A 143,206-nucleotide genomic window follows, 5' to 3' on the forward strand; every position below is an offset into this window, starting at 1 on the left:
AATGTCGAGAGCTGCTGGCACCCACTGGCAGCTAGGAGTGAGGCATGGAACCACAGACTGTCCCTCAGAGCCACCAGAAGAAACCAATTCTGCCAACACCTTGATTTCAGACTTCTGGCCTCCAGAACTCTGAGAGAATAAATGTCCATTGTTTTCAGCCACCAAGTTTGGTAATTTGTTACGATAGCCCTAGGCAACTAATACAGACTAAAATCTTTAGTTCATACTTTTCTTTTCTGTGCTGCTCCATGGTTGCCTTACTTTGTGTGTTACTTTGGAGAAGTCTGAAGTCTGAAGGCTGTCTAGTTCTCTTGCCCTTGCAAGTTATTTAACCCTTTTGCCTGGAGGCTTTGAGAATTTTTCTGTATCTTTAAGGTCTAATCTACCACAATGTCTCAGAATTGACCATTCTCCGTTAATTTTCTCAAGTGGCTGCGGGTTCTTTATCTATTTTTATAGACAATGATGGAGATTGGTATTTTATCTTTATTTATTTATTTATGGCCACACCGCATGGCTTGCGGGATCTCAGTTCCTCAACCAGGGACTGAACCCTGGCCATGGCAGTGAAAGCACCAAATCCTAACCACTAGACCACCAGGGAACTCCCCCATATTTTGCTTTTAGGTAATCTTTTGCTATCTTAAAAAATTTCTTCTTCCTTTTTTTTCTTATCTTTGTTTTATTAGTTAGTCAATAGTTTTAACTGATTTTTGAATAATGGTGAAAAATCCAAAAGTTACAGGGCACCTACCCTTATACCCCATTCACTTCTCCCCAGAGGCAACCACTGTTCATTGTGTATCCTTCCAAATATATTCTATGAATATATGAATATTAGTGTATTTATATTTTTTGTCAGTGTATTTATATATATATATATATATTTACACAAATACACTATATTATACATGCAGCCCTGCACCTTGCTATTTTCATTGTACATTTAGGGTATGGTTCCAAATTGGTGCATGTAGAGCTGCCTCATTTTTTTGAAGACCGCATGGTCTTCCATTGCATGAATGTACCTCAATTTATTTAACTAATGCCCTAATGCTGGACTGTAATTTACAGTCTTGCTATTATAAACAATACTGTAATAAATATTTGGTACATATTTATCATTCCACACATGTGGGAGTATATATATAGCCTAAATTCCTAGAAGTGACACACCTATTAGAATGGCTAAAATCCAAAACACTGACAACACCAAATGCGGACAAGTATGTGGAGCAACAGGAACTCCCATTCATTGCTGGTGGGAATGCAAAATATACAGACACTTTGGAAGGAAGTCTGGCAGTTTCTTACAAAACTAAACATACTCTAATGTTATGATCCAACAGTGGTGTTCCTTTGTGTTTACCCAAAGGAGTTGAAAACTTACATCCACACAAAAAACTGCCCACAGATGTTTATAGCAGCTTTATTCATAACTGTCAAAATTAGGAAGCAACCAAGATGTCCTTCACTAGGTGAATAGATTAATAAACTGTGGTACATCCAGGCAATGGAATATTAGTCAATAATAAAAAGAAATGAACTATCAAGGCATGAAAAGTCATGTAGGAAACTTAAATGTATATTATAAGTGAAAGAAGATAATCTGAAATGCTACATGCTGTATGATTCCAACTATATTATATGGAATTCTGGAAAAGGCAAAACTATGGAGACAGTAAAAAGATCAGTGGTTGTAGGGGGTTGGAGGGAGGGAGGGATGAATAGGCAAAGCACAGGGGATTTTCAGAGCACTGAAAATACTCTCTATGATACTATTACGGTGGATACATGTCATTATACACTTGTTAAAATCCATAGCATGTACAGCAGCAAGAGCGAACACTCATGTATGCTATGGACTCTGGGTGATGATGATGCATCAATGTAGGTTCATCCATTGTAACGAATGTCCCATCTGGTGGGGGTGTGGTGGTTAGGGGGCTGTGCTGTGTGTAGGAAAAAGGGGTCCATGGGAACTCTCGGTACTTTCCACTCAATTTTGCTGTGAACATAAAATTGCTCTAGGAAAATAAAAGTCTATTTTTTAAAATCCTGGGGGCGTCTGCAGGATCAAAGGATATATACATTTAAATTTTTAATAGATATAAGAGCTTTCCAGAACTACTGTGGCAATTTACATCAGCCTTGCCTATTTTTATACCTCACTCTCATCAATACAATATAGTTGAACTTTTTTTTTTTTTTTTTTTGCGGTATGCGGGCCTCTCACTGTTGTGGCCTCTCCCGTTGCGGAGCACAGGCTCCGGACGCGCAGGCTCAGCGGCCATGGCTCACAGGCCCAGCCGCTCCACGGCACGCAGGATCTTCCCAGACCGGGGCACGAACCCGTGTCCCCTGCATCAGCAGATGGACTCTCAACCACTGCGCCACCAGGGAAGCCCCTATAGTTGAACTTTTTGATCATCACTAAATTGTTAAAGGAATAGGGTATCTGCTTGTCATTTTAATTTTCATGTCTCATTATAAATTAGATAGAACACCTTTTTTTTCTTTTTTTTAATATGTCTGAGCCATTTGAATTTCCTTTTGGGTGAAGTGCCTGTTCATTTTCTTTGCCCATTTTTTTATTAGGTCTGCACCTAATTTTATAGTTAAAAATCTACAAATTGGAATGGGAATGATGGTGTTAAGATCTTATATTTTGGATTGAAAAATACAGTTATCATATACCCTGCAGTCAACCTTGCATCTTTAAGCATGAGGTGAAACTAGAACTGAATGAGAAAAGTAATAGGGTATGGGTACATTTTCTGTATATCTGGGTACAACCTCAGCCTCTTAACATGAGAAATAATACCATACCTAAATGTTATAAAGAGCATAGAATCAGGTGCACCGTCTAGTTTCATTTATGCTGTCTTTTGTGGAACAGTCCCGAGCTACATTAGATCATGCAACGTTCTTTGTGTAGCCTGAAATCTGGACAGCTGCTGAACATACTTTTTGGTATAATAAAGTTAAGCACTGTACCAGATGTGATCTGCAAACTGACTATTTAAAGTAGCCTGAATAGGGACTTCCCTGGTGGTGCAGTGGTTAGGACTCTGTTCTCCCAGTGCAGGGGGGCCGGGTTCCATCCATTGTCAGGGAACTAGATCCCACATGCATGCCGCAACTAAGAGTTTGCATGCCACAACTAAGGAGCCCACGTGCCACAACTAAGACTCAGTGCAACCATATAAATACATAAATATTTTTTAAAAATAAATAAATAAAGTAGCCTGAATAACTCAGTTGCTTTTTTGGCCAAACATGAGTAAGTGGACAAACAGTGAGCATGTGTTGCAGTATCAGACGAGATACTGACCTTTGTACTACTTTACTAGAGCTACCTTAATAAAACAAAAACAAACTGGGTGTTAAAACAAATTTTTGTCTCATGGCTCTAGAGGGTAGAATTCTGAAATCAAGGTTTTGGAGGGCCACACTCCCTTTGAAACCTGTAGGGAATCCCTCCTTGCCTGTTAGCAGTTTCTGGTGATTTGTTGGCCATCTTTGGTGTTCCTTGGCTTGCAGCTGTATAACTGCCGCCTCTGCCTTTGTCATCACGTGGCATTTTCCCCGTGTGTCTCTGTCTTCACATGGCCACCTTCTTATAAGGACACCCTACTCCATCTCCAAAATGACATCATCTGAACTATATCTGCAATAACTCTATTTCCAAGTAAGATCCCATTCTGAAGTACTGGGGTTTAGGATTTCAACATACCTTTTTTGGAGGGACACAATTTAACCCGTAACAACCTTTCTCTAGAATCTTTTGGGAGAAGGTGAGAGAGACGAGGTAAAAGCCAAAGAGGCTGACACCTTCTACATACATTGCATTCAGCCTGCCTGAGCCATATCGGCATTTGCTGTAAGCACAGGGTGGATGACTTACCAAAAGCTTAATTTCAGAGGAACTTACAAAGCACTTCCGCCCCACGTGGATCCTAGTCCTTTCGTTTGTGATTCACTGAACTGTATGCTCCACCTTCAGCCATCACCCTGCCACCCTGTCCCTGACAGGACGAGCTGCAGGCTGCAGAGAAAAAGAAATGAACTAAGAAGGGTCAAATGATCCCCCATTAGATCACAGATCAGACTGCAGGCCGGGGAGACTTCTGTCTGCTTCCCGTGCTATTGTGCTCCGAGGGGGGCCCCCTCCTGTTGTCTACCTTGTCGCCCTTTGAGAGCGACAAGGACCCACACGTGGAGCTGTTCCTGAAGTAGTCTCAACTGATCTCAAGTTTCAGCCAAAAGACATCCTTTTTGAATTCGACACCTACTGGCCGCCTAACCTATTAAGCATCTGTTCACCAAGGGTGAGATTTTACTACTTGGTTCAGTCACCCCTCTGCCGAGAGCCCTTTCTGTCTCGCTGTGGGTAGCATCTGAACTTCTGCTTGTTGGCTCAGAATTAATGTGCAGCCTTTCCTTGCTTTCCTGAGGAATTTTGTACTACTAATCCACTCACATCTAAGTGGCTTTTTCCCTTCTTTCCCAAAGTCACCTTAGAGCATTTCTTGCCCTTTTCAGTGGCCAAGGAATTTTATACTAACTTCTAAAAGGCAGTGAGAAGTTATCCTTATTTTAAAATGGGAATACACACACACACACACACACACACACACACACACATATATATATATATAAAATTGCCAATATATATTGAATATATTGAATATATATATTTAGAGCAGGCCACACTTTCACTTTTTTTTTTTTTTGGTGTGATGACTATATAAGTCCAGATGAGCCTTCAGCCAATTATTATTCCCTGCTCCATTCCCCCACTGTATTTTTTTTTTTTAAAGAGCCATGGATGTTTTCTTTAGATTCTTTGCTAGTAAATAAAAAAATTCTTGCCTTGAATATCATATGATAGCTGGGTGGGGTTTTTTTGTTTTTCTTTTTAAGCATGACAGTTTTGTCAGGGATAATTTTCAGATTATCAACTGACTGTTAGAAATGCAAGCAGCACAGAGAGTTTTGGTTTTTTCATCAGCTACACTTCAGGTATTTTTCTTTTGACTCCAGGCCCCAGAGATTGCTGGCTGAAAAGGCCTGGCGGACTTCATTCCAGGGAAGGCAGAAAGCAAAGGCCAGTCCTGCCCTCCCCAGCGATCAGCAGCAGCAGTTTTCTGGAAAGTAGGAAACAGAAAAGAAGAGGAAGATTAGATTTGAGTTAAAATTGTCACTTTCTCTCCAACTGGGAGAAGGTCATTCTCTGACATGATGTGGGGTATGAGGCACTGTATCTCTCTTGTTTGCAGAAGTCACCTAACAAAATCTTTCCCAGTAGGACATACCTACTCATAAATCAGCAGCGTCAGCTTCAATCACAGCTTGCATTCTAGAATGCAGACACCAGGGAGAGGCTGACCTAAGGTAACCTGGGGGGACTCCATGCCCCCCTGGCTCTCAGAGGTTGGAATTTAGAGGATGGCATGCTTCCTGCTGTCTTCACAGGGGCATTTAGAGAGCGATTTAATCCCGCATTATCTTTCCATTATGGGTACTTCTCAAAAGTCCTACAGTCTTTATCTACCAGGGCCCCAAGTAGGGGGCGGTAAGTGAGGCACTCTCCTAGGGGCAAAATTTAGGGGAACCCTAAATAGCCCCAGTAATCAAGATAAACGGTATTTTAACGCAAAAAAATTAAACAAACAAATTGGCAAATAAAGCTGCTAACTGCTTGATTTTGGAAATAAAGCTTCCAGGGCTGGGACCAAGGTGAGGAGAGAGAGGTGGGCTCGTACAAGTGCGGGGGCAGATCCTGCATTTGATATTTTGATATATTGTTCATTATGGGGTTTTTTGCATTAATTTTGGCCTTTAAAAATTTTTTAACTAAAATACTTATCTTGATTATTGACTTTTTTTTTCGAATCCATAAATACTGCAACTGAGGCAATTGCCTCTCACTGGCCTCACCCGAGTCCCGGCCTTTAAAATACTGACGAGTCAACAAAAAGCTATCCACCTTCCCGAACCACGACTCTTAGATAAGGACCAGGCCCCGGGGTACAGACACCCGGCCGTGAAGTCTCCGCGTCCCAGTGGGTTTAGACCCTCCCCTCCTCCTTTCCGCGCTCGGGTATTAAAACACTGCGCATTCTGCCCGGCCTTACTCGGAGCGGCCGGCGCGCCCGGGCCACGTCCGCTCCCGCACGTCTGTCCACGTTAAGAGATGACCCCTTCCCTCTCAGAGACCCAAGTTTCACTCACCGCCAAGCCCGTCCCGCACAGCGGTCCCCAGGCCCGCGCACTGCCCGCCCTCCTCTTTCAGGCGCCGGGCCCGTGTGATCGCGCCTGCGCGCTCCGCCGTGCGCGGGCGTGAGAAAGGGCCCGCGCCGCTCCCAGGTTCTTCCGGGGGGGCAGAGGAGGGCGAAACTGCTCCCCGCGCGGCAGTGCGCAGGCGTAGCGGCGCGCGGCGCTTTCTTCCGCCTCAGCCACTGCGGCTCCGGCGGCGCGCCAGTCGCCGGGCTGCCCGGTGGGGGGCGCTGCGGACCGGGGCGCCCGGGGGTGGTCGGGGCCGGGCTAGCCGCCCCGGGGCGGGGCCGCGCGGGCCGGGATGGGGCGGGCGTCGGGGCGGGGGTCCAAGCCGGCGAGCGGCGGCGGCGAGCGCAGGAGAGGCTGCGGACCGAGGCGCAAGGTTCGGACGCGGCGCCATGCGCGGCCCCCCGGCCTGGCCGCTGCGGCTGCTCCTGAGGCGGGGCCCAGCCGCCCGCGCCCCCAGGACCCGGCCGCCGCCGACGCTCCTGGCGCCGGCGCGGCTTGGGGACTCGGGGCCATCGCTCCTCGAGGGTGGCGAAGCCGCGCGAGCCCCGCGGTGCCGGGCGGGCCGCTGCCCGGGCGGGGGTCCCGGCAGCCCCGCGGGCGGCGCGGGCCTGGCGCGGCTCCTGGCGCTGTGGACGCGGCCCTCCGGGCCCTCCAGGTGCGGGGCGCTCGCCGGGCCCGGCGTCCCCCGGCTCCCGCGCGCCGCGCTCCCCGGTGGCCCAGCGGCGGTCGCGCGGGCCGGGGGCGAGGCTTGGCTGCGCGAGCCGGCCTTGCCTGCGGCCGCGGCGACCCCCGGACACGACCCGCTGCAGCGGCCCGTGGCTGCCGGGCGCTCGGAGGCCCAGAAGCTCCTAAGGCTGGCGCAGCCCGAGCGCCGGAGGCTGGCAGGTAGGGCCCCCGTCCCCTCCCCGCGGTCACCGCGACCTTACACACGCGAGGTCCAGGGCCGCCGAGAGGGGCACTGCGGTGGCGGCAGGGGGACCCGGGGCCACTGGAAACGGTGCGGAGGACGGTGTGCCTCTACCTGGGCGTCCCCACCTGGACCGCGGACAGAGCGCGCCTGCTGTAGCGGTGTGGAGCCGGCAGGCCCGCCGGGAATCTGCTCCCAGAGCTAATGTTTGTTTTCTTATCTTGATACATATTATACAAATGGGGTAGCATCTCAGTGTTGCAGTTTTCGGGTCTGTTCCGTTTTTACTTTGCTGGCGTTCTCAGAATGACCTGGGTTTTTTCCCCGTATCTTTGTAAAATTAATCCTAGCCCCAAATAAACCAATGTTGTCATATGTGCGTGCTTCAGGCAAGTTTATTAAGCCGCCAACAATATTTTTACTCTGTGAAGCAAAGCAGTGTAAACTTTTCAGGTTTGTCCCCTGCTTTTGTCTCCTGGGTGGTAGGCAGGAAGTTACTAAGTTCTTATCAGAAGAGTCAACACTGGTCGTGATCAGTGATCTGTAAACTCCAGAAGTGTTGAGAAACTGTGACTCATAACCCAACTAAATCATAATTAAGTAATTTTTAAAAAGAAATCAAAATGAATATTTTTAGGGCTTCCCTGGTGGCGCAGTGGTTGAGAGTCCGCCTGCCGATGTAGGGGACACGGGTTCGTGCCCCGGTCCGGGAAGATCCCACATGCCGCGGAGCGGCTGGGCCCGTGAGCCATGGCCGCTGAGCCTGCGCGTCCGGAGCCTGTGCTCCGCAACGCGAGAGGCCACAACAGTGAGAGGCCCGCGTATCGCAAAAAAAAAAAAAAAGAATATCTTTAGAAACAAAATCCAGATAAACAGATTTTTGTATAGCTTGTCATTTTAGCCATAAATGGAGAAATGTTTAAATGCAAGGGCCTTGTAAGATCTCAAAGGTTTTGAGACTTCTCCAAGTCTTCGTTTCTTTAACAAATATTGAGTCTCATTGTGTGCTAGGCCCTTGCGTTCCACTGATGAGCAGGAAGAAGCATGGTTCCCGCTCGTGCTGGGGCTTGCAGCTTAGTGGGGGAGAAACATTGATGAAAAGGTATGTGACTGGAGATAAAACTGCACATGTGATGAGGGCTTGCAAAGAGGGCTTGTGAGGTTCTTAGGCTTGAAAGAGGAGAGAATCCCACCTTTTTTTGTTACAAGTCCATTGCTTTAGGAAGGATAGTCCTAGAGAGCTATTTGTGATGTAGGGCAGGTTGGTGCCGTGGAGGAGGGCAGTAGAGTGGGAACATTTATACCTCTCACTGACTGTTACAGTTTAGGGGGCTTCTTGGTATTACTGAGGTATAAAGAGAACTATCTCATCGCTCAGTTGGTTGTGCGTGTATTTTTATGGAAATAAAGTTTTTTTCCTTTTTCCTCTTTTAAAAGAAAATTTTGAGGCTAGGAGCTTTCACTGGCCTGTGAGCTGCTTGGGAAAGGGGCTGTGTCTGCCTCATCTTTCTGTGTCTAGTCCTTAGCCTGTGTGTGTGTGGTACAGAGGGTGTGTGTGTGTGTGTGTGTGTGTGTGTGTGTGTGTGTACTTTTAAATCAAGAGGCCAAAAACAGCTGAGTTGAAGAGAAGGAATTCCAATGTTAATTTGTTAATTTTTAGGAAAAGGAATACAAAAATCCTTTTTCAAAAATTCCGCTGTACGTTTGAATAACAGTGTTTTCATCTGTGTTCAGTAGTTTGGTGAGCATGCTGCCTGAACTGTGTGACCAGAAAACTTTGGTCTTAAGTGATTTGTGTCAGAAACTTTAAAAACAGGGTCCGCCATTTGAAATGTTTATAGGTATCTGCTGAGACCAGTCATTTCCATTTCTCTTCTAAAGGAACCACAGTCCTCGATGCTCTCCGCGGCCCCTCCTCCCTGTGTCTCACTTTATGTAGGAATTTGCAGATATCTTCCAACAGCTGTTGCCTACAAGGTTGCTCTGCAGTCTTTTTTCACTGATAATTCTTCGTCTTATCACCTTGGTCACAGGAGTCTTAAAAGATGGAGGAGCTCACTGCAGAGCCCCTGTGGGCTGATGGGATAAGAGGTAACTGGTCAGAGCCGTCCTGCTGGGCCTGGCAGATAGAAGCGGCTGCTGGGGCTCCCAGGGAGTTAGAGGCAGGCTGCGCCGTGCGTGGGGTTGGGAGTTAGGAGGGGGCCGTGAGATGCCGATGGAGGGTCTCTGTGCGGCGGGCCCAGTGCAGGGGAGCTTGTCTTGTTCACGCTTTGCAGGCAGGCCCCTGGTTAGATGTGGCAGGTGCACGTCCAGCCCTCCACCCCCAGGGTGTTCACTTAAACACTGATAAGGGCCTGTGTGGTTTGAGAAGAGGACAGTTCTCAGAACCTGATGCCCGCCAGGAGCTTTTGCTGCATTTGTAGTTACATTTTATGGAGATAGACCGTGACGTGACCAAAATGAACAGAGTGGTGAAACCAGTGGGTGCGGTAAGCAAGGAGAGGGTGAAGCATGTTTCCTGCAGCCCAAGTCGGGACAGAGGGTCTGACAAGGACAACACTGGTGGGACAGTGAGGCTGAGCCTCTGCAATGGAGACTGCTCCAGAAAGCCCTACGGAAGTACCACGTTGCAGAGAAAACATGAACATTCTGTATCTGTGCTGCGAAATGTGCTAGTCAGAGTTGATTCAAGACGGAAATACACGCCAGATTTTGAAAGGACTTAGTATGGAAAAAGAATTGTGAACTTTCTTTACTTTTTAATGTTCATCGCATGTTGATTAATATTTTGGATATATTGGATCCAAATATACAAATAAAATACAGTATTAAAATTAATTTTACCAGTTTCTTTTAAATGTGGCAGCTGGAAGATTTTAAGTTCTGTGGGCGGCGCCCGTCGCATGTCTGCTGGACAGGAGCACCCGATGCTCTGGCCTTGCCCAGACCTTTGTTCTCCAGGTCACTCCACGAGCCTGCGAGGCTTCCTCACCCTCCGCTTCCTGCTGGCTGTCAGCCCCCTTCACCTCCTGCCCTGGCCGGCTTAGTTAGATGCCAGGCTAGCTCAGCCTCCAACCTGCACCGGGCTTCTACTCCTTTGTTCCCTATAGACACAGAAAGCTCCTTTCCTCCTCTGTCCCACCCGTCAGAGAGTGGAGCTGCTGGCAGGGACACAGGTCATTCCTGACGCCTTGCGGTGACAGCTGTAATATAGATAATAGCGGATACTTACTGTTTACTAGATACTGGGCACTGGGCCAGAGGCTTTACGTGTGTGTGTATGTGTGTGTGTGTGTGTAATTTCTCCTCACAACATTTCTGTGAGGGAGGGGTTCTTTTTATTGCTATTTGACAGATGAAGAAACTGAGGCACAGAGAGTTTGAGTGACCCACTCAAGGTCAAACAGCTAGATGGCAGAGGTAGGGCACTGACCCTGTCAGTCCCAACTTCAGAACTGACCTTCCCAACATGCTTCCCAAATCTGAAATTCTCAGGTCCTGTAGAATCTGGTTCTTAAAAATATCTGCAGTCCTTGTCACTGTCCGTATCCCCTCTGCCCCTCCCCGTTTCACCCCAGTTCCCCTCTCGCCTGGATCAGGGGAGCCTCAGGTCCTTTCTTTTCACTCTGCTGCCAGAGTGGATCATATAAAATGCAAATCTGACTGTCTCACTCCCCAGCCCGAGGCTCTTTTAGGCCTGCCTTGCTGCAGAGTCCCAGTTCTACTTTAGAACCCGGAGCCTAGTATGCCTCCACTTTATTTCTCAGTACTTCTCTGCACCAGAGATCCTGTTCCAGCTTTATCCTGCAGCCTTCCTGCTCCCTGGCTGCCCTCACCCCCAGGCGAGGCCCCTGCTGTGTTCTTGGCTTGGAATGTGAGAAGACGAAGAAGACAAGCTTTGTCTCAGAATGTGGTTCTTCAGTGTATGAACTGGGTGACCTTGGGCAAGCTCCCTCACCTCTCTGTGCTTGAGTTTCCTCTCTGGAAACAAAAATGAGGATGATAAAAGCATTGTTGGAGAGAGTGCATATCAAATGCTTCAGAGAGTGGTGGGTGGTTGGTGCCTTACTACTTGAGTGACACGGGGGTAGCTGCACCTGCCCAGCACAGTGAGCAGACGAGTCATTAAAAGATCTGTCCCGCATCCAGTGGTGATAGACATGCTTGAGAGCCTCCTCCGCCCCCCAGACCTGTCCATCCAGGAGCTGTCTACCGGCCACAGCCCTTCTCCCAACAGCCTCTGTTTCAGGTTTTCCATCCCCTTTCTTTTGGAGGAGATTTCTCTTATTCTTTGAACGCTGTGATGCAGTAGAATGAGGGTAACGGAAAGATACTTGAAGATACCTGTCAAGAGACAGATGACAGTTGCTTGGGACTCGTCAAGCAAGGATAGGATGCAAGATGCTTAACCATGGAGAAAAGGTGGAGAAGAGTTGCTAGAAGGATTATGGTATACTTGGCTTGTCAGGTTTGGGGAGGAATCAGAGATGATAGTTGTGGCGCAAATCTACATGATTCATGAATGTCCGAGATGGTGCTATGTAGTAAAACCTTAATTAACAGGAATCCAGCTAACCCAACGCTGAAAAAAAAAATTTAACTTTTGTATATCTTCAACTTGTAGAAGAAAGAGGCAAATGGCAATAAGACAAGCTGTCAGTCGTTCTTTGTTTTTGTTTTTTTAATTAAAAGGAAAGAGAGGGGAGATCCTGGAACGAATTTTGATTCAGCCCAATTCCTTTCTCTTTGTAATCATTATCATTACTGTGTAAGAACTAGTGTGTGTTCATGAGATACAGGTTCTTATTTCGGAGTTGTAACTTTGAGTTTGAAAACTAGAGGCGGGAGGGAGAGATGGACCTTGATGGCACTCTGCATACATTACACTTACTGAAGTATTTGCCAAAGGGAAGAAACAGACCAGAGAAGCTGGCTGCTGATGACAGATGAAACAGGCCTTTCGGGTTAACCCCCGGCTCGCCAGGCCACTGCTTTCTGGAGCAGCCCGTTTGCCACGACCGTGCCCTGCAGAACGCGAGCTACACTTGCCTCCTACACCCTTCGGGCTTCCAGTCCCTCTGAGCACTGTCATCAGGAACACGGCGATTTGAAACAAGACCCCGGGTCTTAAAGCAGAAGGAAATGGCCCTTGGCCAGGTTCACGTTATGCAGTTCGGTTGTGATAAAAGGGGTTTTCAGCCAGTCACATGGGCTTTCTGGCTCTGGAAAAGGAGTCATTGCCACACACGGACTTCCTGAGCCACCAGATCTTACGATTCTCTTTAGGCTGTTGTCGAACTCTGATACCCTTTCATGCCTCCTTTGCCAAAGTTCAGTTTATTTGTTCATTCATCCAACAAATATTTATTGAGCTTTTCCTATATACCTGTCCCTGTAGGCAGTGGGGATACAACAGTGAACAAAACAGACAGAAATCTTTTATCCTACTGGAGAGAGACAGTAGACAAGTGAAGTGTTGGGAAGTGCTGGGAGGAGAACGGAGGGTGAGGCTGCTGTGTTTGGGTCTGTATTAACAGATAGGACTGCAGAGCAGGCCTCCTTGAGGAGAGGCCATTAGAAGACCCCCAGGAGGGGAGAGAGTGTGTGCAGTGTTCCCGACTTAAGTCAGGCTCACATTCCTCCTAGAGCTCTGTTTGCCGACTGAACAACCGGTTCACACTGAGTTCGTTCTCTACTTTTTATTAAGGTTTCGTGAAAGTAAAGCCTTTCACTGACGTGTGAGCATTAGGCAAGACACAGATAGAGAAGCTGTTTGCAGGGTGTTGGCAGCGCTCATTCCCCAGGGCTCAACCCACATTGTGTCCACTTGGGGTTCTCGCCATTGATTCTCCAGTGATGGAGCTAGCTGGGCCCCAAGCGGGACCAAACTCAGAAGGTGCACAGTGGCACGCGCCCTGCCCCAGTCACTTGATGCCACTCTTCAGAAGGAACCTCTGTTACTTGTTTCTTGTTACTCTCCTGGAGATATTCTGTGCATTCAGGAACTTGAAAATCAATAAGCAAAAAAGTGCCACAGATGTTAACATCTGTGTCCTGGGCTTTTTCACTAACAGTGTATCTTGGTGGATGGCTTCATGTCGCTTCCTATAGACTCACCTCGTTCTTTTTAACGACTGCATAATATTTATAAAATAAATGCTCCATAATTAATTTAACTTTTCTCCATTAATGAATGTTTAGGATATTTTGAATCTTTTGCTGGGATAAGCAATGTCATAATGAACACCCTTGAGTGTACATTTTTTGCATACACATATGGGAGTGTATCTGTAAGTTAGAATCTTAGAGATAGAATTGGTGGATGAAAGGGAATGTGCATTTATGTTTTGACTGATAAGATCACATCGCTCTGCCATTGCAACTGTACCAGTTTGCACACCCACTAACAGTGTAAATGCTTCTTTTCCCACAGCTTTACCAACACCATGCTGTCAAACTCTTTGATCTTTGCCAGTCATTAGATGAAAGTGTAGTGTAAATTTGCATTCCTCTTATTAGGAATGTTGTTATCTGATACATGTTGTTCCTAATTGGATTTTCTCGATATTTTCTTTTCTGAAAAGATACTGTGCCCTGTGTCTTTTTTGTTTTTAAGGCGTGTGAACAGTTGTGTTCTTACATGTTTTATTATCATGCTCATACTCTGGTACTTTATCTCCCAGAGCAATAATATTAAGAAGGAACGTATCACATGTGTAATGGCTGCCCATAACTGCTTTCCAAAGGTTCAAGTGTTTTGAAATATTAGACATAATCAAGAGCTTTACCTGCATAGTTTGATCTTCAAGCTAAGATACAGTTAGATGCCAGGAAATAACAGTGTGTAGCACGAATGTAGGAAAAATGTCATCTCGGGAGGGAGGCCAGAACGGATTTTTGTGGTTAGCTGTCAGTTACTCCTGAGGAAGAAGACAGCAGCAGACCAGGGTAAGGCAAAAACCGTCTTGTCTGGGTACTTGGGGACGATCGGTGCCCTTACAGTCATCCTGCCTGATCTGGCCCCAGAAACTACTCGGTTCTTCCCTTTAGTCAGGGGTCCAGGAGCTAAAGGGAGGAGACTCCCGGCATCTGAGAGCATCACATGCTCTGAAAAGTTTATTCGGGAAAGAAGTGTGATGAACTCAGCACCCTGCCCCTTGGCCGAGGCACCGATGAACCGGAGAGTTGCTTGTGTTTTCCAGCTGCAGTTGGGTTTCTGACGGTGTCCAGTGTCATCACCATGTCCGCCCCCTTCTTCCTGGGGAAGATAATCGACGTCATTTACACAAACCCCTCTGCGGACTACAGCTCCAGCCTGACCCGCCTCTGCCTGGCGCTCGGCGGCGTGTTCCTGTGCGGCGCCGCGGCCAACGCCGTCCGCGTCTACCTCATGCAGACGTCAGGTGCCACGACCCACCTCCTGGGCCACATGGGGTGGGGGTTGGGGGGGGGCGGATCCCGTGGGTTCCCTGTGCTCCGGCCCCCATGTTGTCCTCTCTTCCTCCACCGCATGGGGGACAGGGCCAACACTGGGCTGGGGATTGTTGTAGATCATGTGCTCTGTGCTCAACCTGCCTCTCCCGTGAATTGGAGCGCAGTCGCCTGTGTGCCTTCCGGAGGTTTGAGTGAGGCGGCCGCAGAAGCCGGGCCGTGCCCCGCACTGTGCCACCCCTGCAGGCGGAGCCGGGCGATAGTGGTCGGTGTCACTGTGAGGCCTGCTTCTTAGTAGGCGGTGACACCACAGTGACGCTAGAGCCCAGGACACCCGAGTCCGAGTCGGTTGCTGGCCGTTTAGCTGGTGAAATACTCTGTAGATAAGTAACCAGTTCTTGCCATTCGAAGTTAAATCCAGGAAAGGATTGCGAAGGAGAAGCAAAATTAGCTTTTGAGAAGTTAAGGTCGTAACACTTCTCTGTAAGTTATACTTTACGAAAGTCTCTTGGTCACATTCCGTTTACTACTGTATCCTGTCCTCGGCATCCTCGGGCTGTGGGCACCGAGAGGAGATAGATGCTGGTCAGCAGCGCGTGCCGATCATTGCGCCCGGGCTCCCACCGCACCCGAGCCGGCGCAGACAGGCCTCCGGGGCTGCGGCTCAGAAGAGGCGCCGACCTCGGGCCGCGCGGCTGCGTGTTAGCGGCTGAGCCCAAGCCGACGCCACTGCTCTTTGCCTTGCAGGTCAGCGCATCGTGAACAGGTTGAGAGCTTCGCTCTTTTCCTCGGTTCTGAGGCAGGAGGTCGCTTTCTTTGACAAGACGCGCACCGGAGAGCTGATCAACCGCCTGTCCTCGGACGCGGCCCTGCTGGGGCGGTCGGTGACCGAGAACCTCTCGGACGGTCTCAGGGCCGGAGCCCAGGCTTCCATTGGCATTGGCATGATGGTATGTCGGCCCGGCTGCCGGGGCGCCCTGCGGCCGGGGCTCGGCCCGCGCCCTCTTCTCAGGCGTGAGGTGCGCTCCGTTGAGCTGTTCTCATCGCTGTCGCAGAGGCCGCGGGGACCTGGAGCAGCTGCTTCCTTGGTGGCACCTGCGCCTTCACTTCTCCGCCATGAATTCCTGTCTGGAGAACGGACCGTTGGCATTTAGAAAAACTTACCTTGTTGCCTGGGTTTTCCGAGAACGTGTGAAAGTGGTGGGAGGGCCCTCGGGTTCTGAGTGTGGGTCAGAGGAGGGGTGTCAGTTCCGTCCCCAAAGGCAGGAAGCTGCCACTGCCGTCTGGATGGGACGGAGGCCTCGTTTCCTCTCCTCCTCCTATCAGGAGCAGGTCCCCTCCTGCACGCAGGCAGTTCTGCCCTCCCTTAGGGGAGCCCGCTCCACCCGGGCCCGTGTCCCTTCCTTAGCTGGGGGCTTGAGCCCAGCTCCCTTCTTCACACCAGTGGTCTCTTCAGACCTGAGCGGCTGTCCGGTAGGAATGTAGTGCAGGCCACGTGTGCCAGTGTACATTTTCTAGTAGCCACGTTTTAAAAAGCAAAAAGAGGGAATTACCTGGCGGTCCAGTGGTTAAGACTCCGCGCTTTCACTGCTGTGGGCCCGGGTTCAATCCCTGGTTGGGGAACTGGTACTAAAATCTTACAAGCTGCGTGGTGTGGCCAAAAAAAATTAAAAAAAAAAAAAGCGAAAAGAAAGGTGAGGTGAGATTAATCTTAATAATTTTACTTAATATAAACAATATTATCAATTCAACATGTGTTTAATATAAAAATTGTTAGATATTTCAAATTATTTTTTCATATTAAGATTTCAAAATATAGTATGTTTTCTTTTATAAATTTATTTATTTTGGGGTCTTAGTTGCTTAGTGCAGGTAGTTGCAGCGAGCGGGGGCTACTCTTCGTTGCGGTGCACGGGCTTCTCATGGCGGTGGCTTCTCTTGTTGCGGAGCATGGGCTCTAGGCACACGGGCTTCAGTAGTTGTGGCTCGCGGGCTCAGCAGTTGTGGCTCGCAGGCTCTAGAGCGCGGGCTCAGTAGTTGTGGCACACGGGCTTAGCTGCTCCACGGCATGTGGGATCTTCCTGGACCAGGGCTCGGACCCTTGTCCCCTGCATTGGCAGGCGGATTCTTAACCACTGCGCCACCAGGGAAGCCCCCAAAATATAGTGTGTATTTTATACTTACGGAACACTTAAATCTGGATGCTAAATTTTCATTGGGAATACCTGATCTGTATTTAGATTTCATAAAATTTGTGGTTGAAAAAGTATATTAACATACCCAAATTCCCAGACATTCTTAAAACTTTACCAATAACTAAATAGAAATGGAATCAGTTTTTAAATTTAAATTTTAATTAAAACTAAATAAAATGTAAGGTTTAGTTCCCCAGCACACTGGCCACATTTCAGGTGCTCAGTAGCTGTGAGAGGCTGTCATCTTAGCATAGTTCTAGACCCCTAGAATGAGGACGGTGACTGATCTTTTCTCACAGGTGGAAAAGCTTGGGTTTCTGTCCTGTGTCCCACAGGGCATTCAGTCCAGAGCAGAAGGATATGTTGAGCCTGTAAGATCTGACATACAGAGTGGAAGACAGCTTTGAAATCTTATGTATGCCCAGCCAAGAGAGAAGCAAAACTCTGGGAGAAGGGCCCTCCTGAACTAAAGCACCGTTTCCAGATATTAATAGTCCAGGGCTCAGGAAGAGCTGGGAACCTCTTTTTGTAGCAGGTGAAGAGAGTCCCAGGTGGCTCATCAGAGGGAGGGAGCCTTAGTACCTTGAGCTGCATAGCAAAGTACCACATCTGGGGGCTCAAACAACAGAAGTTTATTTCCCGTGGTTCTGGAGTCTGGGAGTCCCAGATCAAGGTGCTGACAACGTAGGTTCATTCTGAGGCCTCTTCTCTTGTCTTGTGGGCAGCCATGCTCTCGCTGTGTGCTCCGCTCACAAGGCCTTTCCTCCGTGCTTGTGGGGAGAGAGCTGACTCGCTGGTGTCTCCTCTCTTAAGGACCCGAATCCTATCAGATCAGGGCCCCCGCCCTTATAACCTCATTTTACCTTAACTCCTTCCTTAGAGGCTCCATCTCCAAGTCCAGCCCCATTGGGGCTTAAGGCATATGAATTTGGGGGGGACACAAACACTCAGCTCATAGCAGGGCCTCATAAGGGGGCATCCCCTGGGACCTGGCCTTTAGCTCTGGAGGAACAGACGTGTGCTTTGTTTCTCATGGGCTCCCTGGACCTGACTGTGGTAAGCCTGCTCCCAAGAACCTAATGATGTCTGTACCATACTGCCAGTTTGGTAATTTACGTTCGGGGGTCTCCCTCCCACCATTAAGATGTGTGTCCTGATACTCCAGCGCTCCTTGTATGACAGCACCCTGCAATATTCTTCAGAAGGTTATTTCTAAGCGTGGAACCGGAGCACGGGGAGGGAGGGTTCTGAGCCCGTCCCCAGGGCCTGGGGGGCACCAAGGGATGCTCCTGCCCCCCGTGCAGAGGGCTTGCTTGGGCTGGGCTGAGACCTGCCTGGGTGCCTCGCTGCCCCTGCGTGTGTCCTGTGGCCACTGCCATCCCAGCGTCTGCTTGTCTGCTCAGGGTGGGCCGTCCCATGGATCAAGGTGCTGAGCTCATTGCTGCCTCAGGGCCTCTGTGTACTTGCTCTTCCAAGACCACATGACCCTGTGGTTTCTCTCTCTCTCTCTCTTACCTGTTTGCTCTCCGACGCTCATCTTTGCTGTCCCCTTGGATGAAGCTCCACGTGGGTCAGTTATCTCCCAGGTGCCTAGAATAGTGTTCGCTGCATGACGGCATTAGGCAACCAATGAGTAAATAAGCGAATGATTGCGTGCTTCGTCCTTTACTTTACATTTCAGTCTGCAGCTTTTCCTCAGCATTTTAGGAGAGCCTTGTACTGATGATACTATTTTATAATTAATAATTTGTCGAAGAAATGCTAGTACCATTTAAAATACAATCACCTAATTGCAGGGTTGGCTACGGGAAAACCCCACTGTGTTACTTCCCCTTCGAGCAGCTCCAGTTGTTAGGAGACTCCTCCTTTTGTTGAGTCTAGATCCATCCGACTGCGATTCCAGTCCTCTGAGCCGCGGAAACAGCTCTAACTTGGTTGTTACACCCCCTGCCAAGTCCTCTTTCAACTCTGTCATATGATGTGGGTATTTTTGGTCTTGCTGCCACCTGAGTCATTTCAGTGAGATATTGCTCAGGTTGTTCAGAGCCCTTGATCTGGACCTGAATGCAGAACTCCTGGTGAGGTCTGGCCAGCGTGGAGCAGAAGGCGGCCTCCTTCCTCTGCTCACATCCTGCCCCCCTTCTCTGTCGGTGAACAGCGTGGCCTGATTTACACAGCACTGGTCCTGCGTTGTGTCAGTAGTGGTGCAGCAGTGGAGGGTAAAAGAGCCCCACCCTTGCTTCAGCAGCTCTCTGTCGCGTCACTCCTGTGTGGCAGGCTGAATATTCATGGGGCTTTGTGAAGATTGAAAATGTTTGAAAAGTTCTACCAAAACTGGATATACGATTTTGAGACAGCACCTTTAAGCCTGCCTGTTAATTTCAACACACGCACACACTTAGAGCGGGCAGTGAGAATGTCTTGCTACTCTGTGTAACACAATACCTTTTGGCTTTTGTTTTTGACAGTTTTTTGTCTCCCCTAATCTGGCCACTTTTGTTTTGAGTGTGGTGCCTCCAATATCCATCCTTGCTGTGCTTTATGGCCGATACCTACGGAAACTGACCAAAGTCACTCAGGACTCCCTGGCACAAGCCACTCAGGTAAAGGCCCCTCCCTGGTGTGGTCTCCGCTTGAATGAACTCAGAGCCAGGGTATCGGTGGGCAGACCCTAAGGGATGTGCTGAAGCTTTTCAAAAAAGTACTTCCTTTTCCTTACATTAGCCCCCCGGATCTTAGCAACACAAAGTACTCTGCCTTCTAGACTAGATTAGTACCCACACCTCAGCGTTGAGCCCACTTGACTGTACATTGTGTGAACTTCTTACTGTCACTATTTCTTATAGGACGAAAAAGCTAATTATATTCTGAAAATAGTTTCTGGATGATACTCTGTCCTTCATTAATGAATAAAGGTAGCTTTGTAATGCTATCCAGTATTGTCTTTTTTAAAAATTAAAAATAACTTATATTTTCATGTTACAAAACCATGCATTTTTATGAAACTAAAATTTTGAGAATATAAAGAGAAAAAATAACATGCATAATTCTAGCTCTCAGAATGAATGTTATTAACATTTTGGAGTCTATCCTTTTCATCTATCTTTTTCACTACGTAAAATATATTTCTTTATCTATCTACCTACCTTCCCATTTATCTCTTTATCTACCTATATATATGATGTGTCTATATGTACATATATATTTGTTTCCAAAAACAGGATTGTTTATCATATGCTCTGCTTTGTAATCTATTTTTGACTTAGTTGCGTATCATCAGCAGCTTTCTATTGATAGTATCTTAAAAATGAGAACCACATTTTAATTTTGCCTCCCTCGAAATATATGTATTATTTCTCCCAGCTAGCTGAGGAACGTATTGGAAATATAAGAACTGTTCGAGCTTTTGGGAAAGAAATGACTGAGATAGAGAAATACACCAGCAAAGTGGACCATGTGATGCAGTTAGCAAGGAAAGAGGCCTTTGCTCGGGCTGGTTTCTTTGGAGCAGTAAGTAGATCATTTTGGAAAGAGTGGAAAGGGTAGACGTCATGATTGGGAGGGGTTTTTATTCTGTGCATCTTGCCATACATAGAAAATACTTCTCCCTCAAGAGTAAGAATTACCATCCTTAAAATATTTTTGTGAAGGAGGAGGAAAACAAGTAAATGTAATTAAAGGAAAGGTGGTGAGACCAAGACAGTGTGGGATTGGGCACTGATTCTCAGAGTGTGGTCCAGACCAGGCATGTCAGCTTCACCTGGGAACTGGTTAGGCACACAGATTCTCAGCTCCACTCTGGATGTCCTGAATTGGAAACTCTTGGGATGGGGCTGGCAATCTGTGTTTTAGCCCCAGGTCATTCTGATGCAGGCAGTTTGAGACCCACTGAGGATTAACCAAAATAATCTCAAGTGTATTTCAAGAAGGAAGTATAAGAAAATTGATCACGTTGATCACAATGAACTCGGGTAGGACACCGAACTAGAAAATCACCATGATGGCAGATTCATAATATGTTCAAACTGGAAAGAATGTTAGAGGTGATTCAGTAACGGCCGTGACTTAACGGATAGGAAGGCCCAAGGAGGCAGCGCTTACAGAGACCACGCACCTAACGCAGGTCAGGGCTGGTCAGCGAGATGCAGGGCTCTCACTTCTCAGTGCAGCCTGCCCAGCCCATCACGGTACAGTGTACTGATTTCCTCCAGTTAGGGAAGGCCTCCTTACTGTCATTTTTCTCCTTTGCAAATTGATTAGACTGAGTAAAATAGGAATCTGACGGGTGACTTAGTGTTTAGGTTTCTGTGTTAATGAGATTATTTCCTTCAATACTGTGATATTTCAAAAGTATTTTTAAATTCAGATTAAAACTTATTTAGTATTTTGGAAAAATCTTGCTTGATGGTGAAATGCATAAAGGGAATTATAGGCCATGAGAAAGCTTTTTGCATTTGGCGACTTTGGTTCCCACCTGACTTCTGTGTTTTCTTCCCTTGACAGACCGGGCTCTCTGGGAACCTGATCGTGCTTTCCGTCCTGTACAAAGGAGGACTGCTGATGGGCAGTGCCCACATGACAGTGGGTGAACTCTCTTCCTTCCTAATGTATGCTTTCTGGGTTGGATTAAGCATTGGAGGTATATAATTTAAATAGGCTTGGGAATTTACAAATCAAAAATAGGGTTATAGTTTCTGAAATGAAAACTTAACTTTCCCATTACTCCACCTCTCATCAATTAATTAACTGCAAAAACCTCTCCTAGAATGTTACTCCAACTTGACTTTGAAAGAAAGAGCAAAGATACAAGTGGGATCCTCCCTGGGGTCTGGAATTTCCAGGGTTTTGCAGGCGCCCCGTAGCTGGTGGAGCTCCGGGTCTCACTGGAGCTCTTTCCAGCTGCCTGTAGGGCAGCCTGTTCCCTTTCACCGTAGGATGGATCCTGGGGAGGAAGGGTGGTGTGAACAGGCATGTACAGGAACCCCCGTCCTCTGGTGGTGATGCTTCCATGATGGGCAAGTCACTGGTGGGGAGTAAAGCTCCTTCTGTACAAAGTCAGCCATGTTCAAAACTAGTGACCAATCACAAATACAAGTGATGCAGTACGTGAAGCACAGTTGCTTGCTTTTGTCAAGAGCCTCTCAGATGAGCTTTCATCGTCTGCTTCTGAGTGAAGGGAAGCAAGACCCATGGAGTCTGCGAGGTTTTCTTTTCCGTAGCTTTCCTGAGGCCCCAGCCAACTGGGAGCAGATGATTTCCTGCTCTGGAAAGGATGGAAAGGTTAGGTAAACACTGAAGTCTGGCTCAAGGAGCTCAGGTATCCCAGGGGGGTCACCTCAACCCGACACTCTTGTTGTTTTCAGGGTTTCAGGGTTTTCTCCTGGTTAAAGGTATAGGCTTTTCCGTAGACATCTGCAGGCAAGTGAGGATGTTTTCTGGACTGAGATTTCCAGAGACCCCTTTAAAAATAGCATAATAGTTCCTCTGGCTGGTCTTGAAGACAAACCTGATCAAGACACTTCCGGGTGCTGAGTGACTTGGGATGCGAGAGGGCCAGTTCAGGAGGACAGAGCAATGACAGTGTTTCTCTTTTCTCTCCGTCTCTTGGGTTGGGCCTGTCGGGCTGTAGGCTCGCACACCCATGTGGGTGGGTTCCTTTCAGCCTTTTGTCCCACCTCAGAGCAGACTTGTCTGCCGCCACCTTCCCTCTCTGTGGCCTTCCTGTGCACGGTCCACGCTTGACCGCTGTCAGCTTTCCTCCTGCCCCCCCCAATCTTGAGTTTTCTGCCACATTTGTCTTGATCTTTCTTAGTCCCTCTGCTGGCACCTCCTTTTTTCCATAGTACTTGACCTGATAGACACTACCTCTGTTTTGGGGTGTTCTGCTGCCCTATCTTTTGTCCCAGGTTCATAGCTGTGTCTTGCACAGAAATTGGTTGGAAACACAGTTCCCGTCCCCTGGGAGTCAGTTACCTCCCCTGGTCACAGATGTGCTGCTGAGGCTTTGTCTGTGCTTGAGATTTCGGGGGGCTCGGCCTCCTGAGCCACAGGCCACCCCACGGCTCTGGTTGATGGTTCCTGCCGTCTGGAGGTGGAGAGAGGAGTGAAGTGTGGGCGGGACTGTAGGGACCTGTTACAGGTTGAGTTGGGTTTTTAATGTTTTTGTGAAGCTCACTGTTCAGAGTGATTCTGTAATGAATCTGCAATCAAGAAATCCTGTTTTATTTATTAAATAAATCAGAATTTTTATATGTTGGTTCCTGCTTAGAATAGATTTTACTGAAAAAAAAAAAACCCACAGTAAATTCTACATTTATTTTCTGTTGTGAGAGGGTTAGAGGTGCTATTTGAAGGAAAACATGCTTGTTTCTTTTATACCAGAGAAGGCTCTTACATCTTCCTATCAAACCCAATATCTTTTTTTCTTACATTTTTATTGAGGTGAAATTCACATAACACAAACTTAATCATTTTTAAATGTACAGCTCAGTGGCATTTAGTACATTCACAGTGTTGTGCAACCACTACCTCTGTTTAGTTCCAAAGTATTTTCCTCACCTCGAAGAAAAGCCCATACTCGTCAAGCAGTCTATACCCCCCTCCCCAGCCCCTAGCAACCAGTTTGCTTCCTATCTGTATGTATTTACTTATTCCGGATATTTCACGTGAATGGAATTATATAGTTTGTGGCCTTGTGTGTTTGGCTTCCTTCCCTTCGCATGTTTTCAAAGTTCACCCACATTGTAGCATGTACTTCATTCCTTTTTGTGGTTGAATAATATTCGATTGTATGGATAGACCACATTTTGTTTATCCAGGGCCATTTTGTCTTTGTTTCTGTTTTCCAGAGTCTAAACTCTTTACTATGTTGTGAACTACTTCCAACTCTTTCCCTTGACTTTTCCTTCCTTCCTTCCTTCCTTCCTTCCTTCCTTCCTTCCTTCCTTCCTTCCTTCCTTCCTTCCTTCCTTCCCTCCCTCCCTCCCTCCCTCCCTCCCTCCCTCCCTCCCTCCCTCCCTTCCTTCCTTCCTTCCTTCCTTCCTCTTCTTGAAAGAGCAGTTTTAGGGGCTTCCCTGGTGGCACAGTGGTTAAGAATGCACCTGCCAATGCAGGGGACACTGGTTCGAGCCCTGGTCCGAGACGATCCCACATATCACAGAGCAGCTAAGCCCGTGTGCCACAACTCCTGAGCCTGTGCCCTAGAGCCTGTGAGCCACAACTACTGAGCCCACGTGCCACAACTCCTGAGCCTGAGCTCTAGAGCCCGTGCTCTGCAACAAGAGAGGCCACCGCAATGAGAAGCCCGCACACCACAACCAAGAGTAGCCCCCGCTCGCCACAACTAGAGAAAGCCTGCGTGCAGCAACACAGACCCAATGCAGCCAAAAAACAGGAGCAGTTTTAGGTTCACAACAAAGTTGAGCAGAAAGTACAGAGAGTCCCATAGACCCCCCCGCCCCCCATGCACAGACTCCCCCATTTATCAGCATCCCCCACCAGATGGTGCATTTGTTATAATCGATGAACATACACCGACACGTTATCACCGAAGTCCAGAGTCTACCTTAGGGGGTCACTCGTAGTGTTGTACGTTCTGTGGGTCTGGACAAACGTATAATGGCAGGGATCCACCACTGTAGTATCATACAGAGTAGTGTCACTACCCTAAAAATCCTCTGTGCTCTGCCTATTCATCCTTCCTTCCCGCCAGCCCCTGGCAACCACTGATTTTTTTACTGTCTCCACAGTTTTGCCTTTTCCAGATGTTGTATTGTTGAAATCATGCAGTGTGGAGCCTTTGCACCTTAGCTTCCTTCACTTAGTAGTAGGCATTGAAGGTCCCTCCATGTCTTCTCATGGCTCAATAGCTCTTTTCTTTTTAATGTTGTCTGGATGGAGCACAGTTTATCCATTAAAAGGACATCTTTGTTGCTTCCAAGTTTTGGCAATTATGAATAAAGCTGCTGTAGACATTTGTGTGCAGGTTTTTGTGTGGATATAAGTTTTCATCTCCTTTGGGTAAACACGGAGGAGCACGATTGCTAGATTGCATACAGTAACAGTATGTTTAGTGTTGTAAGAAATCGCCGGACATTCTTCCAAAGTGGCTGCACCACTGTGCGCTCCCGCCAGCCCAGAATGGGAGTTCCTGTTGCTCCACGTCCTCACCAGCATTTGGTGGTGTTAGGATTTCGGATTTTTGCTGTTCTGATAGATTCGTTGTTGTCATAATTTGCTTTTTTCCCTGGTGACGTGATGCAGAGTATCCTTTTATATATTTATCTGCCATGGGTGTATCTTCTTTGGTGAGATGTCTGTTTGTCCATTTTTTAATTGGCTGTTTGTTTTCTTATTGTTGAGTTTTAAGAATTCTTTGTATACAATAGTCTCCCCTTATCCTCGGTTTCACTTTCTGTAGTTTCAGTTACTTGTGGTCAACTGCAGTCTGAAAATATTAAATGGAAAATTCCAGAAATAAGTCATAAATTTTAAATTGCACACCATTCTGAGTAGCATGATGAAATCTCATGCTGTCCTGCCTCCTGCCTGGAACATGGGCCATCCCTTTGTCCAGCGCATCCCACCCGTTAGTCTTTTGGTAGCCGTCTCAGTGATCAGATGCACTGTGTAGTACTGCAGTGCTTGTATTGACGTGACCCTTGTTTCACTTAATAATGGCCCCAGATTGCAAGAGTGGTGATGCTGGCAATTGAGATATGCCAAAGAGAAGCCATGAAGTGCTTCCTTTAAGTGAAAGGGTGAAAGTTCTTGATTTCTTAAAGAAAGAGAAAAAATCATATGCTGAGGTTACTGAGATCTATGGTAAGAATGAGTCTTCTGGTCATGAAATTGTGAAGAAGGAAAAAGAAATTCATGCTGGTGTTGCTGTCCCACCTCAAACTGCAAAAGTTACACCACACTGCTTAGTTAAGTTGGAAAAGACATTTAATTTGTACCAGATACTTTGAGAGAGACCATGTTCACATGACTTGTTACAGTATATTGTTATAATTCTATTTTATTATTAATGTTACTCTCTTACTTTATAAATTAAACTTTATCTTAAGTATGTGTATGTAGGAAAAAAATACAGTTGACCCTTGAACAACACGGGTTTGAACTGTGAGGGTCCACTTGTACAGATTTTTTTTCAATAAATACGTACTGTAGTACTACACAATCCACGGATGCAGTTACAGAGGGCCTGCTACAAAGTTATACATGGATTTTCACATGTGAGGGGGTTGGCGCCCCTAACCCCTGTGTTGCTCAAGGGTCAGCTGTAGTATATATGGAGCACCACGGTTTCAGGCATCCATGGGGGTTTTGGAACGTATCCCCCGTGGATAAGGGGGAACTACTGTATTTTGGATACCAGTCCTTTGTCAGATGTGTCTTTTGCAAATAATTTCTCCCAGACTGTGGCCCATCTTCTCATTCTCTTGACAGTGTCCTTCACAGAGCAGAAGTTTTTAATTTTAATGAACTCTAACTTCCTTATTTTTTTCTTTCGTGGATTGTGCTTTTGATATGATACTTAAAAAGTCATTGCTGAACACAAGGTCATATATGTTTTTCTCTTATCTTCTCAGAGTTTTATAGTTTGGCGTTTTACGTTTAGACCACTTTGAGTTAATTTTTGTGAAAGGTGTAAGGTCTGTGTCCTGAATCATTTTTTGCACATGGATGTCTGGTTGTTCCAGCACCATTTGTTGAAAAGTCTACCCTTTCTTCATTGAATTGCATTTGCTCATTTGTCAAAGATCAACTGACTATATGTATGTGGCTCTGTTTCTGACCAATGCTTTCTTAATTTAACCTGAAGGTTTTAATCCACCGTATCTTGTATAAATAACTGTATACCTTAGACAGAATATTTGAATTGCATTTTTTCAGCATCCTTACTGAGGGAAAGTGTTACAAGTATATGTTCTGGCAGTTGACATGGAGTGTACTTGGAGTTTAAATCATTAATTAAATCATAGTTCAAAGGTGGCTTTAAGAAGAGGTTGGAGGCTTCCCTGGTGGCGCAGTGGTTGAGATGCAGGGGATATGGGTTCGTACCCCGGTCCGGGAGGATCCCACATGCCGCGGAGTGGCTGGGCCCATGAGCCATGGCCGCTGAGCCTGTGCTCTGCAATGGGAGAGGACACAACAGTGAGAGGCCCGCGTACCAAAAAAAAAAAAAAAAAAAAAAGAAGAGGTTGGAGTATTTAACATTGCCAAATTTCTTTTCAGTTTTTAGCCTGGTAAAAGTTGTATTTGTTGAGTGTCTGAAAGGAGGGTTTGATTATGTGGATATGTCTTTTAAATGAATATTGGGGTACCTTAAGTTCCTTATAAGTATGGGATAAGCATTATATTTTATTTATATTGCTATGTTTTTGAGTAGGTAGACTTTTATGTAACATTGTGATTTGTTTTTTGGTTTTTTTTTTGCGGTACGCGGGCCTCTCACTGTCGTGGCCTCTCCCGTTGCGGAGCACAGGCTCTGGACACGCAGGCTCAGCGGCCACGGCTCATGGGCGCAGCCGCTCCGCGGCATGTGGGATCTTCCCGGACCGGGGCACGAACCCGTGTCCCCTGCATCCGCAGGCGGACTCTCAACCACTGCGCCACCAGGGAAGCCCTAACATTGTGATTTTAATTCAGTGGTTGATTAGTATGACTATATGTATTTATAAATTCCCTGATCTGACCAAACATTAAATCCTTACTAGAAATAATGAAATTGGAGGAGGAGAAACTGAAGGAACACAAGGGTATGAGACTGAGGGAACTCTGATGGATTCCCAGGTAGCTGCTTCAAATCAGATTCTGTATTAACAGCAGGTTGTGGTCACTGTTCCCAGAGGTGCGGGAGTAGCAGAGGGCCGTTTCCTGGTACCAGTGATGGACGTGTGCCTTTGCTTCTCGCCCAGGTCTGAGCTCCTTCTACTCAGAGCTGATGAAGGGCCTGGGTGCCGGGGGCCGCCTCTGGGAGCTCCTCGAGAGAGAACCGGAGCTTCCTTTCAATGGTGGGTCTGAAATGGGTTTGCTTCTCTTGGCTGGGGTTAAACAAATGTGGTTTCGGACCGTGACACCAGCTTCCTGCCCCACTTGGGATGGACGAGCTGGAGCGGGACGCTGTCCCTTGCATGTGGCAGGGATAGGGCCATCAGCGGGGTGGGTGGTGAGGAAGCACAGCTGCTGGGCGCTGTCATGGGGCCCCAGGGCGTCCCTGGAGGCGTGGGGACTGACCACAAAGTGTGCAGCCACTGTTTACCTCCCTGCAGGCGATTTGCTACCACAGACAGCAGGGTAGAAGTGAGTGCAGCTCAGGGGTGCAGATAGGAAGGGCCCGGCCAGTGCCCAGACTCGTCTCCCTTGGTGCTTTTGACGTTTGTGTGGGCAGGGGGAGGGAGGCAGGAAGAGGGATCACACGTATAAAAGCCTCTGAGTTGCCTGGCTTCGGGAGTGGGGTGGAGGGCGCTGGTGCTAATTGGCTGGAGCTGTCTCCTTCATCAGCTGCTTCCCGGGAAGCCGGTGCTCGGGGCAGCTGTGCAGCCTGGGCCAGCCAGCCAAGGGGTCGGGGGACGGGGCTGGGAGCGGCAGCCACTGCCAGCTGCTCGCTGATCCCTAGGTACTGGCGTTGGCCCCAGGTCAGTAGTGAATGCCCAGTATTCTCCACTATGACAGGCTGGGAGAGACTGAGCCCCTTCTCCCAAGTCAGGAGCAAGGTTACACAGGACAGAGCAGACCTCTGACCCCCCTCTAGCTCCGGGGCTGTTGTGCAGCGCCCGCCTGTTCATCATCATCCTCTGAAAACATTGATTTAGAGAAGGTGAGGTACACCCTAGACAAGGGAACCGCGGAGGCAGCGTACAGGGAGAAGGCCACTGGGCTCGCCCGGATGGCTCCCAGGCTGGAAGCTCCATCCACGTCTCGGTTGGCATGGGCAGGCTGGCCCCTCTTCACCTCGGCGTCCCGTCAGTAAGACTGGGATGGGGACTTCTACCTCTCAGGGCTGCGAGGCTCCAGCAAGGTGGCGGGCGTATGGTTGTACTGCCGATGCAGAGCGGGTTCAGGGAAGCGCTGGTCGGAGCCCTCCTGACTTGCCCGGGAAGAGCCCAGACTCCAGGACTCGCCATGTTGGGCCGTGTCTGCAGTCAGACAGGCGGGCACTGGGCTCTGCTGTGAGCCTGAGCTTTGCCCTGAGTGATTGGAGCTCCATCTTCCCTTGCAGAGGGGGCCATTTTAAACGAGAAGAGCTTCCAGGGCGCTTTGGAGTTCAAGAATGTGCATTTCGCCTATCCAGCTCGCCCAGAGGTGCCCATATTCCAGGATTTCAGCCTTTCTATCCCAGCAGGATCCATCACAGCGCTGGTTGGCCCAAGTGGTTCTGGCAAATCAACAGTGATTTCTCTCCTGCTGAGGTTGTACGACGCCAGCGCTGGTGAGTGGCTGAGCACACTGTAGGACGGGAGGCCTCTCCTGGGCCCCCAGAGAGGGTCAGGTTACGCAGGGGCCGTGCAGTGCGCGAGTTCTGAACACAGAGGGTTTGTTCCCAGCAAGGAAGTCCCAAACAGAGGATTCACTTTTCGGGCTATGGCAGCTCACACAGAGGGCCCATCAGGCACGTTGTATATCTTGTGTTCGCCACTCAGGTCCAGAGTGACTTCCTGAACCCCACCTCCTCGTCTCCCGTGTGGTGCTTCCTCCACCGGGAGAGGGGCTCCAAGAAGGTGCCTCGGGGCTGCTGAGCACCACCGGCCACGGCAGCACCATGAGTACGTGCCACTCTGTGCCGGCCCTGAGCTTGTGCAGGAGCCCGGGCTCTCCCTGAAGCCCTCCGGTCCTCCTGCCTGGGGCTGGTGTGCAGACAGGGCACGTGGCCGTCACTGATTCACTTCTGGGCCGCTGCTCCATTGAAGCTTTCTTGCGGTAGTAGAGATTTTCTTACAGACTTTTCTCATTCAGATTTTTTAAAAAAATTTTTAACTGGATTATAGCAGCTTTCAGAGCAAAGAACACATTATTTTACTTCTTTATATCTTTTTAAAATATACAGTTGACCTACAACATATTAGTTTCAGGTGTAGAGCATAATGATTCCATATATGTATATACTGTGAAATGATCACCACAGCGTGTCGAGTTAACATCCATCACCACACACAGTTACAGAGTTGATATCCTTCTTTGTATCAGAGCTCGGAGAAGATAGTCTGTTTTTGGATTAAGAAAACAATGATGGGGACTTCCCTGGTGGTCCAGTGGCTAAGACTCTGCGCTCCCAATGCAGAGGGCCCAGGTTCGATCCCTGGTCAGGGAACTAGATCGCACATGCATGCCGCAACTGAGAGTCCGGATGCCGCAACTAAGACCCAACGCTGCCAAAGTAAAATTAAATAAATATTAAACAAAAAAAAAGGAATGGTATTTCTCAGCAAGAAAACAATTGTCAGTATAAAATAAAACCATGAATTTGAAGAGTATGTCTTATGGTCTTTTTGGTTACAACAGTGTGAGAGCTGGTTATGTGCCAGGTAATTATCTGACTCACAGGTCCTGACCCACAGAACCACCAAGTGCATTAAAATGGGTATTACTACACTGTTTGCCTCTGGAATCACAGCCTTGGTTTACCCTCTACTTGCTGTAAAATTCTGAGTTTAAAAAAATCCTAGTGAGTGGGATGCAAATCAAGTCAAAATACTAAGCCTCTAGTTTCTTCACAACGGTGAGTAAATCAAGGAGAAAAGCAACTACACTTATATTCCTGCCTTTTGTAGCCTATAGAACACTACACTTTTTAAGTCAAGACCTCAGATTTTGGTAGGTTTATGAAAGTTTACAGCTGGCTTGTATAATGCCACACACCTAACTGAGAAGGAATGGGATTTCTTGTGTTGGTCACTGTTGTTGTCATCGGGAAGCATGATTGCGTTCCCTCAAGGTGTAGAGGTAATTCTGTCAGCTGAGGTCACAGAGTTACATCTGACTGTTGAAACACTCTGCCACCGTGTCAGAGTGTTAGTTGCAGACAGCAGACTCTCCAGCTGTGCTTACTCGGGAAGGCGAGCTGGATGGATGAGCTAGGTGGGCTTAGTCATCTAACCACTGCAGGGAGATAGTAGGCGTGGACAATCCAGAAAAGTCCCTTTTAGCTCTGAAACTCCCTAAAATACGTTGGTTTTAGATTCTGTTTGGAGATTTTGAGTATCTGATCTTTAAAAAACTGAGTCTAGAATTTTCACACCAGAGCCTTTCTGTGTTTACATGAGTCATTGGCCCCATGACACTCAGTGACTCTTTCCTTCTTCTCTGCAAGGAACGATCAGTCTTGATGGCCGTGACATCCGTCAGCTAAATCCAGTCTGGCTGAGATCCAAGATTGGGACAGTGAGTCAGGTAGGAGGAGAGGGCTCCATTTTTATTACATTTTCTTTTAAAATTGCTTTTGTCATTTGCTTTTTTCTTGGTCTTGAACCTTTCAAAAGAAAAGGAATGGAAGTTTTCTAGATGTATGAAACCAGTCTCCAGGGCAGGTTGTTTAGGTTTGTAAATAGTGCTGTTTCCTGAAGACCTTAAACATTTTAACCACTCGAAGCATTGACTTTATCAGAAGCTGGGGACTGGCATTACTTTGTAATGCAGATAGTCTAGAAGATTGGGGAGAAAAAGATACAACTGTTTAGCTGCTTCTGGCTCTTCCTCAATTCTCATTTTCATTGCTAGCCAGTCTACTGTTTTGCATAATGGGTTTCAGAGACAAGCAGGCAAAGGCTGTGGCCAGAGCCAGGGTCTCCTTGCAAAGAGGCTGCAGATTTCAAGAACCTTGATGGAATGCGGTGTCTTTGATGAGGCTGTTTTCACAGGACCACTCGGTGCAGGGGAGTTTTGACACAGCTATTGGTATTTTTATCACCAAGCTTCGTGCACAGCAGGCAAACCCAAGCACCCCGACTGCTGAGCCTCTTCCTCTAACGAGCCTTCCCTCAGCACCACTCCATTGGTGGGGGGCAGCGACGGGGGGCTTGGCTCGGTGGTGCAAGGGTAACAGCAGTGCCACAGCCTTATTAGGGAGCGAGAAAGAAGCTGGGAGTTCATTTGCTTTTTAGCACTATTCCACAGAATAGCTCTGTCCAAATGCCACATTCCCTTCTGCTCTGTGTGTATATCAAAAAGTGATAGAAATGGATTCTCCCATTGCCCTTGGAAGGCAGGCAGCTGGAGAATGCAGACGGGCTCGGGGTCCTCCTCGGGGAGGGGGACTTGCATTTACAGAGCGCCTGCTGTGTGCCGGACGCTTGCAGGTGGCTACTGTGGGACCCCGTGTCCTGCAGTGGGGGACCTACAGGTGATAAAGGCAGTCCTGCTCGTGCTAATGCATGAATTTTTTAATCGCCCATGGGGTATATTTATGGAGAATGAACCAGAAAAACAGTATATATTCTCTGGGAACCGTTTAGTGTCTTAGCTGTAAGTATTGTACTAAGCTCCACTGTATTTACTAGACTGTTGCAATTTGCAATAAATACGTTTTATTTCCAATGTGTAGGAACCAATTTTGTTTTCTTGCTCAATTGCGGAGAACATTGCCTATGGTGCAGACGACCCTTCCTCGGTGACGGCTGAGCAGGTAGAGAAAGTGGCTGGTGTAGCCAATGCAGCTGCTTTCATCCGACATTTCCCTCAAGGGTTCAACACAGTGGTCGGAGAAAAGGGTGTTCTCCTCTCAGGTACCTTTTTGTTACCCCTTTGCCGCAAACACTCTCTAAACACTTCCTGTCGCAGTGTTATTTTCTAATTAGGCTCTTGTCCTTAGAGTTTCTGAAATTAACCTTTTTCCTTTTCTCACATCTCTTTTGTATGTGGACAACTCCCCAGTTCCTTTCACTTTCTACCCCAGAGATGTTTCCAGATTCCCACTGGTGTCCCACTGGGTAGTACTCAGCCACAGCAGCTTTCTCTCATCCCAGAAAAGATAACGTTTTGTAACTCGAGATCCTTGAAAATTGTAGAAAATAAGACAGATACCGCGGATGGCAGGATGATTTGTCCAGGGAGGCAGAGACTGCATCAGGGCAGACGTGCAGCTGAAGGGGCTCCTTATTCCTCACTTCGTAGGTTATGTGTAGACCCAGGACGTACAAACTTTTCTGTAAAGGACCAGAGAGTAGATGATTTAGGTTTGTGCGTCACACGTGGTCTCTGTCACAGTCTTATTATTATTTTTTAACGACTCCTTTAAAACATAAAAAGCATTCTCAGCGTGAGGCTGTGCATAGACAGGCCCTGGTCCAGACCTGGCCCAGGTGGAGTCTGCTCTGCCCTGTCCTGGACGAATGGGGGCTCGCAGGGCTGTGGCACCATCTGGCCCATGGTATCGGCTCACCCCGCAGGTCAGATCGCCTTTGGGGGCGGTGTTTCCAGGAGAGAAAGAGAAAACAGTTCTATTGCTTTCAAGTACAGAAGTGGGACCAATGAATAGAGAAGTAAATCTTTGGTGAAACACAGATTTTTTTTTTAATTACAAATATTCAACTGTACTTCCTTTCACGACGAGCTCTGTCACGGGATGTGTGCGAGCAGGGGGTAGAGGCCTCCACGTCAGAGTGAAGCTGCCGGGTAGGGTGGGGGCAGGAGTCCTTCCAGTGCTAAACCGTTTGCTTGAACTTAGACTGCAGACAGTTTAACACAAAAACGTTTTAAGTTTGTTGTGTATGATTGTTTCAATGATAGGCAGTAGATGAAAAAATGTTTTTTGATAGATTGGGGAAGTTCCGGGGTTTTGATAGACTGGGGAAGTTCCGGGAGTAGAACCACTACTGTGTCGCTGGAACAGACGTGTCCTTGGGCAGGACTCCCATGTAAGCTGCTGGTGGTGAAATTACCGAGATGGAGGGGTGGGGTTGGGAGCTACCTGTGCTCTGTCCCATGAGCACAGCACCTGCTTGCTTGGAACAGGTGCTGCATGTCCTTCCCTTCGACCAGGACGCTCAAGCTGCATCTCCAGTGAAATAACCAAAGGTCACAGTCTACCCTGGAGGAAGGCCCCCCGTGTGCGCATTGGCATTGGGGTCTTCAGAGCTGACCGGAGCCCTTGCTGGCCGCTCTGCTGACCCACACCAAGCACTCAGACCCCCACCAACCAGAGAACTGGGAAAGGAAGGGTTTTTCCTCCTTCCCTCCTCGTGAGGGTGGGGTTGCCTGGTTGAGGACAGCTTTTAGCAGCACCACCCATTTCAGCTGAAATGATTAACTTGTCTCAGATGAAATAATAAGTAGGTTCAGCCAGTAACATCAACCAAAAAGGAATGTTTTCATCACCAAAAGTGCAATTGAGTTTCCTAACATGAACTAAGTTGGGAGGAGTGAGTTGAGTCCTGCGCTGAGACTTCACCAGTTATAACTTAGGAGAGCGTCCCTGGGGGGAAGGAGAGGGTGGGGTGCAACAGGGGTGAGGAGGGGAAGTATCACCTGTCCATCCCTCCCCCTTCCCCCACACCACCCCCTGGCGTTTAGTTGAATTTGAGTTTTACAAAGGGGGCTGGCTAGCATGGCATAGCCTATCTGTTGCCCCCATTTTCATACACGCACAAAGTACCGCGTGTGTCGGTTGTTCCCTGGGGCAGGAGAAAGAAAACAGCGTGAGAGTGGAAGTATGGAGTAGTGTTCTGGGCAGACAGTGGAGTTACCAGTCCCAGCTCCTTTCGCTCCTGTCCATCTCACGTACTGCTCTGAAACCTCTAACTTCCTCGAGTTTCCCGTTCGTTTCCTGCTACAAGAGGTGCCCTCTTGCGGGGCACGGCACGTGTGTGGTTAAAAGCGCACAGCACTGTTCAGACCTCGGCTCTGCCACTGACCAGCTGTGAGGCCTCTCACAGGATATTTGTGCCTCAGCTTTTCACCTGTAAAAAGAGAATCATTATAGGATCTACTTCAAAGGCTTGTTTTTGAGATGAAATGAAATAATACATGTAATGCATTTAGGAAATGCCTGGGATGTAAGAATTCCTCAATGTTAGCCATGATAATAATTATTGTTATTATTAATCTTGAGATAGATGAGGAAACATTATAATATTTAAAACGTAGGTTTCTGTTCTCGCATCTATCTCAACTATGACTGGGAGAAACTACCTTCAAATTGCCACATGGCTCATCAGAAAAGCCTGTTACCAAGAATTTTTGTTAAGGCGTTCAATTTTAAAATGTATATATTGTCATTGTCAGGTGGGCAGAAACAGCGAATTGCAATTGCCCGTGCTCTGCTTAAGGTAAGCCGGAAGCCTCTCAGCGGGGGTTGGCATTGTTCTTAATCAGGGACCTTGTAATTTGTAATGTGCAACTTTTCTTCTTCCTTTTTCTTGGGAAGGGGCGGGTGGGTATATGGTTGACAGTTCTGGTGAAAGATGAGTTGGGAATTCCACTGAGTACCTGTGGTCCAAATTTAGCAAGTGTTTCCTGAGTATTAGGAGCCAGAGGGAGAACAGTTTAACACACGGATCTTCCATCAAGCAGCATACAGAATATTTTAAAACAAGAATGTCTCTATGTGTGTAACTGAGTCACTTTGCTGTGCAGCAGAGCACAGCATGGTACATCAACTACACTTCAGTACAAAAAAATAATAAAATTAAGCATACAGTCTAACTGGTAGAGTAGTGATTATATCAAAATACCAAAATAATACAAGTATGCTTACTTGTATAATCTGTAATCACCTGCTAAACTGAATAGTACAGACTTGAAATACTTATACAAGGCTCCTAAGAGGAGAGGGAAAAGCTGAAAGTCATAGACATTGTATTTTTTAAGAAATGATGGCCTTCTCCTTTGTTATATAACTATTCTCCTCAGATTTATAGGTGATTTTTTTTAAAAAAACAGCTTTATTGAAGCATGATTTACATATCATAAAATTGACCAGTTTTAAATGTACTTTTCAGTGACTTTTAGTAAATTTACAGAGTTGTGCACCCATCACACAATCCAATTTTAGAACATTTCTATCACCCTGATACCCTTTTGCAACCTTTCTGCCTTCCCAGCCCCAGCCTGCCACTAATCTACTTTCTGTTTGTCTAGATTTGCCTTTCTGGACATTTCAGATAAGTGGAATCAGACAAGATACAGTCTTCTGCTTCTAGCCTCTTTCAGTAGTATAGTTTTTGGGGCTCCTCCATGTTGTAGCCTATATCAGTACTTTATTCCTTTCCATTCCTTTGTATGGACAGACCACAATTTGTTTATCACCCAAGTGTTAATGAACTTCTGGATTGTTTCCGGTTTAGGGCTGTTGTGAATAGCACTGCTCCGAATGAACAGTGTACAAGCTTTTGTGTGGGCGTGTTTTCATTTCTTCCGGACGGATTCCTAGACAAAGCTAGAATTTATGTGTTTCTCCATTCTGTGTGTACTACTCCTAGGTAAACTACAAGCAGGACCTTGAGAGTCTAGACTCCATGTGACTCACTTTAGAGCCCCACTTCATACTGTTGGTTGATTCACCAGCAGGTTAAAGCTGCACTATGAAGAATATCCGATTCAGTGATCACTATGATCATGGTTTTTGTGTGAGATCATGCGATCTCAGACACTTACGAGTTTGTTTTTCTTCTTTTGTAGCAGCTTTATTGTGATAGAATTCACACACTCTACAGTTCACCCATGGAAAGCGTGCAGTTCAGTGTTAGCGTATTCAGAGTTGTGCCTCCATCACCATAATCAATTTTAGAACATTTTCATCACCCCCAAAATAGCATCCACACACCACCCTGCCTATTTCCCCATTGACCCCAGTCCCAGGTAACGACTCTGCCCCTGCAGAGCTGCCTGTTGTGGACATTTCCTCTAAGTGGAATCGCACACGAGGTGGACTTCTGTGTCTGGTTCCTCTCGCTCAGCAGAGTGTTTTCAAGGGTCATCCATGTTGTATCACGTATCAGCACTTTATTTCGTTTTATTTCTGAGAGTTTGTGTTTTTCTAATAAAATTATGTTTTCTTTTCCTTTTAATGTTTTTCCTTCTTCAGAATCCCAGAATTCTTCTCCTAGATGAAGCAACCAGGTGAGGCTATCTTAATGTGTAATTGGATTAAACCAAATTCTTCCTCTATCACAAACTTTTATTCTGTACTTCAAGTGATAACGGCTGAGAATGCCTTACACTTTAAAGTCACGGGGTCTGAATTAATCATGACAGTTGGGAGGCAGTGAGCAGGCCGAGTCATGAGTTGAGGGTTCTAGTTTCAATTCAGACATTTGTGATGAATCGCTGATCACCAATCAGCAACTGTGCAAAATGCTTTTAACTTACATGGCAGTAGTTCTATGGAGATCAAGGGTCCAAAGCTTCTTTTTTTATAGTAACTTTATAATATAAAATATAGATAGTTGACCCAAGAAGTTGCAATTTTGATCATAGTGAAAATTGGCTGCTAATGAGGGGCCAGTGTACGTGTACCAGGAAATACACGCGTGAACAGTGTGCGTGGCCCTGACGTCTTTGCTTTCCTGTGGGCTCTCCTATTCAGTGCACTGGATGCTGAAAACGAGTACCTCGTTCAGCAAGCTCTGGATCGACTGATGGAAGGAAGGACGGTGTTCATCATCGCCCATCGTCTGTCCACCATTAAGAATGCCAATATGGTAGCTGTCCTTGACCGGGGGAAGATCACCGAGTGTGGGAAACACGAAGAACTGCTTTCGAAACCAGACGGGATATACAGGAAATTAATGAATAAACAGAGTTTTATTTCAGCATAAAGAAGCAATTATTGGTAAACTTAATATGAGACACTTTAAATCAAAGCAGCACTGCAGGAAAAACATTTTTTAAAAACCCAGGCTGTATGAAATCTGTAAATCATACTTCAAGTTATTTGAAATCTGCCTATTTTTTCCAAAGATTGTAAAATATTGTTTTGAGATCGACCTGTTCTCAAGACCTTTTTATTCAGAGTTTTAATAATTGTAACTTTCTAAATGTCTAGTTCACTGAAGTTATTTTCAGGTTTTGTACTTTTATCTTGGAATATTTTGATTAATATAGCCTGGCACCTCACTTTCTTTTATCTGCTGTTATAAATTGAAGCTATTGTCAAATGACAACTTTTAAAAGGGAATTATAAATAAAGAGCCTAATTATTTTAGGCCACTTTACCAATCACTGTGTAATCTCTTGGTAGTACTCTACCTACTTTGGGTATCATTGTACCAGGTAGCATAACAGAAGGTGAAAATCTAACCCTTTATTTTATCCTGATAATCTCATAAAGCAAACCTGACATATATATATATATGTATCTATATATATGTGTGTATATATATATATATGTATATATATGTGTGTATATATATGTGTGTGTGTATATATATATATACACACACACACACACACACACAAATAGTTAACATCACATGGCAAGGAGGGATCATGTATGTTCCCCATCTCCTCTCTTCAGAGGTGTGAAAGTTCAGGGACATGTGTTCCTCTGGGCTGAGACTGTGTTTGGATGTGTGCATTTTCAACATTTTTGGCACATAAGAACCTGATGAGTTGTGAAAAGGGAAGAGGCCCCATCCTTTGAATATGAGAACTTCTGATTTCATTATTTACGTATTTGTTTCTGTGAATTTGGGAAGCCAGGTATTATCAAGAAGGATGTAAAAATGAATTTTACACTTATGTTGTCTGAGGCATGTATCTTGAAAATTATCTTTTAAGAGTTTATAATTCCTAGCCAAATTTTACAGCTTTTTATCAGTTACTTAGTTTTGAAATTTCATTCAATGAGGCTAAATTCCAAAATTATTAATATAACTGTAATGTTCAACCTTAAAACATTTGAAGGAAACTTATATGTTCTTGCTATTCTGCAGAAGATCAAGAAAGCTTAAGAGCTTTTCACTCTTCTGAAAAGAGGACATAACTAACCATCTTTCTTTTATTTGTGGTTATAGTTTTATTCACCTAAATTTCTGAAAATTCCTCAAGCAATGCTGACGCCATTGGATTTGTCGTATTTCATATCGGCACAATTAATTTGCTGTTGCCTCAAGAAAAAGTGCTTTTCTACATTGATAATGCCAGAACCTAAGAAGTGACAATGTTGATGTGATTAAAATGGATGTTTCCTCGTGTCCTAAGTATTGATTAGTTTCCTGATTATACTGGAAGAAACCACTATTTCACGATAAGCATGGAGTATTACATTTATTCTACGTAAGGGAATTTATTAATGAATAAAATGAGTTCAGTGAATGAATGAACTCAGTGTTCTTTGAATTAGTAAACAGTACATCTGTGACAGTAATTTTAACAAGCTTTACTTGTTTTCTTCATGGTTTACTACTATGGTATAGTTCTCAGAAAGATACAATCGCAAGGTTGGATCTGAGGGAAATCTCTTTGTGCCATAGAAATATTTACAAAATTGAATTTGATCATTACATTTTATTTTCTTATACAATGTTAATTGTGTCTTGGGTAACATTTTATGTCATGGATTAAAATTCAAGCACATTACATTTATTGTGCACTTTATTTCTATTATTATTACAGATGCAGCTTGTCACTTGCCACTCACTGATAGGGTTTTGATATGAGTCTGCAAGCAATTGATTTACAATGCAGTCAAACCTCTCTGCTAAGGATAATCTGTATCTGCAGCCGCTCCCCAGCACTAGCATCACCACCTCAGCTCCACCTCAGATCACCAGGCATTAGATTCTCATAAGGAGTGCGCAACCTAGATCCCTCGCATGCGCAGTAGGGTTCGCACTCCTGTGAGAATCTAATGCTGCCGCTGATCTGACAGGAGGCGGAGCTCAGGTGGTAATGCGAGCGATGGGGAGCGGCTGTAAATACAGATGAAGCTTCGCTCGCTCACCCACCCTTCACCTCCTGCTGTGCGGCCTGGTTCCTAACAGGCCACGGACTGCTAGCGGTCTGTGGCCTGGGGTTGGAGACCGCTGATCTAGAAGATAAGCAAAAAGAAGTTTAAATCACATGAAAGTCTCCACGTGAAGATAAAATGTCACATCAGTGCGCTTAGTGTTCTGTTGTCTGCTCTCCCAGGCTCCTCTCTGTGTAAGTAAGGTCTCTGACCTTGGACCTGACTGGTTCCCAGGAAATAATCACAAATTAAACCATTACAGGCCGTACCCTGTATATGTACTTTTATAAAGTAGGGCTCCACTTAGGGAAATCCATTTTATTCCATAAAAGTGCCAAAGCTGTTAAAAAATAAGTGAAAAGAAATGTAAATGTTGTAAAACATTAAGTATATTAATGAAAGAGGTATCTGGAAACTGCATTGTAAATGTTCGTTTGAGGGTGTTTGTTTTTCTGCGTTTTTACATCTGAGGCATCATGGAGCTTAGCTGGTAATCGCCATTCAACTCATTCAGTAAACATTTATGGAGCATCTTCTATTTTGTTAGGTCCTGTGCTAGGTGCTGGCTGCACCTCCCTCATGAGGCTGGCACAGGGGTCCACAAGCTGTGACCTGCTACCTGTTTTGTATGGCCTGCAAAGCTAAGGATGGTTTTTACAGTTTTAAATGGTTAAAAAAAATTCATAATACATGAAAGGTATATGAAATCCAAATTTCAGTGTCCATAAGTAGAATTTTATTGGAACACAGCCATACTCAGGGCAACAGACAGCAAGCTGGAGATTCTTCCTCTCTGGCCCTTGACAGTAAAAGTTTGCAGCCTCCAGCACTGGGGAAAACAACACACATTCTTCACTGCTTGAAGGATGTTTATGCTGAAATTTAGAGTTATCTCAAGAAGTTCCATTGCCACTAGATGGGGGCCTTGGAAATGACTAGGCCTGGATAATTTCCATGATGAGTTCTTCATTGCACCCCTGCCTTTCCATTTGAAGAGGATCATAATTTCTGTGTTGCTGAGAATGGAATTCTGATAGTTCTACCACATCTGCAGGAAATAATCCTGGCTGCTTCCCTGTTGTTGACCGCAGGGATGAGTCCCACATCAATCAGTGTGGTCATAACAGAATGGGCTGAGTTTTAGGAAGGTTGGACAGAGGGAGGCACACCTAGGCTGAGAATCTTACACACACACATGCTGCACTTGTGGGGTATTTTTCTTTTTAATGAAACAAAAATGGGCTTATATTGGACATACTAATTTTTAACCAAACTTTTTTTTTTTTTTTACCGGTATGCGGGCCTCTCACTGTTGTGGCCTCTCCTGTTAAAGAGCACAGGCTCCGGACATGCAGGCTCAGCGGCCATGGCTCACGGGCCCAGCCGCTCCGTGGCATGTGGGATCCTCCCGGACCGGGGCACAAACCCGTGTCCCCTGCATCGGCAGGCGGACTCTCAACCACCGCGCCACCAGGGAAGCCCACCAAACTGCTTTTTTTATTTGATAATATCTTCCTACATCTGCAAGTATTCATTACACACATCCACATGTATTCTTTTTAACCATATAGCATTCTATAATGTGAATATACTAGAAATCTATTGTTGGACATTTATCTTACTTGCTATATTCTTTGCTGTCATAAACAACATTACCTATATATCTTTGTTTTGATTTCTTTGATTTTTTCAGACAAATTTCTAAAAGTGAAATGGCCAAGTTTAAAGAGCATATACAAATTATAAGGCTTTTTGATAGACTGTCCTAATAAAAGACTACTAATTCATAATCCCACCGGGAGGCTATACAGTAGGACCTCTTTCTCCACAGCCTTTTCAACATGAGCTATTTTCTTGTTTTTTTTTTTTTTTTTTGCGGTATGCGGACCTCTCACTGTTGTGGCCTCTCCCGTTGCAGAGCACAGGCTCCGGACACGCAGGTTCAGCGGCCATGGCTCACGGGCCCAGCCGCTCCACAGCATGTGGGATCTTCCCGGACCGGGGCACAAATCCGTGTCCCCTGCATCGGCAGGCAGACTCTCAACCACTGTGCCACCAGGGAAGCCCGCTATTTTCATTTTTTAAAACATTCCTGCTGGTTCAACAGGCAAACAGTGCTGATGGGTGGTTTAACTTGCATTTCTTTAATTAGTAGTGAAGTTTAAGACTCTTTCATGTGTTTTTTGTCATTTTTAGTCTTTGATTTAGTGCTACTTCATGCCCTTCATACATTTCCATTTTTTTCTATTGGGGTAGCTTACTTTCTCTTACTGATTTTCTTTAAAGTTTACTATTTTATTATAAATATTTTTCCTTCAGATTTTTTGTGTTTTTTGACATCCACAAATGTAATGGTGTCTCTGTTCTCTAATTCTCACAAGTGGGCACTATTAGCAGTTTATCAGAGGCTCAAAAAGGTGACACAGATAGTAGACAGCAGAGGCGGGATCTGAAACAAGTCCCATTTAATTCCAGAGTCTATACACTCTTGTCAGTTACTACACAGTAGTTAGCAAAATGTCCCAAGACAGCTGTCTCAATAACACTTGGAATAAAGACACAGACCTACTAGAGAACGGACTTGAGGATATGGGGAGGGGGAAGGGTGAGCTGTGACAAAGCGAGAGAGTGGCATGGACATATTACACTACCAAACGTAAAACAGATAGCTAGTGGGAAGCAGCCGCACAGCACAGGGAGATCAGCTCGGTGCTTTGTGACCACCTAGAGGGGTGGGATAGGGAGGGTGGGAGACACAAGAGGGGGGAGATATGGGAACATATGTATATATATAACTGATTCACTTTGTTATAAAGCAGAAACTAACACACCATTGTAAAGCAATTATACCCCAATAAAGATGTAAAAAAAAATAAATAACACTTGGGAATGCAAATTGTTAGAAATGCAGACTCTCAAGCCTCAGCCCAACGAGTCAGACACCGAGATGGGGCTCAGCCGTGTAGCTTAGCCAGCCCTCCAGGTGCTGCTGGTGCCCACTTAGGCTGGAGAGCCACTGCACTACACTACCCTTCATTCTGGATTTCTAGAGTAAGTGGCTGCACTAGATTAAATGAGGTAGAAGGATAAACAGGGAAATGGCAGCACTGGGGAGGGATAGAGAAGCCCTCGGCTGCCCCAAGGTGTATATGATGTCTTCTGTTCCACGTGCCTTCTCCACTCTATCCTCCGGGAGGCCGGCCTCCACAGACTGTCCTCGTGTCCTCCTCCCTCACACCCTGGCCTCCCTGCACTGAGGTCACAGTACGAACACTCCCAGTCCCCTTCCTTCCAGGTTGCCATGAGTTGCTGCATCTCCTGACCCAAGGCCACGGCTCTGGCAGGTGGCCCTATTTCTCAGGTTCTGGTGACCACTTCCTTTCTTGGCCCATCTGCTGTTAGGAGCCTCAGGGCTTTACACAATCCCTAATAGTCCTCTTTTGAAATTTTATATATTTATTTTATTTTGGGCTGCGTTGGGTCTTTGTTGCTGTGCACGGGCTTTCTCTAGTTGCGGCGAGCAGGGGCTACTCTTCATTGCAGTGCATGGGCTACTCACTGTGGTGGCTTCTCTTGTTGTGAAGCATGGGCTCTAGGCACTCAGGCTTCAGTAGTTGTGGCATGAGGGCTCGGTAGTTGTGGTGCACGGGCTCAGCTACTCTGCGGCATGTGGGATCTTCCCGGACCGAGGCTCAAACCTGCGTCCCCTGAATTGGCAGGCGGACTCTTAACAACTGCGCCACCGGGGAAGCCCCCCTAATAGTCCTTTATTAAACTCTCTACCCAGCTTGAGGGTGCTATCTATTTCCTCCGGGATCTTGTCTGATAGAGTTTACAAGGCCCTTCCTGGACCCTCATTTCTCCAGTCTCCTCTACTTTTACTCACTTGTTGTTGGTTGGTTTGTCTGAAGTCCCTGGAATGCACCAAGCTCTTTGCTGCTTCAGGACCTCTGCCTGAGGATCCACTGCTTCAAACACTCTTCCTCCTCTTCTTTGCCTGGCTGACGGCACGTCTCAGCATAGACGGCCTTTTCTCTCAGAGGCCTTGTAGATCTTCTTCCAAAATCAGGTACCCCAGTCATTCTCTGTCAGACACCCTGCTCTTTTCTTTCATAGTACACATCTCAACTTGTAGTTGCGTAAATAAGTTTGTGTCCATTTGTTCAGTATCCGTCCTTCTCACTGGCCTGTGACTCCATGAGGGCAGGGCCCATGGCTGCTTTGTTTACAGTCATAAACCTCAGCACTTAGCGCACAGTCTGGCACGCGGTGGGTACTCAATAAATCCAGAATGAATGAGTGACTGTCTATTCGCCATCCTTCCTTAGTCATACATCTGGGCTCCAGGGAAGTTCCTTTGAGCACAAAGGTGCTGGCGAGTCGTTCCAGCCCCTGCAAATAGCAACTTTTATAACTGGCTGGTGGAGAAACCACTAACCAGACCCACAAAGCCCAAGAACAGATTTATCCCACAAATACCCACTCAGCCACGACTACTCTCACCCCCTGGTAAGAATGAAACAAGAGGGGAATGCACGGGGCTATAAAAGCTATAAGACTCAAAGATGAGGTGCAAAGTTGGGTTATAAATCTAAGGGGAAGAAAGAGCAAAGCAGCTTGCCTATATAACCTTTGAGTGACTGTCCTGATGCTATAACGTGCACAAAAGAATGGCTTCCCAGGGGAAGTGCCAACACCTGACATCCACATTGTGGTCTCCCACATCATATGCCAGTGTTTACTTAACCATTCCCTTATTTCAGCAAATATTTAATGAAAGTCTATGTACCTGTTATGGTGTGCACAAAGGGAACAGCTGTTAAGGCATTCAAAAGGAGCTAAGTGAGAGAGGGTTATGTAAACAACTGTCATGCAGTGTAAAAATATTATAGCCTCTATGTAGGAGCACAGGGGGCAAAGGATAAAGGGATGCCTAGTCCTGTGGAAGGCTGCACCGAGAAGGCAGCACTGAAGTAAGATGATGTAAGAGGCAGACGCTTGTGGGCAAAGGGGGAGGGAAGGCATTCCAGGCAAAAGACACATGTGCAAGGGCAATGGAGGGGGGTGTGGGTTAGGGACAGAAAAGCCAGCCAGAGTTAAATCACAAAGGACCCTGCAAGGGAGCTTAGCAAATTACCTTTGGGCAACGATCAGCCAGAGCATTTAGAAGCCCAAGAGCAGCTTCTGGTTTTCCTTAGTTTGTTAAGCGGTGTCAATTAAAAATATATATTCACAACCTAAAAGTTGAGAGTTGTGTTTTATTTGGCAGGAATTTTTAGGACTTCAAGCCCAGGAGGCAGCATCTCAACTAAACCTGAGAGAACTGCTCCAAGGAGGTGGGGGGGGGGAGCCAGGATATATAGAGGTTTTGCAACAAAGGGCAGGTAGTCTGAATGTCAAAATATTACTGTTAAAGAAAACCAGGTATGTCAATTTATGGAATTTAGTATTTTTCTATGTATGGGAAGATGCAAGAGTCTGGGCTCACCGAAATCATTCCTTTGATATGCGCCTCAGCTATCTGGGGCCAGCATCCTGTGTTTTAATATCCTGAGTTTCCTCAAGGCTCACCAGCTCACCATCAGCTGTGGCTGCAATCGCTGATGACTGACATTCTCTGTTTACTGATACGGCAGGCAATATTCCATTTATCAGCTGGCAGCATGGGAGGACAGTGTTGTAAGACTACACAGAGGCACGGAGACTCAAAAAAGAGGTGAAAGTCTACAAGAGAGGGAAAAGGTGAACACGTGAACCAAGGCAGAGGCAGTGCAGATGTGGTTTCTACTACAGATGCTCAGTACAATGTCCCAGGTGTCACAGTGGAGGAGAGTGTGAAGAATGACCCTAGGACAGAGCTCTTCCTTTTTTTTTTCCCGGTACGCGGGCCTCTCACTGTTGTGGCCTCTCCCGTTGCGGAGCACAGGCTCCGGACGCGCAGGCTCAGCGGCCATGGCTCACGGGCCTAGCCGGTCCACGGCATGTGGGATCTTCCCGGACCGGGGCACGAACCCGTGTCCCCTGCATCGGTAGGCGGACTCTCAACCACTGCGCCACCCGGGAAGCCCAGAGCGCTTCCTTTTGCCTTGGCCAACTGCCCAGTTTTACCAAATGTGGCAGAGGTGGTAGTGAGATAGGGGTCCTAATGAAAGCGTGAAACCAGCTTTTAACGACTGAATTGTGAGGGGTCTGCTGGACTTCCAGGTGAAAGCGTCCACTAGGCGGCTGTCAGAAGCCTGTGGTTTTTGAGCAGGATCTGGTTAGCGATACGGACTTGTGGCGGCACCAACGTGAATGGGAAATGATAAACCTAAAGAATAACATCTAAAACACTGAGTGCGAAACCAGTGTCAGATTTAACACTTTTCCTCCCTTCTCAGCTTGGACAAGGGAAGAACTCATTTCCCAAGAGGCTCAGGAAGGACCAGCGTGCAGAAGCTTTGCGTTCCAGTTGCTGGAGGGCCACCCCCACCCGCCGGACTGGAGAAGGGCACCTGCTTTTGCTGCTTCACTTCCCTGGAAACTCCGGATTCTCGCCGCTCCAGGACGGGTCCACGTTCACACAGACCCTCTCCCCCTCTAGGAGCCGCCGTCTTGACCACGCCCCGTGGCTCGACGTCACGTGGGGGACGTCACCACCCCACCCCCTCCTTCCCGGTTTCTCCTGACTTCCCGACCACGCCCCGCGCGTCGGCGCGGCGCTTTGGCGTCATCACAGCGCGCCCCGTGGCCTGGCGCTGCGCTTTGACGTCTTCACCACGCTCTCTCCCTCCCCTCAGGTGTTCAAGCTTCGCGCGCTGGCCGAGCCTCAGCTCCACGGTTGAACGTGTGCTCTCTGTAACGTCTCCCTTGCGTCATGTTCCCGGCCGTCTCCTCTCCGCGGACCCCGGGGCCCGGGGCTCGAAGGGGCCCGCTGGGCGGAGTCGGACCGGGCTCCACGCCCCGGACGACCAGCAGGAAGGGTTTGGCCCTGGGGTCTTCGGTCAGCTCTCCGGTGCTCTTCTCGCCGGCCGGCCGTCGTAGCTCGCTGAGCTCGCGGTGAGTGATCGTCCCGGGTTGGGTTTGGCGACTCAGGCTCACGGGCCTCCAGAAGCCACCGGAACCGGGGACGGCGCGGGACGCCAGTGTATTGGGAGAAGAGACCTCTGTCACCCTTGCATCCTTGTGTGTTATTTCAGTCTCGCTTTAATTCATCAATTGAGTCTTCGCATCATGCACTTTGCATGGAATTACCTTTGTGTAGAGGTGAAGAACACATTGGATTAGAATCAGTGGTTACCCGCCTCACTCTTAGTACCCCTGTGATCTGGTGTAGGCCACTCATGATCTCTTCGTCTGCGAAATGGCGATAATGATACCTGACCAGAGCCTGCGAGGAGTCAGTATGAAATGCCACGATGCAGATGTAAAGTGGAGAGTGAGGACCTCAAACCCTGGAAAATCATTATATGTGCTTAACATACTAACTGCCCTTAATATCCGCTGGTGGATAATTAAAGGGATTTTAGCTACAGAAGTTAGCTTTGTAGCCAAATTAATAGGGAAAAGGCTTTCCATAAGCAATGAGATAAGACTAGTAGTTTTGTTACCAAATAAAAGCGTGGCACACCAGTTCACGTCACTCGTGAAACCGTGGTCTGCATCTCCCCTTTCATAATTAAACTAGAATTTTAGAAGAAGCTAACATGTGTCTTGAGTGGTTTCTTTTGAATTCATCTATCAAAAATGAATTTTCCCCTGCAAAAAGACGGTGATCCTGGATCTTGAACGTATAGTTAAAATTTATCTATAGAAGTTTGCAATACTTTAAAGGAGAAATGATTTTTAAAGAATACCTTGTATCCTTTTGCGTTTTGTAAAGTGCTCTTCAAATGGTAATCTTGTGATTGTTTTCTACTCCTTTTGAGAAAAGTCAGTGAATAAAAGTCATACTTGGTTTTCTTTTTTTTTTTATTTCTTCTTACCTTTCGGTAATCATTGAAAGGAAAAACCTTTGTTATAATACTTTGTAAGAAACAATTCTCTCAGTCACTCTGCATCTCCTCAGTTAATCCTGTGATAAGAGGTAGAATAACTTTTATACTAATAAATTTACACTGGTTTTCTGAATGTTAAGAAGAACGGGAGAAGGAAATATAATTTCTACTGCTGTATCTGTTATCGAAGACCAGGTAGCAGCAGATACTCACGACCCTATTTAATTTCTTGATTTTGATTGTATAAATCTGGTAGATTCTTATAATTCTGTATCTGATGAGAGCTTAAAGATAATCTAACCCAATGTTTGTAAAACTTTTTTGACCACAGAGTATGATAAACTCTGTATTCTATTTCGTTTTTTAAAAATGTTGATTGAGACCCATAATTTGAAAAACACTGATCTAGTCCAGCCTTCTTATTTCACAGCTAAGGAGGCAGAGTTATAAAGAGTTTAAGTGAATAGATCATGCATCTAATTACTAGAGCATGAAAGTCTGAAACCAAGTTTTCTTAAATCCTGTCAGTCTTGTTTTTTAATGAAAAATAAATTTAATAACACAGTATATATGAGCCAGAGTTTTTTCACTGTTACACTTCATCTTTCTTCTTGTTTATCAGAGATTTTCTCTTTATTGCGAAAATATGTACATAAAAATTATAATGAATAATGGAAATTTTTAAGTTATGAGTGAAATAATATGGTCCCGTTTCTTTAGAGGAACACCTACACGAATATTCCCACACCACTCCATAACTGAGTCTGTGAACTATGATGTGAAAACATTTGGATCTTCTCTCCCTGTTAAAGTCATGGAAGCCTTAACGTTGGCTGACGGTGGGTATCATTTTCCATTTGTCTCTGTTAGCAATGCAAAATGAAGCCTAGGTCTGGCATGGAGATTGAAATTTGTGCTTTCTCTGGTATACCTTCACTTCAGTGGAGACAAATAGGTGGCTTATTTGGTTTTTCATTGTAATTGAGAAATATGATAAATTTGGGAAGCAGAAAGAGTTCATTTTAGCACAATCAAAATAAGTGTTTATGGTTGTACATACTGTATATGCAAAAGTTAGTCCAATTTCAAAAGTTGATTGAGTATATGAGCATATGAGTATATGCTTTTTAAACAAAATCCAAAAAACTACTGCCTCACATTACTGGGTTTAATAATTCAGTAGAATCAAGTCTCACCTCCATTTCTGGATCCTATGTAGTACCCTAGAGGCTGTATGCACAAATTTATGTTATCAATTTGGTGCACCATTAGAAGATTCTCCTGGCAGACAATTAGAGTGGAAGTGTGGACGGTGCAGCCAACACAAGCTTTAGAAAGACACCGTTAAGGATGAGTTGGGGTGACTAGAAGAGCAAAGTTCAGAGCATCCTGTGATTTCCTGGAACAGTGTTTTTGAGACTGCAGGTAGTGACTGAAATCAGTTTAGTGGTTCATGACCAGCATTTTTTAAAAAAATGAAGTAAAATAGATTGCAAAATATCAGAGTGCTTCTCATTTTGTTTTATTAAAATTGTGTATGAATGCATCATGATGTAAAATGGATTTCATACTGTGAATGACAGTCACAAAAGTTTAAAGTACTCCGTTCAACAAGAAGGAATATTCCTTATCAACTTGAACCGGCACACATCTTGCCAGTAAGTCCATGGGAGCTTCAGGTCCAATTATTTTCAGGCAGCTAAACTTCCATGAAGCTCTGTCATGCATTGTTCCTATTTTAAATATATATTTTCTTTTCCCGTCTAAAAATTTCAGCTTAAATTGCATTTAAACCTTTTGACACACTCCTGGTTCCTGCCACCAGATCATGTTAATAACAAATAGTACACAGCCTCAGAGGAGAGAGTCTCTAGAAATCAGGATGTGTAAATTGAAGAGTGTGTAAACTTGAGAGGAACTCGTCCTCACGTGGAAACTTCCAAGTGCTAGTCAGTTGGTGTGCTGTGTTAGCATCGTCGAGGGTTCACCAGTGGAGGATTTGGAGCTGCTGTAGTGCTTTCAGGAAAAGAAAATACGGAGCAGATACTCCAGTTCAGCAAAAAGCCCACCCATAACCTAGGTATGATGTGATATTTTAGCTTGTACATTATTGATGCCTTTTATTTTGCCCCTCTACCCTGACTTTAGTTTTATTTACTTATTTATTTTTTTTGCGGTGTGCGGGCCTCTCACTGTTGTGGCCTCTCCCGTTGCGGAGCGCAGGCTCCGGACACACAGGCTCAGCGGCCATGGCTCACGGGCCCAGCCGCTCTGCAGCATGTGGGATCTTCCCGGACCGGGGCACGAACCCGTGTCCCCTGCATCGGCAGGCGGACTCTCAACCACTGCGCCACCAGGGAAGCCCTACCGTGACTTTAAACGAAGAGCAAAGCTCACGTTAATTAAATTTCTAGGGCCGTTAATACATTTACTCAGGTTTACCACCAACATGTACAACAGCAATAGAGCAGTCTCCCTTATCCACAGGCGTATGTTCCAAGACCCCCAGGGGATGCACCAGACCCTGTGTGTACTGTATTTTTTCCTGGACGTACATACCTGTGATAAAGTGTAATTTATAAATTAGGCACAGTAAGAGAATGTCCAAGTTGCCAGCGTCACTTCTCTGTGCTTTCAGCCATGTTTAAGTAAAATAGGGTTACTTCAGCACAGGGACCGCGGTACCGCGACAGTGACTCTGATAACCTGCACTACGACTATAAGTGGCTAATGGGCGGGTGGCAAAGGAATGATTCACCTCGCCATCAGGACATCGGGACAGTGTAAGATTTCATCACAAACTTAAGAAGTGTTATTTCTGGAATTTTCCATTTAATATTTTGGACCGCAGTTGACCACGGGTAACTGATACCATGGAAACCGAGGATGAGGAGTGACTACTGTATACTAATTTAGTTTTGTCACTTAATACGGAATGTAACCCTTTAGGTCACCATATAATTAAGTAATTTATCATACTTTCAGAGAGCTCTTATTTGAAAATCTTGTTCTTTTGAAGGAACGTGATTATTCCTTGAAATATTTTATATATTTAATGAGAAGGTTTATTATTTGTGTTGCTTTACCAAAATTATGAATGTTACTAAATATAATATTATAAAAAGTAAGATATCTGTCTATAACAAAACTTAAGAAATATTAAACCTAGGCCCCAAATATACTTTTTGCCTTTAGATATATTTCTAAAAGTAGTTGTCAAAGTTAAATGGATCTCTTGTTTCGGATATTAATAACTCTTGAATTATTCAAGAGTATTTTTTGTTGTGAGTTAACCTCATGTGTGTGTGCTTACTACTTTTTTAGGTGAAGATGGTGGCAATGAAGAAGATTTTGGTGTGAGGAAGTTTTAAGTTTTTCTTATTCATACTCTAAGATTAATTACGTACCTCATTTTTTTTCTTCAGTTGACGATCAGCTGACTGTTCACATAGATGAAGGTGGATGGGCTTGTCTGGTCTGCAAAGAGAAACTCATTATTTGGAAGATTGCTCTGTCACCTATTACCAAGGTAATGGTTCTTTAGAGAGCTGGAAAGAGAGAGAGGAGAGGATTCCTAATTGGCTCTGAATTTTTACCCTAAATTTTTAGAGTTGTTGGGGGACCATAATTTGAATCTACTCAAGCATTATAGATTTGCATTTTCATAGCAATATGAAATACTGAGCATATCATTTCAAAAAAGTTTCTCCCCTTATGATTTTAAGCAAGATCCATCTTATTCACATTTAATAAAATTAGAGACATGGAAGTTTTTAATGAATGTCATGCTAGTCACTCTGTCTAATGAAGTCTAAGACTGAAAGCCATCCACATAGCTGATGAACTGAGTTTCTTTTTTTTTTTTTTAAGGTTTTCAAAATAACATTTATTTCTTAAAAGTTAACATGTGCATAATAGGACACCAAAGAACACAAGAAGCGAAATACAAAGTCATCCATCATCACAAGCAGTTTACCATTTGATGTGTCCTTCTAGGTCTCGTTTGTGTATTTAAACACAACTAAGCATCCATTTTTATGTAATTAAGATCATACAGTTATGTATCATGCTTTTTCACACATCATGAATATTTACCATTTCAAAGTCCCAAAGCTATGAGTATTTTGATAACCAAAAATACACTACACCAACTCAATCTGGAAGGGAAAAAAATGTAATCCTTTCTTGGCGACAAAAACTTCAGAAAAGACAAAAATGGCAACAGGCCTCTAGATAAAGATATTGGCAGAGTTATGATTAAAATACTACATTCCCTTAACGTTCAATTAAAAATGAGACATAAAGCAACAGAGTACCCAAAGTATAATGCTTTTAAGAGGATTCATTATCTGATCTAAACTATTAAAGTATTAGCAAGGAGGTATATTTCTGCTGAATTACTTAACAATGTATTCCTATAGTACAGCTAAGAGATGCACACACATCAATGGTTATCATCAAAATATAAAAAGGAACACATCCACATACTTCCCTCTCTTTTATACTTCCTTCTGCCCCTCTGCTGCCAACCTAATGAACAAGTCCTGGTGTACATTTCTCAGATGGTTTAACAATTCCATGTCCAAGATGCTACTTTTTTTACCAATTATAACAAAGATATTTACAAATTGGTTAATTCACTAGCTCTACTTTTTATCATACATTGTCACCTCAGGACTCCTAAAAAGCCTAGATGTTGCAAAATAATGAATGAACCTTGTCCATAGTAAGCACTGGTACTTTACAGAAATGCACATTTAGACCTATGGTTATAAACTAAAACTGTCTTCTAGATATGGAGATACTAGCTAAGAGCCCTTCCCTTCACCCTTCCTTTTACCCCTCCTCCAGCATATCAGCAACTAAGTACAGGACTATATCTAGCTCCAAGAGGTGGATTAACATAGATGCTCCCAGAAGACACAGCCCTTCCTAAAAACCAACAAAAGGGCATTTATTAAGGAGTTATTTTACTACCTCTACTTTTTTCTTTTTTTTTTTTGCGGTACGCGGGCCTCTCACTTTTGTGGCCTCTCCCGTTGCGGAGCACACGCTCCGGACACGCAGGCTCAGCGGCCATGGCTCACAGGCTCAGCTGCTCCGCGGCATGTGGGATCCTCCCAGACCGGGGCACGAACCCGTGTCCCCTGCATCGGCAGGCGGATTCTCAACCACTGCGCTGCCAGGGAAGCCCTGCCTCTACTTTTAATATACTTTGGGCATTAGGACTTGCTTAGTCTTTAATACACAGCAATATTAACTAAAACACACAAATAGAACAATGGTTAGACAATCTGAACTTGTCTAAAGACTCATGGGCACAGATCCCTTCTCTGTACTTCCTTCCCTGTCCGCTCCCCACCTCCCCACCACCCAGTGAATAGTCAGCTTACTCTCCAAGACTCAAGTTTAACAATTTCCACTCCCCCAATACAACCATTCCTATGAATTAACAGAAAAAAAATACTTAAAAGGTGTTACTTTTAACTCTCTATTTTCAACATATGTTGTGTACTTTTACACATCTAGAAAGATTAGATGTTTCAAATCCAGATTTAAGTTTGTCCACTATGTATACACGTAGTAACACTGAAGAAACTGCACACAAAGGCTATAGTCACAAAGTGTCTCCTAAACAGGAACACTGGCCTAGAAGCTTCCCCTTCTCATCTCTATCAACCCAGTGGACAAGAATAATAAGCATCTGTAATGCTTAGAGGGGATTTTAACAATTTTACTTCCTCCAGTTGTTTTCAGAAGTCTTTCCTATGAATTTTAACACAAAGTGTACACAATGTATTTGTCGGCTATTTTTGTCATACACTGGCAACCTCTTTAACATCTAGGAAGACTAGATGTTGTAAATTTGGACCCTCTGTCCTTTATGTATGCTATGTACACAGCCAAGTAAAACAAAACACAGAGACACACCAGACAATGGTTAGTCTTGGTATAAAGCCCTTTACACTTTCTTCTTTCTCCCTGAACCAGCACAAATAAAATAATGTGTACTGCTCAGAGAGGTGGTTTGATCATTTTGATCACTCCATTTCTAAAAGACAGTATTTCATATGAATTTTAACGAAAGGATATATCTACAAAATATGTTACTTCACTACCTCTACTTTTAACATACTTTGTGCACTTCTAAACATCTAGAAAGACTAGATGTTTCAAATAAGGACTAAAGCTTGTCCACTGTATACGCAGTAGTGTTGAATAAACTACACACGTGTAACAATGGTTAGATCTGAAAGTGTCTTCTACATAGGAACGTTCTAATGTAGAACACTTCGTTTCTCCCAGTACCTCCTTTCCGCCGTCCATCCAACATCGGGCAGGTACAGGCACAGGTGTCACTTAGATGTGATTTACAGTTTCACTTCCAAAGGCCCTTTTCAGAAGACGGCCTTTCAATGAATTTTAACACAAAGTGTACAACATGTGTTAGTTTACTAACTCTACTTTTGTCATACATTGGCAACCTCTTTAATATCTAGAGACTAGATATTATAAAATTGGGACCCATTGGTCCAGTATATACAAAATATATACAGTAAAGTTAAACAAAATGCATGTAACATATAGAGCAATGGATAAGTTGAAATGTTCTAGTACCTGCTACCAAAACATCTTTAGCAATCTTCCCTCCCACCTCCCTAAACCCAATGAACAAGCACAGAGTATACTGTTCAGAGAGGAGGTTTAACAATTCCATTTCCAAAGACAGTATTTCCCATCAGTTTTTAAAGCTATTTACAAGAAGCATTATTCTACTAAAATTACTTTTAAATACATCAAGCACTTCTAAACAACTAGAAAGAATAGATATTTCATATAAGAACTTACTTGTCCACTATGTACACAGCACTGTTAAATAAAATTGCACACATGTAACAATGGTTATAATCTGAGGTATCTTCTAAATATGACCATTTTGGCCTGAACCATTTCCTCCCTCACTTCCTTCTCTCCACCGCCAATCCAGTGGACAAGTACATGCATATGTAATGCTTAGAGGTGGTTGAACAAATTCATATCCAAAAGTCATTTACAGAAGACAAGCTTTCCTATGAATTTCAATAAAGTATACAAAATGTGCTCATTTTACTACTTTGTCATACACTGGCAACCCCTTTAACATCTAGAGACTAGATGTTGCAAAACTAGGACTCAATTTGTCCATTATATACACGATATACACAGCAAAACAAAATGAACATACAAAAAATGGTTTTGTCTGAAAATGTCCAGGTATGAACACACTAGCATATTACCTTTTGCAATTCTTTCCCTCCCTCCTCCAAACCACTGAACAAGTATAGAAAATAGTAAACTGCTCAGAGAGGTGGTTTAACATTTAACATTCCCAAAGACAGTACTTCCTGTGAATTTTAGCAAAAAGTTATGTACAAAGTGATATTTTACTACCTCTACATCTAACATACGTTGGGCACTTCTAAACATCTAGATGGACTAGATGTTTCAAATAAGGACTTAATTTGTCCACTATATACAGAGCAGTGCTGAATGAACTGCACACATGTAACAGTTATAATCTGAAACTGTCTTCAAAATACCAGCATTCTAGCCATTCTAAGACCAACCCCCTTCTCTCTCTCCCCCCTCCACCAACCCAGAGGGCTATAATGCTCAGATTTTCAGAAGACAATCTTTCCTATAAATTTTAACACAAAATGTATTATTTACTAACTCTATTTTTGTCATACACTGGCAACCTCTTTAACATCTAGAAAGACTAGATGTTGTAAATTAGGACTCATTTGTCCATTATATACACTATATACACAGCAAAGTGAAACAAAATGCAGGAACATAAAAAAGACAATAGTTAATCTTGCCTCACTATAAACACACTGGCAGAGATATCTTTGCACTTCCTTCTCCTCCCCGCGACCTTGAACCAGTGCACAAACAAACACAGTGCATACTGCGTACTGTTCAAAAAGGTGGTTTGGCCACCCCAAAACATTTCATACGAATTTTAACAAAAAGATATTTACAAAATGTCTTTTTACTACCTCTACTTTGAACATATATCAGGCACTTTAGAAGATCTAGAAAGACTAGATATTTCAAAAAAGTACTTACTGTCAACTACACATACAGTAGTAAGGAGTAAAATGCACACACAAACCAATGGTTCTAATATGCAAATGTCTTCTAACTGTGACCAGTCTGGCACAGAACCTTCTTTTCTTCCTCCTCAACGTCTTCCATTCCATGTCCTCCAACCCAGTGAACAAACGTGGTCCTCTGTGGCTCCTAATGTCGCCTCTAGAGGCGGTCAAACAACTCCATTTCGAAAAGTCATTTCTAGAAGACATTTCTTTTCTACGGTTTTTTTAAAGAAACAAATAGGCATTTACAAGACATGTGACTTTAACTCTATCATACGTCGGCAACCTCTTCACATCTAGAAGGCCTATATGTAGCGAAAAGTTTCCTTTCAAAAGGTTGGGGGGAAAGTTGAGAGCAGCGTTTTCATATTATATACACAGCCTTCTATAAACGGCCAGTAAATCTTCCCAAAGGGTGGCGGGCACTTCCTACTGGCGGCACGTGGTACGTTATTCTACCATTTCTATCTTACGACATCGAGGTCTTGGTAGAACGACGACCAACCGCCCGATGACCCGATAACGTTCCACCGGTCATCGACTGGGGCTCCGCTCACCTTCCGGGCCCGTTAAGGCCTTTGTCCGTTGTTGTCCGGACGAGGTGAGGTCTCGTCCAACTGGGGCAGAGAGGTCACCTCAGGTCCTGGATCCGCGCAGGCTCCAAGGCCTAAGGGTGGTTGAGCTGGCGTCCACGTAGCGCCCCCTTCCCAGGCCCTCGAGGCTCTAACGGCCCTCCGCAGCATTCCAGTGGCCGCCATTCTTCTTGCCCTGCCACGCCCGACGCCCAAAGGCGCCACGTCCTCGGTGGGCTCCCGGAGGCTTCGCCTAACCCCTGCAGTGTGGGGTCAAGAGACCCAGCGGTGGGCGGGATCTGGGCTCCGAGGGGCCGCCGCCGTTAGGTCGCGGAGGTGGGGGTGTGGGAGCAGTTCGTTGCTGCTTCCAGGCTTGGGCCCTGCCAGTGGACGGTTGCGGGAGGGCTCTGGGGCTCGGTAAGACACAGCCTGAGCTTGTCCCGGGGGCCCCCCAGTTCACCTGCCCACCAGAGGCCGGAGGGCCTGGAGGGCCCTGGGCTAGAAGGCCGCGATCTGCTTCTCACCGCGCTCTCTGCCGGAACTCTGAACTGAGTTTCTTAGAAGATAGGAATGTATTTCACTGAATCTACTGAATGATGCATAATAAAATACGAAAAAATGATACCAGTTTTTATAACGCTAATTTAACTTTCAATTATCAACTTCTCACACGGGGGTTTTCATTTGTACATCCACTACCGTACCCTCAGCAGCCTCTTTTTCTTTCCGCTCCAGATCAGGCATACTCTCCTGTACCACTTGTGTTCACTGGGCCATTGTTCCACTGGGACTTGGGCTCCCACTTACCTAAACTCTTCACGTCTACTGGCCTCTGTACTGCTGCTACCTAGAAAACCGTGTTTGTAGTTTTAGGAGCATAGCTGAGGGAGAGGGCCTGGGGTGGGCATCCTGAGTTAGCAGAGGAACAATGATACTTGACTGAGTCTAAGAAATGTTTTCTAGGTGACTTGGAATACTAACTCTGTGGTCATGCAGATTTTAAATGTCAACTAAACAAATCAAGATTAGACTGGGAAAATTCCATAGGAAGCCTACACACTTCTTTCAACCAAGAGACTTTTTGGTCTGGGAAGAGATTGGAGTATTATATTAAGGGTCTGGTCTAGCTGCTACGTTTTCCTGATTCTATATCTCTTAAAATATTTTGTTTTAAAATTACTGAAAATGATGATGAAAGCCTGATCAAAAAGATATGAGAAGAAAGAGTATTTGTAGAATGGTATTTCCAGCAATGAATTAGAATCTAAAATATGCAGAGAAGGGAAATAGTGAAGCCAGATACATATTCAAAAAATTGGATTTGACATGAAAGATTTTTTGTTTGGATTTGTTCTATAGTTATCTGTTTGCAAAGAACTTCAGCTACCACCTACTGATTTCCACTGGAGTGCCAACTTGGTGGCTCTCTCTTACTCTGCTACCATAGGTGAAGCACATTCTACTCAGGTAGGTGACTTAAATGCTTATTGAAGTACATTTTTTAAAATAAGGGAGTTCTAAAGTTGGAGGAATCATCCAGCCCAGTTCTGAAGCGTAGCTGTAAAGCTACAGGAAGCTACAGGAAGACAGAGAGGTGACGGCAAAGAGATGGACACACAGGGCAGTGGAACAGAATAGAGAGTAGAGATGTAGACTCACTCAAGGATGGCCCTTTGATCTTTGACAAAGGCACAAAAGAAATTCAGTGGATCAAGGATGGTCTTTTCAGTAACTGGTGTTGGAATCATTGGCTGTCTTTATGGAAAAAAGAAGCATTCCTCCTAAACCTCATTCTTTATGTAAGGATGAACCCAAAATGGATCATAGATCTAAATGTAAAATGTAAAACTAAAAACTTTTGGAAGAAAACAGGAAAAAAAATCATCATGACCTGGGATTAGGTGAAGAGTTCTTAGAAATTACCAAAAGCATGATTCATAAAAAAAAAAATAGATAAATTGGACTTAATCAAAATTTAAAACTTGGCTCTGCCAAAGGCACTGAAAAGAAAATGAAGAGAGAACTACAGACTGGTAGGAAATAGTGTATTATATAAATATTCGATTTATATATCCAACAAAGGACTTGTATGTAGAACATAAAATGAACCCTCAAAGCTTAGTAAGAAAACGGACAACCCAGTTTAAAATAGGACTTGAATGCTTTACCAAAGAGGATATAAGGATGTCAAATAAGCACATGAAGAGGTGTTCACATCATTAGCCATTAGGAAAATGCAAGTAAAACAAGTGAGATACCACTAGACCCCTATTACAGTGGCTGAAATTAAAAGCACTGACACTACCAAGTGCTGGCGAGGATGTGGAGCAACCGGAACCTCATACATTGCTGGTGGGCCTGCTGGTGGTACAGCCACTTGATTTTCACTTCTTATAAAGTTAAAGTACCCTTGCCCTATGACCCAACAATTTCATTCCTGGCTATTTACTTTAGAGAAAGTAATGCTTATGTTCACACAAAAAAACAGTACGCTAATGTCATAGCAGCTTTATTTGTGATAGCCAACGGCAGAAACAATCCAAATGTCCTTTCAACTGATTTACCCATAGGATGGAATACTACTCAGCAGTAGAAAGGTATGAGCTACTGATACATGCAACAACAACCTGGATGAATCTCAAAGACGTCATTCTAAGTGAGATAAAGGTTATATTCAGTGTCAAATATAACCAGAGTCAAAAGGTTATATTCTATATGATTTCATTTGTTTGGCATTCTCAGAAAGACAGATCTATAATGATGGAAACGGTGATTGCCAGGGGTTAGGGTAGGGAAGGGTGTGACAGTAAAGGGAAAGCGTTAGGGAGTTTTGGGTGCAGATGGAACTGTACTGTATCTTTATCATGGTGGTAGTTATATGAGTCTACACGTGTTTTAAAATTCACAGAACTGTAAAAAGCAAAAGATTTTATGCGGTCTGAAGAGAAACCAGAGTATAAAAATTCATAGAACTGTAAAACAAAAGGGGGAAAATGTCAGTTTTACTGTATGATAATTTTTTTAATATGAAAAAAAGGAATTTTTATTTTTGATTTCTGTTAATCAATAGTACATTGCCCTGGTTTCTTTATATCAGTGTCAACAAACTCCCAATTTGGGCTCCTTCTTTTATTGTGGTTACTGAGTGTTATGGTCTTGTTTTGAGGCTGTTGCTGTCATGGTTGCCACCAGAGAAGGATCCATCCGCTATTGGCCAAGCCTTGCAAGTGAAGACACCTACACAGAGACGTCCGTAGATCTGGGAGGTGATAAGACTTGCAGTTTCCTAACAACAGTGCAGGTATATGATATTCTTTTATATTTATTGGAAAGCTGTGATTTGGCTTGGAAGTGGGATTTAAATGACTAAAAATTTGGGGTTTTGAGCACATCATACAGGCAGGGGGTGGGGGGGATCAAAAAGAGGCAAGAAAAGAATGTCAGGATCTAGGATTTGAATACTTAGGCAGAGGGAAGCCCTTCTCATAGGACTCTGCAATATCAGTAGTGCATAGTAGCTGATGTTATTCATTTCTGTCAGAAAGATCTTCATAAAATGACGTAGAAACTCTTAGACAGTAGGAGGAATGGTTTGCTAATATATACTCTGCAGATTTACTGAAGAAATAAAATCTGATACTTGATTTGTTGAACCTGCATGATGGTGAAACTATCACTTAAAAATCAGAATTAAAAAATACATGCAGTTAAAAAAATTGCAACAAAGTTATTCTGTGTAGAATTAATATTAAGTGAATGGATTCATAAGTAAGTGATTTTAATAAAATAGCACTATTCTTTTTTATTCTTTTAGATCTGTTTTAAGGTACAGATGATTTCCTTCTGTATCAAAGTGATTTGTGTTAATTTTCTTTTCTTAGTCTTAAGTGCTTAACTAATTTTGCTATGTTTGTTCACAGGGAGGAAGTTTTATTTTGTCCTCATCGGGAGGCCAGCTGATTCGCCTGATACCCGAAAGTGTAGGAAAAATTCATCAGCATATCCTGCCTCAAGGGCAAGGTGTGCTTTCGGGAATTGGTCGGAAGGTTTCTTCTCTTTTGGGAATTTTATCTTCTAGCAGTGATCTCATAGTAAGTTGATAAAATAATTTTATTTTACAAGCTTCTCTTAGTGAAATCAATAAGTTGTCAGTTCCCTGTGAAGTTGGTATTGCCTCTGTATGAACTGTGGTGTACATGAGCTGAAAGCTTTGATCTTTCAGTGAAGCATTTTTATTATGATGGTCAAATGAGTTCATACCCTGTAACGTTAATATTCTTAAGTCACACAGATTATCTTATAAGTAAATTCTTTGAACTAAAACTATGATGTAAAATTATAAACGTGTTTAAGGATTAATTTTGCTTTCTAGACATAACCAAAAGTGTGTTCTCCACCCCCATGACTCCAGCTATCTGTGTGGATGACTCAAATCTATGCTGGGCTTCTGCCTCAGTCTCTGGAATAGTGAAGGGAGGCTGATGGGAACTAACATGTGGGGGGCATCTGCTCTCTGCTAGGTGCTCCATGTTTGTTACCTCCTGTAATTATTAGATGACCTGTAACGTAGAGAGCTTCATTTCCAATTTGTAGATGAGGAACTGGCCTCAGTGAGGCTAAATTGCCCAAGGTTACAGAACCACTCAGCGGCAGGTTCATACCCACGTCTGTTTGAATTGAGAGCACACCTTTTTTTTTTAAACTATGCTGTTCCCTCTAATTTCAGGTTGCTGTTATTATCTGCTTCCTTAACTGGTCTTTGAACCTAAAACGTAACATGTCTGGAAGCAAATTGCTGATATTCTCTTCTCTCCTGTTGATTTACAAAACTCATTTCTCTTTTGACCTATTTCTAATGGCACTGTCACTTTTTTCAGAGACCCAGGTATAAAACCCTGGTGTGTGTGTGTGTGTGTGTGTGTGTGTGTGTGTGTGTGTCTGTGTGTCTCTCTCTCCTTACCAGGTTCTATAGGTTTGACTTCTTTCATGTCTCACTGCCATCCCCATCTTCCTGCTTCCATTGTAAGGCCCTAATATGCACTCTTGGTTAATTTCCCCTAATTCTTGGTGCCAGTCCGCTTTACTCACTGTTGGCCCCTCCGGTCCCATTAGTGACTAGAGTCATGGTGACAGGAGAAGTGGAGACAATTAGGGTTTTCACTCAACAGTCCTGTATACCCAACTTAAAAAACACATCTGTTCAGAAGCAAGAAAGACGAGGTTAACATACCCACGTGGAACTACACACAGCCCTACCAGATTCCTTCTCCTGTAACACAGCTCTTGTGCTCACAAGCCATTGAGACTATCTCCCTTGCTTATTAGGTTTACAAGCTCACATTTAAGACTGTGCTGTGTGTGAACCTTATTTTTGCTTCTTTCCTGGTTGTAATCCGCATCCCAATTAAGCAGGACTGTGTCTTGTTCTCTGAAGATCCTCTGACTTTCCCACCTCCCGACTCTGCTCTTCCTGGGCCTTCTGCCTTTATATTTGTGCCTGTGGAAACCCTCCTTACTCAAGGTCTGTTTCAGGATCACTCCTTCCTTCGAGTCCTAAATGAAGAATTCTGCTAGGATTACTATCAAATAGTTATAAAATGTACTAATTTTGAATTTCAGAAAAATAGTTCATTAACATTAGAACGTAATAATCTATAAACTTTTTTCTCCTCTCCATATAGCTTTCAAGTGTCCTTTGGGATAGAGAGCGATCAAGCTTTTATAGCTTGACAAGTTCAAACATCGGTAAATGGGAATTAGATGATTCTTCAGAAAAACAAGCACATAGTTGGGATGTAAATAGAGTCCTGAAGGAAAACATTATTGATGCTATCTGGGTAAGGAACAGTAACATTCATCTCTGTAATTTTCATTTATGTGAGACTGCTAGTTCCTTTAGTTGTTGTATTTATTAGAACATATTTCAGTGTAATACACAAAGTTTTAGCCATCAGATAAGCTGAAATGGAGAAGTCAATCTTTAGAAGTATTGGAAAGCACTGATTTACTTAACTTTTTAAATGCATATATTCATTCAATAAATGTTTGACTTACTGTGGATGAGGCACTTTAGTAGGTGCTGGGGATATAAAGGTGAAAAGAAACGATTCCTAAACTCAAGGAGCTTACGTTATTGATATTTTCATGTAGGGATCTGAAAGTAACTATGAAGCTATTAAAGAAGGGGTCAACATTCGGTATTTGGATTTGAAGCAAAACTGGTAAGCAATTAATTTGTCATGAAGAACATAGGAGTTGTTTGGAAAAACAAACTGATGTTATAAAATGATGAGCAGTCTTGCTATCTGTTTTTCGAATGCCTCTAATGCTAATCTTATACTATTATGTCTTAACTAAATCGTTTTGTGTTGTCTAGCGATGCTAATTCATTTGAGAAATATAGGCAGTTGTCAGCCTTCCACTGTGTGTTCCATTAGCTGTCTGCCCTCAGTAGGGATCCGTCTGTTCTGCTGTCACAGCCGGAGCCTCTAAGAGCTGCCTACCCCGCTGCTGGGGGTGCTCCATGCTGTCATTTTTCCCGACTCAGTGGAGATGCCAGGCGCTCTTCTCCAGCCCTTTTTCTGTTGCTGAAGGAGCTTTAGCCCGTGTTTGTCGCTGTATTGAATAAAGGAAGGATGGGGTGAGGTTTTGTCATGGTGGTACAAGTTAGAATTCAGTCATGGTTTATACTCAGAGTGAATTTCCTCTTAGAAATGGTGCTCTAAATGGTGCTTAAGATCCCAGGTTAGTCTGATAAAGCTACTTAATCCCATGTTATTGTTTAGCTTTAATACCAGAGGCCATATGGAACTTAAGAACCATTTGTAATATGGCTTCTGTGGCAGAGCTCATAATGAGTGCAAATACATGACTTGTAATTTTTCAAAACGCAACTTACCAGAAGTTAAGGAGTATTTTTATGTGTTCTAGAGTAATTTAGTTTAGTAGAACAAATTCTACTTGTTTCTTGGCTTGAAGTTGTGCTGTTTAATTTTTCTCTCTTGGGCTATTGGGACTATCAGGACCCTTTATAGTTTCTGAAAACCACATATGTAAACTATCAAAGAAGTAAAAATAATAGTATATATTTAATTTCCCAAAACAGTTGCATTAGATACAGTGTATCTTGTTTTCATTTAGCTTTACCAGACCTTCATAAATTTAGAACTGCTGCCAGGACACAGCCCACTGTGGGTGTAGGATGTGGGGATGCAGACGTTTCCTCATGTGTAGTTTTCAGAACGGAGACACAGGTTGAGAACAGAGAAACCTGCTTAGGACTGGCTGTGCCGAGGCAGACCAGACCCTGGGCGCCTCCCCTGGTGCTGTCATGCTAACGCAGCTCGATTCCCGTGGGGCCTGTGAGATGCAGCTCTCACCCTCCTTCTGGGCCCCTCCCCACCATAGCTCCAAATGATGCGGTCATCGCTCTTTTGAATACTCTTGTTCTGGTGATCCGTTCACCGCGTCTGGGTGGGCCTCTTCTGTTTAAGGAGCGTGTGTGTCTCCCTGATGCTTATTGTTCCTCCTCGGTCGATTGCTCCTTTTGGCCAGAGCTGCAACCTCGGCTCCTGTTTGCAGTGAACAGCCTCATGAGTTCTTTTACCAGACGATTACTGACGCAAAGCTCAGGTAGCTTCATTCTGGATTTTTTGAAATCATAAACGTATTGCCCTGTATATACTCGCATAAAAATTTGTCGATTAAAAAAAAAATTCTGTTTATTTATTTATTTATTTTGGCTGCACCGGGTCTTGGTTGCAGCACATGGGACCTTCTTTGAGGCATGTGGATCTTCTGTTGCGGCACACATGCTTCTCTCTAGTTGTAGCACACGGGTTTTCTCTTCTCTAGTTGTGGCGCACAGGCTCCAGAGTGTGTGGGCTCTGTAGTTTGTGGCATGCAGGCTCTCTAGCTGAGGTACGTGAGCTCAGTAGTTGCGGCGCGTGGGCTTAGCTGCCCCGCGGCATGTGCGATCTTAGTTCCCCAACCAGGGATCGAACCTGCGTCCCCTGCATTGGAAGGCGAATTCTTTACCACTGGACCACCAGCAAAGTCCCTGTCAAACTTTTACTGATTTGCAGAATTGGTTATCTTCCTATCATCTTTACTACCTAAAATACCTTCATGTTTTTTTAATCAGGAAGATTTTTTTTTTATAAAGATGTCAAATGAAACTGGTCCAAGCACCACTCCCTGAGGAATCCTCTGTTAGCTGTGTCTCTGGGCCTCAGGGGGCACCCGTTACCCCACAGCGGTCCAGTCTTTAGAGTGACTTCAGTGTTGAGCCTCATCTGGATGTGGCCGTCTCTCCCTCCCTACCTGGTGCGGAGGGCAAGAGACTGCATTCTCTGCGGCCTCAGTCGCTTCCTTCTTACGTGTCATCAGTAGCTCTTTAGGTCACTGCCAGTATGTTTGGATGTGGGCCAGTGTCCTTGAATTCTTCTCGGGAATTCAGGTAGAAGTGATAAGGGCCGGGGAGCTGGAGGAAGAGAACAGTGGAGAAGGGAAATGAGAGCCGCGTTAGGACTGCTTGGTTTGAAGTGCATGTTGTCCAGCCACTAGCTCCGTTTATTATTTTTAGTTGTCAGTAGAGGGTGCTTGCCACCCTTTTAATATTTCTGAGACTTGAACCGAGAGTTGCTAAAAATGCTACTAAATATTTTAGAAGGGTTGAGATTAGAGACCATTTAATTGGTTGGGGGCAACAACTTTGATAGACTTAAGAGGACCATATACACTTTAAGATGGAAAAAGGTTTGTTTTTCACATATACAGCAGCTTGAATATACAGCAGCAGTTCTATGATTGGTTATTAAAATTAAAAACAAAATGTTTTTCCTCTGTACAAAAGTAAGCTTTAAAGAACAGATTAGATCAGGGGTTGGCAACCTTTCCTGTGAAGGTTCCAAAACTTTTATATTTTCAGGCTTTGGGGACCATGTGGTCTTCACTGCAGCTCTTTTACTCTATCAGTGGTAGCATTAAAGCATCCATAGACAACACATAACAAGTGGCGTGGCTGCATGGCAGGAAAGCTTCATTTACAAAGCCTCAACCTGGGCTCAGTTTAGTCTGAGAGCTGCACTTTGCCAATCCCTGTAATTGATGATTTGTTGGTCTTTTTAAGTCAGATTTGTTGAGTTATATTTTACATATAGAAAATACCTTGCACCCTTTTTAATGTATAATTTGGTGAGTTTTGACAAACGCGTAGTCATTTAACTAGAACCGCAATCAAGATACAGAACAGTTCTATCACTGCAAAATTTCCTTGGTACTCTTTTGTCAACCCCTCTCTCCACCTGCGGCTCCTGGCAACCATTGATGTATTTTCTGTCCTTATAGTATAAATGGAATCATAGGGTATAAAGCCTTTTGAGTCTGGCTTCTTTCACTTAGCATAATGCATTTGATATTCATTCAGTGGTTTCTTCCTTTTTACTGCTGAGTAGTAGTTCATTGTATAGATTTACCAGGATTTGTTTATCTATTCAGCAGTTGAAGGATGTTGGGTTGTTTCCAGTTTTCGGCAATCATGAGTAAAGCCACTATAAGGTCCCAGTCTCTAGCACTGGGCTTGCTAGGTCATACGGGAAATGCGTGTTTAACTCTTCAAGACATTGCCAGACTGTTTTCCCAAGAGACAATAGATCTTTCTTTCTCACTAATTAGCGATGGTCTCCTGATTTTGTCAGCGGCATGGCACCTGGCAGACAAGCCCTGTCTCGTCTATTACTCGCTGGTAACAGTAGAAGATAACGGCTACCAAATGTCAGATGCAGTGACTGTGGAAGTCACTCAGTATAACCCACCTTTTCAGGTAAGGTTTCCATCTGTAAGTTAAAGTACAAAGTGACAGTAACATGCTGAGTTCTTTTCCTAACCATTGCAGGGTCAGATTCTTTGAGAAATTCATCTGCAGAGCTTGGAAGTACATTTTATTTTATTTTATTTAAATCTCTTTATTGCTTTATTGTTATTATTTTTGGCAGCTTGCGGGATTTTAGTTCCCCGACCAGAGATTGAACTTGGGCCCTTGGCAGAGAAAGTGCAGAGTCCTAACCACTGAACTGCCAAGGAGTTCCTGGAAATACACTTTAAATAGCTAGTTTTTAGGCATTGCATTCTGTTTGCCATCTCATACTCAGTCCTTTATTCAGCCTTAGCTAAAGAGAAGTGAGAGTGGGAGCCCCTCACAGCGAGGAGCGTGCCTCTCCTGCCGTAGCTCTGTGAAGGGGTCTTCATTTCAGTATCGCTGAGAAGGAAAACATTGATGATGAACTGCAGAGTGAAAAATAAGGAAGAAACCTGACATGAACTGGGCTTTGGTTTTGAGCCCTATATACTACAGAAAAATCCCATTTTTCCTCAAAGTAGGATTATATTTGTAGGTAACCACATTCTATACTTGTCAAATTTCATGTGAACGATTAAAAGGCAAGCTCTCTAATTTTAAGCTTCTTAATAGCAATTGAACATTGTTGAATAAGTATGATGTTTTTGAGGAAAGGCCTTAACTGCTGTAAATTCATTTCATTTAATCTTGTATAGTATCTAATTCTGTTGAACTCTCACTCTTAATATGATTTGTGTAGCTGAGTGCCGTAAGGAAATCTTTTAGTTTGGTCTTTTATTTCAAACAGAAATAAACCTTATGTGTTCTGATTATACAAGAAAAATATGCTCAGTGTTTAAATTTTTCAGACAGTGGGAAAGGGTATAAAGAAGACAATTTGAGAATAAAAAAATTCCATGTTTATGTTATGTTTGTAAAATTCTTTTAATAAACGGAATATCCTTTTTAGCTTTCGCTAATTTTATGATTTAATTAGGTCTTATTTCTATTTTTAATTTCATATATGATCAAATTAACTCAGTTTTCTTGTGCTTGATATCTGGACAGTGAAGAAAAAGACAATATTTATCAGGGGTCGTTTATAAATAAATTTGTCAATTCTAAAATAAATAATGAACTAATCCTTTTATTTTCTTCCTCACATTTGTTACAGGCGGTTAGTTAAAATCTTATCGCCATGGAAACATTTTCAAACTTTGCTAATTATTTGCAACTCAGCAAATGGTCTCTCTAATTGATGTTTATAAACTTATTGTCATGTTTTGTAAATCATCTGATGGATAGTGTTTAGGTTTTCACAAGGATAATCAACAAATTATTTTATCATTTTTATGAGCGTACAAAAGTGTGAATTACAAAATCATACAAACAAGTATTTTTGTTTCAATTCTGTTTAAATGTAATCTTAAATTTAATTTTCAGTCTGAAGACTTGATTATGTGTCAGTTGATGGTCCCAAACTTTTCAAACCAGACTGCCTATCTGTATACTGAAAGTGCTGTCTACGTGTGCTCCACAGGAACTGGGAAGTTTTCTCTTCCTCGGGAGAAAATCGTCTTCAATACGCAAGGTAGGGTAGTGGTTTTAGAAAACAGGATTAGGGAACTCGTTAGTCATTCTGAGCAGTTTTTGTTCTCTTTCCATAAACTTTGCTTCAACCATGATGCCTGTGACATTCAATACCACGCCTACAGTAGCTGAAAAACTGGAAGGGTGGTAGAGTTCCCAAACTGATACATTTATGGGCAAAAAATAGTAACGTTTTTCCCAGAAGAGGCCAAGAAGAAAAGAACTGATGCTAACAGAAGTAATTGCTTGTTCCTGGTCAGTAAGAGTGACTTATTCTGAGCTGATGTTCTTTAAATGTTTGTCCAGACCCCTGGGTAAGAAGAATCCCAGGTGCTGGACTCATGCAAGGGGGCTGGAACTGGGGGGGAGGTGTGGGTGATGGGGGGAGCCAGCCAGGAGTGAAAAACACCAAGCAGACAGTCTCATCAGGGTCTTTATCTTAAGGGGCAAAGGGCAAAATCCATGTGAGGCAGCAGGATGGACCCTCAATTCTCTAGTCCCAGCACCAGAGCCTTGACTGGGTGAGTGGGATGCTGTTAAGAATCCAAGAGAGCTTAAACCTTTTCCTTCCGCACTGGCTTACTCAGTAAGTCAAGGTAGGGTTGGCAAGCTGTACTCTGAGTCTTGCAGCAGGGATGATTTTCTCATTTGGTGCTCTGTACCCACTACTCTTGCAAGGCACAGTGAAGGACACAGCCTACCACTCCAGATAGCGGGGAGCCTTGACTTTTGACGCGGGATTACAGAGTAGGAGTAACACGGCGAAGGATATCACCAGGATTTTCTGCTGGGAGGTGGATTTAGGAAAGTACTTTTTGGTTATGTCTATCTGATCGCGTATTTTTCTTTCTCTTAGGAGATAGTATTTTAGGAGCTGGTTCCTGTGGGGGCGTTCCTATCCTTTTTTCTAGAAACAGTGGATTGGTGTCTATTACTTCAAGGGAAAATGTGTCCGTATTGGCAGAAGACCTTGAAGATTCCCTGGCATCTTCAGTTGCTGGACCAGGCAATGAGGTAACGTGGTTCCATAAGATTTTTTTTTTTTTAAAGTATAGTTGATTTAAAGTGTAGCTGATTTGCGAAGGATTTAACGATTTTTATCAGGGTGCTTCCCACAAATGTTTAAAAGTCAGACCCTTTTAAAAGAGTTGTGATGAAGACATTAGTTCTTTTATCTCTCTCATCTCTTTTGTCCTCTTATTCAGAAGTGACTACTTGTAAGTCCTTCAGCTGTTTTTTTTGGTGTTTGCCTCCACATTTCTAAGTAATATGCGTGTATTGCTGTCTCTCATTCACTAATTCTCATCGTCTGTAGATCTCCTGTTGGAGGATGAGGACTTGGGTAACCTACATTCCTCTCTGCGTTTATCACCCCAGTGTACATTTTTTCCATTATAAGGGCTATGTGAATGTTGTTTATAGTCCAGAGTGAAGCAGTGTGCTGATTACATTTCCTTTAGTGTACAACTTTGTGCGATTCTTGGAGTGGACTAATTTCATATTTGCTTACTTTTCTTTGATATATGGCTTAATCTTCCCACACCCTCCAGCAGCTGCGTAGGCGCCTTTCCGTAAAGCTTTGCCCAGGGTCACGTCTCTAGAGAAGCCCCTTGCCTGCTGTCTGCCTGGAACTTCCCTATTTCTTGTCCTCAGGGCCTGTCCCCGCACTGCACGGGTTTGCCTGGCCTCTTCCCTGCTCTGTCACTTGCTGCTCCTCCCTTCTGGTTTCCATCTTTGTGTGTTGCAGTTGCAACCGCAGATGTGTGGTGGTTGTGTTTCTTTTTCTTCTGGGATGATTTTTGAGGGGAGAGTGGGGGAAAAAACATCATTTTTTTTCCCTGTCATCTTGAATTCTGAAATACCCTGATCCGTAAAAAAGATTTTTATCATTCTTTTACAGGAGGCTAAAAATTAACACTGTTTGGGGTAATTTCCATTTGAATAGTATGTAAAATATATAGACTGTGTAATTCAAAATGAAAATGATTTGATACAGGTTCAACAGAAAGTAACTTTTTTTTTTACGTTTTTTCTTTTGTAATCATGTGGTTTTCATAATACTGCTGTGTGTTAAGATTGAAATCAACCATTATGCTTAGAAATACACTTTGTGATGAGTTGTATAAGGGTAAGCCTCTAAGAAGGTTGTGTTGTGATGAAATCTGCAAATGATTTTACTCACAATATAATTTCTGACTTATATATACATTTTCTATAGGACTTTAGTGGATCATTTGGTGTGTTTTATCTTGTTTCAATAAATGTCTTAAGTATCAATATATAAACAGTTGGTATAGAGAGTACGGCAAACAGCTGTGTGTCTGTACTGTTGCTCTCATAGGTGGGTCCAGTGTTTAGTCCAATAACTAAGAATATTCTTATACCTTCACCTCTAAATTATAGTTTGGTATTTTACAGAGTGTGGTTTTTGACACCTCTACCAAGAATGAAACTATTGCCCAGGAAGATAAAACCAAATTGCTAAAAGCTGCTTTTCTGCAATATTGCAGGTATGACAAGTCTTTAAAATTACTGCCCTTTTGATGTCTGAGGACACATGTTACTGACATATGCTGCTTATTTGTTGACTAGTGGGAACGAGTTGGAGGAGTGAAGCCATCCAGGAGAAGATGTTTTTCTGAGCTTTAGCACTTTAACAAACTCTTGTTCTGAACTTGGTAGCCGCGGGAGGGTTCCAGCTAGGCTGGGAGAAACCTGGTGTAACACAGCCTCTCCACTCGATGGAAACAATGTCCCACTAGAAATGGTGGTCATGAAGGCAGCTTGCAGGCATGCTTTATGTATAATGTGAAGGCAGTGAAGTTGCATACAAAGGGTTATCATCGCTGTTGTAAAGGAATTAGTCTTGGCCTGTTGGTTGAGTTCTGCTGTGTAGAAATCACCATAGAACTCAGTGGCTTATTTAATACAGCTTCTGGCCCTGCGTCTGGCTGTTTGGGGCTGTGCTGGGGTGGCAGTTTTCCTGGTCCTGCCTGGGCTCGCGCATGGTCTGTGGTCAGCAGCCAGCTGTCTGGTTACACTTGCTCCCATCTGGGGACCCTGGCTGGTCAGCTCTGTCTGCCTCATGTGGCATCTTCCTCTAGCAGGCTACCCTGGCCTGCTCACAAACCTCAGGGCTCTGGAAGTGGAAGAGAGGAAGCCTCGCTGCACAAGTGCTCTTCGAGTTTCTGCTTGGTCACATTTGCTAATATCCCGTTGGCCCCAGCGAGTCCCGGGGTGAGGCCCCGTGGAAGGCTGCTCGCAGGAGGGTGTGCGCGGGGTGGAGGAAACAACTGCACTCGCTCTGTCGCACTTGCTGACCCTATACAGTCATTTCAGTTTGTCGTGCACACACATTCTGCACGTTCTGTATCTGGTACCTTCCATTCATATTGGAATGAATACTCGGGAAAATTGTGATCCAGCCCTTGCTCTGTCCCGATTAACTGTGTGAGACTTTGGACAGATTGCTTAATGTCTCTGGAATTGGGGTTTAGCAGATCTTTGTTTTGAAGAAATAGTCAGACTTTACCGCCTCCATTTTTGCCGCTCTCAGCTCACGGTCCCGTAATTCCACTCCTAGTGGCGTCTGGTGCGTGGAGGCTCCCTCTCACAGAAGGGACACACTTGAGACTTTGCAGTGCATTCACAGTTTGAAAATTCTGTGCCATCGTACTGATGGTCTACTGAGCTTAATTTCCTGTCCAGAAGAGGGCACCAGTGTTTTGTTTCTGTTTTTAAATAGTATTCTTTTAGTCTTGTTCTGTTGCATGGTGTTCAGTCTGACTGCCAAGATTTGGATTAATACTCTGATTCTATCTTGTATAAATTTATCCTTTAATTAACAGTTCTGTCAGACTTGTGGCATCTCAACATTTAAATGGTAATGGAGTCACTGTGCTAGTTTCCTGTGCCTGCTGTAGTGAATTGCCACAAACTGGGTGGCTTAAAACAATAGAAATTTATTCTGTCACAGTTCTAGAGGCCAGACGTCCAAAAGAACGGTGGCAGCAGGGCCGTGTACCCTCTGAAGGCTCTGGGGAAGGGTCTTCGCTAGCCTCTCCCTTAGCTCCTGGTGATTGCGGGCAGTTGTTGGCTTTCCTTGGCCACATACGCATCCCTCCAGCTGTCTGTATTGGCATATGGCCTTCTTCGCTGTGCATCTGTCTTCACGTGTCCTGATGATGACACCAGTCATTGGGTTTAGGGCCCACCCTAATCCAGTATGACCTCAGCATGAACTTAGCTGATCGTATCTTCGAAAACCTTATGTCCAAATAAGATCACGTACTGAGGTTCTGGGTGGACTTGGATTTGGGGGAACACTATTCAACCCAGTATAGTCATTTCTAAATGTTTTACTGGGGAAGGTGATTAAGTATGAAAAGGGGTCCCTGACCTCAAGTGCTCAGAGCGTAGTAACCTTAGGACCGGTGTTATTGGGCTTCTGACACAACTGTGTTATCCTGTTTAGCATCAAGTACCATGAGGTTAACAAGAAGTCATTTCTGGGGTGGTGTCAGCCAATGGTCTAAAAAAATTAGCCTCTTCACAAATGGGATCATGGAACCTTTAAAGCAGCATTTCTCAGCCTTCTCACTACTGACATTTGAGGCCAGATGGTCTTTGTTGCGGGGCCGTCCTGTGCACTGTAGGGTGTTTAGCAGCATCTCTGGCCTCTTCCCATTTGATGCCAGTAGCATCCTTCCCCCCAGACCGTGACAACCAGAATTATTTTCAGGGGGTCAAAGCTGGTGGATAGAACTCTAAACTATTATCCATTCAGTTTTTTGCTAAGGTAATATTACTATTTTTATAGCATGGTTTCTTTGAAATTAATTTTTATATTATTTTGATTTTACTTAATATAAATATAAAATCTTTTGTTCGTGAGAGTTTTAAGAAACTTAGTCTTTTGATTAAAATAGTTCATTATTGAGTGATCATGCTATGGTCCACTTTGTATTCCCATGACCTCTAGCATAACTAGGTTTCCGGCTTCAACCTTGCCTTTAACACTTCGCGGCAGTTTTTCTGTGTTTCTCTGGTCAGCTCTGTCTCCTCTTCTGCAGAGACCATTTCAACCCTTTCCTCGCCTCGCTACCTTCCCATTTCTCTGCCCCTTTCCCCCCCAAGCAGCTGACTCAGGCTCCTGTTGCACAGAGATAGTAGAAGCCATCAGAGGACAACTCCCTGTACTTAGCGCCCACAAACTTACCTGCATCCCGGCTCCTCTTCCCTTTCCCTCCCTGGGGAGGAGGAAGAGGTGTTCTTCTTCCTAAGGCCAGTCTCTCTGTTCTGAGTGCCATTGTGTCCTGTTTCCCTTGAGACTGTACTCTCTCAGTTACTCCCCTTCTGCATCTTTGACCTTGTGCTGGCCTCTTCTCATCAGCTGTTAATCATATTTAATCTGCCATTTTTAAAAAAGACCAGTCTTTGATTTGTTGTCCCCCTTTGAGCTAGCACCTCTTCTGTTTGTTCCTGTTTACAGCTAAACTGCCTGAGACGTCGTCTCCAGTTGTTATCGTCTTCCATATTTTTCTCTTTCTACTCCCTGTGCCATCTTTCCTCCTTCCTTGGCTTCATTTGCTGAAGAAGCACAGCCCTACCTTGCTCTGGGCCATTACATACAAATGAAGAATGTTCAGAAGCAGTTGTGTGTTCCACAGGAACCTAGCTGTAACACATGTGAAACTGTGCTTGTCTTCTCCAGAGCTTATTCTTTCTTTCCTAGCCCCTGTTCCAGTGGCAGGTCCTAGCAGCCACAGTCAGTTGTTCAGTCATCCTTACGCATCAGACCCAGCCGATGGCCAGAATTTCCCTCCTGTGTCTCTTTCTCAAAGCTGTCTGCCTGTCTCCTTCGCTGCTGCAACTGCTGCTGATGGAAACTCCCGTCCTCTCTTGCCTGGATAGATTTCTGCAGTAACTTCCTCACTGGATTTTTCTCCCTCCTGTCTGATCCCTCATCTCCATAGCATAGTTAGAATGATCTTTTTAAAATAGAACAGATCGCGACATTTCCTTCTAAGCTCAAACTCTGTCACGTGCTTTACGAGACCTTCTGTGCTCTGTCCTTTGTTTCTAAGAGGTCTGCCTTGGACCCTTCTTCCCTCTCTCCTCACTGGGTGATCTTCTCTCCCCCAGGGCTTCCGTTCTCTGCTGGGATGCAGGCGTACTTCTTAGAGGTGTGCCTTGTGCTCTCTCTGCCGCTGTGTGCCCCTCCCACACTCACCCCCACCCCCCTGCACCTCTTCCTCCAGGAAGTGTTCCCTGCCCGTCGGGGGTTTTGGTTTTCCCTCTGTGTGCTATGTGGCCTCTGTTCTTTCCCTGTCTAGTGTGTGTGTGTAACTGCTTCTTTAATTATCTGACTCCTCATGCCACTGTATACTTTGTGAAGTCTTAGGACTGTGTTCTGATGTTTTGTTTATTGTTCTGTCTCCAGAACCTGCATATTATCAGTGTTCAACACATATTTGTTGAATTAATGAATGCATAATTGTCTCCCTTTTAAATAAATGATATTAGAAGTAATAAACTTTGGGCTAACATATGGGACTTTTAATTTCACAATTAACTTTTTCATGATGAGTTTAATACTTTTACTTTTTTTTAAAATTTTTATTGGGGTATAATTGCTTTACAATGGTGTGTTAGTTTCTGCTTTGTAACAAAGTGAATCAGCTATACATATACATATATCCCTATATCTCCTAATACTTTTACTTTTGTTTTCTGATTTTATTTCAGAAAAGATTTAGGTCATGCTCAAATGATAGTTGATGAGCTGTTTTCCTCTCACTCTGATTCGGATTCCAATTGTGAACTAGACAGAGCTGTTACCCAAATCAGCGTGGACCTGGTGGACGACTACCCTGCTTCTGATCCACGGTGGGCTGAGTCTGTCCCCGAGGGTAAGAGCGTCCTAATTTTAATGTTATGGAGAAGAACATTCTGGTTCTTTTGTTCAAGCGTTTCTCAGTGCATATTTTTTATTTTCTGAAACAATTTAATATTAATTCAGTATTTTATAAAAGTTGTAACTTTCCTTATAGTAGATTTTTTTTTTTTTTTGCGGTACGCGGGCCTCTCACTGTTATGGCCTCACCTGTTGCGGAGCACAGGCTCCGGACGCGCAGGCTCAGCGGCCATGGCTCACGGGCCCAGCTGCTCCGCGGCATGTGGAATCTTCCCGGACAGGGGCACGAACCCATGTCCCCTGCATCAGCAGGTGGACTCTCAACCACTGCGCCACCAGGGAAGCCCATAGTAGATTTTTAAAAGGGCTCAGAACAGGGAGCTCCTGGATGGTCTTAGTGGTTAGGATTCGGAGCTTTCACTGCCATGGCCCGGGTTTAGTCCCTGGTCGGGGAACAGAGATCCCGCAAGCTGTGCGTCATGGACAAAATAAGAAAAAAAGAAAAAACACCTCATCTATTTTACATACATACAGGCATACATACATAAAGGGCTCAAGACAGGTCTACATAGTAGAATAGAAACGGAGGAAACATTGGAGCAAATCCTACATGTTCTGTCTGAACAGATTAATCAGCCCTACTTAGCGTTCTCAGCATTTTATTTCTAAAAGGAAATTGGTGGCATAGGTAGGCATTTGACACTTGCCCCAAATTAAATGATAATTTTAGCATAACTACTGAATTTGGCTAATGGAAATTATGTGCTTCTCTAAGAGCAGCAGTGGTCAGATCTCAGCCTGTAGAAGTGGGCATGTGTCCTCCTGTTCGGCCTGGGTGACTGTCCGTCTTACCCTCCACGCAGCATCGGGGCACTCAGGGGTCCCCAAGGACCATGTAACTGTCACAAACATCCTTTCAATCCCTAATTTCCTGCCTAGCAAGTAATTCTCATTAGAGTCTTAGGAAGAAAACATCAGTGCTCACCTTCTTTCTTTGACTGTTTTGAGCTGTCAAGCTTAGAATGATACAAGTGATTAAACTAATAATAACATATTTGTGTTTTGAATAAATGCGGTATGAATTGTATCAAACCCCCAAAAGTTTCGTCTAAATTTTTAACCTCTTGGGTAATGTAATTAATAATTGCATTGAAAGGTTAGTACTTTCCTTTTGTATAGATTTTTCTTAACTTCTAATAGCAGTACTTTCTGTCAAGCCAGTGTATTATGTTTTTGTCTTGTTATTGTGTTTCACCAGAAGCACCTGGGTTCAGCAATACATCTTTGATTATTCTCCACCAACTCGAAGACAAGATGAAAGCCCATTCTTTCCTTATGGACTTCATTCACCAAGTAGGCATCCCAGTCGCTGTGAACAGGGATGGCCGGACACCTGGCTTTACTGTGCCCTTTGTGGCTCTCTCCAGGACAGTGGGAGACCCTTTCTCACTAATTCTGAGGTGTTTCATTGGGTGGGACATGACTAGTGTTGCCCATTTTCTTTGCTGACTTAAGTAAATAATTCCAGGGCTGTGTGGAGGCCTGTAACTACAAGAAGCAAAGCTGCATTGAAAATAGGATAAAAAGAAGAAAAATAGTGTATTTCAGCAGAAATGTTATTTCAGCTTTTCTTGTTACATCCTATGATACCCTGCTTTTCATTCGGATTTCCTGTGTGCTTTTATATAAAACTTAGGTTTTCCCGAGTTGATTTTGTATTATTAGAAAGACAGTGAAGAATCTGAAGGCGGTGACAGGTTTTTCTATGTGGATGTTTAATTTCGAGGTGCCATTAGCATCAAATACTCATATAAAGTATTCTTTTTTTTAAGGGGTAAGGGAATTCCCATTTATATTGAGCCTAATAATAGAAAATGTTTTTGCTGCTAGACAGAGTTGTTACACAAAATCACCCATCCTTACCTTGTTGATCAGTTGTGGCTCCCAGGCATAATCCAAAAGAATTAATTTAAATCCATTTTTGCACACTTTTTCCCAGAATCAGTATGCCTCCCTGTTAAAAGAGACTGAAGTCAGTGCCACCTAATAGAACCTTCTGTGGTGATGGGACTGCCCTGTGGCTGTGCCGCCCAGCGTGGCAGCCTCAGTCCTGTGTGGCTGCTGAACACTTGAAATTGCTGCTGCAGCTGAGGAACTGAAGTTTTCTAAATTTAAATTTAATTAACTTAAAGTCACCACTTTGCTGGATAGTGGCTACCTTATTGGACAGTGTGGTTCTAGAGGATTCCAGAAATACCTTGGTTGTTTCTAATACCTCACTCTGCTTCAGTTTTGTTTTTTTTTTTTGTGATACGCGGGCCTCTCACTGTTGTGGCCTCTCCGGTTGCGGAGCACAGGCTCCGGAAGTGCAGGCTCAGCAGCCATAGCTCACGGGCCCAGCCGCTCCGCGGCATGTGGGATCTTCCCGGACCGGGGCACGAACCCGCGTCCCCTGCATCGGCAGGCGGACTCTCAACCACTGCGCCACCAGGGAAGCCCTCTGCTTCAGTTTTAATGCACAGTCTGGCTCCAGTCTGCTCTTACTGTCTGGGCAAGAGAACCTTATTTGTTCACTGAGTCTTTTCTTAGTGTTTTAGGTGGGCTGCAGATCAATGGGGAAAAAACATGTTTTCTTCTGATGTAATTGTCAGGTGTTATCAGTTAACTCTTAATACATAACAAATACCCCCGGATGTGGTGGGTTAAAACAACTGTGGGTTAGCAGGGGCGGTTCTTTGCTGATTTCCCCTGGGCCCTCTCCTTGAACTGCATTTGGGGTGGGCTGAGCTGGCAGGTCCCCAGGCATCTCTCGTCAGACTGGCAGTCGGTGCCACCGTCCGCTGGGGCCTCTTGGTTCTCCCCCCACTTAGTCTTATCCTCCTCTAGACTGGACTGGCCTCCTGTGGTCTCCAGGCGGCGCTTCAAGGGGATGAACTTAGAAGCTGTAGGCTTCAGACGTCACATATTATCACTTCCACCAAAGTGACGTTGGTCAAAGCAAGTCACAAGGCCAGGCCAGATAAAAGGGATTGGGAACTTGATTGTGCCTCTTGATGGGAGGAGTGGCAAGGTCACGTTGCAGAAGGGTGTACAGAAGGCTGGAGTGGGAGGAGTCTGTGGCCCTCACATGCCACACTGCGGGGATGCTAAATTATCGGGGGAGGGGGGCGAAGGGGGGGAGCCATGGGGCTGGAGCCATTGTGGCATCTCTTGGTACAGCCTCCCTGGGCCTCAGACCCTCGTGGAGTCACAGCTGTTGGCAGCAGCATCCGTTGCAAGGGAATGTCTAGCCAGATCTAAAAATCCCAGTCTGCCTGTGCCTTTATATTTCCTTTAATATTTAGAGCTGATTTCATTGAAAGATTTACATTAATAATCAGGAAAAATGTACAACTGGATACTTGTATCTAAGAAAATAATTCTGAATATGAAACTCCTCCTCAAGCCAGAAATGGGCATCAAGCAAATCAGAGGCAGCTGATGCAAAGGGTCAGCGACACCCTCCCCCCGCCACCCTCCCCATGGCTTTAGGGTTCTGGAAGGTGGAGGCTGCTGAGTTTCTAGTTCTGAAAGTCTGGAGTCTAGGGGAGTTGATCAGTGTAGCTAGAAAAGAACAATTTTATGATTTTGATAACCATAAACAATCATTTGAGGAATAAGGTAGGTAGAGACAACAGTAGTTGACCCTAATCTTAGAACAGGAATGTCTGTACTTTCTTACAGGTGTAAATGGCCCTGGCTGAAGAGAGAGAGAGTGTTAGGAACAGCCCCAAAGACCAATAGACGGAGGTGTTCCCGGGGGAGGATGGGGCCAACATCTCTGTACCCAGTGAGCTGCTGGTGGAAATGTGACTGCGTTTTCCTGTATGTTACTGTGAATGCTTTCTAAGAATATGTGTTCGTCTTGTCTCAAGGTCGGCTTGTTTGGACGTCTCGGCACTTTTCCAGTGAGAGGGCTGCCGATGGCCACACGGCTGCTGCTCTGTGAACACGCTGAGAAGCTGGCCGCCGCCATCGTCCTCAAGAACCACCACTCGAGGCTTTCTGACCTTGTCAACACAGCGATACTGATGGCCTTAAACAAGAGGGACTGCGAAATCCCGTGCAACCTGACTCCCGCAGACGTCTTCTTCAGAGAGGTGAGACGAGACCCGTCCTCCCCTTAGTGCGGCTCTGGAGCGCTGTGCCATTTACAGAACGGGCCCCCGGTGAGGAAAGGATTGAGAACAAAAGATGTCATTGCAGTTTTAAATTGGACTCCATGTTTTCTGGGTAAATTATCCCTCAGAAGTATCACTCATGTATCGCTTTCCCTGTAAGTTAGGGCTTGTAAAGATGACTACGAAGTCTTCCCTATCATGTCTGGATGTTTTCCTTGTGTTTCTCCACACCACGTCTTGACTCTGCCCCAGAGGGCATCTCCATGGTGGGCTCCCCTGTCCCCCGGCTTCTGTTGTTTTGATGAAGGTGCAGCACCATCACGTCAGAGCTTGGAGCTGTCGTCCCCAGCTTCCTTCCTTGCTGCTTCCACCTGTTTGCTGTGCCTGCTGTCAGACTAGGCTCCTCTCAGGCCGCCCTCTCCGCCCCTCCAGCGACTGCTCTGTCCCAGTTCGCCTTCAGGCCTGGACCTAATTGTGGCTCCCCATCTTGCTAGCCCGGGCTGCACCATCCCGCCTTGGTCCCCTGACTCCTGCTCACATCTTTGTAAACAGTCCCTTCACTAAACTCTCCTCAGCTGCCTGCTGGGATCCTGCTCTACACCTCACTTTTAAAGTCAGATTTATTTTCAGAGGAAAAGAAAAACCTGCTGTAAACTTGGGAGGGAGAAAAGATGAAGGTGCTGGCCAGCTGGTGGCAGCTGGGCACTGGTCAGAGCACACAGCTCTGGTACCTGAGTGACACCTCACAACCTCATGAAAGGCAGGGCTGACTTTCCCGTCTCCCTTTACAGGTGTTGATGCCAAGACCCAGGGGCCGGTTGACTCAGCTGAGACCACAGATCCTGGCTCTGAGCCACCATTCAGCAGGCTGTTTTGGGTGTGCTAGTCAGTTGCTTCAGGAGTTTGTAGTCCTTCACTAGGGCTGTTCCTTCTCCCTTTGTGGCGTTATCTGAGTTTAGAAACAGTGCTAGCTCTTCCCCCAGCTCTGTGGAATTTGGAATTGTTTTTTGCATTTGGGAAGTTTTTCTGTTTGGTGCCTCTAATTTTATCTCCTTCCTCGTGCAGCCCGGCTGTCATCTAGCATCTAACAGCCTGTGCCAAGGGTCTCTTCTACTCTGAATATTTGATGTACTGCAACCAAAAATAAGACACTGAACTATGTTCAGTTCTGTTGACTCCATAAATGTGTTTAGTTTGAAGAAGGCCTCATTTTTATACATTTGGGGGTTTTTTCTAGGGAATGTAAGGCAAAGCACTTTTCTGTTTTATTTTGTTTTTTAATCAAGTATACCTGAAATCTGAATAAAAAAAAGAAAGACAGTTCACCTCAAATTTCATGATCTAACCAAACTGTTGTCATTTTTGTGTCCTTTTTTGTCTTTATTCATACATAATTTTACAAGATAAAGTTTTTGTTTTTCTTATTTAATTATTAATGACAAATTGAGTTGAGCAAGAACCTGGTTGCTTTTTCTGCTTTTGGATCAAAGTGCAAAGCATACTAGTTAATTATGTATAAGTACATTTTTCCAATTAACTGGAAAAAAAATAGGGTCTGGAAATTATCAGTTGGATGAATACATAATTCATGAGTAGCACCATAGGAATGTGATAGGAAAAAAAAAACCTAAAAATGTGATTGGTTCCTCAAAAGAATGCTCCATATGGAAGATAGTAATGTTTAAGACTGCTTACATCACCATTTATCTTAATTTCTCTTTACATTTACTGGTCTTAAGTGTCCTTTGGGTGAAGTTCTAAAGGGCCTCCCACATGGCATAACCATAATAAAAAGAGAGAGCTGAAGAGGTATGCATGTGTTTAGTGAAAAAATATGTATCAATTTTTTTTTTTCTTTTTACCTGTCCATCCACTTGGGAGTGGTAAATTACATTACAAACAAGTATGCATTTTAAGAGAAGAGCTGGATAACCCAAGTCAGGCTCTGATTGGTGGGCTGTGTAGGGGAGATGTGATCTCACAGCCCTGGATAGAAGGTAAAATAATACAGACTCTGCTTGAGGGTTGACCCTCCACCTGTAGCGAGTCTGGAAGGAGCCCCCGCACCTCCTGGGGCTCTATAAAGCGAGTTAACTGCTTCAGAACAGGCCCTCAACAGTGTTGGTACAGCTTATGAGCAATGTTTGAAACCACTGAACATGTAACTCACGTGGTAAGGCTGTCTAGCAAGTGTCTTGGGATTTTATTTGCTTTTATGTTATTTCGTGCCTTTTATATCACATATGCTTTCATTATCTTTTTCACATTAACAGTGTAAAAAGTTCTTACAAATTCAACGTGCCAGAGGTTTCTTACTAGGGCTGTTAGGACGCCTTTGACTGACATCAGAAATACTAAAGGAAGAAGAGTGATTTTGTTTGGGCTCCATTGTGCATGTGTTTATGAATCGTTCCTTCAACTAGTTTGTAAGTTCCTTGAGGGCAGCAAATCTAATTTCCATTTCTTCTTATCTCTGAGCGCCCAATGCTATGCAAACTCTAAATGCCAAGTAAATATCCACTTGATAAATAAAGGGGGAAAAGCTTAACTGGGGGCTGAAACTGGAAACAAGTGTTTCAGTGCTTAACATTTTTGCACAGTTACCTTCATGTGTTAATTAATGACAAAAAATAGAACAGTTACAAGTTATGTATTTAGTTAGTTTCTATGTAGCTACTGCTGTTCTACAAACATTTCTGTTATGTCTAAAGAAAAGAAATTCTTCAAAGAAAGAAATTAGCAAGTTCATTGGTTGGATAACTATTTTAATCCATTAGTTCATTTGTTTAATTCATTACTTTGGGGTCTCGCATTGTTATGTGACATCATTTGTAGCCTAGTACTATTTAAAGGTGGCATTGAGCCCTCATAGCTATAATAAACAAATATTTCAGTTACTTGATATTTAAATAAAAAACCTACCGGCTACCAATCCAGAATTTGCTTATTTATCAGACTCAGTTATTTGGGCTCTCCACCTTTTAAAAGTTAGGAGATTCTAACTTTTCTTGGCTTTTAAATTTGTTTTCATCACTGACTGTCCCTTTGACTACTGAGCAGAGGGTGTGACTTAGTGAGGAAAGCCTGCTGAGTCGATTCCAGGCAGCTGTAAGCGTGGCCCATCAGCATGGTCTCTGTTCCTAGTAGGTACCGTCTCTGTCCTTCCTCAGGTGTCCCAGGTAGATAGCGTCTGGGAGTGCTTACTGGAACACGAGGAGCAAGTCTTGAAGGACACGGCCTTGGAGCCAGTTGAATGGGCGGAGGTGGCGATCAGTGTGAACAGTATTCTCAAGGTACGCACACATGCTGAAGATACCAGCAGCTCAAAGCCCAGGCTGTGGATGGGGGAGGAAGTGGTCTCCATGTTCCTACTTTGCATCACCAGTGATCCATAATGGTTTAGCCATTCGTTCATTCCAAAAAGTTAGGAAAACCTCAGTCATTTTATCAGTCAGTTAATACACATTTGAGTGTTTGCCTTGTGCATGTTAAAAGTTTCTATTTGGTAGAATAAACCTTTTATTTGGAGAGGTCATGTATATCATTGCAAAGGTATTAATGTTACTGTAACTGTATGCTTTTTAATTACACAAAAGCACACTACTTATATTATTGATTAAAATGTTTCATTTAATTTTAGCTCATGGACTTTATAGTAATGGTCTTCCTAGTTCGGTTACCATAGTTCTCTAAAACTGAAGTTAAACTCTAGAGTAAAACAAATTTCAAATGCAGAAAGAATCAAAAAGTAGTCCAACAGGTCTGTGCCGAGTAATTTTTTGTAATAATAGACTTGATGTTTCAGATTATCTTAGAGATCCTGGGATCCCCTGCTTCCTGCATGTGATAACACATTTCATATTCCAGGACATGCTGCAAGCTGCTAGTCATTATCGACAAAATAGAAACTCCTTGTATAGAAGAGAAGAGCCAGTAGAAAAAGAACCTGAGTATATTCCGTGGACAGGTGAGACTGCAAGCACTGAGCCCAAATACACGGATTCATTAGCAGCTGATCAAAACACATTTCTAAGGGTCTGTTATTTTCAGAAGCCATGTTGTCCTCCTAGTGCAAGTTTGTGAGTGAAATGAAAAATAAGACAAGCGCCATCCCCAAGATGAGTAGCTCTTACGAAAATCACTTTGTTGCCTTGGAATGATTTGTAGATCTCTTTGTAACTCATTTTTTTAAACTGGTACTCAGACATCTACTAGGTTTTAGTACGTGTAGTTATTTATAGCAGCAGGCCCTGGATGTACTGACTGTAATTTTTGTTGTTTTAATACAAGGAAATAAGTGGAGTAGCATTAAAGGAATTTAGAAGGAAGAAGAATCATGTTTACCTGGCTCTGCTGAGGCCGTCCTCATAGAGAAGATGGGTTTGAGCAGGACATAGAGAAGTACCAGCTGACCTCCTATATGATTTCATTTTCCATCCATCAAGGCTGACGGGGTATAATTTTTAGGCAGTTGGTCTTTCCCATAGCCATTATAGAATCCTTACTTGTCATATTATTTTGTGTGATTTTACAGCAACGAGTGGTCCTGCCGGCATCCGAACAGCAATAGTGCGCCAGCATGGGATTGTCCTGAAAATGGTTTATCCTCAGGCGGATAGCAACCTCCGAAACATTCTGACAGAGCAGCTGGTAGCACTGATTGATTGCTTCCTGGATGGTTATGTTTCTCAGCTCAAGTCTGTGGACAGATCCAGTGATCAAGAAAGATATAACAATCTGGAAATGGAATACCTGCAGAAAAGATCAGACCTCTTATCTCCGCTTCGTAAGTGCCTGATATTTAGTGAGGGCTGTGGGTCTTGAGTCTGCAGAACAGATGTAGGAGCCAAATCATTCACGCAATGTGTTATGCAGTGTAATGTCGTTAACCCAGCTGTAGCTCAGAGCTTAAAGCAGAGCTTTCCTGTGTACAGCTTTCTGTGTTCATTTATTCAGCCTCGTTGTCATTACTTACCAGGTAACAAGTGTCCTAGATGGTGTTAAAGATGATTTAAAAATAAATAAATTAACAGCATGTGGAGACTGTGTACCATCTCAGACCTTCACAGGAACAGCTAGACTGCAGGGTAGAGCAGACAAGGGTCGTTCCACGGTGTGGAGAGGTGGTACGGCTCTTCAGAGGAGAACATGAGACGGTCACAGCCAGGATTCAGAGAAGAAGCTTGTCTTGCTACATGAAGGAAGGGGATAGCATCTTAGGTGGGCAGTGATGAAGCAAGGGACTGAATTTACATCTTTAATGAGTTTATATGGATTATGAAACTAAATGCCAGTAACTGGAAAGGTTTCTATTAATTAACTTTAGTATATAATATGAATAAAGGTAAAATTTCAAGGAATATTTTTTTTATTACATATTAAGTTTTCGCTAACAGGATTTTTTTCCATCTGTTCTCATTTCCATAGTCACACTAGGCCAGTACCCATGGGCTGCTTCATTAGCAGAAAAATACTGTGACTTTGATATCTTAGTACAAATGTGTGAGCAGACTGACAACCAGGCCAGACTGCAGCGCTACATGACACAGTTTGCTGACCAGGTAACGAACCCTGGGGGTGTAGGCAGTGGACCCTGTAAGAAGACTTTACCATCTCAAATCTTACTTGGGGTTTTTGGAAGATGATACAGTCTTTTTGCAGATTACCAGATACTAATTTGTACATTATGTTTCGTTGTAAATAGGTAGACAATTCTTTATATATAAATATTACTGACGGATTCTTTGACCTCTGAAAAATATGTTAAGACTTTTATTTCTATTCTTATATTTTCAGTTATAATTAAAAGTACTTAGGGATACGGATATTGCTAGAGTTCTAAAGTTTGAGTAGAAGATCTTGGGAGCATGGGATGCTACTTTTAGAGAGCTCAGATTTCCGTACACCTAAGATTCTTGTTTTCCTTCTTTGACATGCTTCCTGTTGTTGTTTTTTTATGCTTACTATTTTTTTTTAAAGTTCGCATTGTGACACTATTCAGGTACATTTAAGTTGTTCCTTAAAGCCAGTCTATTCAGTCAGTTGATCTTTATGTAAAAACTGATTTTTTTTCTTACTATAAAGGTAACATTGTATAAAGTTCAGGAAACCACTATAAACAAAAAAGATTAAAAAATCGTTCATAATTCTACCACCCAGAGAGAACCCTTTTTAACATTTGGTTTTATTCTTCTAGTCTTTTTACTCTACCAAACATGTTTCATTAACTGCTTATTTCACTTAATACATAACAGACATTTGTCCATATCATTAAATATTACACAACCACATTTTTAATGTTGTTATGGTATTTCATGGACTGGATGTAACTTATTTGATCAGTACCTGATTGCTGGACATGGCTTATCTCATATTTCACAGTAGTGCTGAAGTAAGTACTTTGTGCCCATCATAATTTTTATTCCTTTTAAGGATTCTTATTCTCCGTTGATATTTTCCATCCTTTTGTGCTTTGTTCCTTTTATTTTCTTTAATATGTTTACTAGTTATTTTAAGTCCTTTTGTGCTGATTCCAAAATGATCATTCTTAGGTCTGCTTCTGCTGCCTGCATATTCATATTTTTCTGCTTCTTATGTCTTACAATTCAAAAAATATACATTTATTTATTTTTATTTTGGCTGTGCCAGGTCTTAGTTGAGGCACATGGGATCTTCGTTGCGGTATGCAGGATCTTTTTTTTTTTTTTAGTTGCGGCATGCAGACTCTTAGTTGTGGCATGCATGTGGGGTCTGGTTCCCCGACCAGGGATTGAACCTGGGCCCCCTGCATTGGGAGCATGGAGTCTTACCCACTGGACCGCCAGGGAAGTCCCTTGCAATTTTTTAAATTGTATTTTGGACATTGTGTATAAAAGAACCGTAAAGACGGAAATCAATGCTGTTCTTTCCCCTGGGAGACAGGTAAGATGAGAGGCAGATCACTCAATACATCAAGAATAGAGGTGGGTCAGGGCTTGACTACAACTTCCGTTAAATTCATTCATTTCTGGTTTCAGATGTCTTATGGGGCTGGTGTGTTCCTTGCAGAATTCCCCCTTTAGTGGAAATATCTCTTAAGTACTGTGAGACTGCAGGAGACTTTTGTCTTCCTTTCTAGCCCAGCCTCTCACACCACCCCAGCATCCAGCAGACGTCCTGTGGGGAAACTGGATGTGCCTCTCTAGATTCTGATTTATTGTGCCAGCCCACATGGACACGTGGCACCCAGTTCTGCCCCTGAGAATCTTTCATTCTGGAAGGATAGCGTCTCAGTACTGTCCAGTGGAACTTTCTGTGGTAATGGAGATCTTGCCCATATGTGCTGTCCCAAATGGAGTTTCTGACCACAGATGGCCTTCAAGTACTTGAAATGTGACTGGTGTCTCTGAGGGACTGAATTTTACATTTTAGATTAAGTTTAAGCAGCTACATGTGACCGGTGACTGCCATGTTACTGGACAGTGCACATCTGTGTGACCCTGAGCAAAATCCCTTTTCTGGATCTGAATGGCCTCATTTGTTAAATGAGGTGATTTGAGGACCCTACAATGCAGGAAATGAGTGTTTAAAACTGGATTTCTATTCTGGAGTCTAAGACCTTTGGGAGAAATTTAATACTTTATTATCAGAAATGTGTGTTGTTTTTTTTTTTTGGCACTACGCGGGCCTCTCACTGTTGTGGCCTCTCCCGTTGCGGAGCACAGGCTCCGGACGCACAGGCTCAGTGGCCATGGCTCACGGGCCCAGCCGCTCTGCGGCATTTGGGATCTTCCCGGCCTGGGGCACGAACACGCGTCCCCTGCATTGGCAGGCGGACTCTTCAACCACTGCGCCACCAGGGAAGCCCCAGAAACGTAGTTATAAAACTGTATTACTATATATTCTTGAATTCTTGGCTTTGTTCTTTATAGAATTTTTCAGACTTTCTCTTCCGTTGGTATCTGGAGAAAGGAAAGCGAGGCAAATTATTATCTCAGCCTATTTCTCAACACGGACAGTTGGCCAATTTTTTGCAAGCTCATGAACATCTCAGCTGGTTACATGAAATTAACAGCCAAGAATTAGAAAAGGTAAGAAGGATTCAGTTATATGGAGCAGATTTAGGCAATTTTTTGTTTAGTTTTAACTAGTTTAGTTTTTTGTAGTTAAATACTACTTATGGATTTTTTAAAAATGTATATCTCCTATTCTCTCACATAATTTGATAAAAGTATTTTTCATTTATGATGGTACTGCCATTACTTGTTATATCTCAGTAAAAAAAAAAATGAAGACTATTGTGGTTTGACTGTTATTACAGTAAAATAAAGCACAAAAACTTTAACACATAATTAGCAGTTATTGGCCTTTTTTTGTAATGAGTATTTTCTTGTAATAAAAATGTTCAAATTATCAGTAAAAAGAGTACATGAATTAAAGTTTGTCCTTGACAGGGTATTGACGTGAGAGCAAATGTTGGGATTTTTGGGGTTTTTTTTGGCTAGGCTTCTGTTACAGCCCTTTTTTTTCTTGAATTGGGGTATAGTTGTTTTACAACGTTGTGTTAGTTTCTACTTCACAGCAAAGTGGAGTTCCCTGTGCTATACAGCAGGTTCTTACTAGTTATCTATTTTATACATGTTAGTGTATATACGTCAATCCTAATCTCCCAGTTCATCCCACCCCCCACTCCCTACCCCCCACTTTCCCCCCTTGGTGTCCATACGTTTCTTCTCTACATCTGTGTCTCTGTCTCTGCCTTGCACACGGGTTCATCTGTACCATTTTTCTAGATTCCACATATATGCATTAATATATGATATTTGTTTTTCTCTTTCTGATTTCACTCTGTACGACCATATCTAGGTCCATCCACGTCTCTACAAAAGACCTAATTTCATTCCTTTTTATGGCTGAGTAATATTCCATTGTATATATGTACCATATCGTTTTTTTCCATTCATCTGTTGATGGACATTTAGGTTGCTTCCATGACCTGGCTATTGTAAATAGTGCTGCAATGAACAATGGGGTGCATGTGTCTTTTTGAATTATGGTTTTCTCTGGGTATATGCCCAGTAGTGGGATTGCAGTAGTGGGATTGCTGGGTCATATAGTAGTTCTATTTTTAGTTTTTTAAGGAACCTCCATACTGTTCTCCATAGTGGCTGTATCAATTTACATTCCCACCAACAGTGCAAGAGGGTTGCCTTTTCTCCACACCCTCTCCAGCATTTATTGTTTAGATTTTCTGATGATGCCCATTCTAACCGGTGTAAGGTGATACCTCATTGTAGTTTTGATTTGCATTTCTCTAGTTAACGATGTTGAGCAGCTTTTCATGTGCTCTTGGCCATCTGTATGTCTCCTTCGGAGAAATGTCTATTTAGGTCTTCTGCCCATTTTTTTATTAGGTTGTTTGTTTTTTTGATATTGAGCTGCATGAGCTGTTTATATATTTTGGAGTTAATCCTTTGTCCGTTGATTCATTTGCAAATATTTTCTCCCATTCTGACACTTGTCTTTTCGTCTTGTTTATAGTTTCCTTTGTTGTGCAAAAGCTTTTAAGTTTCACTAGGTCCCATTTGTTTATTTTTATTTCCATGACTGTAGGAGGTGGGTCAAAAAAGATCTTGCTGTGATATATGTCAAAAAGTGTTCTTCCTATGTTTTCCTCTAAGATTTTTATAGTGTCTGGTCTTACATTTAGGTCTTCAATCCATTTTTTTTTTTTTTTTTTTTTTGCGGTACACGGGCCTCTCACTGTTGTGGACTCTCCCGTTGCGGAGCACAGGCTCCGGACGTGCAGGGTAAGCGGCCATGGCTCACAGGCCTAGCCGCTCTGCGGCATGTGGGATCCTCCCGGACTGGGGCACGAACCCGTGTCTCCGGCATCGGCAGGCGGACTCTCAACCACTGCGCCACTTCAATCCATTTTGAGTTTATTTTTGTGTATGGTGTTAGGGAGTGTTCTAATTTCATTCCTTTGCATGTAGCTATCCAGTTTTCCCAGCACCACTTACTGAAGAGACTGTCTTTTCTCCATTGTATATCCTTGCCTCCTTTGTCATAGATTAGTTGACCACAGGAGCATGGGTTTATCTCTGGGCTTTCTATCCTGTTCCATTAATCTATATTACTGTTTTTGTGCCTGTACCATATTGTCTTGATTACTGTAGCTTTGTAGTATAGTCTGAAGTGAGGGAGTCTGATTCCTCCAACTCTGTTTTTTTTCCCCTCAAGGATGCTTTAGCTATTCGGGCTCTTCCATGTCTCCGTACAAATTTTAAGATTTTTAGTTCTAGTTCTGTCAAAAATGCCATTAGTAATTTGATAGGGATTGCACTGAATCTGTAGATTGCTTTGGGTAGTATAGTCATTTTCACAATGTTGATTCTTCCAATCCAAGAACATATATATCTCTCCGTCTGTTTGTGTCATCTTTGATTTCTTTCATCAGTGTCTTATAGTTTTCTGAGTATAGATCTTTTACCCACTAGGTAGGTTTATTCCTAGATGTTTTATTCTTTTTGCTGCAGTGGGATTGTTTCCTTAATTTCTCTTTCTGATCTTTCACACTTAGTGTTTAGGAATGCAGGAGATTTCTGTACGTTAATTTTGTATCCTGCAACTTCACCAAATTCATTGATGAGCTCTAGTAGTTTTCTGGTGGCATCTTCAGGATTTTCTATTTATAGTATCATGACATCTGCAAACAGTGACAATTTTACTTCTTCTCTTCCAATTTGTATTCCTTTTATTTCTTTTTTTCTCTGACTGCCATGGCTAGGACTTTCAAAACTATGTTGAATAGTAGTGGCGAGAGTGGACATCCTTGTCTTGTTCCTGAATCTTAGAGGAAATGCTTTCAGTTTTTCACATTGAGAATGATGTTTGCTATGGGTTTGTCATATATGGCCTTTATTATGTTGAGGTAGATTCCCTCTATGCCCACTTTCTGGAGAGTTTTTATCATAAATGGGTGTTGAATTTTGTCAAAGGCTTTTTCTGCATCTACTGAGATGATCTTTATTCTTCAATTTGTTAATATGGTGTATCACACTGATTGATTTGCATATATTGAAGAATCCTTGAATCCCTGGGATAAATGCCACTTGGTCATGGTGTATGATCCTTTTAATGTGTTGTTGGGTTCTGTTTGCTAGTATTTTGTTGAGGATTTTTGCATCTATGTTCATCAGTGATATTGGTCTGTAATTTTCTTGTTTTGTAGTATCTTTGTCTGGTTTTGGTATCAGGGTGATGGTGGCCTTACAGAATGAGTTTGGGAGTGTTCTTTCCTCTGCAATTTTTGGGAAGAGTTTGAAAAGGATGAGCGTTAGTTCATCTCTAAATGTTTGATAGAATTCACCTGTGAAGCCATCTGGTCCTGGACTTTTGTTTGTTGGAAGATTTTTAATCATACTTTCAATTTCATTACTTGTGATTGGTCTGTTCCTATTTTCTATTTCTTCCTAGAAGAAATAGAATGGAAGCTTATACCTTTCTAAACATTTGTCCATTTCTTCCAGGTTGTCGTTTTTATTGGCATAGCATTGCTTGTAGTAGTCTCTTAGGATGCTTTATATTTCTGCAGTGTCCATTGTAACTTCTCCTTTTTCATTTCTAATTTTATTGATTTGAGTCCTCTCCCTCTTTTTCTTGATGAGTCTAGCAAATGGTTTATCAATTTTGTTTATCTTCTCAAAGAACCAGCTTTTAGTTTTATTAATCTTTGGTATTGTTTTCTTTGTTTCTATTTCATTTGTTTCTGCTCTGATCTTTATGATTTCTTTCTTTCTACTAACTTTTCTTTTTCTTCTTCTTTCTCTAGTTCCTTTAGGTGTAAGGTTAGATTGTTCATTTGAGATTTTTCTTGTTTCTTGAGGTAGGCTTGTATAGCTATAAACTTCCCTCTTAGAACTGTTTTCACTGCGTCCCATAGGTTTTGGGTCGTCGTGTTTTCATTGTCATTTGTCTCTAGGTATTTCTCGATTTCCTCTTCGATTTCTGCAGTAATCTCTTGGTTATTTAGTAATGTATTGTTTAGCCTCCATGTGTTTGTGTGTTTTACGTTTTTTTCCCTGTAATCGATTTCTAATCTCATAGCATTGTGGTTGGGAAAGATGTTTGATATGATTTCAATTTCCTTAAATTTACCAAGGCTTGATTTGTGACCCAAGGTGTGCTCTGTCTTGGAGAATGTTCCATGTGCACTTGAAAAGAAAGTGTAATCTGCTGTGTTTGGATGGAATGTCCTGTAAATATCAATTAAATCTATCTGATCTATTGTGTCTTTTAAAGCTTCTGTTTCCTTATTTATTTTCATTTTGGGTGATCTGTCCATTGGTGTAAGTGAGGTGTTAACGTCCCCCAATATTATTGTGTTACTGTTGATTTCCTCTTTTATAGCTATTAGCAGTTGCCTTATGTATTGAGGTGCTCCTATGTTGGGTGCATATATATTTATAATTGTTACACCTTCTTCTTGGATTGATCCCTTGATCATTATGTAGTGTCCTTCCTTGTCTCTTGTAACATTCTTTATTTTAAAGTCTATTTTATCTGATATGAGTATAGCTACTCCAGCTTTCTTTTGATTTCCATTTGCATGGAATATCTTTTTCCATCCCCTCACTTTCAGTCTGTATGTGTCCCTAGATCTGAAGTGGGTCTTTTGTAGACAGCATATATATGGGTCTTGTTTTTGTATCCATTCAGCGAGCCTGTGTCTTTTGGTTGGAACATTTAGTCCATTCACGTTTAAGGTAATTATCGATATGTATGTTCCTATTACCATTTTCTGAATTGTTTTGGGTTTGTTTGTGTAGGTCCTTTTCTTCTCTTGTGTTTTCTGCTTAGAGAAGTTCCTTTAGCATTTGTTGTAGTGCTGGTCTGGTGGTGCTGAATTCTCTTACCTTTTGCTTGTCCATAAAGCTTGTGATTTCTCCATCGAATCTGAATGAGGTCCTTGCTGGGTAGAGTATTCTTGGTTGTAGGTTCTTCCCTTTCACCACTTTAAATATATCATACCACTCCCTTCTGGCTTGTAGAGTTTCTGCTGAGTAGTTAGCTGTTAGCCTTATGGGAGTTCCCTTATATGTTATTTGTCATTTTTCCATTGTTGCTTTTAATAATTTTTCTTTGTCTTTAGTTTTTGTCAGTTTGATTACTGTGTCTCGGTGTGTTTCTCCTTGGATTTATCCTGCCTGGGATTCTCTGCACTTCTTGGACTTGGGTGGCTATTTCTTTTCCCCTGTTAGGGAAGTTTTTGACTATAATCTCTGCAAATATTTTCTCTGGTCCTTTCTCTCTCTCTTCTTCTGGGACCCCTATAATGCGAATGTTGATGTATTTAATGTTGTCCCAGAGGTCTGTTAGGCTGTCTTCATTTCTTTTCATTCTTTTTTCTTTATTCTGTTCCATGGCAGTGATTCCCACCGTTCTGTCTTCCAGGTCACTTCTCCGTTCTTCTGCCTCAGTTACTCTGTATTGATTCCTTCTAGTGTATTTTTCATTTCAGTTATTGTAGTATTTATCTCTGTTTTTTGTTCTTTAACTCTTCTAGGTCTTTGTTAAACATTTCTCGCATCTTCTTGATCCTTGCCTCCATTCTTTTTCCAAGGTCCTGGATCATCTTCACTATCATTATTCTGAATTCTTTTTCTGGAAGGTTGCCTATCTCCACTTCATGTAGTTGTTTTTCTGGGGTTTTATCTTGTTGCTTCGTCTGGGACATAGTCCTCTGTCTTTTCATTCTGTCTGTCTTTCTGTGACTGTGGTTTTCATTCTGCGAGCTGCAGAATTGTAGTTCTTCTTGCTTCTGAGAGCAAATGTTTTATACATGTCTCTTTTCCCAATAATTAGTGTGGGTGGCTGATACTTTATGTGTAATTACTCTCAGAGTATGGTACTCATCTGTTTTTAGGCTTGCTAGCAGTGACTTGATCTTTCATTGATACAGCTTGGGGGGAAACCAAGTTTGGGTTTTACTTAATCTTTATTGCAACTTGAATTAGTATCCAAGATTTTATCATAGTTTTCATATTTTGTTTATTGTAGGCTCATGCAACACTTCTGGGTTTGGCAAATATGGAAACTCGTTACTTTGCAAAGAAAAAAACCCTTCTTGGCTTGAGTAAATTGGCTGCATTAGCTTCAGACTTTCCAGAAGATACACTGCAAGGAAAAATTGAAGGTAAAATACAGTATTTGAACAAGAAGACATACAAATCAGTCATACTGTCAGTGTATTCTTAGAATGTGCTCTTGTTATCATTTAATGGGGTCCATTAGAAACAGGAGCCATCTCCTTTGAGAGGAGTGCTTTCTATTCAGTGTCCTTAGGCAATTACTCAGTTACATAATTAGGATTCTCTTTTTATGGAAAAGTAATTTGTGCCTTAAATAAGAATTCCTAAAGAGTAAATTCAAATGATTTGAACAGAGTACTCTGATTACACCCCTAGTGACTCATATGCTAAGAAGAAACTGCAAAGAAACTTGACGTTTACTCAGTGGGTTTGCTGTAGGTGGTGGTAATTCTGTAGTGGTGGTCTGCTGTAGGTGGTGGTTTGGGAAATTCTTCCTCATTCTTTTATTTTTAAACGCTAATAGTGCCTTTTGTTCTAGAGAAGTGTGTATATGTTCTGCAAGGCTGGCTGGTAGTCTGAAAGGGGAGCTGTATTTTAACCTGGCCACCAGAGTTAGATCATGTTAATCAAAATATCTTAACACAAGGCTTTATTATTGCTGGTTCCCCCCCAACTTCTGGTCATCACTTTGCATTTTGATCACTTCTTCTTAGCTTTTGCTTTCTTGGCACAATGAGAATATTTTCAGGTCTCAGTAATTTCCTACAGACTATTATCACAGTGTAGCTAATTGAAGGGAGTAGATTTTTAAGAGATAACTTTCTATTGGTTATACAAGTTTAATTATGGAAATTAGTAAAGTATAGAAAAAACAACAACAACAAAATAAATTGTCTATAATCCCACTGCCCTAGAGATAATTACTGTTACTTTTTTAATCCTCCCAGTCTGTTTTCTTAGGTATGGAAATTGCACAAAACAGTTTTGTTTAATTTTTACAAGCTTGGGATCATGTGGAATGATGCCAGTATTTGAATGAGCATATCTGTGATTTAGTCACTCCATTTTGCTGTAACTGCTGTTAGCAAACAGTTCTCCGTCCTTTTTTCCTGCAGCCCAGCTCATTCTCGTGGGTGAAGCCAGGTTATGATAGTTTATGTAAATCAAAAGCTCCTGTCACCCTATCGTATGGCGATAAATAACCATTGCTGGTTAATAGGTCTGGTGCACAGTCCTCTGGCTTGTGTTTTTCCTGGCATGTACTCGTGGTGGCTTTTAAGTAGATCATTTCCCTTAGTGAATGAAATTATACTAGAAACTCTGGTAAAGTGAAAAGTAGTACTTTACAGAGTAACCTTAAAATGGCCTGAGAGACCTCAGATTTGGGGGACTTGTGCTTCTGAAATCCATCTGCTCTACAGTTGCTTCAATCAGTAGGTTTGTTTTCTTAGCTCTTCTCTCCCCTCCTAATATTTCCGGTTGCTGTGATAATCCACATGACTTGGATCAAACCCTGAATATTTGTAACATAACTAGGAATCAAGAATAAGCAGAATTGATAACATTCTAGGATCACTAAATTAGTGATGGGATTACCTTTAGAGCTGTTCCATTTCTTTTTAAATTCAGATTTGTTTATGACAGCGCAAAAGTGAATGTTTCCCCCTCCCCCTGTGTTGCCTCCTAGAAATGGCTGAGCAGGAGCGCTTCCTGCTGCACCAGGAGACACTGCCTGAACAGCTGCTGGCCGAGAAGCAGCTGAGTCTCAGTGCGATGCCGGTACTGACTGCACCACAGCTCATTGGCGTACGTGCTTTTCAAATCCCTGCACCACTTCGTAGTCTCAAAACCACCTCAGTGTTTCCTGGACCACGTAGTACAGTTCCTCAGAGTAGTCATCTCCCCATTTCTTATTTTCCTGGTCACTTTCCCCTGGAGTCAGGTGTCAGAAGCTGCTTAGGAGCAGGGTGCCAGTTAGCAGAAAGCAGTGGGTCAGCCTCTGCCCCCCATAGCTCTCTGCCTGTTCCTCAAGACGCTTATCCAGGCGACCAGAAGAAATTACTTCCATTGTGCTTTTCTAGTACAGGACAGATATGTACCATGAGACATAGTTCAGGCTCTTCAAAAACAATGGTTTTAGGAACTGGATTTGCATAGCCTCTAAGTGCCATCGTCACCATTTCCCTCTGCAACATAGCACATTCCTGAGGACATAGCTAGATTAGGGGCTGCAACCCAGATAAGGTAATTTTGTTGCTGTGCACACTTAATAGCCTTAATTCTGCTTCTCTCTTTTCCTTTCAAGAAAGCATTTCCAATGCAAAAGCGGTGTCATAGAATCACCTTGAATTGCCCTAATTATGTTACTAAGAAAGCAGACAATTCAAAAACTTCAGTATTTTAGTCATTATTAGTAACACATTTCCTATCATTGAGCTCACAGCAGCCTCTCCTGATAGAGCACATTTAATTTAAAAATCTAAGGGGCTGTTGCCTCTAAGACTCACCAGTATTCTATGTATTGGTAAGAAGGAAAAAGTTGTCCAAATTTACCTTGATATTGAATCAATTTTAATACTACCTTCCAATTTCAGGGATGTTAACATTGTGGGGAAAAAAGGTTCAGAAACAGTGAAATAAAATATTGTTTTCAAGTGTTGTAAGACAATGACAACAAGTAGATAGCTTTTCTTCTGAAATGGTTTGAGTATTGTCTTTGCTGTTAAAGGATTATGTGCAGTATTTTAAAATGAAATTTGTTATGTTATAAATAATTTTTGGAAAAAGAAGTTAGGAAAAATTCAAATTGATATTGTTAATAAGGCAAGCATTTTTCTGATTATAAAATTACGGGACATTTATGATCATATATAGTCAGCTGTGATCTACCCAACCAGGGGTAACCATTGGTAACATATTGGTGTGTTTTGTTATCTCTTAAGTAAACTGTAGACCAACTGCATGCTTTCTCATAGGTCTCAATTTTTTAAACTATTGAAAGGGCAACATTTCAAAAGCATTATAGCCAGCTTTAAAAATGCAAGGGCAGCTGTTTATTACAGAGTATGCTTGAAAGAGTACTGAAATGTATACTATCTTGAACTTATGAATATAAATTTACTGGCATTTTAGAAGTATATATACCAAGTTATACAAGTTAGTTACTGTGAATGAACATAGGTGTGTTTTAAAAGACAGTTTGCTGTGAGGTAGATGGAGTTTAATTTCCAAACGTGTTGCTGTTCTTTGCTATAAAGATACCTATAGACGTGATGACTTCTCTGTAAATCTCTCCAGTCTTGGTCATATGAAGAGTTAAAATAATTCTCTACCTTATTTTAACTTGCCATAGCTGTATATCTGTGAAGAAAACAGAAGAGCTAATGAGTATGATTTCAAGAAAGCTTTGGACTTGCTTGAATATATTGACGAGGTAAGTAAAATCACTTGATGATCTCAGGCAAGGATCACAATTTGTGTATGGTTTTCTGTAGAACTGAGTACATCTTGAAAATGTCTTAATTTTAAAAGACTCTCAAAAAAATAAAAGACTTTCTGGTTCAGCTACCCGTAACTCTTGGAATACGTATAGCTCTTTAGAAAAGCTGTCAAGAGATCTCACCTCTTGATAATTCTCACACATTTCCAGGTGTCTTTTTCCCTGCACAAATAAAAAATGTTGCTTTTCAAGGTCCTGACATATTTTTTCTCTTTCATTTATTGAGTCGTTGTTAGTTTCTCAAACTGATATGCTGCTTGTCAATTTATTCTTCATAGTATTCACCCTAAGAGAAGCTGTTTCTCAGCCTTCTTTGAAAAAAAGGTTATAATGATAATTCTGTAGGGTGAGTAGTCGGCCCTTCAACTGAAAGTAGTTTGGTAGATTATAAAGACAATAATATGTTGGCTTTTATGTTACTCTGTTTAAAATCTTGACTCTCTCAAGCTTCTTGATAAAATCAGATTATCTCAGAATAATCGGAAACAAATTCACACAAAGTTCTTAATAGTTTTACTCTTCTGAGTAGTATTAACGTCTCAAAGAAAGGGAAATTTTTTAAAATTATAAATTAAAGCATAATAATATTTATGTGGAATTAGGAATTGACATAACTCAAATTTAAGCATGTATTTTTTTAAATCAGGACTTAATGAGGATTTTTTTGTTTTGCTGTGAAGGAGGAAGATATAAATATAAATAATCTAAAACTGGAAATCCTTTGCAAAGCTCTTCAGAGAGATAAGTAAGTTCCCATAGTGTGAATATAAGACATGGTTTTGGAAAAGGACTCTTTAGGAAGATTATGATACCATACACATCAAATCATTTTGTAACCTAATTGTATTGTAACGTATATTATAAAAATGTTAATGGTTTCATTAGCAATCCTGATTTTTTTATTCAATAATTAAGGAATAGCTTAAGGACTTGGGACCACTGGAATAATTCTCTACTTTTGATTTTAAATTTTACACTGTCAGTTGGCACAGAAATGTGTATGTTCCCTATTTTCACAGAAGTTGGGCCAGTTCTGCCAAGAAAGACTTGAGGCTACAAATTTTTTTTTTTTTGAATAAGAAGTTAGTACAGTTTGAGAATCAGTACCCTCTTCTAAGTTATTGTGACATCTTTTTCACTGTAATCTCCCTACATAGGAGAATTTCTGTCCACTGGAACAGTGGTATTAAGATTCAGTGGCAAAGAGAGACAGAATAATCAGCTGTAGAGATGGATTTTTCCCACGGAATGAATTTTAAAGAGAGCATGACTTGAGTGCTAAAAGCCTTCTCTACTCGGTTTTCCTTTTTCCTGTGGCTTTGAGAAATTGCAATGGAACTATTTTTACTAAAGCATTTCTTCCTCTAATCACTCCCAGATAGTTAAAATTGTTGTCAAATTTGGTCTTGGAGGTTATCCTCCGAAGCATCTAGCTCTGCCTGTTGGATTCTCCTTCGCAATCATAAAAGATGTATTATGTCATTTGACTGGAATACCTTGTCTTGGCTTCCTGATTAAACACTCTACGGTATCATGAGGGATATAGCCATTGATTACTACAAAGGAGTGGTTCTGTGGATTTGTATTTCAGTAGTAGATAATCTCAACTAGATAAAGGAAGCTTTTTAGGTTACACCAGACACTGGTTGCCATTTTACTTTTATGAGAAACAGAATATAACATTCTTTAACTATCACCTGTGCTCTGAAGGGTCATACTTTAGGGTCGTTACTAGGTTGTTACATATAGAATTTTCTTGGGAAAGATACCTCACTACTTCGTTTTGACATCAAATACATGCTGGTTATATTGGGCGAATAGCTACCTGAGTATAGCATCTCCTATCTAATAGAGAGACTCTGGGTATATCCAACATTTAATAAAGCTCCTTTATTTAAATAGTTTTCAACAGCATCACAAAACTCAAGATTCTTCACCCCCTACAAACATCAAAACAAATCCACAATAGCAAACAAGTCATTTGTTTCAGATTGTGGCCACAGTTCCATTCTCTCCTCACAGTGACTTTGTTTTCTAGCTGGTCCAGTTCAGATGGTAAAGATGATCCAATTGAAGTATCTAAAGACAGTATATTTGTGAAAATCTTACAGAAACTTTTAAAAGATGGTAAGTGGTTTGTTCATGTTGGAAATTAGTGTCACTCCTCAGTTTTAGAATCTTAGAATAATGGGGATTTGCCTAGGTGTCAAATGCCAGAGGGTTAAAATTAAACGGTATCATACTTAGAATTAGAGAAACTTGTTTAAAATAAAGGGAGGGCTCTTTCCTCCCCTACATGTTGGGGAGCTGTGTCATGGTGGAGTTGCCGTCTGCTTGGCCACTTAACTGTTGTGAAGATTGAAAACCTAAAATGTGACTTTTTTGGTATATCCCGTACTGAACTGGCCATACCACGCCTGAGAGCAAACTACAAAATGTTTTATCAATCCATTTTGGACATTAATACTATAAAATTAGTTTTAAGAACAAAATAAGGGGCTTCCCTGGCGGTCCAGTGGTTAAGACTTCACCTTCCAATGCAGGGGGTGCGGGTTCGATCCCTGGTTGGGGAGCTAAGATCCCACATGTTTCAGGGCCAAGAAACCAAAACATAAAACAGAAGCAATATTGTAACAAACTCAATAAAGACTTTAAAAATGGTCCTCGTCAAAAAAAAAAGAACAAAATAAAAGGAGACAGGAAGGGAGTATGTTTTGTCTATGTTTTGTACCTAAGACAAGTGAGCAAAATTCCATTTACTGATCGAGGTGCAAGTAAGTAAAGAAGCGTTTATGGTTAAATGTTTATTATGAAGGGAGAAGATGAATTAGAGGGTACTTAACTTTTACTTTAATATAACTGGAGGTTAATATATGGAGAAAGACTAGAGGTGAGAGATTTTCCACATTTTATACATGAAGACAAGTGTGGCTCATTTGTTGTAGAATTATTAAATCAAAATATATGATGATGGGCTTCCCTGGTGGCGCAGTGGTTGCGAGTCCGCCTGCTGATGCAGGGGACATGGGTTTGTGCCCCGGTCCAGGAAGATCCCACATGCCGCGGAGCGGCTGGGCCCGTGAGCCATGGCCGCTGAGCCTGCGTGTCCGGAGCCTATGCTCCGCAATGGGAGAGGCCACAACAGTGAGAGGCCCGCGTACCACAAAAAAAAAAAAAAATATATATATATATATATATATATATGATGATAATCCAGGCAGTGTGCAAAATAGGCTAACCTAGTGTTTACCAATCTTTTCAGATGTAAGGACACTCTCTTTAATACCAGCTGGAAAAAAGTACACAATGACAAAAAACCACAGTAAATTCAGCAGCCCTTCTAAATGGATGTGGATTTTATTCATGATGCTGACATTTACACACATTTGGAAATTTCTGTACATATATCTGCAAGACACATTATTTAATCTACATAAGACATGCGCGGCCCAGTGCCTGGTACATAGTAGTCACCCAACAAACATTTGTTCTTTGAATGCCTAGAATTATTTTACAGATTCATAGCCCCAGTTCTTCTGTAATAGATTCCACTCTGCGGTCCTCTGCTTGAGAATCACTGGCTTAACCGAAATGACGGGGACCTCAGAGAAGCACTGCGGAGCTCACCACACCAACCAGTGTGCCGAGGGGAAAGGGCGCTGAACTCGGTGTTTACACGCCGGAAGTTCACTCCGGATAGAGCTGTCCACCTCAGCATTGACCTGGGTGTTTACTTATGAAAAATGAATACTTGGCTACCCCACATTGACAGTAGATTTACTGAATGCTTTTATTTTCAAAGATGAATAAATAACACAAAGGCAATTAAGCCTTTTCATTGTCAAAAAAATAAAAAATTAAATAATGAAGGGGTATAGCAAAAGAAAATATCTTTTGCTTAAAAATACTTGAAATTCAGACAGAGTTAAAATATATCTATTAGGCTTTCTCTTTGCTAGATTTGGAATTGAAGAAATAACTGGATATGGTTGATTTTTCTGTGCTGTTGAAGAGATTCATTTGGACCCAAATCTGATGCTTTCCATGAAGTTAGCTCTTGTAAAGGTGCCACTGAATCGAATTGTGGCTAATTAAGTATTCGGTGCTATTTAAAGTTCACTTTTCAGTTGTTGCTATTTTTAGATTATAAATCATAGATGGAAAACAGAAACCTATAATTTTACAAAAAGAATTATTAAATTTTGACCAAAGGACAAAAACAAGTGGAAACTATTATATATAAATTATAATATGTAATGATATAACATATAATACATATATATTAATAACATACATTTATAATATTATATATATATTATAAAACCAAGCCAAAGACATTTATTTTTGGAACCTTTTAATAATATAGCTTCCATGTACAAGAATAAATGTTTTTTTTGGTTTATTGGTTTTTTTAAAATTTATTTTATTTATTTTTGTCTGTGTTGGGTCTTTGCTGTGCGCAAGCTTTCTCTAGTTGCATCAAGTGGGGGCTGCTCTTAGTTGCGGTGTGTGGGCTTCTCACTACAGTGGCTTCTCTTGTTGCAGAGCATGGGCTCTAGGCACACAGGCTTCAGTAGTTGTGGCACGTGCACTCAGTAGTTGTGGCTTGCGGGCTCTAGAGCGCAGGCTCAGTAGTTGTGGCGCAGGGGCTTAGTTGCTCCACGGCATGTAGGATCTTCCTGGACCAGGGCTCGAACCCATGTCCCCTGCATTGGCAGGTGGATTCTTAACCACTGTTCCACCAGGGAAGCCCAAGAGTAAATGTTTTTTAAAGGGCAGATTCTGAAGGTAGATATAGATAGCTTCACATTGTATTTCATAGACTTGGGCAGCCCAACAATTACTTCAGCCTGTGGAATGAATTCAGCCTGCAGATATATTTAAATTACCCACCTGGAGCTTTTCAGTGTTTACATGTTATTAAAGTACATTATACGTACAGAAAAAAATGCACGTCATTGCATGGAGTATAACATTTTTCCTAATTAGTCGCTGGCATTTAATAGTTGAGAAGAGTTCTTACGAAAGTCTTGTTTTCTGACTTGTCTTAAAAATCAAAAGATTTGCCTATACCAGACTGAAATATTTACCTGGCAGCTGTCAGCTGGAGCTGATGAGCACTGCCCACTTTGAATGGGGCGCTGGTCCTAAGTTTACCAAAGCGCCTAGGCCATCTTCCTCATGGTACCTGCCAGGGCTTTGCAGGCATTTGAGTTTTTTTGACTCCTGCTCTAAAGAAAAATAAACCATCAAATATTATGTCTAACAGAAGGCATGCATTATAAAAATAGAAGTTAAATAAGATGGTTTTTTTAAGAGAATTAATCTTTAGGAAATTAATGTGATATTTTCACAAGTGTAATGCTGTTTTAGAGAGAAAAAGTCTCTCTTGAAAGTGTGTTAATTGTAATAAATGATATATAAATATTGCAGATTTAGTCTCATAACACTTATGAGATTTTTTATTGTATAATAATTAAGTATCAAAAATGGTGCTAGGCACTTAGATGGTATTAAAAATAAACAGTATTTGATTTTGAGAAACTTATGATAATGTAACAAACTATAAAATATTGCCTTATTAATTTAAAATGTTTCCTCCAGTTCTCTTTATTTATAAAATGAGAAAAATCCTACATACTGTTTTGTGACTACACAGATGCACATTGGCTTTCCAACTCAATAGAGGACTGACTGATGAAGACATGGTTCTTCCCCCTCTCCAGTTGTAGAGAGAAACTGTAATACGTTTGGCGACACTGTAGATAGCTTTCACGGCAGTGTTTCTACTAAATTATTTTCCTGAATAGGAGAATATTGTTTGAAATACTTGTTTTCTTCTTTTTTTTTAAATTTTTAAACAATTAAATAAACTTGAAATACAAAATAAAGTTGATCAACTTCAAGGAAAATACATATTACCAAAGTTGACTCCAGAAAATAATTTTTTAAAAATTAAGCAGACCAATCACCCTAGGAAAAAAACATTAAAAACCGGTTCTCAAATAAGCACCTCTGCAGTGAAGCATTTCTAGAGTGTGGGAAGACTACCCATCCAAGCAAAGCAGTGGATCTTTGATCTGGGAGACAGATAAATGTCTGAAAGTCTTTTAAGAAGATATGGTATAACTTGTCTTCCTTGATAATTCAGATTCCTGTCTTTCAAATTTTACATGTGGATTATAAGCAATCTTTCACTGATACCTTCTACCTCTCACTATACAGCTGCTTGGAAAGCTGTTTCCTCGGGCTTGAAATACTTATTTTCAAGTGATTATTAGCTTAAAACTTCCACACCAAAGGAATGGCTTAAGCTGTGGAGAGACATGAAAGTGTTTCAGATTGTATTAAAGACTTTAAATAGAGTGGCTGTTTTGACCACTAGGGCGAAGAACAGTCACGCAGCCCCTGCTAAGTAAGGAATGTCATATTCTCAGGCCTGCGAGTATGCTTGGCAGATGGGAAGGAATTTAGAACAGAGTATTTCCCAATAGCAGAGTGACGTTATATTTTAAATAGAAGCACAGGTGTTTCTGTCATCAGTCATCTCAGTTCGTTTGAGAGTTATGTGAAAAAAAAAAAACGTTCTGTGTTTGTGTTTATAGGCATTCAGCTCAGTGAGTACCTGCCAGAGGTGAAGGACCTGCTGCAATCAGACCAGTTGGGAAGCTTGAAGTCCAATCCTTACTTTGAGTTTGTTTTGAAAGCTAATTATGAATACTATGTCCAGGGACAAATGTGATTTTGCTAAAATGGTCATTGTTCCTGAAAATTTGTATGAGTGTGTCCTTATAAAAATTTTAGACCTTAAATATCTAGAAGTTTGTACAGTTTTATAACATGTATTCCTGAATTTTTCATACTGTATTTGGAAGCTACTACAAAATAGTTGCATGACTGTGGTTTTAGTTTTTGGTTACATGATAATTTTTTCTTCCTCTTTTCCTTCTGAAGTTTATCTGTGGGTTTCATACTTGCTCCCCTTCCTTTTTATCTCACGCCATCCAGGGCCCTGGTTCTGGCTACGTGTATGCACGGGTCACTTCTAGGCTTCAGCCTCTGTAACTCTAAAAATGGCAAGACTGCACTAAGTTGTCTCTGAAATTGCTGTGGCTCTGGATGTTACGTACTGGACAGTGTCTGGAATAGTTGGTGTCCATTTTGGTTAGGTCTGGGGAAAATATCTAGTGGGATAAATGTCAAAATTTGCTAACTTATTATGAAACTAAAGGACAAAGTGGGCCTAATTCATTGTGAGCTTGATAACTGATCACTGGGAAAAATGTCAGACTTTTATACATAAATAATAGAGTATTAATAAAAGTATTTTGGTGAATAAAACATATTTATGTGGCTTTCTAATCTATCTATAAGTTACCATATAATAGGTTATAACCTGTCAGTATGGGGATTCAGTCAGGTTTATGCATTTTCAGGATGATTTACACTGAATTCCATCTTTACCACAGTCTGTCTAGCTAATCTAAGGTGTGTGTAATGCTAGAAACCTTTATAGGTTTTCTTAATGTGGCAACTGATTTAACTGAAGAGTAGTTGTTCTCAAAGGTTTGTCCTGACCAATGTTGTCACTCAGTTTTTATCGGGCTTTAAATAAAGATGGAGTTGCTGGCATATTCAGGCTTTGGCCCAGTTGAATCCTCACTAAACAACTTGCTCCAACAGCTGAAAAGGTCAGGAGTTAAATATGGTGAAGGGAGTCCGGTTCCCGGCTTCACAAAGTGCAGCTCTCGCGCGCTGTACCCTGCAGGCTTTAGACCCCGCCTCTGAGCATGTGTGGAAGGACAGGTTCATGGAGGAGCTGCTGCTCGGCCGTCACCAAAGGAGGGAAACGGGCAGCCTCGCCTCTGTCTGCAGCGCGGGGCGCAGTTAGGGATATCCTGAAGGGCACTAGGGGAAGTTAGGGAGAGGAACTTGTCAGACAGCACAAGAATTCTTGTGTTAGAAGACTTTGGTTTTACCAAAAGGTGAGGGCCCTACGGTTCTCACCTGTGAGATCCTGTCAGGTGATGCTGTGACTGGGACACAGGACCCTGCCACCTTCATGCGCTGCCACAAACCCAGTTATCCCCGTGTGACAAAAGCCAGTCTGACGATGACCCCAGCCCATGGACCCGAGGATGTGAAGCTGCCGCTCTCACAGCAGGATGGATAGTTGTCTCATTGTGAGGGAGAAAAAGGCTCTCTCTTCTACCCCTGTTAGAGATGGTAGCCATAGCTCCAAAATGGTTGGGTTTCTTAAAAATTATTTTAACAGGAGTACTGAAATTAAGGCCTAAAATATTGAGTAATTTTTTCTTCTAAATTTTAAAAATTTGTTGCACAACGTAGTCTTCATTAAAGAATTACTGATTTTTATATAAACTGAGTAGTTGACGATGACAAAGTGTAAAGGTGCTGTAAAGGGTGAACATGTTTACTAGGAAAGAGAAAGTGTACTGACTTGGAAAAGGTTTTCTTCACTCCTGTCTTTGAACGCTGCTTGAAAAGTCACAGCTTGTGGCCCCAATTAAATCAAACAGGAAGGTTGGGGGTTTGATCGTGAGCAACAGGCTTTGTGTGTGGCTGTGTTTTAGGAACTTGTGAACGTGTCGAGGATTAAGACAGAATTTGAGAATCACAGCAAGAGACGGTGCTGGAATTCTTGGTGAGGTGGAAGGCGACTGATGCCCTCAGTTTTAGGGATTTCGTTTCTGAAGAAAACTTTTTAGAAATCGGGTTGTGCTGCTTTTTATACTTTGGGGTCTGAATCGTGTTTTTCTCACAGCTTCACCCTCCAGGTGTAGGGGGCTGTCGGGAATAGGTGTGAAGCATGCTCCTCGAGGTGGCTGGGCCTGAAGGAGAGCCACGCCGAGGTGACTGCAGCCTCGCTCCCCACGCACGTGTGCGTTTTGAGGCTAATAACTACGGAAGTGTTAGTGTAGCCCGCCTGCCTGTTCCTGGAGACTTTATTCAAGGAACGCTTCTAAAGAAAACAGCTTTCTATATTCCTACGTAAAATTCACTCCTTAAAGACCAAGGTGTAAGTACTGTAGAAAATGTGAAACCTATTAAGAAAAAAGAAGTGCGTGGAGGAAAATAAACCCCTGTAATCCCACCAGCCAGAAATAACTTCAGTTACCACTTTGAAATATATCCTAGATGGTGCGTGTATCAGTATTTGGACTGTGCATGTGTTACCTTTTGTAACCTGCTTATTTTGCTGTGAGGTATTGTGAGCATTTCTGTGTATCTTTAATCTGGTATTTCTCAACCTTCCTTTTTTTTTAGCATCTTTATTGGAGTATAATCGCTTTACAATGGTGTGTTAGTTTCTGCTCTATAACAAAGTGAATCAGCTGTATGTATACATATATCCCCATATTTCCTCCCTCTTGCGTCTCCCTCCCACTCTCCCTATCCCACCCCTCTAGATGGTCACAAAGCCCCGAGCTGATCTCCCTGTGCTACGCGGCTGCTTCCCACTAGCTATCTACCTTACGTTTGGTAGTGTATATATGTCCATGCCACTCTCTCGCTTTGTCACAGCTCACCCTTCCCCCTCCCCGTATCCTCAAGTCCATTCTCTAGTAGGTCTGTGTCTTTATTCCCATCCTGCCCCTAGGTTCTTTATAACCTTTTTTTTTTTAGATTCCATATATATGTGTTAGCATATGGTATTTGTTTTTCTCTTTGACTTACTTCACTCTGTATGACAGACTCTAGGTCCATCCACCTCACTACAAATAACTCACTTTCATTTCTTTTTATGGCTGAGTAATATTCCATTATATGTGTGTGCCACATCTTCTTTATCCATTCATCTGTCAACCTTCCTTTTCATTATCACTCCTCCTAAGGAGACTTCTTAAGACAATTTTCTTTAATCACTCTGCTCCCTTCACCCCCTCTGAAAGTTTAATACCACAAATCTATTGTATATCTTTTTATGTACCACAGCCTTTGGAGCCACGCATCATTATAATATCTAAGATTTTTTTTTTAACCCCCTAAGAACCAACTTTTCCCCCTTCAAGAATGTATGTCTTCAGGGGCTTCCCTGGTGGCATAGTGGTTGAGAGTCCGCCTGCCGATGCAGGGGACGTGGGTTCGTGCCCCGGTCCGGGAGGGTCCCACGTGCCGCGGAGCGGCTGGGCCGCTGGGCCTGCGCGTCCGGAGCCTGTGCTCTGCAACGGGAGAGGCCACAACAGTGAGAGGCCCGCGTACCGCAAAAAAAAAAAAAAAAAAAAAAAAGAATGTATGTCTTCAGTATTCTTCAAGGTACAATTTTTTTTAATGACTGCCTGACACTTTACCATATATGGCTGTATCATAATTTAACAGGTCTCTCTCTTCTTAACAGTCTTAAAAACACTTGGGTTAATGGTTTGGGGTTGGGTTGGGTTGGGTTGGGGTTTTGTCTTTTTTCTTACCATAATACTGGAATAAATCTGTACAAAAATCTGTGTTCATTCCAGATACATTTCAAATGACGCCGACTCTTCCTGTTCAGTTAGTGATGACATTGATAAGCGGTCAGTGAACTGTTCTAATGATTTTTAGTGTCCTTTGCTCACCTCCCCCCTCTGACCTCCTCCAAACACTTAGAAGAAAGGTACTGTACCATTTATCGTTTCTTGTGCTCCAGGCACTTACCTAGTTTCAACCTTCAAATCAGTCTTAAAGGAGTAGGTGGAGTGTCTCTGGAAGCCACCGGCCCCAGGCCACATAGCCCGTCAGAGGGGAGGGTACACCCAGATGTGCTTTACCAAAGTGCAGGCTTTCTTAACTAGTGGGCTGGGGTGGGGATGAGGGGAGCGGAGGGGGAGGAGAGGGGGAGGAGGCCAAAGGAAGCCTCGGATGGCATCATTAGTCCCTTAGAGATGCCAAAGCAGAGCGAGTCCCAGTCTGGGAAAACCAGTAGAAGGTCGAAGTCCTCCCTTCCTGCCTGCCACGGTCAGCGGGACATTTGTGGGTGTGTGGCTGGGGAGGGCAGTGAGTCGGTTTTTTCTTTTACCCCCCACTCACTGGAACGCTTCTGACTCTGTGCCTTGCCAGGCAGCCCCCCTCCCTGTTCTTTTTGAGATGACAGAGGACGGCTGCACATGGAGCCATGGCTTCATTTAAGATGTCTTTGGCCCTTCACTGGAAGAGATCCCTCGAGGATCTGTTATGTTCCCGAACATACCAAGTGTTGGAGGAGGTTAAAGGGAGATAGGAAGCAGCCCCGAGCACTCCTAGGGAAGGGTGGGTCTCCCAAGCCGCTGTGTGTCTCAGGACGTGCTGTCTGGCTCATGGAGCCTTGGTTTGCTTCTTTTTAAAGCTAGCGCAGATAGTACTGCCTCATGTACCTCCAGACAGTTACAGGATTAATGGAGCAACACAAAAACATGTGAAGCACTTTACAGATTCGTGTCTAAATAGGTAGGAAACACAGTAGAAGGCTTAGACTGCTGGAGATTGGGGACCACAGATATGTGAGGAGCTGAGGGGATGCGGCTGGATTGGGTGTGAGCACAGTGGCTGGGCCCTAGTAGAAGGGCCTGTCAGAGGATCGAGCTAAGGCTGCCCCCGAAAACTTAGAAGCAGGAGCTCTATGTCGAGCATACCCTGCATGGCTGACCTTTCCTCAGGGTGTCTCTCAAAAGGCTGTGCAGGCAGTGACCCACTTACTCAGGCGTGGGGTGCTGGGGTGATCCCCGGAGTGTACATGTTTGGAGACGGCCTTCCACCTGCTCCTCAAGGCCATTTATGAGCCAATGAGAACTCAGCAGGACCAGGATGGGCCTGCGGCCGCCCTGTGACAGCCTCGGGTACTATTTCAACCCGCGCAGGTGCCCCAGCTGGCGCTCCCAAGCCCACCTCCCCAAGGTTTGCTGTACCAGCAGATCTCCGCTAGCTTGTGACTGCTTGATTCATAGCTTTTCATGTGTGTCTGAATCTAACAGGCCCTGAGATTAGAAACGCTTGCTGTAGGAGAGAGTTGCCCTGAGCAACAGCCTGGCAAATACAGCCTCCTGCCCTTTAAGATGCCAACCAAATTCGTAGGCGTTCAGTAAGTGGCAGCATACTTCTTCCCACCTTCAAGACCAAAATTTATTTACTCCCCTTACACTGTACATAGAGTGCATTTGCCAGGTTTTGCTTTGTTTTTTCTAGTGTCGCCACTTCACACTGCCACAGCAGGACACAAGGTATCGAAAATGAAATGTAGCTCTGTCCATTATTCATTCATTCTCAAATTTCAGAAACTGAATATGAAGCCACAGTGGCATTATACTCACTACCGAGGCCCCGTACTAAGCAAACTCCTTATTTTGTCATTGACTTTGGCCATTTTGGGGAAGGGCTGCCATGATGTGGGCTGCGGAGAAGGGTTTCATATACTTTTATATCCCTCCTCAAGAGGACCCACACCTGGAGTCCCACCACCGAATGTGAATGGTGGCTATTTTGGGAACACTTCAGCACATCAGAAAAATGAGTGGTTCCGTTCTGGCTCACACCGCATCACTGATGTACCCCTTAAAGCATGTCACTGAGTTCATCACAGAAAATTGTTTCTCCTTGTGCCTTCCACAGCAAGGTTAGAACTGTTCTCATCCGGGAGCAGAGGTGGGGGGGGGAGTGAGAAGCGCCAACTGGGTAACCTCCTCTGACCCCCACTCCACCTCACCATAAGTAGATAGATCCAAATCCTTCTAGAAAATTAGAAAGGCATATCCCCGTATATCAGCGGTATAAATAGAACGGCTTCCGCAGGCCCTGGTGGACCGGTGACTCTACAAGGTGGACTGGGAAGCGGCCGGCCTCGGCTGGGCGTCACCCTCTAAATATAACGATGAGTTTGTTCAGCCTTTGCAGCAGGAAAACGTTTTGCCCATCCTAGAGCGCGACGTCCGTGTCCTCTTTACCGAGAGGAGAGACGGGCGCGGCTTCATCTAGTAAGAACACCTCTCCGTTCCCACCTCCAGGTCGTGGGCTGTGACCTTTGCCTTTCGGCCCCAGAAGCAGGGCCCTCAGTGAGCTCCGCCAAGGATGCGGGAGGGTAGGGCGCTCCGCGCTGCCCGCCGCACCCCGGAGCGCGCCAGTCACGCCCCTGAAATTCACTGCTTTCACAAGCCCCCGAGCGCTCCGCGCGTCCCCGAGGCGGGCAGGTCCACGGGCCCTGGCTTTGCGCCCAGCGCTGCCACAGCCGGCCCGCGCCTCCTCCCCGGCGCTCCGCCCTTGCCTCCCGCCGCTAGCTGTCTGCCCCAGGACAGCTGCGCGCCCGCCCGCCGCTGGTGACCCTCTCCGGTGGGGGTGGGGGCCGACGGGTCAGCCCTCTGGATTCGGGGAGCTCGGGGTGGGGTAGAGACCAGGTTCGCTGGGGAGCTGGCGGGAGGGGTCGCCTGCCTCCCCTGCCCGGGACGCGGGTGTGACTGCTCCCCCGGTCCTCTCGGGCCCACCACTTGAACACGGCTCCCTCCTCCCTGGAGCCGCACTTGAGGTTCTGGGGTCTGAGCAAAGAACCCGAAGAAGGGGCGAAATGTGGGGCGCACCTCCCCGAGGCCCAGTGCGCGCCCAGCGGCCGGGGTCGGGGCAGGGCGGCGGCGGCGGACAGGTGCAGCCCGGGGCGCAGGCGTGCTGGCGCACGCCGCGCACGCGGTGACCCTCGCCGCACCCCAGGCCCTCCGCCGGGCAGCTGCGCGGGGTCGGGAGGGGCCGACCAGCGGGGAGACGCTCCATATACGGCCCGGCCCGCGTTACCTGGGCTCGGGCCAGGCCGCTCCTTCTTTGGTCAGCGCGGGGGACCCGGGCGGGGACCCAGGCCGCGAACCGGCCGGGGGAGGGGGCTCTAGTGCCCGACACCCAAATATGGCTCGAGAAGGGAAGCGACATTCCTGCGGGGCGGCGCGGGGGGAGCGCCCGAGGGCTATATAAAACCTGAGCTGGGAGACGAGCGGCCACCGCAGCGCCCCAGCCGGAGAGCAGCAGGTGTAGCCACCCGCCGAGGTAGGCGGGTTCGGGGTGGGGACAGGGGGACGGGGCACCACCGAAGGGAGTCCGGAGAACTCCGGGTAGGGCCCAGCCGACTCATTATATCAGTCCCAGCCCTGCGTCCTCAGTGCTGCGCCTCCGACCCCAGAGCCACGTGCGCTTTAAAGAAGAGACAGGAAACCTTCGTCCTTTGGAAACTTCTCCAAATTTATGCCCAGCCCCTTCGGGCTGCTCTCCCTGACACTTAGTTTGTGCCCAAGTAGATGAAAGGTTTTGCTCTAGTCGTCCTCAGGGCAGTTCCGTCCCAACCGAGCCAAAGGACAGCAAGGGCCACTACTCCCCGGGTTCGCCGTCAGGCCCAAGGGCGCCTCGGTTGTGAGTCTGGTGTGTCGTGGGGGTCCGGAATAGACCATTCGTCCCCGGGTGGAGCGCCCAAGCCCTTCCCACGGCGTCTCCTTTCACCCTCACAGTCGCCCAGCGGTTCGCGGACATTGGGTTCCGCGGGGTTCGCGGACATTGGGTTCCGCCCAGGGTTCGCGGACATTGACCCCCTAGGTGAGACCCCGGAGGTGTGGAGAGGGCGGCGCCTGCAGCCAAGGAAGAGAACCCTCGGGGACAGTGTGCCCTGGGTTCCCGGATGGAGAAAAGCTCCGTGTGGTCTCCCCCCAGCGCAGGGCCCGGCAGCGAAGCTCGGCCCGGGTGGCATTAATTTCTTCCCCTTCGGGACCGCGCCGGGCTGGGGGCTGGGGGTGTCCATAGGCCCCGGGGGAGGGAGGGCGCTCGGGATGGCGGGGCCTTCCGCCTGACACGCCGAGCGTCTCCACGGCCTTCCCGACCTTGCAGAAATCAGACACCATGTGTGACGAAGACGAGACCACCGCCCTCGTGTGCGACAATGGCTCCGGCCTGGTGAAAGCCGGCTTCGCCGGCGACGACGCCCCTAGGGCCGTGTTCCCATCCATCGTGGGCCGCCCTCGCCACCAGGTCAGGCTGCCAGTCCGCGGAGGGAGCCGGGCCGGGTCCCCGCTCAGCCCAGCCCCGCGCCACCCGGAGCCGCGGTAACGAGCTCGTGGTGTCTCCGCTCCGCAGGGCGTCATGGTGGGCATGGGGCAGAAAGACTCCTACGTGGGCGACGAGGCGCAGAGCAAGAGGGGTATCCTGACCCTCAAGTACCCCATCGAGCACGGCATCATCACCAACTGGGACGACATGGAGAAGATCTGGCACCACACCTTCTACAATGAGCTCCGCGTGGCCCCCGAGGAGCACCCCACCCTGCTCACCGAGGCCCCCCTCAACCCCAAGGCCAACCGCGAGAAGATGACCCAGATTATGTTTGAGACCTTCAACGTGCCGGCCATGTACGTGGCCATCCAGGCCGTGTTGTCCCTTTACGCCTCCGGCCGTACCACCGGTGAGTGCCCGGCAGCCGCCCCACCCCCTTCCCGAGCGCCGGGCACTGAGCCGCCGCTCACCGCCCGCCCCACCCCCGCGCAGGCATCGTGCTGGACTCGGGCGACGGCGTCACCCACAACGTGCCCATCTATGAGGGCTACGCGCTGCCTCACGCCATCATGCGCCTGGACCTGGCCGGCCGCGACCTCACCGACTACCTGATGAAGATCCTCACCGAGCGCGGCTACTCTTTCGTGACCACAGGTGCGCTGCTCCCCGGGCAGGCGGGCAGGCGGGCGGCCCGCGGGTCCCCGGGCGCGCGCTGAGGGCTCCTCTCCCGCCCCGCCCCCCGCAGCCGAGCGCGAGATCGTGCGCGACATCAAGGAGAAGCTGTGCTACGTGGCCCTGGACTTCGAGAACGAGATGGCCACGGCCGCCTCCTCCTCCTCCCTGGAGAAGAGCTACGAGCTGCCCGACGGCCAGGTCATCACCATCGGCAACGAGCGTTTCCGCTGCCCGGAGACGCTCTTCCAGCCCTCGTTCATCGGTGAGCCCCGAGCGCCCGCCCCCCGGCCCCCGCCCGCCCCCGGGGCCCCTCGCCCGCCCGCTCACGCTCCTCCCCGTGGCCCCCAGGCATGGAGTCGGCGGGCATCCACGAGACCACCTACAACAGCATCATGAAGTGCGACATCGACATCAGGAAGGACCTGTACGCCAACAACGTCATGTCGGGCGGCACCACCATGTACCCGGGCATCGCCGACCGCATGCAGAAGGAGATCACCGCGCTGGCCCCCAGCACCATGAAGATCAAGGTGGGCGGCGCCCCCCCCCGCCCCGCTTCCCCGGCCCGCGAGGGGCTCCGGGCCGCGGCCGCGTCCCTGACGGACTGTCACTGTCACTGTCTTGCAGATCATCGCCCCGCCCGAGCGCAAGTACTCCGTGTGGATCGGCGGCTCCATCCTGGCCTCGCTGTCCACCTTCCAGCAGATGTGGATCACCAAGCAGGAGTACGACGAGGCCGGCCCCTCCATCGTCCACCGCAAATGCTTCTAGACGCCTCTCCGACAGCCGCGACTTCTCCCCAGGACGACGAATCCGCTTGCGGCGCAGGCGGCTGACCTCGAGCCACCGCGCGGCAACTGCCCTCCAACCACCTGCGCTGCTGCCGCCGCAAACCGACACTGTTTATAACGTGTACATACATTAACTTATTTACCTCATTTTGTTATTTGTAAAACGAAGGCCTGTGGAAGGAAATGGAAAACTTGAAGCATTAAACTCAGCCGTTCTGTTATGCTGCGTAAAGTTGTCTGTTGTGTTTATTTGCGGGGGCGAGGAGCGGCCGGGGTCGGGGAGGAAGAGGGACCCCATCTTCCTCCATCACTTTGCACAATACTCCGAATGAGTGCACGCCTTTCAAGACCGTAAGTTAAGTCTTCCCCTGCTCACGGCTCTCCCCTCTGGCTCAGATCCATTCCCCAGACTGGCAGGCGCGCCGGGGCCCGACTTGACCTTCGGGCGTGTCCGGCTCTGCACTGCGCTCGGGTCGGCGGCGGCGCTGGGGCCGCGCGCTGGTGGCCAGGGGACGCCGCAGGCAGGGCGCTGACCGTGGTGCTGGGCCCAGGGGCCGCCCCGCAGCGCGCACTTACGCTCCGCCCGCTGCGGGCGTGGCCTTACAGAATCCGGGTTCCCTCCGGAATCTGCGATCTAACTGAAAGGGCTGTGTTCATTTGTAAGGGAAGATCCCCACTTCTCTTCCCGATTGGGAAGTCCTTTGCTTCGTACCAGGTGATGGTGGCATAAAGAAGCGCCCTTTCCAGGGTGGGGCGGGGGAGGAGCGGCGCTCAGAGGTGGGAGGAGGGCGAGGAAGGACCAAGTGAACGCTCCGAAAGAAGGACGCATCCTAGGCGGGGAAGGGCACTGGGGGCCGGCCAACAAGGAAATGCCTGCAGGGAAGGGAGCCCAGATGGTGCTGAAGAAGAGGTCAGCAAGAGAGAAGAAGCAACCCCACTCCACTCCCGCAGTGTCTGAAAGGCACAAAACATAGTAACAGTTTGCATTTCTATGAGCGAACATTGCATCTACAGATTTTAAAGTAGCCCAGTGTTTCCCAGTCAAGACTTTCGGGAAAAGTGGTCCCTAAATGAAATAGATTCTGACTCAAAGAAGGTAATACACTCATTCAGAAATAAGTTTATAAGTAGAATTAACAACATAGCTGTGTTATATGCCACTTTGCCGTACGTTTATTCCCTCCTGTTATGGCCTATTGAGAAGCTTCCGAAATCATTGAAGCCTGCAAGGCAGGAATACTGCCAAATCTAGATATGAAGAGAATCACCATTCAGTAGAACTTAAGATTTTAATAAAACAAGTATATGATACCAAATCCGCTGAAAACCATGCATTTATCCACCTAGGATGGATAAAGGTTAGAAACGAGCTAGGGCTTCCCTAGTGGCGCAGTGGTTGAGAGTTTGCCTGCTGATGTAGGGGACGCGGGTTCGTGCCCCGGTCCCCGAAGATCCCACATGCCGCGGAGCGGCTGGGCCCGTGAGCCATGGCCGCTGAGCCTGCGCGTCCGGAGCCTGTGCTCCGCAACGCGAGAGGCCACAGCGGTGAGAAGCCTGCGTACCGGGAAAAGGGCTAAATTCTAGCCTTCCAGAGATACCCAGGTTTTATGGATAATAGTACATTGACACAGGCATATGTGAGCAAACAACACACACACAGCCTGAATAATTCGTATAGCCAACAGCTGGGAAAACACGTCAGAATTACATGAGTCAGCTAACCAGCACGTTAAATCTTTTTTAACCAGGACCCCAGGTCTCTTAATTAGGATTTAAGTAAGATATTTAAGGAAGTAATGACCCATTTCTCCTGTGGTTGTAATCATCAAATGCCCGAGAGAAGTTTTCCATACAATCTGTAGCATTTCCTTCTGCCCCACCTTTGACGTTGTTCTACTGAAAACATGTGCAAAAATTAGGAATTGTGTGTTTTTACTGGAAGTGTGCCAGATGACCTTTTCGTTTCTGGTTCTTCTCTAAAAGGAAACAAGCATCACACATTTCATTGGTGTTCTGTATCTTTCCTGCTCTCCTAGTAGGCTGTGATTATAGGTATTTGGTAAATTGTGTTACCTATATTAGGCCTGAAAGAAGATATTTGGTTGCTATAGTAAGGAATTATATATATATAACATATATATTATATATTATGTATATATAATAATGTATAATTATATGCATATATAATTAATGTATAATTATATGTATATATAATTATATACATTTTTATATAATTATAATTTTACGTGTATATATAAAATATATATAAACACACACACACACACACACACACACACACACTGTATATAGAGTGTATATAGTGTGTATAGAGATATACACATGTTTGTGCTGGGTGAGGAGAACACCCAGCAGCTCTAAGTGTGTTTGCAGTATGAAGAAGCGAGAAGCTCCTGTGTGACAGCAGTGTACTTGGCACTAGAGGGAATAATGTTACGGCTAATTTCCCACTGAAAAGCCATCTCAGAGAATCAATTTTTGGAGCTGTGAGAGAATTGAAAGCAACAAAAACAATTTTCCCAGCAATCACTTATGGTGTATTTCCTTAGACCTGGTAGGTCTTATCAGGGATCTCACTGCAGTTATTTCATTCTCTCAAAAGCTCATTAAATAGCCGTAATTTTTTTTCGCACCGAATCTATATTGCTAGTGCCCAGTTGAAGGAAGAAGGGACAAAGAAGAAAATGGGAAGAGAGGATGTGTCAGGATTAAAAAGAAGGATAAGGCTGAGTGGGAAAAATAAAAGGGTCTGGGATTGGGGTACAGCCTAGGTTTTATCATTTAAACCTTTGGCAGTTAGAATTAGACCATGGAATACCGGAGTACCTCCCAGCTGTTTAGTCCCCTGAACTGTCACCCTAGATTTGGCAGAACCCTAAGGGGTTAATGAAATATTTTATTGCCCATCTACTATGTGCCAGGGGTACGGAGAAGGCTAAGATGTGGTCCCATCCTGGGAGTTCACTGTCATGACCCCCGCCATCACCAGGCACTTATGCCTTGACTCCGATCGCCGCAAAGCCTGTTGGAGGAGCTGCCTGAGATATCGGATGCTGTGGGTATCTGGCTGCTTTGCATTCGCCACCACCAGGCCAGCTTCCCTCCCGCACAGCATTGTTTTCTGATGAGGCTGGATGGTTCCAGAAATAGATTCTTACAGGGAAACATCCATCATTGTGCTGGAGAAGGCCTGCCCACCCCTGGCCTTGGGGACACAGACTACTGCTGCCTCTCACCTGGCAGTGCCTCTACCCTGAGGACAGGAGTCAGAATGGGCTCCGGCCACAGACCAGCCCTGCCCCTGAGGGCACTCATGTGGCCAGGCCACCTGCCTGCCTTCCTCCCTTTCCTTCTTGCCTCATTTCTGTCGCTGACATTTCCTCTCTGCCCCACACTGTCCTTGGAAGTCACCCTCTTTTGCACTGTCGCTATGTCACGGTCCTTTTGGGGAGTTCCCACAAGCTGATGCGCTGTGTCTGACCTCAGCTCAGAGAGAAGCCGAGAAGACCTGGTGTGATGGCGTGCTGGTGAGGTGGGCAGCATGGCGGGTCCCACATCCGGGTCCATCTGCGTCCTTGTCACCCACAGCCAGAGACACTCCCCCCAGCAGGCCATGGGCTGCACCTTCCAGAAGGGGCACGGATGGCAAAGGCAGCTGGAGGTTAGCTGACGTGAATGAGGAATGGGGGTCCCTCATTAAGGGTGGCCCTTTCGCTGGGTGCAGGAGCCCTGAGCCTTCTGATTGACCCTGCCCCTGCTTGTCAGTTTCTTAATGGCTTATCCTGATGGAATGGAGCGGGACCCTAAGGGGTCTTCATAGAACAGAAACACCCCCCTCTATGTCCTCTGCCTGCCTCTTGTCTGTAGAAAAACTTTAGCCAACGAATAAATTTATTCAGAGAAGTGAGAAAATGCAGAAGCAAAGAAAAGCAGTCAAACAAAAATAATAATAATTTAGTCATTAAACAAAGTCAAGGATTTTAGTTCCTCCTCAAGGGTTATATATAATATTCTAAGCCATATCCTGTGAGCTGCCTTGTAGATATTGAAACTCCCACCAGGTGGAAGAAGTTAACTACATGATGACCAGACTGTAGCCATGACATAAGCTGCCGCAATTCCCAGAACTGGCCTCAGAGAAAGGGGGACAAACCGACCCTGGAACTGAAGGCTCACTGTACCGAAAACAATCAGGCTGACGCTGCTCAGACCACCAATGACCAGTTTCAAGACGACGGTCAGAGCTGGCTGTGCTGTTGCTGCATGTAGCCCCCTCCCTCTGCCCATTCACCCCTGAAACTCCCCTTTAAAAGCTCTTGCCCTCTGATTGGCAGGGGAGAATTGGCCTTTGGACATGAGCCCACCTTCTCCCCAGGTTGCCAGCCTCCAGAATAAAGCAAACTTTCCTTCTACCAACACTTACCTCTCAAATATTAGCTTTCGAGTGATGAGCAGCCAGACCTGAGTTCAGTAGCACTGATGCTGAACAGTTTCTGGGGGTGGTGATTGGGTGAAAGACTCAAATGTGCAAAGGTGATGTTGGCGGTTCTCAGAGCTGTCCGTAGAATCAGGATTGCCTTTCCTGTGACAGTCATTGGGGTTTCCTAAACCTTATCACCACGTGGAGAGCTCTGGTCACTGGAGATGGACTCGGGAGTAGAAGTCTCTCTACATCATGGACCAAGGGTGGCCGTAGCACCCCTGGATCCTTGTTCACCCCATCTTTCCTAGTTTCCTTCATGGGACCTGTATTAAGTTTCTGTAACAGATTACCACAGACTGGGTGGCTTAAAACCACAGGAATTATTTTTTCCCACAGTTCTGGGGTCTAGAACTCCAAAATCAAGGCAGGGTTGTCATCACTTGAGGCTTCTCTCCTTGGCTTGCAGATGCCATCTTGTCCCTGTGTCTGCACGTCCTCTTCCCTCTCTTCATGTCTGTGCCCAAATTCCTCCTTATAGGACACCAGTCATGTTGGATTAAGGCCCACCCTAAAGACTTTGTTCTAATTACTCCTGCAAAGGCCCTGTCTCCAAATACAGTCACATTCTGAGGTCCTGGGGGTTAGGACTTCAACATATGAATTTGGGTTGGTGGTGACACAATTCAGCCCACAATAAGGACAACAATTTAACCCACTGTAGTAACTAAAAGGCCACTAGTAACAATTCATTTTAATGGTCCATTTTAATAGCCCATTCATTTTAATAGTCCATGGACTATTAAAATGTTAATGTTTGTTTGACTGCTTTTCTCTTATGTTATGTCTCTTATGTGTCTTATGTTATATGAAGAACTTTCACATACATTAGCTCATTTTACCTTATAAGGTAGCTAGGATAGGGATTATTACTCTACTCTCATAAATGATAACAGTGAGGCCTCAAGACTGAGTGACTTGCCTAAGTTTATAAACTTAGTTTATAAATTAGTAGAAGTGGCAGAGGAAAGACTTTAACTTGTAACTCTTGACTCTATTCTTTTATTTTCAATTTTGATGTACCCTTACATTTTATATACATTTCTTGTAAACAGCATAAGGCTGAATAGTTTTCCCAGCCTGACAATTTTGTCTTTTAATTGAGACACTGTCCGTTTATATTCAATGTGATTACTGGCATATTTGGGTTTAAATCTATCATTTTATTTTGTACTATTAGTCCAGCCTGTTCAAAGTCTAAAATTAATCAATATTTTTACTTTCCTTGGACAACACGAGACCCTTGAGGACTTCTAATTCATCCATTTATTTTCATCCTGACTCATCACATATTTTCATTCTATCTTTATAAACCCTTACATATTATTATTTATCATACATCAGTCATGGTTTTAACCTCCTCAAAATACTGTAATTGTCTTATAGAGCTCAGATTTTCTTGTATATTAATAATTTTCTCTGCTCATTTCTTCTTCCCTATGGGTACCTTCCAAGGGAGATTATTCCCTTACACCTGAAGCACAGTCTTTAGAATTTCCTTTTGTGATGGTGTGTTGGTTGCAAAATCTTTCAGTTTTTGTTTGCTTATGTGCTTATTTCTCCCTCATTCTTGAAAGACACTTTTTTCTCATAAAGAATTCCTGGATAACAGTTATTTCTTTTGGCATATTGAAGATGGCATTTCTCTGCCCTCTAAGTGCTATTGTCGCTGTTGAAAAGTGAGCAGTCTAGTCCTTCTTTGAGGAAATCTGCATTTCCATTTCCCCACATTTCAGCTTAAAATTTTTTTTTTTCTTTTTGTCTTTGATATTCTTAGAGAAAATCTTAGAGAAAATATTGTTTCTCTATGTCATACCTAATTGTAGGTTTCTTTTTACTTATCTCGTTTGGGATTTACAAGCTTTTGAATATGTGGATTGCTGTCTTTCAACAGGTTTGGGACATTACCAGCCCTTGTTTCTTCCAACGTTGCCTTCAATCCTATTTTTTCTCTCATCTCATTCTGAGGAATTGACAAATTGGGCTTCACCAAGTTTAAAATAGTTGCTCATCAAAGAACACCACTAATAAAATGAATAATCAGGGCTTCCCTGGTGGCGCAGTGGTTGAGAGTCCGCCTGCAGATGCAGGGGACACGGGTTCGTGCCCCGGTATGGGAAGATCCCACATGCTGCGGAGCGGCTGGGCCCGTGAGCCATGGCCGCTGAGCCTGCGCGTCCGGAGCCTGTGCTCCGCAATGGGAGAGGCCACAACAGTGAGAGGCCCACGTACAGCAAAAAAAAAAAAAAAAAAAAAAAAAAAAAAAAAAAGAATAATCAGGCCACATACTGAGAAAAAATATTTGCAAAACGTGTACCTGACAAAGGGTTGGTAGCCAGCCTATATAAAAATAACCTATAGGGTTTCCCTGGTGGCGCAGTGGTTGAGAGTCCTCCTGCCGATGCAGGGGACACGGGTTCATGCCCCGGTCTGGGAAGATCCCACATGCCACGGAGCGGCTGGGCCCGTGAGCCATGGCTGCTGAGCCTGCACGTCCGGAGCCTGTGCTTTGCAATGGGAGAGGCCACAACAATGAGAGACCCATGTACAGCAAAAAAAAAAAAAAAAAAAAAAAAACCTATAAAATTCAATAACAGACAAAAATGCAATAAAATAGACAAAATACTTTGAACAGACACTTCACAAAAGAATATATAAATGGCCAATAAAATAAGCATACAATCATACTCAATGTAATCAATGGCTGTTGTCAAAAACAAAAAAACAGAATAACAAGTATTGGCAAGAGTATGGAGAAACCGGAACGCTTGTGCGTTGCTGGTGAGAATGTAAAATGGTATAGCCACTATGGAAAAATGTTATAGCAATTCCTAAAAAATAGAATTACCATATGATGTGGCAATTCTACTTCTGAGTATATACCCCAAAGAAATAAAAGCAGGGACTCAAAGAGGTATTTGCACACCCATGTTCATAGCAGCATTATCCCAATAGGCAAAAGGTGGAAGCAGCCCAAGTGTCCATTAATGGAGGAATAGATAAAATGTGGTGTATATGTACAATGGAATATTATTCACTCTTAAAAAGGAAGGAGATTCTGACCCACGCTACAACATGGATGAGTCTGAAGACGTTATATTAAGTGAAATAAGCCAGTCACAAAAGGACAAATACTGTATGATTCCACATATATGAGGTACTCAGAGGAGTCAGATTCATAGTGAAAAAGTAGAAGGGTGATTGTCAGGGGCTGGGGGGAGGTGGGAATGGGGAGTTAGCTTTTAATGGGAACTGAATTTCAGTTTGGGGGGATGAAAAGTTTCTGTGGATGGATGGTGGTGATGGTTGCACAACAATGTAAATATACATAATGCAATAGAACTGTAGACTTACAGATGTTTAAAATGCTAAATTTAATGTTATTTTTTTTACCACAATCGAAAAAAAAGGCAAGCACATGAAAAAGTGCTCAAAGTTTTTAGTCATCCGATAGATGCAAAATAAAAGAACAATCTTATACTATTATATACCCACTATTATGGCTAAAATTAAAAAGATTGACACCAAATATTGGCAAGTATGTGGAGCAACTGGAACTTTCATACTCTGAGTGGGAATGTAAAATGGTGCAACCACTTCGGAAAACATTTGGAAGTTTCCTATAAAACTAAACATACACCTGCTCTAACACCTGATAATTTTAATCCTAGGAATTTACCCGCTAAGATTAAAGACATAGTCACAAAAGGACTTATACAAGAATTGTGATAGCAGCTTTATTGATAATAGTAAAAACTGGAAACAAGTCAGGTGTCCATCAACAGAAAAATGGATAAACAAACTGTGTGCAGCTGTATAATGGAATACAATTCAGCAATAAAGAGGAACAGACTGCAAATGCACATACAACATAATGGATCTCAAAAATACCCTGAGTGAAAGAAAATTTACACATATATACAGTAAGATTCCATTTATATGATATTCTAGAACAGGCAAAACTAGTCTATGGTATAGAAAAAAATAAGAACAATGGTTGTCTCTGGGAGTGCGATGGATATTGAGAAGTGGCATGAGGGGACTTTTTGGAATTATGGAAATGTCTGTATCTTGATAAAGGATTGGGTTACAAAGGTCAGATTCAGTGACTGTACAATTAAGATTTGTGCATTTCATTTTGTGTACATTTTAATCAAAAGAAAAACTTGCAGGCAAAAAAATAAGATGTCAGAACTTCTGATACCCTCTACATTAAAAAAGTTTTTTTAAATGAAAAAAAATTTTTTTTGTATTTTTCATTTTAGGGGGTTTATCTGAATTGCATTGTGGGTAATTTCTTCCAATTGATCTTCCAATTTACTAATTCTCCCTTTAAATTACTTAATCTATTGTTAAACCCTTTTGCTCAGTTTTAAATTTCTGGTATTGAATTTTTAAATTTTAGAAAATTTTAGAAATTATTTTAAAATTAACTAGATCATATTTTTATAGTTTTCTGCTTCCTATGGATATGCGTTAGCTTGTCTCTTACTTCTTTAAAAGAGCAAGCATAGGTTTTTAATAATATGAATCTAATAATCTTAGTGGCTGAAGTCTTGGAGTTTCTTTCTATTACCTATTGTCCCGGTTCATACTCACACTACCTTTTTCCATGTGTACTTGACAGTGTCGCGTTCACTGTCTTTGAAGAATTATTTCTGGGACACTTGGAAACCCAGAATAAAGGTGACTCTCTCAGGAAAGGACTTGTATTTGCTTCTGCCAGGGATCTCCTGGGATACCACTAATCTGAGATGATGGTAAACTAAATCCACCGCCTGAGGTCTCCTGGTCCCCCCAGATGAGGTGGGCTGCAAATGCATGTGAGAACTCAGCCTGAGTTTACAATTTCCCAGGAATCTGCACCCCACGCCACTACCACACACTTGGTACCAGGGCCACTCGCCTGTCTGATCCTCGAGTGTCGGTGTGGGGCAGGGCTTACCCCTGGCTCACTCCTTCACGCTTCCCCGTGGTGTAAACCTGTGTCCCAGCTTCACGAGGGAGGCATCAAGCTTTGCAAAGCTGTTAAACCCCAAGCGCAAGGTAAGTGAGATGAACAAACACTCTCAGGGCAAGAGCTGTTTCTAGAATCACTGTCCTGCTGGTGATTCTTTACCATCTTGTCAACTCTTCGGTGCTTGTAAGATGTTCAAAATACTTGACGTGGCTTTTTAGTTGTTTTCCACAGGAATGTTGTTCCAAGAACTCAGCCTGTCATATTCCCTAAAAATAGAACTCAACATCTTTCACGGTGCAGGCCTGGCTTTAGCCACCCTTGAAACACAGCTCAAATCTCACACATGGGCTTAAGGAATTTTGCCCCAAATTCTGTTGCCTTATTTTAAATCTGTTATATTTTCCCTGGGCCTAAAAATACACTGGGTCTGAAAATTCCCCAGGATAACAGGGCACCAGCTGGGAGACAGAGCTGCCTGGAGCCCTTCAGCCCAATGTTAATGTGCCCTGTGTCAGCAGGGACCCATTGGACCAGGGAAAAAATGAAGGGCAAAAGGACAAAGCAACTCGGTCAAAGTGATAAATTACCACGATGCTTTCTGTATGGGGGTATGATAGGTGATTTTTTCTGCCTTTTTTATACTTCATTATTCTTTTCAACTTTATTATTTTCAAGATATAAGTGTTATGTTAATATTAAAAATACTTAAGCGAAAAATGAAAAAATAAATAAACAGAGAAGAAAAGGCCCCTCTAGGCCCTCAGCCCTGAATGGTACTTCCAGCAGCAGAGCTGAGTTTGGGCAGATCCATTTGCAGCCACGCGGGTGGCGGGAGGTGGGGCCATGGAGGCGGGGGTCGGAGAACGGCTGTGTCAAGCGTGACCCCAAGGTGGCCCCCGCTGAAAGGACCGAACTGCTCCTGTCATTTCTCCGGTCTGAGCTCCACAGGCATCCTGAGTGAGCTGGGCAGATGGCACTGGGGAGAGCATCTCTGGGTTCCAGCCCTGGCTCCGCGGAGGACGTTGGTTTCCATCGGTAACAGGAGGGGGAAGCTCTGCTCTAGGTGCTCCCCGTTCCTCTGACAGTCTGTGATCACACCCCCCCCCACACTTCTCTTGCTCAGGACCCCTTGGAGAGGAAGGGGGGGCTGTTGTGAAGCCCCTCAGGATGCAGGACAAGGGGATGAGCAAAGGGGAGACTCCAGTGCTATAAAGAGTTTCTCCACATCCAGGTTCCCTTTGAAGTTCTGAGAAGGCTCTGTTTACCCTTTACCCTTCCTAAGCCAGAGTGCCCACAGTTCTGCCTCCCCTCCCCCTCCCGCCCAGTCCATTCACGCATTTACCGAGTGTCTCTAAATTGCAGGCACAAGAGGCACTACATGGAATAACTACACTGCACTTGAACTTCTCCAGTAAATGCTTAAAAAGGATGCCTACTATGTTTACCCTCTGCCTTTGGAAGGTTCTCTGGAATCTAGGTTTTCCTCTGAGTTTCGTCTCTGGCCTCTAGCGCTGGTGCAGGGCAGGCCGGTGGAGAACCAGGCTCCAGGAGGCCCGTGTGCTGGGATCACCAGGGACGCCCAGAGCCTCCCTTGAGAGACGCTGTGTAGTGATTTCTTCCTACGCTGCCCTGGCGGTGGAGGCCAGGAATTTGAAAGCTGGGGATCTCAGCACCTCTGAAATTACAGGGCGTCTCTCACTGACATGAGAGCGAGCGCAGTGGTCCAGCCTGGACAGGGTGGAGCCCTCACAAACAGTCCTTCCTCAAGCCTCTGCTCCCCAGCGCACTTCCCTTGCTGCACCGCAGTCCCAGCCCTGCACTGGGTGGTCATATTTTTTCCAAAGGGCAATCCAGGCAATTTGAAGCAAACAGATTTGTTCCCAGCCACACGAGAACACAGGGTTGTGGTTCACAGCCAGGGAGATGTCCTTTTTCTCCGCCGTCTTCCTGGTTATCCAAGGTGCAGGTGTGGGGCCGACCTTCCCTCAGCTGGAGAAGCTAAGACATCCAACATCTAGTCTTGATTATTCTTTTTTTTAAAAAAATATTTATTTATTTATTTGTTTGCACCGGGTCTTAGTTGCGGCTCGCGGGCTCCTTAATCACGGCATGCGAACTCAGTTGAGGCAATGCATGTGGGATCTAGTTCCCTGACCAGGGATCGAACCTGGGCCCCCTGCGTTGGGAGTGTGTAGGGGTTTTTTTTGGCTGCGTTGGGTCTTCGTTGCTGCGCGCGGGCTTTTCTCTAGTTGCAGCGAGCGGGGGCTACTCTTCGTTGCGGTGCGCCGGCTTCTCGTTGCGGTAGCTTCTCTTGTTGCGGAGCACGGGCTCTAGGGCGCAGGCTTCAGTAGTTGTGGCTCGCGGGCTCCAGAGCACTGGCTCAGTAGTTGTGGCGCACGGGCTTAGTTGCTCCGTGGGATGTGGGATCTTCCTGGACCAGGGATCAAGCCCGTGCCTCCTGCGCTGGCAGGTGGCTTCTTAACCACTGCACCACCAGGGAAGTCCCTAGTCTTGATCATCCTTTAGCTCATTTTCTGAAAGCACCCAGAACTCTGTCACTCCACTCTTGCCCTGCTCGTTGACACACCTGTAGCTGTAAGTTTGCTGATTTACTCAACAAACTTTTACTGGGCACCTGCTATGTGCAGGCACCGTGCTGGGAGACAAGGAGGCCAGCCGAAGAGTCCAGGTCTCAGCCTCAGGGAGCCCTCAGTGCAGAGTGGGAAACAGAATTCATCAAACAACAATGCAAGCCTGTCCATTTAGCATGGGCTGCAAGAGAGCCCTGCGGTGTGACAGTAAAGAAGAAGCCAAGGGGGTGGGCTCCTGAGCCAGGGCAGTCGAGGTACTTTGAGGGTGAGTAGGCAGCAGCAGGTGAAGTGGGGAGGCTGGAGGTTCATGGCCTGTGGAAAGGTGGGTGTGACGGGTGGGGATGGGGGAGGGTGGTGGGCAGAGAGGATGCAGGGGGAGGCAGACCCAGCCTGAAGACCCTCCACCGCTGACTGTATATTTTTTCTTTATTCTAAGAGCGGTGGAAAGCCATGGAACTGTTCTAAGCAGAGAGAGAGAGAGGGAAGCTGCCTTGCTGGGGCAGGAGGGGGTTCCAGCACGCCTCTCGGGTCTCTGACTCACCTGCGGATGCTCACTGAAATGGGCACCCGGAGCTTGGGACTGCGGCTGGTGTGGCAACCAGGCAGATCGGTGGTCCCAGGCAGGAGGGCGGCAGGGCAGTCCTGGCCCTGAGGGGGTGCACCCTGGGCTCTGAGGCGGTAGTGTGACATGGGCTGCAGCCTCTCACTTCCTCTCATTCCATTCCCACCTTGGAGCTGGCCGGGTACTGGAATGTTCTCTATAGAAAATCCAGAAAGACCACAGGATAATGAAGGTTTGTGCTATTTCCCTCCCATCTGAGGGGAAGGGCTGGGGAGGGGGAGGGGAGGCAGGGAAGGGAGGGGGAGGGGAGGAGGGGGAGGGAGGCGGAGGGGAGGCAGGGAAGGGGGGAGGGGAGGGGAAGGAGGGGAGGGGAGGGGAGGGAGGAGGGGGAGGGGAGGGGAGGGGAGGGAGGAGGGGGAGGGGAGGGGAGGGGAGGGGAGGGGGAGGGGAGGGGAGGGGAGGGAGGAGGGGGAGGGGAAAGGAGGAGAGGGGGAGGGGAGGAGCCGCAGCTGTCTGCCGGCCTTCCGTCACACGGGGAGTCGGGTGCCGGCCCCCACCGCCTACCTCTATTTTTACATCAGCGCCGCTGGCAGCTGGCTGGTTGAATCGGCCTCCCAGTGGCGGAGGGACTCTGGCGGCGGGCGAGGGCCGGGGAAGCACGTAGTCGTCTCAGCAGGAATTATGAAGCGAACCGTCTCTCTTGCGAGGAGATCTTCGCTTTTCCCCTGAGCTGCTGTGCCCTGGGCGCGACAGCTGCCAGGCGGTCAGGGCTCTGGGGACGGAGCCGGGAGTCAGCAGGACAACAGCCTGGGTTGGGCAGGGAGCGCAAGGCGTGGGTGGCTGCGGGCGGCTGGAAGCTGTGCTAATAGGCACTGAAACGCGCCATCCCGCGGCGCGATGGGCCCAGCGACACGCGATCGGGCGGGTGACAGACGCTCAGAACCCCGGGCCGGAGCCTGGGCGGGGCAGCCAGATGCAGGAGGAGCCGCCTTCTTCCCGGCGGCGCCGTGTCCGGCAAACCCTCGGCGTCTCTGAGCCTAATTCCCACCTGCGCGAGGGGGTAGCGAGCCCAGCCCTGCGGGGCTGGAGGATCTCAGGCGCTCGGGACTGGTGTCCGCAGTGCCGAGAGCGGGGCTACTTCTTCCTCTCGCTGTGTCTGGAGGGGAGCTCGGCATACACCCCCTCCCTTGGTCTGTGACGGGTGCAGGAGCCTTCCTGAGGTCACCGGCAGGGCTCAGGTGCTCTGCCACGCGCCTTTGGGCCCCTCTGGGTCTCAGCCCGCATGTAAAACAAGATCATCTCCAAGAGAACATCGCTCCTCTGAGCTGCGGCTGTACCTTCAACCACCTGGTGGTTTGGGGCATGGAATCAGAGGCTGATGTTGGGTCCCGGCTCCTGAATTCACCTTATTTGCACCACAGGGTGAATGTTGACTGTGTCCATCCTGGGGATTTAGATTCCCAGAGGAGTCAGGGTTGACCCTTGCCGGAAGGAAGGGGATGGGCTGGGAGCAGGACAACCTTCTTGCCTGCTGTGAGGGGTGGCTGCTGCCCTCCCCCCACACAGTGGATCCCCCAGCTCCCGGGCCTGGTGGAGGAGAGCCATGAGTCTCTCTGGTCTGTCCTCTGACATTCTGAGCGAGAGCCTGGTGGCCCAGGGCCCAGGCCTGCCTGTGCTCTCAGGCTGGGGCGGGCCAGGCTGAGCCTGACCCCATGCAGCTCAGAGCCCCGAGGGTCACGCCCCGACCACTGGCACAGCCTCTCCTTTTGGGGACTCCGGAGCAGGCAGCTGTCTTCCCCTTCACACACTCCACCTGACCCTAGAAGGAAGCAGAGGGACATGGACAAGTGGCCAGTGTGGTTTTCCCCTTTCTCCCTGGGTGAGTAAGCTCAGCTTTACTCTCAAAGTCAAGAGCAGCCGTGGTGGGCCCCGAGGGGGAGGCAAGGCTGTCCAGACCCCGTGACGGACGCACACGGGGCGGCCCAGGCCGATGCACAGGCATCCTCTCCGCCCTGCTCCGCATCCCCCCTTCCCCACGTCTCTGAGCACCAGGCGCCCAGCTCCCCTCACACTGTGTGTCCCGTCTTCCTGTCGGGTATCTGGAATGCTTGGCCTGTCTGTGGACCTGGGCAGTGGGCAAGGCGTGGCCCCAGGGGAAAGGCAGCGGGCCTTGAGCTGCTGGGACCCTCTCCCAGGGCTTCAAGTGTCAGGTCTGGGTCTTGTTAATCTCAGATGCTCCTTGAGGGCGGTGCCCAAGCTCCCCAATAAAGTGGCCACCAAAGCCACGTCGTTCCTCCCACGGGGGCTAGCTTGGTGGGCCGCTGGTCCAGCAGCGAGTCTCTGCCTGTTGTGACCTAGGGTCAGGGGGTCTCCCCACCGTGCCCTGTGTCAAGGAGCAGCTGGCCCCAGAGGAAGCTAGAAGTTTTCCCATTTTGCCGATTGGAAAGACAGGCTGAGAGGTGATTATAAAGTCCCAGGCTGCTGTTGCGTCAGGAAGCTGGATGTTTCTCCGGCGTCCCGGGATGCCCGGGGCAATGACATGGGGGGATGGTGGGCAAGCCCTTGGCAGCCCTGGAAACACGGAGTCAGTCTCCTTCCTGGGGAAAGACCAAGGGGGCACGACCCTCCCCCATCCCCTCGGTCAGAATCCGCCTTGAGGACAAAGCCCGCCACCACCCTTCTCAGGTGTTTTATTTTTCTCTCTTCTAAGTGGCCTCCCCTCGCGCTATGCACCTGGTTTGCCATCTCACAGGTTCATTATCGTCCAGACTGAGCTCCCAGCGCTGGGTCTGGACTGCAGCCTGGGGACAGGAAGAAGGGAGTGGGGGGAGAGCAACCTTCCTGGGCTGGTCTCACAGTGACAGCTGAGCCGCATGCCTGCCATTCCCCCCAGCGCGCTCATTCTCTGGATATAGGGGCTGCTGGCACAGCCAGGGCCCTGGCTCCGGGGCTGGACACGCTGCTGCTTTAGGGCAAGGCCAGCGGCCGGGCTGGGGCGTCAGCTTTCCCCCTGTCCTTGCATGGTCAGGGCCCACAGCCTGCATTCTGATTTGTGTGTATTATTAGGTCCCAGGACTCCTGCAGCCCTGGGTGAGCCTCAGAGGGTGGGCCCCAAGCCAGTCTGTGAAGGGAACCTGCTCCTGAACTTGAACTGTGTTTGGGGGTCCTCTGGCCTGCTTAAGATGGCAGGGCCGCCAGCTCCTGCTGGTAAAATGGAAAGGTGCCTCAGTGCCTCTCCTTGTTGTCCCTCCAGCTGCCCGTGAGCCCACGACACTTGGCAGTCCCCTCCTGCACCTTCCCTCGCCCCCGACCCCGGGGCTCCTTTCTGTTCTATAATCTACTTCATGGCTGACGGAGCTGCGCTGCTTTCTTCCCTGGTGACGTGGGGGAGTGTTTACTAGGGCGGTTAATGCCACGATTCTACAAGGAGGGTTAATTCTGGGAATTGGGACCACACTGCCCTGGAGGTGAGGGGGGCGTCCCCGTCCAGGGCACAGGGCCCCCCGACCCCCAGGCAGGAGGAATGCCCAGACACTATTTGACGATGACTGTGAACGGGGAGAGGCTGTGCAGCTTTGCCACCGAGGGGACAGGAGTGACAGGCCCCTCACTCTCTGCCTTGGGCGCCTGCCCTCCACCTTGGGGGCTCAGAGCCAAGGCCAGGCCTAGTGAGCAGGTCTGGTTTGATTGGACTATTATTATTATGAATTAATCTTTTTTACAGGTAAAGAACTTCATTAACCTTTGTTTCAAACGTTCTTCCCAGGCTTTTTCAGCTTACTGAGCTGCAGAGAATGAATTGTTTAAGCAAAGGCTGAAAAGAGATGCAGTGTCCGGGGGGCTTGGGCTTAAAACTCTCAGAGCTCTGATTTTATCACATCCACGAACAAAATGTTTAAAAGCGGCCATAACAGACTGGCAGCTCCTAGTCACGTCTTCAAGTTTTCTCTTCTTCAGACGTTGACTCCATTCCGTTTGCCTGGTTCTTAGAAGCCTCATGAGAACTCTCAGCGGGCTCTGGACCCTCACCATCACTCCTGACCCTGGTTGGAGCGCACAGGTGAGGGGCTGATGCCGGGAGGTCGGGCCTGCGGCAGGAGCTGCAGGAGAAGCCAGGCCAAGTGGAGGGCACCACACCCTGACCCCTTGCCCGGCCTCTCGGCCAGACCCCCTTCCCAGTGGGCGCCTCAGCGTAAGGGCTGCAGCCTTTCTTCCCAGGGAGCTCCTCCCAGGCGGGCAGCCTGGCAGGCCGATCTCACCTGTGCTCTCACAGCCCTGGGTGCCCCACCTCCTGGGGACAGAGGTCCTACCTCGCACTGGGGACCCTCCTCTGCAGAGGTGGGCACAGCCCCCAGGGCGTCTGAGCTCTCCCCACTCGCTCCCGGGGACAGTCCCTCATGACTCAGTGCCTCGGGGCCTTATCTTCCGCATCTGTAAACAAGGGGCGTCACGGTCACCTCCAGGGGCTCTCTCTGCCCCAGCCCTGAAGTCCTGCCTGCGCTGCCATTCCAAGAGCAGGACGTGGTGGGCTCCTGAAGGCCCTCTTGGCGGTGGCAGTGCTGGTGGAGCCTCCACCCTCGGGGAGGAGCTCTGGCCCCCCGGCTTGCAGCGCCCAGGCCGTGGACCTTCTTGTGTCCTCTGCCCTCTGCCTGCCGGCTGGGGCCACGACGGTCACCACTGGGGTCACCACTGTGTCAGAGGGAGAAGTTGATATTTCTGCTGCCCTGAGAACAGTGTCCTGAATGGGGTAAGCGCAATATATGTGTTTGTTGAATGCATTAAGGATGTATTATTTAAGACCGCAATTAGAGATTTTTCAGAAATAAACTTTTATTTTGGAAAGTTTTTAGGTTTGCAGAAAAGTTGCCGTGGGAGCACGTAGACTCCCACACATCACACCCCCAGTTGCCCCACTGGTAGCCCTTCTGTTAACTGGGAGAGTTGTCACTCTTGGGAACCAGCCTTGGCACGGTGTTATTACCTACGCTCCGGGCTTTCTCTGGGTTTCTCCTGTTCTCCCGTTGGTGCCCTGTTTCTGCTCCAGGACCCCATGGATGCCACGTTGCACTGGGCTATCATGTTCGCCTCCTCTGGTCTGTGAGGGTTTCTCAGTCTTATCTTGGTTTTCGTGACTTTGACAGTTCTGAGGAGTTCCGGTCCGGTATTTTGTAGAAGGTCCCTCAATTTGGGTTTCCCTGGTGTTTTTCTCATGATCAGACTGGGATTCTGGGTTTTTGGAAAGGATACTAAGAGGCAAAGTGCCCGTCTCCTCATATCACATGAGGGGACCCGCATGACACCCCTGCTGACGTGAGGGCACGTGGCTGAGGGGGTGCCGGGCAGGTTCCTCCAGTCTGAGTGACTATTTCACTTTCCCTACAATATTCTTTGGAGCCCAGGCTTAGAGCCTAAAGGAGGGGGATTGAGCCCCACCCCCTGGAGGAGGGAGTATCTCCGTATACTGTTTGGAATCCTCTGTAAGGTGGAGCTGCCACTTCTCACCCATTTATTTACTTCTTCAATCATAATTTTCATCAGTATGGGTTTATAAATATAGTTGTCTTATACTTTGGGTTATAATTCAGTGCTATATTATCTATTTTGTTGCTCATATCCTTCTGAATTTGGCAGTAGAAGCTCTTAGGGGTTGCGTAAGATAGTAGAAAACATACATTGGTCTCTGCCCCCGGTTCCTGACACAGGGCTCCTGAAACCCTTGTGATTTCCTGGGCAATAGGAGGGTCTTCTGTTCTAATGAGGTGACTCTGCGTGGTTTCTGAGTGAGGGCTGGTCACCAGCAAGACCCAGCAGGATGAGAAGCTTGGAATTTCCAGATCCACCTCCCATTGTTTTGGGAAGGAGAAGGACTGAAAGCGGAGTTAATGATGGATCACGTGAGCCTCCACAAATCCCAGTAGGCTGGGTCTTTAGAGCCCAAGGGGAGGGGCCCACAAGGTGCTGCCTTGGCCACAGGGTCCTGAGAAACGGGGTCTTCACTCCTGCAGGAGGAGCCCAGCCAGGCCCCTGCCCAGCACAAGCCTGCCCGTCTGAAGGTGGCTGAGCTCTGCCTTCACCTTTGGGGACGTCGGCAGTGACCGGCCGCCAGCGACACTACCGGTTTGTCGCCAGCCCCCTCCTCTGTGTGGGCACAAAAAGTTCCCGCAGCTTGGGCCTGAGGTCTCGCTCTTTAAGTCCGGGCAGAGGGCACATCTGAGGGACACGTGGGGCTCAGAGATCTCGGAAGCTTCCAAACTAAAGGCAAAGGAATCTTGGCTGGAAGCACCAAGCATCTTAAGAGACGTGACTGTAGCAAAACAGAGCAGTGTCGTAACTCCGCCTTCTGCCTCAGACCTCGTGCGGGGGGAGCCCTGCGGAGGGCTCGCCAGGCCTGGGGCCTCATCAGTGCTGATCGCACGGGGAACTGTGTGCTGTCTGGGGAGAGAAGCAGGATTTAAGTCTGAGGCACGTAAGGCAAGGTAACAGGCATTTATTGGGCACCCACTGTGTACCGAGCACTCTCCTGGCCACTGGGAGAGACAGCAGGGAAGAGGACACGTCTCTCCTGCCCGAAGAGCATCTCTCCTGTCTCCTGAAGAAAGTAAGACGCACAGGAAACCACCCTGTTAATAGGGATGCTGGCCGGTGACACATCTGTGATTCTGCGAGTTACGACCGGGCTTCCCGCAGACCAAGTCCAAGGCTGCTCTCTCTGCAAGCTCTCAGGGCACCTTCAAAGAGGCACAGCCAGGCACGGAGGGGAGGGCGCATGCCCCAAAGCACTGCCCTGCCCGTGTCAGACAGGCATTTCCTCCAGTAAGAACCTGAGCACCACCCTGTGCCCTTCTGCTCCTGCCTCACATAGGAGCAGGCCAGGCAACCTGGACCTCTTGCCAGTTCCCCTGGAAGCAGAAAAGCCTACAGTGGTGTGGTACAGAGGATAAATAGCCCCCAGAGATGTCCATGTGCTAACCCCCAGAACCTGTGACCCTGGTACCTTATATGTCCAAAGAGATCACAGATGTGACTAAGATAAGGACCTAGAGACGGGAAGCTTATCCTGGATTATGTGGCTGGGCCCAGTGGAGTCACAGAAGTCCTTAGAGGAGGGAGGCAGAGATTCAGAGTCAGGGAAGGAGAAGTGATGGGGGCAGTGATGCAGTTGCAGAAAGGGACCAGGAGACAAGGAATCCAGGCAGCCTCCAAGGAAACGCACTCTCCCCAGGGCCTCCAGAAGGAAGGCAGCCCTGCGGACACCCATCTCAGACATCTGGCCTCCAGAAATGTCAAACAGTAAGTCTGTACTGTTTCAACCACTAGGTTTGGGTTATTTGTTACAGCAGCGGTAGGAAACTAATACAGCTAACTGTCTTATGAAAAATGGCCCTTTCTAGGGCTAACTTCCCTCTTGACCTGGACCACAGGTTGAACAGAAGCGATGGAGACCATGTTGCAAAGGAGGATGATTTCTTTGGGGTCTGTATTAGGTATTGACATTGACGTTTATGTTGGGCTCCCACCGCCTCCACATCGAAAGCACATTTTTGTATGCATCCACCTTACTCGGGTGGCAGCAGACTTGCCTTCCGTTCTCTGACGCTCTCGCTGCCTTCTCTTTGGACGGCAGCAATTAGGCGCCTTTGCTGTTTCGAGCCTCTTCATTTCCTGACATCAGCATGACCACAATACCCCACAGACAGACCCTCTGCCACCCGAGGATTTATTTTCGCACGTTGCTTTTCCCTTCTACGTGACAAAGTGTCTCAAGGGAAAGGCAGCTTCGCGGAGCCGGGCACACAGAACGGTGGGCGACATTTCTGTGCACACGTGTCTGTGAGGACGTGGGTGCCATGTTCTCTAAACCTCTCCAGAAATAGACGAACTGAAACTTCCACGAGATTGAGGAAGGCTTAAAGCAACAACCCCACTCTAGTCTCTGTGCATTGTAGCTGAACCCTCCATAAACGGAGGTCCCCGGTCACGTCACAGATGCGCCACATGGAAACCAGCAAAGCGCGCGTCCCGTGCCCCGCCATTCACAACGGCGCTCAGGAAGCAGCACCCGCGCGTCATACGGCATCTTAAACCTACTCTCATTTTACAATTGAGAGCTGCTTCTTTGCCTCCGAGACTTGAAATATGGCAAGTCTGGACTGTCTAGGTGCTGCGCTCCTTGCCTAGTGTGGTGGTGAGGCAGGTATTTGTCGATGCATCACGTGCCTCACCCTGGAGCCTATAACTCAACGCGGATTAGCTTGCGTCGTGTATACTTCTTGATTGATGGATGCTCAAGTGATTTTCAACAGCAGTGCCAAGACTACTGGATATCCACATGCAAGAGAATGAAGTTGGACCCCTTCCTTATACCAACACAAAATTAACTCAAAAGAAATCATAAATCTAAATGCAAAAGTCAAAATTATAAAAATCTTAGAAGAAACATGGCAATCGATCTTTGTGTCCTTGGAATAGGTGATAGTTTCTTAGATATGATACCAAAGGCACAAGTCACAAAAGAAATAGGTAAATTAGACTTCGTCAAAATTAAAGACGTTTTTCCAAGTTCTGTGTCTTCTTTTTTTAAAAATTGAGATATAATTGACATATAACATTATATTCATTTCAGGTGTACAACATACTGTTTTGATACTGTATATATTACAGAATGATCACCACAAAAGTCTAGTTAACATCCATCACCACACACATTTATAATTTTTATAATCAAGTAAGTGATTTCTGTGACTGGAAGAAAATGAGGACTCAAAGTAGGTAGGTGCCAACTGCAAGCTGCCGGGGGGGGAAAAAAAGAAGAAATGAATAAAAAAGTGAAAGGAAGGGGAGGGGAGATGTGTGGGGACAGCAGACCCTGGGGAGCATCAATTTTTCCTTTAGAAATTTGATGGGGAAGAAAAGGCCTTGGTTGTTGACTTCATTTCCTTTTCTTTGTTCACTAGTGAACTGAAGTTTGTTTTTTTGTGAAGCCTGTGTGGCATATGCTCACTGGGCAAACTTGGCCTTTTGTGACGGGCCTGTTGCATCCTCTGTTGAAAAGCACATCCGATTTTCTGATTAGTTTGTAAGGACTCTACACTCCAGCTTCTGGGCAGGTTTACAAGTTGTGAGCATATTTTGCGGCTCCTCAATTTGAGAAGCTGTGGTGGATTTGCAGGTATTTACACATTCTCAGCGTGTGTCACACATCTATGGCTGGAGTCTGGTTTTGAATTTCATGCGCGAGAAAAACTCATGTCACTGGGAATGATAAATTTCCTTCCCTCTAGAGTCTGGTAGAGCGGGGCTGAGAGTGCTTTGTGGGCCCGGAGAGGTCTGTGACACCCTTGCTCGTGGGTGAGGGAAGAGGAATGGCAGACAATCATGGTGTGACAGGGAGAATAATGATGCGGACTTTAGATAGTGGGACAGAAGCCTCCTGACTTGCAGTGAGATCTTGGCAAGAGCTGGAATTTCTGCTGGAGAGGGTGTGGAGAAAAGGGAACCCTCCTACACTGTTGGCAGGAATGTAAATTTGTGCAGCCACTGTGAAAAACAGTATGGAGCTTCCTTAAAAAACTAAAAGTAGAGTTACCATATGATCCAGCAATCCCACTCCTGGGCATATATCCGGAGAAAACTATAATTCAAAAAGATACATGCACCCCAATGTACATTGCAGCACTATTTACAATAGCCAGGGCATGGAAGCAACCTAGATGTCCATCGACAGATGAATGGATACAGAAGATGTGGTACATATATACAATGGAATATTACTCAGCCATAAAAAAGAATGAAATAATGCCATTTGCAGCAACATGGATGGACCTAGAGATTGTCATATTGAGTGAAGTAAGTCAGACAGAGAGGGTCAAATATCGTGTAGGATATCACATATATGTGGAATCTAAAAAAAGTGGTACAAATGAACTTATTTACAAAACAGAAATACAGTTACAGATGTAGAAAACAATCTTGTGATTAGCAAGAGGGAAAGGGGGGAAGGGATAAATTGGGAGATTGGGGTTGACACATACACACTACTATATATAAAATGGATAACTAATAAGGACCTACTGTACAGCACAGGGAACTCAATATTCTGTAATGACTATATGGGAAAAGAATCTAAAAAAGAGTGGGTATGTGTGTATGTATAACTGATTCACTTTGCTGTACAGCAGAGGCTAACACAACATTGTAAGTCAACCATACTCCAGTAAAAATTAATTTAAAAAAAAACTATGTGCCAAAAAAACCAGAAAACCAAAAATCTGAGCTTAGAAGTCAAAGCCAAGGATACTCGGCCTCTCCTGATGCAACAAACGGCAGCCTCTTTAATGATGGAAGAGTCACAGGATAGAGAGGAGGCACGGAGAATAATGACATTTCAAAATATTCTGCCTCATCAACATCAACAGATGTAATGATTCATGTGTCTCAGAGCATATTCAGGGAATAAGCAAAAAGAGGAAAGAAATAGAATTAAGCCACCTGGGCCCTACTTTGTCTCCTAACTTCTTCAATGTGACATGACACTTGTCATGTTTGTTTAGGCCACTTTTCCTCACGGTGCTAGGAACTTCTTGATCACTCTTAAGAGTGATACTGATTTTGATTACATCTTTGAAGATTACATCTTTGAAGATTACATCTTTGATTACATCTTTGTAATTTTGATTACAACTGATGATACCGTAATAAGGAGAAAAACGGATCAAAACGTAAACAAATGATTCATCGTGTGGAAACCAGCAATTGATCCAGCCCTGTTACCACTGTGTGTGCAGCGCATTTCCCCCAGTCAGGGAGAAAAAACACTTTGTACCTTCATACAAAATAAAAATAATACGGCCACTCTATCTAGTTTTGGTCTCACCAAAGAACAAAATCTCGAGCATTTCCTGTAAGCCTGGACTCTCAGCAGGGACCACGTCATCCTGGATTTGGGGTTAATGTCTGAGACAGTAACACAACATCAGGGCGTGAGGAGCTGATCCTTTCCCACCATGAACAGACAGATGTAAACATGCAATCTTGTGGGGTTTTATAACATGAGATACTTGTTGGATTTTTTATTGGATGAGCTGGTCTTACTGAAGTCTGGCTCCCTTGCCCTTTTTGCAAATAAAAAAATTGTTTTCATCCTGAAATACTTCTTGCCTCTGAACCTTCCCTTGACAGACTCAATGAATTTGATCTCACAGTTTTGAAAAGCCATACATGTCGCTCTTTGTAGAGCCATGTGGAACATCTAAGGGGCCCCAGAGCCCCAGTGCCCGCTTTCCCATGGCTCCATCCCAGGGCTGGCACCCTCCTTCATGGTGAAACTGGCATCAAGGCTCAAGGGACAGCAACGGCCTCACTGGAAGCCTGGAAACTCCACGGGGCTGCCTCTCTCAGCCCACTGTGTAATCCATGCAACTGACAGCGCTCAGCTTCATCTCCTTGAGAAAGTGTTAGCCCTGGGGCTGCAGGTGGGCAAGATGTTGCTGGAGGAGTTTGGTGACCTTTGAACCCAGTCCCCATCACCTAGGGCCATTTGTAGGCATCCATGTATTTGGAAAGAAACATAGAGATGCATATGGCCCGATCCCTGGACCAGCCACAACGTGTCTGAAACCACCTCTGCCCTGCAAATCCGGGGCTGTGCTCGCCCCAACTGTGTGTCTGCTTTCCATCGGGGCTCCTGGACCCGGGAGGCTGCCCTCACTAGAGGAAGCTCTGCAGGCGGCATGTCAGCTCTGACGGAGGGAGGGCCGCCCCATCAGTGTGTCTCTAGCTCAATGTCAAAGCTCCGGGGTTCTAAGGGTCCCCATGGTCCTGTGGCAGCTGCCTGTGTCACGCCTGCGTTACACGGTAACTGAAGCCTTCTTACCATAGCAGGGGGTCGCTAGCAGAGCACCTGTCCCGTCCCTGCTGTTCGGCCTCAGTGAGAGGACCTGAGCGCTGACATCCCCCGCGTGGACCTTTCCGTGGGGAGAAGGAGAACGGCTGAGCGCAGACCTGGCGGAAGTGCTGCGCGCGCCGCGCAGGCGCAGAACGGGTGCTGAGACTGGCGGGTGCTTTCTGGCAGCCGTCTGTCCATACCCTTCTGTCCTCCTGGGGACTGGCCCTCGATGCTGCCCTGCACTGTCAATCACATTGTGGTGCACACCCCCCCCCCCCACCCCGCCCGCCAAATCGGAACCGGGCACCTGACCCGGGATCAGCTGGAAGCAGCGTTTGGTCCTGGATGAGTCCGTGATCCAAATGGTCCAGTCGTCGCCCAGATTGGTCTGTGGAGTGCAGAGATGGGGGCTGCTTCTGCGGGGCCGGGGCGTGCCACATGGGGGCGGGGGTGCTGTGCGGCCAGGACCCCGCCCGGGGAGGGAGCTGGGAGACAGAGAGACAGGTGGAGGCGCTCGGATCGGGTCTGAGGACCCAGTCATGCCCGCATCCATTCCCATTGCTTGAATAATGGGAATTTACTTCCTTCCCACCTTTGTTTGGCTTCAGCTAGTTTGATTTGGGCTTCTGTCATTTTCAACTAAAACAGTCCCAGCTGTCCCTTGTACCCAGGCAACTACCTAGTGGTTAAAGGCACAGATGCCCGGGTTCTGATGCTGGTTCCACCTCTCCAAGTGCAGGACTCTGACGCCCCAGCCTGTTTCCTCAGGTGCGAGGTGGCCCCGGTCGCTGTTAAAGAGCCTGTTGGTCATGCCCAGGTGATAACGGGTAAGAAAGCTTCCAACACCTGCCAATCATTATGACTGGGTCCTTTCAAGGCCTCCAACTGTTAGGTGCTCCAAAGAAGAGCTTTCCTTTGGAAAGAATGTTCTTAGTTTTGAGGCAGTTTTAAGTGTAACTGGATTAACCCGAAGACCTATACTTGCTTATCATAGGGAAATGTATCCAGAGGAAAGGAACACATTCCCATTTCTCCAGAGAGCTCTTCAAGAAAGGAAATCCTCCTTTACCCCAAACATTCTGCTAAATTCCAAGGCAGAGGCGTTTTAATTAAGTGTGTAATAAATACCTATCGTGGCCAGGACAGTAGTAGGTCGTGTTCCTCTTTCAGCTGCAGAGCCTCTTTTAAGAGCTGCAGGGCATTGTTTTGTAGAGTTCTGATTGCTTTTTGTGAAATCGCTGTAGGCTTTCATTCACATAGTGATTTGTATGCAAATCCTTGCAGGAGGCTGAAATGCTGTTTGTTTTTTTATTGTTTTTTTTGTTTGGTTTTGTACACCTCCTTGTTCCAGAAAAGGTTTATGATAATTTATACAAGATTATAAAAGATAAAATAAAAACAAATAAGTGAAGAAATTGGACCATGGAGGGTGGAAAGCTAAGACAAATCTAAGAGTAAGATTTATAGGCAGGTATAAATAAACCATAAATTTAATTCTGAGCTTAGTAGCAGTTTACACAGAGAGGGAAATACAAGCAGGTATATGTTTGTGTTAATCATGCCTTTTTTTTTTAAACATCCTTATTGGAGTATAATTGCTTTACGATGTAATCATGCCTTTTTATTCTGAGGTTTTGACATCTTGGGGTCTTGATGACCTTGTGAAGACCCTCCCCCCCTCCCCTACAAGGGCTGGCTAATTCCTGGAGATAGTACACAACTGGCCTTCAAGCACCTTCCAAGTGCAAACCAACCAATGTCACACCGCAGCTACCTCCTCTATGGGTCTCTCACTCTGGGCCACATCCCCCTGCCCTAATCACCCAGGGCCAGGTAGCAGACACCTAGGGACAGCTCCTATGCCCCAAAGCACACTGAGATTATTCAAACTCTATTACTCAAAACCCAATTAGCCAATATTACACCTGCTTCCCCTGCCGCTTCTTGCCCTGCTTGCAGAAACCACAATAAAGGCTGCTGGCTGAATTTCCCCCACTCCCTCTGCCTTCTGGCTGACCCTGGTACTTCCCTGTACGGTCGTGCCTCTTATTTCTAGGGACTTGTGGATATACAAAAAGTTTTCCTTCGTGACAGATATTTCCATGTCTGCGTGTCTTACCATACCTGAGTAAAACGAATCCCTGGCACATTCTACAGTAGTGCTTCATGACATCCGAGGAGAAAAGCCAGTTGCTCAGAAGCACAATTATTCATAAAAGTGAGGCCAGAGGTAATTACCTCCTGTGAGTCCTCTTAAAGAGGACATTGTGCCGTGGTGTAAACGAAGCCTCAATGGCAAATGCACAACAGAAGGCCTTGGTGTCAGTTAGGACACTTTCAGCAGCAAGTGATAGAAAACTGACTGAAAGAGGAATAGACACCAAAAGTTCAGAGGTAGGGCGGTTCCACAGAACTTACGGCTCCAGGAGAGCTTGGTTTCTTTGTGATTCTTTGGGTTTTTTGTTTTTTGTTTTTTGTTTTTTTTGCTTCCCCACTGAACACTTTCTGAGACACAGTAGATCTGTTTATCTTAATGTAGTAAGAAAAAAAAATATATATATATATATATATATTTTTTTTTTTTTTTTTTTTTTTTGCGGTACGCGGGCCTCTCACTGTTGTGGCCTCTCCCACTGCGGAGCACAGGCACCGGACGCGCAGGCTCAGCGGCCATGGCTCACGGGCCCAGCCGCTCCGTGGCATGTGGGATCTTCCCGGACCGGGGCACGAACCCGCATCCCCTACATCGGCAGGGGGACTCTCAACCACTGCGCCACCAGGGAAGCCCATAAGAAAATATTTTGACATATTAACTGATCATTTTTACTTTTGGTATTCCTGTCTACCCCGTGGCCTTTCTTTTTAATATTAGAGGCTAAGTCCAGAGATAAAAAAATGGAGTCAAAATCTTAGCCTTGACTCTAAATAAAATAGGCGTGTGAAAACCATAGCAGAGGTAATGTCTTGAAAACTGAGGATTTCAACGGACAAGACCCTGGCCTTTGGGGGAGGATCAAAAAGATCAGAGTGAAGAGCTGAGTGCATGATGTTTACCTGGAAATGACAACTGGAAGAACACCTACCAGCCCATTCTCTCCACCACAGAGCGAGGGGAGGAAGGCCCTTTCTGGGCTATAGGGAGGAGAGCTTCTCCAAATTTCAGAGGGTAGGATAGTAGGGAAGGCTACTGATGCTGAGGGTCTCCGAGAAGGAACTCTGTGTCAGGCGCGTCCAGGCTGAATGAGCCATGATAATGACCCTTTGATAAGTTGGGAGGACCCCCGAGCACTGGGGTCTGTGCCCTAAGAAATGGCCAGCAGGGACCAGGGCTCAGAGCATCATCTAAGCAGGGTCTGTGCGTGGCCAAGGCTATGGTTCTCAGGGTAGATCAGGGAAAGGTCCTGAGACTCCAGGAGGTCCCAGAGGTGCTGAGAGAGCTGGGGAAGCCTCGTGGTCCTGGTGAGGGGGTGTAGCTACTTACAGAGCTGGGGATCTGGCATCCAGGACCATAGCAAGGCTGCGGGGGGTGCAGAGGCGTGGGAATAAGGACCCAGAGGGGCCAGGTGGGCAGAGATGGACTGAGGCCAGCACCTTCTTCTCCTCACAGCTGCAGCACTTACCTGGGTCCCCCAGAGCCTCTGCCCATCCCTAGGGCAGAGCGGGGGAGAAACAGCTGAACTTAAATCCTGAAATGGCTCCATAGTCATTAATAGAGTTTGTCTGGAAATACCAAGATTATTTTTGCTCTTGGGAGAAAATAGGGGCTCAAGACAAAAGTAAACATGATCATGGAAAAATACTGTTTCGTTTTCTCATGGTTGAGCTCACAGATCCTAGCGAAGCTCGGTGTAAGGTATTTTGGTGTTTAGTAAAATAGTTGTTTCATTCCAACTAATACCCAATTATTGGTTATTAGCTGTAGGCAGGACTCAAGTGGGTCTTAAATTTTCTCTTTTATCCTTACAGGAAAATAATTTGCCTATATTTCCTCATTTTTATTAATTTTCTATAGTGAACATTATTGCTGTGGCATTTATTTATTCTGTAAACTACTGGGGACTTCTAGGCACCAAAGGCATCATGCATCAGTTTGGCATGAGAGACCAAATACCAGTGACTTGAATGAGATAGAAAAGTATTTCTCTTTCTTATAAAATCCTGGGAATAGACAGTCCAGGACTGGAGTTGTGGCTCCACAACTCCACAAGGTCCTCATGCACTCAGGACTCTTCTCTTGCCGTGTATGGTCTCATTTCACATAGTCACTTCCTGGTCTAATATGGCTGCCCAGGTCCAGTCATCACACCCATATTCTGGCTAGTGGGAAGGAGGAAAACAAAGGACATGCCTAGCTGTCTTCTATGGAAAGCTCCTGGAGGCTGCCATGTGATACTGCTATTTACATGTCCTTGGGCGAATCTTGGTCAAAATGCATTGCTTTAAGAGTGACACAGCAAAGTAATTTTTATTCTGAGTGGCATGTACTCAAAAAAGTGGCAGTTCTATAAAGATGTAAGACAGGGGAATGATTTAAGGGGATAACTAACAATCTCTAACAAGCACTAACAAAATCTCTTGGCATGTTTCATTTATGTCAATTTAGTTCAACAAACACAGATGGAGCATTTATCACAAGCCAGAAACGGGCAAGACAGGTGCTGGCGGGGTCCTCCTCCCTTCAGGCTGCTCTCCCCCTGATGAGGCAACTGTCTTCTCATTCCCTTCTGATCTGATTTGGCTTTGCAGAGACAGATTTCTTTCAACAATATTTTCCGCTAGCAATGTTGCCTAATGCTAAACTTTGAGGGTAAAGAATTGTTTTACTTACCTGCCACTTTGATTCTTTATGAGGAATCACCTAGCCTACAATTACCTCTAGGCTTTGAGTGTGAATCATCAATTGATACTAAATCTCTTAGACCCAGAATCACAGAATTTTAAAGCTAGAATGGTCTCAGAGAATACGGAGCCCACCCCACTCATACACCCGGGAAGGGATGCAGAGGCTGGCCAGCGCCAAAGGGTGCTCGGGGTTTGTGGTCCTCTCCAGGCCCTCTGCCTAGCCCTCCACAGGGGTAGGGCAGCATCTCGCTAGACCAGCGCGCAGTACAGTCCCAGGCCTCTGTCACATGTCAGCAGGCAGTGCAGAGGGAGGCTGTAATTGATGCTCCATCCTGCTCTTTCATCCCCAGGTGGCTTGTCCCAATTCTGCAGATACACGGTTCTGAGCCCTGCTGGAGGCAAAGCTTGCTCCCTGTCGCCTCTCTCCACCCTCCTCCCCTCTCCTCATCTGAGCCTTCCAGCCACCCACGCCACCGTCCACCCCCTCAGCACTTGTCCATCTGTCTTTCTACCCATCCCTGGGTGCAGGGGGAGGGGGCAGAACTTCCCCGCACCCGGCCCCGGCAGCATGTCCTGAGTAGGTGGGTTGCGTGTAATTTGTTGTCCTAATAGTAAAAAAAAATCTGGTGGTAAGTGATTGAGTGGGTGTATAAAGAGTTAAAATTACCAAGGTCATTCTTACTTGGGCTGAAGTTACAGCCAGGAGGGCTGGGGATTAATTAGCCTGGTCCTGGCACACCTGGAGGCTGAATCAGCATCTCCCCCAGCCCCGCCCTGGTCACACAGCCTCCCGCCTTCGATCGATCATGTCCCCCGCCTGGCCGGCCGGCGCTCCCTGCTGCCCCTTCCCCGCGGTTTCCGTCCTCGGAGCGGAGCGCATCCTCTCCTCGGCCCCTCGCGGGCACCACCTGCGCTTCGCTCGAGCTTTCCGGGCACGCGCGGGAG

General features: G+C 45.2%; 3 protein-coding genes across 8 annotated transcripts; all 3 read left to right on the forward strand.

Moving 5' to 3' along the window:
- The first annotated feature begins 6,642 nt into the window (after window positions 1-6,642).
- Window positions 6,643-40,333, forward strand: ABCB10 (ATP binding cassette subfamily B member 10). Of its 2 annotated transcripts, XM_082854166.1 has the most exons (14): window positions 6,643-7,176; window positions 14,401-14,601; window positions 15,377-15,579; window positions 19,293-19,427; window positions 20,188-20,334; window positions 21,328-21,463; window positions 27,747-27,842; window positions 29,051-29,260; window positions 31,139-31,218; window positions 32,369-32,549; window positions 35,047-35,090; window positions 36,848-36,882; window positions 37,349-37,594; window positions 38,778-40,333. In XM_082854166.1, the coding sequence occupies exons 1-13, from the start codon at window positions 6,681-6,683 to the stop codon at window positions 37,578-37,580; spliced, it is 2,196 nt and encodes a 731-aa protein (XP_082710292.1). In that variant the 5' UTR covers window positions 6,643-6,680; the 3' UTR covers window positions 37,581-37,594; window positions 38,778-40,333. The 2 variants fall into 2 exon arrangements, with proteins under 2 accessions (XP_082710292.1, XP_082710291.1); XM_082854165.1 differs by having other exon boundaries at window positions 37,349-40,333.
- Window positions 40,334-46,568: 6,235 nt separating this feature from the next.
- On the forward strand, window positions 46,569-103,928 carry NUP133 (nucleoporin 133; the record flags this gene model as incomplete). Of its 4 annotated transcripts, XM_082855231.1 has the most annotated exons (26): window positions 46,569-46,750; window positions 48,409-48,527; window positions 51,114-51,217; window positions 57,761-57,868; window positions 59,568-59,702; window positions 60,322-60,492; window positions 62,083-62,238; window positions 62,552-62,622; window positions 66,077-66,224; window positions 67,683-67,830; window positions 68,686-68,843; window positions 70,248-70,339; window positions 74,577-74,740; window positions 76,004-76,098; window positions 78,660-78,884; window positions 82,076-82,198; window positions 82,773-82,872; window positions 83,440-83,691; window positions 84,333-84,466; window positions 86,816-86,974; window positions 92,946-93,081; window positions 94,665-94,783; window positions 96,330-96,410; window positions 97,157-97,221; window positions 98,515-98,603; window positions 103,082-103,928. In XM_082855231.1, 26 exons carry the CDS (start codon window positions 46,569-46,571, stop codon window positions 103,216-103,218), a joined length of 3,471 nt encoding a protein of 1,156 aa, XP_082711357.1. In that variant the 3' UTR covers window positions 103,219-103,928. The 4 variants fall into 4 exon arrangements, with proteins under 4 accessions (XP_082711357.1, XP_082711358.1, XP_082711359.1 ...); XM_082855232.1 differs by lacking the exon at window positions 46,569-46,750 and having other exon boundaries at window positions 48,422-48,527; window positions 94,665-94,756; XM_082855233.1 differs by lacking the exons at window positions 46,569-46,750; window positions 86,816-86,974 and having other exon boundaries at window positions 48,422-48,527.
- A 7,380-nt stretch (window positions 103,929-111,308) lies between these two features.
- Window positions 111,309-112,904, forward strand: ACTA1 (actin alpha 1, skeletal muscle; the record flags this gene model as incomplete). Of its 2 annotated transcripts, none has more annotated exons than XM_082853967.1 (6): window positions 111,309-111,437; window positions 111,543-111,867; window positions 111,951-112,112; window positions 112,204-112,395; window positions 112,482-112,663; window positions 112,761-112,904. In XM_082853967.1, 6 exons carry the CDS (start codon window positions 111,309-111,311, stop codon window positions 112,902-112,904), a joined length of 1,134 nt encoding a protein of 377 aa, XP_082710093.1. The 2 variants fall into 2 exon arrangements, with proteins under 2 accessions (XP_082710093.1, XP_082710094.1); XM_082853968.1 differs by having other exon boundaries at window positions 111,672-111,867.
- Window positions 112,905-143,206: the final 30,302 nt, after the last annotated feature.

This window comes from Leucopleurus acutus, assembly GCF_964270905.1.
Source record: "Leucopleurus acutus genome assembly, chromosome: 14".
Lineage (NCBI taxonomy): Eukaryota > Metazoa > Chordata > Mammalia > Artiodactyla > Delphinidae > Leucopleurus > Leucopleurus acutus.

Bases quoted from the DNA above. Each gene is read 5' to 3' on its own strand.
- ABCB10 (XM_082854165.1), top strand. From the start codon at position 6,681: ATGCGCGGCCCCCCGGCCTGGCCGCTGCGGCTGCTCCTGAGGCGGGGC. The intron at 15,580-19,292 runs GTATGTCGGCCC...TGTTTTTGACAG, and splicing joins CCATTGGCATTGGCATGATG to TTTTTTGTCTCCCCTAATCT. The intron at 35,091-36,847 runs GTAAGCCGGAAG...TTCCTTCTTCAG, and splicing joins TTGCCCGTGCTCTGCTTAAG to AATCCCAGAATTCTTCTCCT.